This window comes from Struthio camelus, chromosome Z (genome assembly GCF_040807025.1).
Source record: "Struthio camelus isolate bStrCam1 chromosome Z, bStrCam1.hap1, whole genome shotgun sequence".
In the NCBI taxonomy this organism is placed as follows: Eukaryota; Metazoa; Chordata; class Aves; order Struthioniformes; family Struthionidae; genus Struthio; species Struthio camelus.
Genome location: NC_090982.1, coordinates 35,276,039 through 35,420,217, shown reverse-complemented (window position 1 = coordinate 35,420,217; position 144,179 = coordinate 35,276,039). Strand labels below are relative to the sequence as shown.

Below are 144,179 nucleotides of genomic sequence, written 5' to 3'. Positions count from 1 at the left end.
TTTAAATAAATTTGTTAACAAATTTAATCTTGCAATTATTTTTGTTTTTTAAAATACATATTTTTACTTCTGTGGAACGTGTGTCGTAGTCTTCAAAATGTGCACAGGTGACACAGGTTTTTGAAATCACTATCTCCTTCTGAATTTCCAGACTACTAATCTTTCTTTCCTGAACATTATCTATCTATACTCTTCACAGGCTTTAAATCATCGTCATTAAGCTCTGGTGCCAGAAACATTGATTTTTTTTTTTTTAATATTGATGTGATTTAGCTTTTTCTTTGGCAAAAAATAATATTACAGAGGTTGCATAAAGTAAAGTGATTTTGCATCTTCATTAAAAATGGGTTTTTTTTTGTTATTCTTAACGATGAATTTTAAAGATAGAACCATAGCAGATAATTGCATGTGCAAGAAGCAAGAAATATGGGCCAATTTCTGCAAACAATTTATTGTAATCCTAATAACCACTTCCTCCCCTTTCAGATATGCAAGTTCAAGTGCTAACTGAAAAATTCAAGTCATTTTTTACCATTAAAATAGTTACAAAAAATACCCTTTAAGCAGTCTCAGTCTAAATAACGATACAGTAAGTATTCTTAGTTGCTTTTCCAAATTAAAATTCTTTGGACCAGTTTCTGAGAGTGCCCAGCATTTGTCAGGTGCATTTTGGAATGGGGTCACACAAGAGCTGGTCAGTCCTACAGTCCTACTCCATCCGACACTAAGTCAGATGGATTTTAGAGCAGTGAGGCCAAACAGCTTAGTAACAGTCCTGCAGCCTTGGGAAACACAGAGCAGTTACAGCCCCCGCCCCCCAACCCCGCCAGCTATTCCATGTCAAGCTATGGGATCAGCACCTACCCTTGTTTTTTGAATAGCACCAACATGCGTACTTATCACTATCATGCCCTACGGTGGGGCATGAGCATTGAGAAATGCTTCATCTTTGACCAAGAGATTCTAGACAAAGGGAACTCGTAGGGGAGGAATTGGTCTTTCTGCTGGGATTCATATGACTGACTAAGAATAAATGTCTACACTGAAGATGGCTACATCTGACATCTAGATCAGAGGTCTCCTTTACATAGGGAGATGTAGGGTCTTCTAGGGCATGATTCCTCTCATCCTCAAGTACACATTACAGTAGTATTGATGAGTCATGCTCTGTTTTCCCCTGACTGGTATAACTTCCTTAGACTTAGATGTCTACACAGAAAATGTTTACAATTAGGTGAGATGAATTCCAGCATCTGTCTCTGAAGATAAACCCCACGGGACTGATCCAAAGTTCACTGAATGGGAGGCTGTTTGTTGACTTCTCTGGGTCAGACATCATTCCTACAAGACCATTAGTGCATGATATACTGTAATAAAGCACGTGCGTAGGATTTCTTGAGCTCAGCTGCCACTGCTTTCTCAGTGTAGTGGCAAAGCTATGGGAAAACATTAGTGGCATGAAATCAGCATTTTCTCACATTAGTCATTGGACGTACATTTGGGTATTGGTCATTTTCTTTTCAGCCCTTAATTTAGTAAGAGAAAACCAACTAACTCAATCTTTCTTATGTAGTAAGGGAACATATTTTTTAAACATATGGAAACCTTTTAAAAATTCCAGGAAAGGGAAAAGTTTGGCTGAGGTAAGCCATGTAGAGGTTATCCCTCCAAGGTATGGGCTTGGCAGGAATGTGCCACTGAGACATCCCTGAAAATAGGTACCAACCCATTTAGAAAGCAGCGCTCACTTGTATGGTCAGTAATGTTACAAATGGCTTTGGGTCAACAATATCCTCATGGCTCTTGAGTCACACACAGCATACAAGGTCAAGGTTTCTCTTGACAGCAACAAATGTTTTCCGTACCCAAGAGAGTCCTCAAAACCTGGCATGTTCAGAACTTTATGGAGAGGTCAAGAAAGTGCATGCAAGTACCAGTCAAAAGAAAATCCTTTTTTCTGTTCCAAAACAGCGAGTATTTTGAATGGTTAGATGTTCTTCCCACGGAGGGAATTGCTGAGGATTTTCACACGTTTCAACTGTAGAGTGTTATATCAACTACAATAAATATTATGAAATTCCAAGCAGTTGGGAGAAAATGATCAAAGTAGGTCAGCTCAAACTTCTAGCTGCTATTTCATCATTTAATTACCAAAGCATCCAGATCTGTGAGAAATGAAAGTTGTTTATATGGAAATATAGTCATGTTCCCTCTTGACACTGCTACACCCTTCTGAGATTTTGAAGCTATGTCATTAAAGAGGCTCATCTATAGTTACCTACAAAATTGTGTTGTGCTCCAGTCATGGATGACATTGTTCAAATATTGCGTGTAACAAATCTCTCTAAGGCCTTTACAATCAGATGGAATATCTGCTGGGAAATAACTTTGTTTTATGTTGGTTATTCAAGATCATATGTGAAATAGCTATTACCTGTAAATAAAACCTCTTTTTGCAGTTCTCCATGCCCAATGGCAGACTTCTTCAATTGTGCTTCAAGATTGCTGCAACCAATATTAACTACTGTAAACTTGCCTTTATATTAATTATTGCTCGTTACTGAACATCAAAGGCCATATTTTCAGTTGTGTGACTTGAAAGTTTTAGGCATATGCTCTGACTTTAGTTAAAAATCTTAGAGGATGCATAAAAGTTGTGCAGTTGATCATGAAAGATGATTTTATTAGCTAATATTTCTGTAGTTTTGAGAGAATTTTAACGTGGAACGATAAGATGCAGACACTGAATAATATATGACACGTCGAACATCAGCTACAAATATAGACCAATAAATCATTAAATGTCTTAGCTGCAGGATTAGTAACACTGTAGAATCTTAATACTAAAAATGAAACTCTCATACACCAAAAAAGGTAAGAATAGAAAAAAAGCAACAGAAAATACACTTAACAGGAATAATTTTGCATTGGTTAGAATACAAATGTAGCTTCTAAACTAAAACAGTTTTAATACTTCAGAGTAACATTTTTTGTTTGCTTGCTTGGTTTCTGAGAAAAACAGGGTTTCCAAAATATGACAGATGACATATGCAAAAAACCTTCCACAAAAAACCTTCTGATTTTCATTTAACAATGTGAAACTTTTTCAATAAAAAGTCAGCTTTCTCCCAAAACAGGAAAAATCTACTTCCTTTTCCTAATAATTCTAATTTTAAAAAAATTATAGCCTAAATTAAGCTCTTTTACATTTCTACAGGATATAACTTAGTAAGTGCTATAGCCACAATTAAGTGAACATTTTCTTATTGTTTTTCACTGTGACCTCTTCTGAAATATAAAACAACAGAACTACTTGAAGCTCCCTTAAATATCCAGTAACAGTGTGGTATTACAAATGTCAGAATGCTTTAACAATCATTAGGACAAACCAGTAGCAAAAATAATTTTGCACTGCCAAAGAAACAGTGCAGATGGTTTAGTTTTTCCAAAACCATCAGTGACTGAACTTTAAAATAACTGTTTCAAGGTTTTAAGACTAACAAAGGTTGAAAGGAACTGAAGTGCAAAGTAATAACCAGTACCATCCATTCTGACTGAGACAGCTTAGTTAAAATTCAGGGTCTTGTGGACTATTATGGTAAGAATAAGTGACAGGAAGTTCAGATGCAAATCTGTCTCTTTGCAAAATGCACAAGGTCATATTTACCTGAGCATGGGAGGCACCAAAATATCACAGACAGTTTCACCACTTGCATCTCCAGACCTCTCTCAGCCAGCACCAAGCAGTAAAAATCTCAGCTGTGTTGAGATCAGTGGCAAAAGCCAGAATTGACTCCAATGGGGCTGGAATTTCATCCGAAGAAAAAAGCCAGAGTGGTGCTGTTAAGCACCCAGCCATTAACCTCTTAAGTATTGGAATATTTAAGAAAATTTCTTCCTCATTTGGAAGTAAAAGAGAATGAAGTGTACTTTGTAAAATATCCACTGAAAGGAGGTAGCAGACCTCCATTATCCTCCTAGCAGTGTTTAATTATTTATGCAAACATGCCATTGCTATTATTTTTGTGAGAGGCACCAAGGCCATGGTATACACAAGCAAATAAGAGTTTAGAGTGACTCCATTCCCGGGTACCCACCAGAGAAAAATTATAGGACCTCACTCTCAGAGATCACATGTTCAGTCCTTTCTGAAACACTTGAGTAACTAAAGCTCCACTGCTATCTGTCCAAGCTGCATTCCCTCTATATGACTCACAGTTTCAGCTAATCCGATCAGTAATATCATTTTCACAGAATCTGTGCTGGAATTTTAACTTCTCCACTGAAAAGGAGTCCATTAGGGTGATGTACTGAGCAGTACTCATTAGCCAATTATCTTTTCTAAGTTGATGGGGTTTTCTGTGGCAAGAAGAGAGAATGAAACTTTCGGTTTAATATTCTTTTGCCTTGAAAATTATTATTAGAAACACTAGAGAGCACTGAGAACCCCTTGTAACACTTCTTGACATCCTGTTTGAATTTCTGTAGGTATTATGTTTTGTGAGACATGAACCTCCTAGGACAGTTAGGGCTTTTTTGGTCTCATACCAATAATGCCTCCAGCTGAGGCACAGGAAATCCAAATTGCTCTTCAAATTAAATCACGGGAAACCTTGATTCCTTACTTGTCTCAAGCAAAGTTAATGAGAAACAGATGCGTGCCCCTGTTAAAACACTATGTTGTATATTTATCTGCTATTGGCTCATCTTTTGGCCTACTCAGTTAAAATGACAGCATTCAGATTATTTTTGCTTTAATTAGTATTGCATTTGGTTGGTAGGCTTTTACAAAATACTAATTAAAATAAGTTACCAATTTCTGTTGACAGTAATAGTTCTAATAATTACTGGCAAGGTTAAACCACTAATTTGATCAAAAATGAAATTTTTGTCCTCTGGGAAAAACAGTAACAAAAGTATCGTTCATGACCTGAATTGGAATAGAACGATGAAATCCTAATCATTCGATGTAACAAAATTGTTTACCCACACTCAAATGAAATATTTTGTCTTGACTTCACCCAATTACAAATTCTGCTAGAAAAAATCTTGCCTTAACAGGAAAGGAAGGTCTTTCTTAGTTTTAAATTCCCCATCTGAAACTACACAATTCATTCACTAGAACTATCATTTCAGTTGCAAAGAAAAAGGCAGAGACTCCTGGGTATCCTTCATCAAAACTATTGAGACAAGGCTTAAGTTCATCAGCTGGATAATTATGCTTACATGCTGTACAACGTGTCAGCCATTGCCAGTGACAGCATCAGGAAAAAGTACTACCTCCGAGCCGTTTTTTTAGATCAATAGGTACAGTGATTATGTCTCTCCCCCGTATTTCTCAGCCCTTGGAATGGACAAGGATAAGATCTCCCTACTGCCTCTGAATAGGAGCTCATAAGAAACAGTCTTGCCATGTAAAAAGCATTTTGTAATAGTTTCAATAATGACTGTCCTGCTTTGTGTATACAGGGGTTAGCAATAATCAGTCACACGTCATAGAAGTAATGCCAAATGGAAAAAACCTTTTCTGCTTTGTGAACAAAGCTAGATTTTTTTAAGTCTTTTTTCAGTCTTTTAATTAATTTATATTTATATGTATTAAATAATCATGATATTTATTTCAAATGATTAATTTTACATATATTTAGAGTTATTAATTTAAATTATTATGCAATCATATTAATATTATATTAAATGATTTAAGTCTTTTAATTAAGTCTTTATGCAATTCAGAAAGATGGACAAAAACTGCTTATAGATGAAAACAGGGAGAAATCCAGGCATCCAGGTTAACACTGCACTTTATAAATGTAGTGTATGTGATTCAGGTCTCAACCACCAGCTGTACACGTCTAGGGTTCTGAATCCGGAGGGATTGCCCTCCTCTGCAAGCTCATAACTGAAACAATAATCAGACCTATCCATACTTTCATAAGGGCAAAATCAGGAACGCTTCACGACACTGAAAGTCATAACATCAACCTGAAACTTATTTTTACTACGACATAAAAAGCCAGTATTTAAAACCTATCTTTTGTGTAAGCCTGACACAGTCACCCAGCTGCATCAATATGCATTGCTGTTGGTTTATGCTTCTCTTCCCATAATTCTCCCCATTCTCTTTCTCATCTCCCTGTCATGCTAGGAGTTGGCCAGACTTTAATTTACCCTTCATTTACCACCGAACGTCCTCCTTAGCTTTCTCACTGAAGAAGCCTCTTAGCCAATGATCAGCTCTACAATTCAGCTCTGAAAGGGATGAACCCTTTCTCTAGTCCTCACTGTTTTTGAAAAATATATGGCAGCTTAGAAAAGTGGTGGTGGTGGTCTGGAATAACTCTACCAGTCATAGTGGAGCTCTGCCCGCAGTCACTTTGGTATGAAGTCAGCAAAACTCCCATGCTTTAACTGTGAATTTACTGTGAATTTACACCTGTTACACTAAAGAACCCGTGAGTCTGAGAGATTCACCACATCTTGTTGCTTTCTTGAAAACATCAGCTTAATCATCCTTGGGGAACTCGTGTTTTGACCGACCCTTCAACGACAGAAAGGACTGGGAAACAACTAAAGGAAACGTAGATCTCTCACAAGCGTCAGAAGCGTCTCCACGTTCTAGCTTCTTGATCAGCATCTTCAGGAGGAAAGAATGAAAGCAAAATGCAAAGCAAGGAATGCTTTTGCAGAGCAGACTTCCTCTCTTACCTCTGACCTGCACACGCTCACTGTCAGCTCCTCTAGAAGGCCTCTCCTCCTCGCTGTTTCCAAGGGACCATCCCTATCTGCCCTCCAGGGGCATGACTGCCTCTTTCCTTACTCACTACCAAGGAGCTGGAGGCAGAGATGAATCTACATAATGAACCTATTTCTGTGTTTTTGGGTTTTTTTTCATACTATTCTTATCCCATCTCTTTCGAGAATGCATTTTTATAAATGTTGCACAGTAATAGTCTGGCCTGTTAAGTAAAGTTTTTTGCCTTCAGCTACAAAGTAATTTTGCATTTAAGATAAGAAAATAAATGGAAGCTGTTAAGTTTTATGTCTTCATTACCTCACTGGCAATAGGCCCAATCTAGCAAGTGAAATACATGTTGTTAGGAAATGCCGTGATGGAGGTTTTAGATAAACATTTAAACATCGTGTCACTGAGAAGAACTGCGCAGGAAAGGATTGGGGTTGTCATCTCATTAAATGTTTCTCCTCAGAGCCCGGAAGGTCTACCATCATTAAAAATATGGTAGTTCAAACTATGCGGAAGACACAGGGAGAGAGAAAGGTAGGCAACACAGAGAAAATAATTATATGAAATGGCAGGGGTCAGGATTTGGGAAGGAGTGGGAGTGTCAAGGATGTACCGCTTGGTTGGAAAGGGAGTCAAAAATTTCGGTAGAAAATTGAAGGCAACTTGGTTGAGGCTGGGGAGAAAAAGTAGTGCTGATTTTGTCTTCATACCCTGTGCAGAGCACCTGCATATGATATAGGCTAATGATGGCTGAGGTGTGTTTTTTTTAAAGGACACAGCTTGCCAAAGGCATGTTTCTAGTATAACATACGAGGCTCAGGATTGTCCTATATGAGTGTAAAATTACTCACAGAATGGTTCATACTTTACTGAGATACCTTTTTTCAAGTATTTGAACATTTTATGGGAGCAAATTCTCGGTATTTCAGTCATCCCTCTCACTGTGGTATCTGGGCATTTCACATATTAATCTTACAGAAGCAAGGTAAGCTAGGAAAATATTGTTATCCTATGAGGCACAGACAGATGTAGCTTGCCCAGAGATAGTCCACAGTAGCTAATTCCCAAGTAAGCATGCAAACTATTAACCTATTTTACTCTTGATTTCATCTGCCTCGCTGCTTCCTGTCACCACATACTGCTGAGACCTGCATTGAGAGCCACTAAAAGAGGTGACCTCCTGTTTGATTTATATCTGCTTAAAAAACTGCTCCCCTGGCTAATTTTGCACCTCTAAGTCCTGGCCAGTTGAGCTATGCTGCGCCTTGTGCAGTCTTGCCCCATCCCATCTTCATAAGCGGCATTTTGCAGTTTGTGGCTAAGAGCCAGGTCCTGCTCTCAAATTCAGCTGGATAAATGTGTTCTACTCAAAGACTTACCTTGCCAGTTTTCTTCTCACATGTCTCACTCAGCCTTAGTTACTCAGATGCTTGTATATTTTTGCACGCTGCTGTATAGTTTACCTTCTTTGTTTTACTTTACTTCTGACTTTATAACAGGCTAAATTTTTTTTAACTCCTTTTTCTTCCTTTTGCGCAGTAAATGCTTTTGATCTAGCACAACTCTACCAGGATTTCCTCTCGACCACTTCTTGATTACATCAAGGTCAAAATAAATCATTTCAATGTGTGTGCAATAGTGCAGTATGTGTGCTAGAGAAACACATGGAGGCAAGGTTATGTATTTTTCATGCCACAACAATCTTTTGATATCTACTACAAATGATTCATTACAGTTTCTGTTGGTTATTACCATCCCGTAAAACTAGTAAATTTAGTCTCTCCATTTCTGTCTGGAAGTTTGTATTTCTGGTTATTTCCTATCATAGCAAAAAAATAAAAATAAAAATAAAGGGAAAATGCTCACAGCTGCAGGAGGGATCTCTCTTAATACCACCATTCTGCCGCGCTATCCTTTTTTGGTAATGTTTGGGTTGCTTCTGGACATGAAACAAACTATCTGCCAGAAGAGTGCCTTGATGATTGCAATGGTGGAAAATTCCAATCTCCTCATTAGTTTATTTACTGTATTTTACTGGGGACTAACTGCAGGTTTAAATGCTTGAAGTTGGCTGTGATTATTTTTAATGATGTTAATAAGAAACAGACCTGCTGCTTGAAAGTGATTGAATTTTCTACAGAAATAAAAAATACTTTGGAACATCAAAATCAAAGCCTTAACTATAAAACAGGCATAAATTGGTGGGCTGTTCTTTTCAAAAGCATTTCAAGGAGTGATTTACTTTTAATGTCACAATATCTCTCACCATTGCTGCTGGGAGACTGACTTTTGCTGACACAGTCTTACTATGTCAGACACAAAAGAATCTATTAATTCTCTCAATTTAAGTGGGTTTTGGATCAGGCCCAGGGGAGAAAAAAAAAATAGCAGAGAGAAGGGGGGTTACAATTCCAGCTATGCAATGAAAAATAATCTACCAGTCCAGAGGGAAAGAAAGGAGAGAAAAGGAAAAAGAGAGTGGCTTCTACCATCTGAAGGCAGAGAGGGAAAGGGAGAGGGGAGAGAGCTCTAGTTCATGTAGTAAAATGGCTTTGTATTGCCTACGCTGAAATTTATGGGATTCTTCCTGTTAGAGGAGCTAACGTTTTCAGAGCTGCATGGAGCTTTTTACTTCCTTTCCTTCTTAATCTCAAGGCCATCCAGCCTGAGGTACTGATGGGATTATAAGATCGGTCTGTGCATGTAAGCAGCTGTAGCCAAGATGAAGAGGAAACTGGGGCCAGGCTAATTCACATGAGGACAGAAAGGGCAGCCAGCTAGGACGCTCTTAATGTCTTCTGTTGAAGCTGTTGTGCAAAAAAAAAGTGATTTACGGTTGCCAGCAGAGAGAAAAAAAAGGAAGGCAAAGGTAGCTAAGCCCTTAGGGCTCTCACTAAGCTAAAGAACCTAGGGTCTTGTCTTTACGCTGTTGTATGAAGCGAATACTCAAGCATGGTATGTTTAGTCTTCCTTGTAGCAGGGATTAATGCCCAGGGTTTTTTGTAACACATACTGGTGTGCCTTTCTCTGCCTTTTACCCCTCCAGACATAGAAGGGTATTCCAAAATACTACTCAGACTGATGATTAGTGCAATTAGGATATGGAGGTTTGAAGCTCTGCAAGCGCAAAAAAAAAGAAAAAAAAGAAAAAAAAAAGTTTTGGTTTGCCTACCTCCTGAGCGAACACTCTAGGGAAGGAGATGAACCATCTCCTCTGCTCTGCAAAGGCCTGGAATCGCTGCCAGGTTGGGCCCACCGGAGGTGAGCAGCAGCATCTCAGGGCAGGTCCAAGGGAAGAGGCTGACATCTAGCTGCTCGGCTCTGTGCAGACCTGGGCAGCTTGAGACATGCCTGCAAGGAGACATGCCAGCCTCTGAGGAACTGCTTTTTCTGAGATGTAAGTAAGTGCTGTAGGACCGCAGGCATCTCTAGCAGCAAGCAGGTGACAAACCCGGCTCATCCAGTTCTGAGTGCTGCATCTGGCCAGGTAACGCTTAGTTACCAAAATGCCTTTGCTCATTTAACAGCCCTTTGGCCGGCTATCCAGCTTTCAGTGACTGAGACCAGCAGGTTGGAGTTTGTTAGGCCCACCCTGCAGGAGCAAAGACCCCACTCTAACCCAGACCTGCCTTTTACTTGCAGGTGCCAGAGGTGCTCTCTAGACTAGGCAGTGGGGATAGACTGGGGCTTGGAGCATGAATGCAAACTAGGTCCTAAACTAACAAGGGATCATAGAGAGTCTTGCTGCCTTCAGTCCTCAAACATAACATGGAACCAACCAGGCTCCTTTATTCTAGCAGTTTGCCTGTCTTGGCTGCTTATACTGGAAGCTCTTGATGGCAGATACTAGTTTAAGAACTCGTATTAAGATATGAGTTTTCATACTTTCTAGCTGAAAGACAGTACAATGCAAATAATAGGGGCAGAAACTAAGGTGTTTCCTCTTTCTTTTTGCTACAAGGCTATTCGGAGCTGGATTATGCCCAGAAGAGCTAGTCTGCACTGAAGTCAACGCCACCTTGCCTCAGCTGCTCTGAACACAAGCTGCATTGATTCAAAATGCTTGCACATAGCCATTCCTCCCACTCACAGTAGCAAATACCCTACCTCCCTTTATTTTCCTTCCAGAGTATTGCTACATTGTTCTGCTAAATTGCAGAAACACTGTGCTTGTCTCCTCATCATTCTTAATAGCTGATTAAGTGGTTTTCTTCTTACATACTCCAACAAGCCCCGTTTAGCAGGGCTGTGTATTAGCTAATTCTGATGTAGCCGGCTGGGTTTGAATTTTCTAATGAGAATGCAGAATGTGTGTTATCTAGAGATAGTAAATTGCTTTAGAGGTTCCAGCAGAAGATTAGTAGATCCACCTACAGTTTTGGCCTGTACTTCTTATGTAGTCTCAGCTTGCTGTGCAATCAGATTTTCTCCCAGTACTGAATTATTTGAAGATTCATGGCTAAATACAAACTTGATCATAGAGTTGACATTCCACAAGCGGTTCAAACAGTTTAAAATGAGCTTGACCTGACTTTTTAAACTTCTTACCAAGCTATGCAGACTGTTTATACAGGCAGCAGGATCTAATGGTTGGGGTAAAAAGGTGAAAGAATGAGATTCAATCATCTAATCTTGGCTGAGTCACTAACTCACTGCATGACCTGTACAAAGCACTTGGTCTCCATTGCCTTACTGGCTAAATTAAAAACTTTTTTTCTTTTTTTTTTTTTAGTAAGAGTACTCTGAGAGCTAAATATACTACTTGAAATATGATTTTCTTCTTAAATAAATGTCTACTTTTAGAAGGATTATTAAGCATGGAACATATTGTGCAATGTTAAAAACAACACAGATATGCTGGAAATAAAGAGATTTTGGAGGCTTCCAAAACATAAACCGGGCTATTAGCACACAAACATCCTACTCAGTGCTGCCAACAGTTCTTGAAAGTCCACTACAGCTTGCATGGGTTTGGTCATGACTTGATTCTTCTCAGAATTCCCTGAACTATCAAGAACTATGACTTTCAACCCATTGACCTAGACTTAATCTCTCTTTCTCAGAACTGAATCATAAAAGCTTACAGTCTCAGGACACTTTAAGAGCTCCCTCATCTGGCCATTCAACAAAGGCATGTTCAGTCACAGAATCACAGAATGGCCAAGGTCGGAAGGGACCTCTGGAGATCATCTAGTCCAACCCCCCCTGCTCAAGCAGGGACCTCTAGAGCACACTGCACAGGATCGCGTCCAGGCGGGTTTTGAATTTCTCCAGCGAAGGAGACTCCACTACCTCTCTGGGCAACCTGTTCCAGCGCTCAGTCACCCTCACAAGAAAAAAATTTTTCTCATGTTCAGATGGAACTTCCTATGTTTCTGCCCGTTGCCTCTTGTCCTGTCGCTGGGCACCACGGAGAAGAGACTGGCCCCATCCTCTCGACATCCCCCCTTCAGATACTTGTAGACAGTGATCAGATCCCCTCTCAGTCTTTTCTCCACGCTGAACAGGCCCAGCTCTCTCAGCCTTTCTTCAGAGGAGAGATGCTCCCGTCCCCTAACCATCTTGGTAGCCCTCCACTGGACTCTCTCCAGTAGTGCCGTGTCTCTGGGGAGCCCAGAAGTGGACACAAGACTCCCAAGTGAGGCCTCATCAGGGCTGAGGAGAGGGGCAGGATCACCTCCCTCGACCTGCTGGCCACACTCTGCCTCATGCACCCCAGGATACTGCTGGCCCTCCTGACCACAAGGGCACACTGCTGCCTCATGCTTGACTTGTTGTCCACCAGCACTCCCAGGCCCTTCTCGGCAGAGCTGCTTTCCAGCAGGTCAACCCCCAAGCTGTCCTGGTGCAGAGGGCTATTCCTCCCCAAAAGTGCAGGACCCTGCCCTTGCCTTTGTTGAACTTCAGGAGGTTCCTCTCCGCCCAGCTCTCCAGCCTGTCCACGTCCCCCTGAATGGCAGCACAGTCTTCTGGTGTGTCAGCCACTCCGCCCAGTTTGGTATCATCAGCAAACTTGCTGAGGGTGCACTCTGTCCCTTCCTCCAGGTCACTAATGAATATGTTGAACAAGACTGGACCCAGTACTGACCCCTGGGGGACACCGCTAGCTATAGGCCTCCAATGGCGGCATTAAACTATTCAGAATTTAAAACTGGATTCTGCATAAAATTTGTGCAGTCACTATTGCCAGAAGTGTGTGGTCTAGGGAATAAGAGCTGAGGAATGTTTCAATATGTCACTATGAAGCTGGTGAATTTCTTAAAATATAGGGAAATTATGTATTGGGATGATAGGAGTTTGTAGAACGTGTGCATTTGGGCACTGCTATCATGCTCTTTTTGCTGGTTGGGTTCATTGTTTATCAGTATTCTCCCAGGTTCAAAATCACTAATACAGACAAATGAATGCACCTTATCCTCTTTCCTTTCTCTTCATCCTCTGCAAGCTTGGCTTTTTAGACCTTGGCATCAGCAAAATATTTCATAGGCTTCGGTCATTTCGTCATGCTGTGGCTATGCTGGCTATCATTCCTGAGATCTCTCTGTCTCAAGAGTCACAGTATGAAGAAGACTGAGTTGTGCTCTGTAGAGTAGAGGCAGTGTCATGGTTAACCTGATAGCAACACAGGACTCAGTATTAAACAACTTTACACTTCTGAAGAAGGCATTTACTAGCTTTTGGACTTCCCTAACTCTATTTATTGTCATGTTATCACTGTGAATAACCAAATCATAACACTGAAGATTCAAAAATATACTTTCATTTTCGTTCAGACAGGTCTTGTGCACCTGATTTACAAACACCATGTGAAAAGAGCAACAACACAACGCCTCTCTGTAACTGAAAGTAGACAGTGTCATACTGCATTCTTAATTATTCAAGAATCCTTCAGACTTTTGCAGAGAGCAGCTGCCATGTTGTATAATATTTCAAGCCCAGAATGGAAGGGAACAACTAACTGTGTGAACTGTTGTGTTCTTTATAATAGCTCATTCTTTATTTTTTACTAAATTGATATTAGTATAAGAGACTACAACTAAATCTGCTATCCATGCTTTTGCCACAAGCCTAGAGCATGCCTACAGATTGTGCCTTGACATATACGCTTTTTAATCAGAGTAACTTGCTTGTGAGTCCGGTCCAAAATGTCTTGCCATCTGTCTGTGGAAAACAAATATGCCACAGACAATATTAGCATATGATCAAAAACCACACTGACAAGAGAAGCATGGTTACAATACCAAGCATCACATTTGAAATTGTCATTTAATTTTTCCTTAAAAGAACAGCACCCTACTCACTTTTCACCTAAAGCAATAAGAGGAAGGAAGAAGGTTTCCTCTGTCTGCTTTCTCCATCTCAGTAGTAGTTGGCTTCAAATGGAGGTATGGAGAAGGGCTGGAATGAGCCATTCCAGTCATGACACTGCCTTTTCAGTTCTTTTAGGATTTGTGAGGGCAGGATGTGCCTATGTGCATAGCTGCACACCACCTCCGGCACCACCACAGTGCCACAGGGCTGGGGTGGACTTGGGTGGACTGGGAGGAGAACACCTGAGCAGAGATAGGGAAAGGGAAAAGACAACTATGAAGGGAGAGAGCTGCCCAAACAGGCTTTCCAGTAAGAAGAGAGAACTCTGTGCCTTTTGGTCAAGTAGAGAGAGGAAAGAAGTATAACTACAGATTCTGTATTTAAGCCAGAGTTTTCCCTTTTAGAAAGTAATTGGTGTATTCTCTTACTTTTGCTGACAGCCTGGAAAGAACAGGCAAATTTGAACAGGCAAAAAGGAACAGGTTTGAACAAAAAGTCAGGTAAGCAGCAATGAAAAGGCCAGTTCTGTAGGAGCACAGGGAGTCCTCCTGACTTAGTGAATCAAGCCATTGGGGCTACGACTATGACTGAGGTGTCTGTATAATCGTTCATAACCTGAGAAACCAGGCTTCTCTGCATTAGTGCCCTTTCAGTCCTTTAGCCCGAACTGGACTGATTATTTGGCTGTATTCTTTCTCCATTACATTTGCAGCCTCTAAAGAGATAAGCCTGGTTTCATGTATTTAATGTCTGCTGAAATTAGATGTCACGGGTCTGTTTTGTTTTGTTTTGAAAAAGCACCGATGCTAGACTTACTTGTGAAAAAGATATCTGGCTAAATCTGGGCATTCTTGTGGGAGTGGGGGAAGGAGGGTGGAAAGGGAGTGGGTAGCAGAGGAGGAAAGAAAAATACCATGTTCAGATTTAGACAGAGACAGGAAATAAGAGACAATAGGAATACTGAAAGTTATAATAGCCATGTATTCTGTTGTGAAATTATCGTTTCTCTGCAGACTTATTCTTTATAGTTTTACACCTTTATGCAGATCATCCATTCATCTCAAAGGTTACAATAACAAGAACTAGCTACTGATTGAAGCCTGGGAAATGACAAATTTATTATTTTAGCAGAGTTGAAAAAAGGACACAACACTAACATTCATACTGCCTCGCACAGGAAAACAACTTCTTTCTTTTGCATCTTTTCAAACTAAACTCATGTTTGCCTGTGCCATATAACACACTGGTATACCTATAAAGAATATCCAACAGTATTGCCATTAACAAAAGTTTTTTGAAAGGAACGCTAGGTCCCAGGCAGTTCCACTGCCCACCTTTCTCAGAGCTGGATGGCACTTCATTCGTAAGACAGATGGTCCTTCAGTTGTCTGCTATGGGGTTCTTGTACCTTCTCCCAGAATCAGCCAAGAAGCCATGACATTAAACTAGATAGATATCAGGTGTGATGCAGTTTAACAAGTCCTGTGTCCCTGTTGGAAGCACTTTGATGAGTGGGCAACTGATTTCTCTGCTCCTAAAATCAGTAGTTTGGATAAGAACAATGTTAACTGAAGCTACTCAGTGGATACTTTAGGCCATTTGCAAAGCACAGGAGAGTTCAGTTTATTTATTTCTGTTGATTATGTGCATGTTAGGTCTGACTGATCCTAAGAAATCTTAAGATTCACTGAGAGTTTTTTTCTGTGGGACAGAAAACAGACCTTTAAAAGTAGCTGTTAAAGTTTCAGAAGATCAGTTGCAGGAGGAGGTCATATCCCCCAGCACTTCCCTGTGGAGCAAATCAATCATTTATTGGACGAAGTGCAAGTCCTTTTCTTGCTGTAATCTGGATTCGTTGCTGTGGACGGTAGTGAAGAGGGCAGTTACTATCACCTCATTTTCTGCAGAAATGAGAGCACAAGGTGAGGAGAGGAGCTAATATCACTTCTGCCATGAGCAACAGACAGCATCACCCACCCATCAGGAAACAAGGAACAAGAGGAGAGTTTAGCGGCATCTTTCTACTGACAGAAAATTCTGTGAAAGGGAGACATCCCGTTTCATAAGTGCTAAGACCACACAGAGTGGCGACGGCTGACTAGAGAACCCTTTTCTCTGAGAAAAACCTGTGGCAGGTCCAAGCCTTTGTGAGGAGGAAGTCCCTGCAGTGTATAATATGGTCACAGAATAGTCTCTACTTGCAACCAAGAAAGAGTGCTTCCCGTTGTTATCACACAAGCTGATTTTACTGTTCTGCTACAGCCCAGGGCTAACAAGCAGAGTAGCTGTATGCCTCATGACCAGGTTTGGGGTTCAGCTCTGCCCACCTCTCCCTGACTCTACAGTAACTCTTCTCCAGCCATGAACCCTGAGGACCAGAGGAAGAGCTCACTACTGCTTTACAGAAGGGAAATGGTAACATTTAGCCTTTGCTCAGCTCACAGAAACAGAGTGGGAATGCTGCAGCAATGTTTCCTGACTTAGGAGGCATCCAAAAAGCCAATGCTACCCCTGGAAAAGCCTCCACTTGTGCCATTTTCAGAAAGAGGGTGATGGTTACTACCTAGATCCACCCTCATTTCTTTGGTGTTGGAGAGAAGGCAATGGGACACAAGTATTACTATGTACTTTTGGAAAATGGTGACACTTTTTCGTAGTTTTGTCGCTCTGCTTTTGAACTATGATGCTATGCCACTGTTACGCCAAAACCTTCAGAAATGGGCCTGAGGGGATGAGAGGAAGCAAAGAGGTCAAAATATGGGAAATAAAGGAACGGAAGTACTCAGAACTCTATAAAATGTTACTAATGTTAAACTACAGGAAAAGTAAAGGCCTACTTCTACTATAACCTTCCTGGGTCACCTTTGATTTCTAAGACAAATTCCACATTTTTAGTGTCTTCTGATCTCAAAGCATTTTTTCATGGCAAAAAAACACCATCCCCATATTTTTAATGGGAAGCAGTAGCTGAAAGATCTGCTCAAGGTCACAAGTGAATTTCAGAAATCGTAAAAGAAAATAAGCCAGTATGATTTTGAGTATCTTTCCCTGATCACTGGCTCACGCAGCTTTCCCTTGAGAGACAGTTACTTTCATTGTCCTTTCAGTCATAAGACAAGCTCTTCCTACCTCTGCATCTTATGGGAGGTGGAAATTGTCCCCATCCACATCCCACTTCAATTGTAGCTTTTAAACCTGCACCAACTCTTTCCAAGATTGATAGTGCTTCCCTGGGAGTGCCTGCAAAACACACAATAGGATGAGATCATTGCTTTTTATAAAGTCTCTGAGAAAGAAGGATGGCAGTTTACTGCTTATAATAAAGGTCATGACATTGCTTTCTTATATTCACTATTCACGCTATATTTTTAGAATGCTCAGACAGCCCAGATCACAAAAACAGCAAATCTCCGTGTGAATTTTGAGGCTTCATCTTGGAGAGAGTTTACATTATTAGGCTATTCTAAGTCACACTAAGTTTTCACAGTCTTAATCAACTGTTGATTGTAATTGTTTAAGTTTAACTCACCTGTTCCAAAATGCACAGGCTGGTAATGAAATTAGGATGATTCTTTGTATTGCATTAGCCATGACAAGCTCTAAGCTGAGAACTCATCATCAGTGCACAAAGCACACAATAAAAAAACATCCCTTCCCTGATTCCAACACCTTTCAAGAGTTGTTCAGCACCTTGCAGGCCTAGGGGGCCTTGTGTCCACTCTTGCATTTTAACCCTACTGCATTATAACAAAGATTGATGTCCTCATCTTAAGGAACCCCTGAAGCCCAGAGCTCCCTTACCACGGCCGATGCTGCTGCACCTTTTCTCCACGCCACTGTCTTAGGGCGCTCATGCCTGCTATCAGCCTGCGCTCGTCCAGGTCCGATGCCCCTGCAGGGAGACTGCTCTGCTATGCTTCACCAGGAGGAGCTTTCATCAGGCAGAAGGGGTGTTGCCTATGTTTGCAATACAAGCGTGGCTTCCACAAAATGGTAGACACTCATACGGACAAAACTACTAAAAAGGAACATGTGGCGCCAAGTGGCAGAAGTGTACCTGTGGTTTTCAAAGGTCTCCCTGTCACCTCCTACAGCACAAATTCCTGGAGAGTGATTTCTAATTTACACCCAACCATCTTGAGTTTAACCAGCTTTTGTCCAGTATTATGTTGCGCCTGACCCTTTGGAGGTGCACAAGCATTAATCTCTTCCCTCTCAGACATCCAGCAGAAGAGAATAGGATTATTCTGACCTGCACAGTCCCAGCTCTAAAGAAAGCTGGAGCAAATTACCATACTACTATACAATCTCTCCCATCGCTCCAGAAGTAACTATCTACCAGGTGATAACTGGCAAAGACCATCACGACCATAGGATCCAGTGAAGCAACACCCACCTGTAAAAATGAGCTGAAATGGGCGGTAGTTCAGGAAAACAGGAAGAAACTGTCAATGGAGCACTAGGAGCTCATACAATAATCAGGAAACAAACACATAGACTTAGGATTTGGCAAGGAACATACTTGTTTCTCTTACAAGTCATTGCTTTTCTGTTTTTCATTATAGGACAATAATGAGTTATACCATAACAAGGCTTTAATCCTTTACTATCCTAGTTCTAAATGATCACATTTGGCAGCGCTCGCAGGGACCATCGTACCAGTAACAACAAGAAGCTCCTTAGCATTGCAGGTTGAATGATTTGTTTTATGGATCTTTCGCCTTTTTTATTGCAAACGTGTTAAAGAAACTAAAGTTCTGTGCTGTTCTGTCTTTCTATGCATAGGATTTCTGCTTTGTAAACAGAGACAAATACACAGATGTAATTAGAAGAAACAAAGAAATACATTCAAAGCCTCCAGAAAGACAGAACTATAACCACAGGAGCACATTAACTGATCTTTTGTCAAATGCTTTTGACTTTTTGGTTAGACAACACCTGTTCCTTCTAACTTTTCATGTCATTATTTTCAAAACAATTATTTCCTAGATCAGTATTGTCTTCTGTTCAAAGAAGGGAACAGTGTGCACATTTGAATTCCTCTGCTGAAACCCACGAAAGACAAAATGAAAACAGGTCAGCTTACGTTAGCTGAGTGCAAATAAGAGTGACTGACACATTCATCTGAATTTCTTTCCCAGATACATAGAGGTTAATGATTACAGGATCAAATAAAAGAAACCACTTTATTTCAAACTCCATCATTTTTCCAGAGTGCATTTAGTATTTCAAAGGTTTCTGCTTCAAAGCATACCCAGTTAATCTGGAACAAGGACAGAGGCTTAAAAAACATTCAACAAAAATGCAGTGTCACTGTTTAGACTGGAGAGTGGTCTTTTTTAAGTCTTATTCAATAGTGTGACTTGTCAAAACTAGCAGAGAGGCTCTCACATCACGTGTGCCATGCTCTGTAGTTTTGTCCCACTGGCAGTGCAGTCTAGCATTTTTGAAAGTAGAACCACCTAGCAGCAAAAGAAAATCTGTTATTGACATCTCAGATGTCCCACATCTCTAAGCCAGGATCCTGAACACTACAAGAGAGGTTCTGGGAAAACAACTTTTCTTCTATTCCGAAACATGTGGCTTATAGGCAAAGCTTCTTGAACAGTGTGAGGGATAAGAAGTCAAATTTAATTATAAATTGTATAAGAGACACGATTTATTTTAGCAGGATAAAGAAAACTTTGAAATGCACTCCCTTTTCTTTCCTGTAAAGCTCCTACTTCATACGCAAGAAATGAAGACAGTTGACTCTATGAGGACAATCATACAATACAGGTAACCTGCCTACTGCAGAACCGCATGCAGGGGTTCTCAGCTCAGACCAGTTGTAGGATTATCTCTTGCCTTAATTTGGCTGTCCTCTGCGGGCTAGAACAAGAAGTTGAGAGAATATTGTCTCTCTCATTTAGCTTGTTCAGTTAGAGCAATGCTCTGCATTTGACTGCTACTTTTTTTAAGGTTGTAGCTAGATAAAATGTGAAAACAAGCAACTGAGAACTGCACTGAAGTGGCAACAAAATTACCTTTGTATTTTATAATGAACATAAAAATCAAAAAAAAAAGGTAGGGGGAGGGGATAAAAACAGCTCTCTGAAAATTCTGGAGTTCTTTTACTGTACTGGAGAATGAAACTAACACAGAATCTCTGGATAAAATGAGAGAGGAGCTATAAAGCAATTGTTATATGAACTGAAGGGACATTTAGGGCCTACTTTGTTATACTTTGATCTTTTTACCCCATTCATGTAATAGAAAAAGGCCTTAGGTGGATGTTAAATGGCCACTCAGGGAGTGGAAAACATAAAGCAGCCAAAAGAGACCACAGAGCATTGTTCATAGTGAGGCAACAGAGTTCTCTTTCCACAGCGCTTCTGCAGGTGTAACTGAGCACTTCACAGATCATCACCACCCCTGCACATGAATAATCACATTCATCCAAGATTGGACTGAATGTACATTATCTACAAAGGCAAACAGCAACAACGAATGCAAAAAAGGCATCTGCTGAGATCATTTTCAAATGTTGGAAGAGGGAACATCAGTGATTTGAACTTTTTGGATCCCAGAAGTTCTGCCTTAGCAGATTCCAGAAATATATCTAAGAAAAATAAATTATTTTGATTTTAGTACTTTCTCCGTTTTGGAGAGCTTTTTTGAATTAAAAAAAAAATATAAAAAGCTATATAACTCAATTACAATAACTACAATCATATAACTCCAACTGGAATGCCTTGTTCCTTGAGGTAAGTTTTAAGACTTGCAACATCCATGTTCTAGGAAAAGTCACTACTGTGGGAGCTTCACTTGTTGTAACACTTAAGACTCCCCATCTGATTGTGTCTATAGTTTCCTTTCTGAAGGACTGCGTCAGAACAGAATGGATGGAGCCAGCAAACCCTGCTACCTAACCCTGGATGTGACAAAGACTCCCTTGGGTAAGTCATATAGACTCAAACCTGCGAGATATTAAGCACCTCCTGCAAGACACAGAGATGCCCCACTTGCAGTAATTTCTGCTGAGGTCTCTTTTCTGGAATACCATTTGTCTTTGTTGCTTTGTGGCGAGGGGACAGAATCATGTGGAGGAGTGGGATGTCGCAATATTGTGCTTGTATTGCTGATGTGCCAGATGGCAAAACAACTGGTAGCACTGGGATAAACATTGCTGTTAGCTAGTCCTATGTGCGTATAAAAGCAAGGCGAACAAAAGCTGTCTGTAAGGATTTCACTCTTGAATGAGATGGGTGCACTTCCTGGAGGGACTAAGCACAAATTGACCCATCTTGGGCTCAGATAAGCAAACACAGATTGATATTGTTATGTGTGAAGAGCTCTCATAGTAAATCGAATGAACCCAAGGTTGGCTTATAGCCCAATTTACATAAGCGTGTATCAACATACTGACAAACACTGCTGGGGCACTGACTAAGAATTCCCATCTTCTCTCTTCAACTTTTTCCCCCCACACACCTCCGCCAATACCAAATACTCATTGTGCACACATGTTTTAGTGTGCTAGATAGTTGCATTATTTAAGGATAGTAGGCCAGCACTAAATCTCATTTTGTCGTAGTTTATAATTCTGAAGCTGCTAACCTCTTTTAAATATATTTACAAAGTAAATTACAAGATTTCAGCAGAACACGTTTGGGACACAAGTAATGACAAAGATCCTCTGAGTTTACACGACCTTGCCAATGAATGGCCTTCCAGTTATTGGTGATTAATAACCATATTGTTAAATAGGTTTATTTATGTAAGAGCAACTCAGGGAACACAGTACGGAGAGCTCTGTGGCTGCAGTTAAGCACAGGATGTCAAAGGCTCTGAGGATGTTTTGTGCGACCACACAATCGAACGTAGGGATGACATTGCCCTCTCGTGGGTAAACGCCGAAACGGAAAATGGCAAGATTTAGCCCTTGTGTTGTCCCGGTTTATTAATCCTGCAAGTCTGATTCCTGGAGGTGCTCAAAACCTCTCGAAAGTTTAAGCTCCTGCACTCAGGTCACATAGAGCTGAGAACTCATGGCACGCTGCAGGATCAGGACTTAGTCTTGGTTAGAAAACTAACCTAAGACTACACCTGTGAGGCTGTGACCCAGAAGCATCCCTAAAGATGTTAGATATTTGAGCTGGGATGGCAAGGACAAGGAGGAGGAAAAGAAGCAGAAGATAGACTTTGGATGCAGTAAGGAAAAGCACCCCATTTTAGCATGTTAGCCTATGAGCTGAGACATAGAGCTCTACCACTGGGAGTCAAATCTGATTAGGACTGGTTTTTCTTTCAAACTGCCCCTTCTTTTCTGCTCATTACCAGCTGTTTTAACCTAAGTGGTTGAGATCACATCTCCTAAGAGAAGAGTTCATGCAGTGCAAAGTAGAGGGACGCGGGAGAGCTGAGACTTATTTGAAAACACGTGAAAACTATTTATGGACTGTATTGAGAGATCTGTGATACAGAGTGGGTGATAGGCCTGTCATGATGACTGTGGAAATTAAAAGTGGTCTGTCCTGAGGTTACACATTACAAAGAGAGCTGATTTTGATGTTTGCCTAAATCTTTTCAGAGAACCTGGCTAACCAGCAGATGAACTGGTCAACTGGTGAAACAGTGAGGGAGAGGAAGTATAAAATCAAGCAGCAGAGGATAGGCTGAGGACAGTAACTTCCTACTTTGGTTTTGCCTTAAGCAAAGTACATGGTTACCTATGCCCTGAGATGTTTCTGAAGTCCACATTGCTGCAATGGCCAAAGACCCATCGTCTTTAAACTCAGAACATCTTTATGAAGGAGGCACACGGCTTGTAGGAGTGGGACATTTTCAACGGCACACATACATACATGGCTGCTGGGATATGACACATTAATAAACATCATCTTATCAACTCCAGAAGCTCCCTAGCTCCCGCCTATCAACTCCAGAAGCTAGATCCCTGGCTCCCGCCATCCACCATGAGGAAAAGTTCTTGACAACAACCACCACAGCAAAACTTCACAACCCTACATTAAACTAGCAGCGTTCTAGTTTAAAAACAACTTACTTATTTCCCATTCTCCCCATATATTTTTTTTAAATGTTGCTAGGAATTGCAGCTACAAAGTAAAACCTTAATACAAAGTCCTTATTCTGTCTCAGTTTCAATTTATTTGGAGTAAAGGACAAATACTGGAAGAACAAGTTGAAAGGGAAGAAAACAAAATGGAATTTTCTTTTATCTAAAGTCCCTTTTAAAGCAGTACCTTGTTTAGAGAACAAACATTGCTTTGAAGGTTCAGCTGACTGTTGGAAAGGTAAGATGGGAGATAAGTGGACTACCTCACAGAACAAGACACACAAAAAGAAGCCACACTCAGATACCTTGTCCTTCAATGTAATATAAGAGAGAATGCAACCACTTTTTTAAAAATAGCTACCTGTATTGCATTAGCTATTGCATGTGAAAGGCTCTTGAAGACAGAAAAATGGTAGCAAACACTGCAGCTCTAGATGAAGCCAGTGGTATTTAAGTTGTGAGCAAAAGGAATGGTTTCAAGTCAACTTTTATACACTTGCCAGCCTTTAGCTAAGGGAATGAGGTAACACTAAGGTAAGCAAAACAGTGCAGCATCAGTGTTTCCTGCTTGAGCTGCACATCCTCTGCACTGTCACTGCATGGTTACCGCAGAATACACGAATTAAGCGGCATCTTAGCTGTAAAAGAACTAGTTTGTGAGCCCCCTAGTGGCTCTCAGTAGCTCTTCTGCATTGCAGAAGTCCCCAGAGTGCATCCAGAGCATTGCATAGAGCTGGCAAGGCCTGCTACGTGAATTTAGTAAACGTTATTTGGAGTGGCAATGCTCTTGTGCTACATATATTGTACAGAGGGTAAAAGAAAAACTCTCCAATATCAAAAAAGAGGTAGTATCTAGCCTCATGGCTGAAGTGGGTTTTGCACAAAGCTTTGCGCACAGGCCTCTGACCACAAAACCTTAGGTCTGTCTGACTTACTGTCCGAGTGGAAGAAGGCGGAAGCGCCTCAGTTTAATATCATTGCTTCTCGACCTTCACAAAACACGCAGCCAAAAGCCTTTCATGCTCTCATCCCTTCTTGTCCTGAGGCTGCCAGTGCATCCCAGCTCAGAATTATATTGACTGCAAGACGAAAATTCAATCTCTCCCATCCCAGATCTTCCCACTCCTTTCAAGTGTCTTCCTAAGTTCTGTCTTCTCAGCTGCCGACCTTTCCCTGTCTCCTAATCCTGGCCTAAATTCTCCATTCAGAAGCCAGTTCCCTGCTGCTCTGTTCTTCCTGCTCTGCTGGCCCAGATAGTGCTGCTCCCACTCCCACACAAAAACTGTGGCTCCCGCTTTCCAGAGATTGAAAACCACAGACACAAGCTGCTCTTACCAAAAATCTATCTGGGCAAGACTCCGAAAGCAGAAAAAGAGAATGAGTCCTGGAAAAATGTGTGTAGTAGCCTTAGCAGAAGCATATTTCAGCAAGTTGTTATGGTAAGCTATTGGTATTACTGTCTCTTTAAAATGGAATTAGAAGGTGCCTGCAAGGATTCTGCATCCTTCATGCGTCCTGCATAAGGACTGGTGTCAGGAGAACACGGGAATTATGTCATTTTTCTTGGAATAAATATTCTCTCTCTCTCTCTCTCTCTCTCTCTCTTTCTTTTTTAAGGTATACATACATTTGGTGCTGTGGGTGAGTATACACTTAAAATAACATATTTTGCTACCGTAGTGTTTTTCATTCATATAACTCTTTAAGAGGAAAAAACAGATGCAGGAAGGCACAAAGCCATTTAGCAGTGTAGCTTTTCAGTTACATTATACATTTGATAGTCATGCAAAAGGCAGTAGTTTTCAAATATTCCAGCCCAAGAAAGCATAACTTTTCACAGTTCCTTTCCATCAACTTCTCTAACTGAAAACATTACAAAGGCAATATAGCTTTGTGGACCAGCCATAATTCTGCAATGGGTCTACAGCCAATCACATCACAACTTGTGTTCTGGTCCTGGCACTGCCACACATTTCACAAGCAATCTTTCCAGACGCTTTCATTACGTCTTATTTTCCCCACTGGTAAAATAAATACAGATCGTATCAGCTGCTTCTCCCAGGACTGCTGGGATGACTGGTGCTGCGTTGATGGAGAAATCTGGATGGACGTGACTAGACATGCACAAAGCGTCATTATTATATTTTACCACCAAATAGGCCCCTGTAGGTCAGGGTTAGACCTTAGCAGACTTTAAGGAAAGCAGATTGGGAAATAAAAAATAGCCAAAGACTAAAGGACAGAGTGATAAGCATCTCTTGTTGAAACAGGGGACTGAGAAAAAAATATCTTAGTTTAACAAACAAAGCAAATAGGCAGACCTATCTACAAAAGCAGCAGCAAACCAAAACAAGCTTGAATAGCCCTCATAAAACGCAGTAAAAACTGTTCTGCCTTTAGCTACTGCCTTGTCTTTCCTGGAGCTGGGTAACGAGGCATAATTTGGCACAACGTTTTAAAAAACAGAATGCTTCAGCCACTAAACAACGTTCATTTTTTCTTTCGTTTAGGACAGACTTTCAAGTCATCATTCCCTTGTCTAGTTGGCAGCTTTGTAGCATTTAGTATTTGGAAAGAAAGATTTTTCCACTAGAGAAGTTAAAAAGCAGTGCTGCCTCGTTTCTCCTAACAGATATCTATTTTCCTAGTGGATGAATCATGCCATTTAACTGAAGGCTAAGAACAGAGCCTTTAAAACCCCCTCAGAGAATCTGCTATTTTTCTTGTGCTTACTAGTATCCACTTGTGAATCTGGTTGCTAGTTTCCTAGTAAGAGCAATGGTCTGCTTTTCATTCTGCAGTTATTTGAGTCCTAAGAGGAAAAACATTCTGCTGTTCATCCTTGCTGCTTCCATTGATTTGCTTGTGCTGTTATTACAGTCTATATCAGCTCAATTAAAGATGGCCACTTAGTAGAAAATATTGCAAGAGTACCACAGTATTCAAGCACAAGAACCATTACAGCTGAGCATGATTATAAAAAATGCTTAGACTTGTCCACTTTACATGGAGAATAATAGTTATTTTGTTATGTGATGGAAGTTACTCTACATTTTATTTTCCTTATAAATTATGGCTAACAACTATATAAAGTCTGGGGACGTTCTTGACCAGGAACCAGTAGTAAACAGAGAAAATAGTGTCCCTAGAGATCAATGTCATGGTTGTACTGAGGTCAGTGCCAGGGGAGAAAGATAAATTTCATTGCTGGCCTGAAGATCATCCTTGAAGCTTTATATCATTTAAATCTCACTTAAACCCTCTTTGAGAATTAAATTGAATTTAAGTGGGCAATTGACCCTGTTCTGGCATAGGAAAGAATTTCTCTTGAAGAGTCTGGCTGGTTTTGTATGGATATCTGTGCATTACAGATATGATTTATGAACCTGATTTAGTTGTTCTCATTATCACATTATATCTACATACTCCCACTTACCTAAGACTGAGTGGTGATGAGATAACTTCCTGAGCGCTATAAGCAGTTTCAGACATGCATGTAACCCTAATTATCTCACTTTCTGAACTGGGAAGAAAAGAGGGGAGGGAATAAAAGAGATTAACTGTTAAATTCTTTTTAAATAGAAGCACTGTTTTTGAGTTGCTTTTGTTTTACACACAGCAACAGATTTCCTGCTATGATAAACTAGTAGGCTGAGAAACCAAAGTACTCACACTGGGATCAGACAGTTACCTTGCAACACACCTGGTCAGTGAAATGGCTTAATTATTTATCATCCAGAGACAGAAGTGAAAGATTGATGAGCAATTTTATTGCAGCAATTTGACAACAGATTTAGGAGAATCAAAGAAGTTTGGAGCTTCATGAAACTTTTCATGGAATGAAATGCAACATTTCTGGGAAAAGTGTCCCCCCTTCCCCCCCCCCCCCACCATGAGCAATTGCCCAGAATGAAATAAGATCTGTGCTTCAAAGTTGCTGAAAATCTAGTGACATAGCTTTATTGCCTTTTAAAATCTCAGAAGGCCATAATAAGGTGCAAGTTCTGAGAGTCCATATTCTCCTTCCTCTCACAATCACATTGTTTACAAAGACAGACTTAGCCTCTGAGGCTCATTCTGGTCCAGGGGGTAGTCTGAGGTTAACGGCTTGAAAAATCTTTGATGCCTCTTTTTCAGTAAAATAGATTTTTAAGTAACAGTTTCATTTTTCAAGATGAAATGGAAGATATAGAGCTTCTCAATGTGATGTAAAAGTAATAAAACTAGTAAGAGGGGCGGTTTGCTGATCAAACTTGCTGATCAAACCTACTAAGAATGGAATCAGGAATATACCACTAAATCAGCATGAATAAGATAATCCAGTTTATTGTTTCCCTTTTTTTTCCCCCCACTTATTTTTTGCTAAATTGTATTGTTACCTATTGTCTCATCCTGGGTAACCGATACTAACTAGAAATGCTTTCCAAGGTACCCTTGGAGAGGGATTCAGGTTCAGCTCTCACGCCTGGATCTCAGCTTTGCTCTTGCCACACAGAAAGCCCAGGGAACACAGAGGGAGTAGAGCCAACTCTTTCTTCCCCCTTGCTGTATAGTTTGAGCTATGGCTTGGCCTTGGGACCTACAACAACAGGTATCAGCCTGAAGGCAACTGGCAGCCAGCAAACCTAGACTAATACACAATCCCCCTTTTGCTCTGCATTCCAGCCAGGAGCAGTATCTGCTGGCTTTGTGTCTTTTCAGCCTGCTTAACTCTTAAACACCCGCTCCCTTATTATTGCAAGTGGAAGAGAGCCTCACAGCCTCAGTAATTGCGCTGGTTCTATCCAATATGACAACTAAACCACCCTTCTGAAAGCCACATAAATACTTCAGGAACCTCTGCATTAGTGGATTATGCACATGCTGAATTAGAGTGGAGCATAGCAACGAGTTATTTGTCACCAAGTACAGCTAGGAATATACTATCACATATCCAGAATGCACTTGACTATCATAGCTTTCCTTTAAGCTCCAAGAGAGCAAATGCTTTTAACATAGCTTCTGGTGTCCTCCGAGCTCATATATTGTGCTTTGGCATACGATGATTAGATAAGCAATGTTCTAGGATAGGATTGAAAATAAATATCTCAAACTGATAGTCTTCTCTCAAAGGACAAGTGTGTCTACTCTTTTCAAAACAAAGCTGCTAATGAGATTACAAACTGTGGCTCAATTTGTGAGTAAGGAACATTCTACTAGGATTCACAAATTTGAGTTCATCCAGCCAATAATTTTCAGGCTATTCCAAAGTTAAAGTGCAACAGAACACAATGCTGCTTACACACTGGTGTTGTCTTTCCTTTTTCCATATGTGGGATACCTCTGCTTTGATAATCTCTTTTTAACACCACATGCAGTAAAACCCTCCACACACACAACTCAAATTCTTGTGCGACCTTAAATATATAATCATTTAGATTTCTGAAGTGGTATCTGGTTTGAAAGAAACTGTTCTCTTGGAAGAGCGTGGCAAAATATCAACTTCAAGTCTAATTTGAGATACTATGCCAATACTATGCTGGCCATAAGTGTTAATTAAGGGTATTAGCAGCACTTTTTATAACCAGGGACTAGCTGCAGCACTGAACATGGAACCAGGGAGCAACGCGCACACATTTCAGTGCTTACAAGAAAGTCAGGACTGGGGCACAAAAATACAATCAAGATCTCAACTCATTCACTTTGCTTACACTTTCAGGCTTTGTTCTCTCCACCATAAAAGACTACATGTGATAGTAACTTCAGAAGGTTGTAGGAAAAGTTACTCAGACATATATCATTGAGTTTTGCTTTGGCGTAACCAACAATGAAACAGATGCATGCTTCTAGAGTACAATTACTATATTGGGTCAAAACAAGCAGGCGTTGGCAGTGCATCAGCATACTTGGCAGCTCTAGAAGCACCTTTCAAACCATCTCAGTCTTCAGAGAGAGCACTCTTCCTGTTATTACACACTACACAGGGAGAAACTGGGAGTTACCTGCAAAATGAAAGAGATTAGGGGCTGTAAAGTATTGTTTTGAGGCTCAGAAAATTGTTTTTAATCTCAAAGTAAGAGGTAAACATAACCAGTAGATAGCTGCATATATGAAACATGACTTTAAAATGTTCTTGTTTATGTCTAAGCAGGCTCAACTTCTTGTCAAGGAAAGCTTGGATCTCAACCAGTCCTGTTAGACACGTGAGCGAATCTCAAAGCCAAACTAGAAATACTACCAAAAAAAAATCTCACTCAAAAGCCTCATTCTGAGGCAAAGTTACACCTACTTCCTTAAAATCATCTCCTTGAAAAACAATTTGTTCTAAGTGTAGTAATATTAGAAACCGTTCAGGAACTGGAATTGTGCACTCATACCATACCCAGAAAAACACTCATCTCCAAAAAAATGTTTTCTTCGATGTCTGGCGTGCACACTTAGAATTATTAGTATGTGAAGGGGAAGGGAGGTTCAGCTACTGCCTAGGCAAAACAGTTGTTTACCATTCTAAGAAGCTATTCATTTATCAACTGCTTATAAATCACAGCAGGCACAGTTACATTATGAGCATAACGTAAAAGACTTCTCAGGCAACATTTTTATCTATTCAAAACCTGCCTGTGCAGTCTTGTTTATCTAATTGAATTGTCAGGGCTCACATCTAGATTCCCAGCGTTACAGGAGCCTGAGAACACTCCTGTGCTAAATTATATCAACTTATTTACCCAGGAGTGTACTGCTGTGCTCAAATTCAGATCTGTTGGATAGAAACAGCATTCCCCTTAGTAACTTCTGCAGTTCGTATTGACAGCATTTCTTAACATCAGAGTCAAGAATTGCATTGAACCTGATTTAGGGAGATTTAAACAAAACGGAGAAGGTAGAAGGTTTAAATCCATCTCTATTACAGATTGGCTCATGTATTTGTCCATGTTCATCGGAACTGACAGAAGAGAATTTAGGGTTGCCTATTTGTTAATACTGCATAGGCATAGGACATGAAAGTGCTAGAGGTGACTCTTCTCAGTACCTGGTCTTCACAAATAACTCAATCACACGAAAAGCAAAGTCAGCTTGTGCACAGGTTGGAAATGGCATGGAAAGCAAAAGGCTGTTATATATGTTATCAACTGTACCTTTTTTCAAAAGGTTACTTCTTCGCAGTCTACTCTTTCCTGTAGTTGCACAAAGTTACTATTATTTCTTCTTGTATTTACTGTCAACTAAATGCTAAATGAAAGATTAAACTTGTATTGAAAATGCATATGCAAGAAATCATTATAGCATTTGAAGAAACTTCCAAAGGGGCACTACCCACTTTAGATCTTTGTCCTACAGATAAAACCGCATAATTATACACTTTTTAGCTTATGATTAAACAATTGTTAATTTATATTTTCTACTCCCAGAGGAAGCCTAAGATTTTTGATAAACATCACTGTTTTCTGCCTAGGTATATCTCATGCTCCTATCACATCCTAGCATAATAGGTATAGTTTTCTTCCCAGAGCTCTCCAAGGAGTCTTCTAGATAACAGACCCAAAGACTAAAATGTGAGCTTGAAAATTCTTTCACGGCAAGTCATCCAAAAATTGTAACACACATGCATCTATTTTAATGTTTCTGGGACATCATCTCTAAGTAATGCTATTAACTTTGTGTGACATAACCCTGTAGAAACTAGAAGAAAAATAGGACAAAGTTTACTGGCTTGGTCTTTAGTGTTTTTAATGCATTCCATATCTTATTGAACTACACAGAATGCATATGTAACTGAGCTGTTCTATACTATTTAATGTACATTATACAACTGTGCTCGGTAAAAGGAACAGCCACAATTTACATTTTACACAGGTGACATGGTGTGAATTGGAAATGGACATTGTATTAAGTACCCAAGGTAACTGACCTCACTCACATAAGTAATGATTTTTGACATTCGATTCCAAAACCTAGATCTAGAGGAATAGAAGATGTAACTATGAACCACAGGAATTCTCTCTATTGGCAAAAAAAAAGGACATACAGCAAGGACAAAGCAGCAGACATATTGCAGCTCTAGGTAAAGTATCATCTCTCAGAACCAAAAAACTTCTCATGCTTACTCAGAACATGCGAACCTCACCTTGGACATAAAATCTCAAAGGAAACTAACTTTAGTCAAATTTATATGGTAGTATTAATGCACCCTTTGCAACAAATTTTTGGTTTTTTTTCAGAGCAAGCCCATTCAGGCTGCTGAAGGTTTTACTGGCTAGATCCAATGACAGACTAACTAGACTATTGTGTTAACAGCTAAACAATATTTGATTTTAGGACAATTAAGCATGATCTGAAACTGTAACTAGATCAATTATCTGCTTTTTACCCCATAATGCACAAAAAATTGAACTTGGCCTTTTCCATCTGGTACACTATTGCTATTTTATCCCTAGATTGATAATGGCCAATTCTTAGAATATCCATGAACTTTATTCATGGGCACACTTAGCCTTTAGCTGGGGATCATAAAGAAAGTAGTGATCCGTTGTCTTCAGGAAGGCACAACATATGCCACTACTTCTGACTAAATGCAGGTTTTAGACCAGCTGAGAAAGTGTCTGGTTTGTGTTCTTCCACAGGCCAGCCAGCAGTAGGGCAAGAGAGACAAACCACATACGGGCAGTGGAATCCAAGCACATCCTTTGCAGTGAAGTGATGTCAGATTTAGACTGGCCTAAAAATCCAGTCATTCTAACTCCTTCAGTTTCTGTCTTGAAGGTCTCTGTATAGACAACTGTCCATAGACAATAGCATTTTATACCTATTTGTTTTTAAAAAAAAAAATCAATGTCTGACATAATTAACAACTTTATTTGCAATAATGACACTGCAAGAAAAAAGTGGGTCAGAAATAGGAATTCTTGTGCAGCACAGTTGACTTGCTAATTAGAAGACAGATATACACAAATTATACCCCAGAGGAAGCAAAGAGTTTGGCATCTGCAACAGAGAAATATTCCTATGGTAAAGGATCATTATTCAGTAGGGAGATAGCTTTGGTGATTAATGCTGAAAGACTCGTTGTGACCCTAGCTGAGAAAGGATCAAAACCCAGAAGAATTAAAAATGAATCCAGGTCTACAACTTTAAGAGAGAACATACTTCGGGGTTTGTGTTTTAGATACCTGTAACGAAATGAATTATGCTCAAAATTTTGCATCTTAAGCATATAGCACCATTTTGCCTTTTAAAATTTATTACCGCTAAGCAATCTTGCCCTTAAAAATTCTACTATTATAAGCATATTACTTATTTGAAAATATTGAATGGGAACAGAACTATTGAAGTTTCACAACAGTAGCTCTTCAGGAAGAAGAAAGAACACTTAGTAGGGAGCAGTGCAATACATGAAGGGGGATTACAGAAATAAAAAATGAGCTGAATATACCAGGAAAAGATGTTGGGTTCACTTACTAATGAAATAAGCAGTATCACCGCAAGTCTGCCACCATACTTTGTCTCTTCCCAAACAATATGCTCAGGGGTCACAGGAGAGCCTGCAGCGTTCATCTGAACATAAAAGCTAGTCATCTTCCTCAAAAAAACCAAAAAACACACTATGAATCAATTCAAAACACGAACAGATAATCCCTACCATTTCTCTTAGCAAAATACTTTCCTATGAACCTATAATAGCTCAACACTGTAGGTTCTTAAGCCATCTTAAGATACATTGTTCCGTAAGTCATTTGCTAATAATGGGCAGTATCTTACCCAATGGAGTAAGAACAGATATTGTTCCTCTTAAGGTTAGATTCTTAACACTTACAAAGGAATTAACCAAAAACCAACTATCAAAGCCACTATGCTACCATCTATTGTTACATAGGAAAAATGTTCTTTCCCTGCTCTTCCCCCATGGAAAAGGGCTAGGTCCCCACTAATATTTCAAGGTAACTGTAATAGAAGGAAGAGATGGTAGAAAGCTGCTAGAGAATAAGGCATATTTAACACTTTGGCTTTAAGGAAGTTAAAGGGCCAATAATTCCATGAATTCAAGTATTAATATGTAAATAAGTCTGGTTCCCAGTAGACACTGGTTCAAAGAACTAACAAACCTTACTTCTACCGTTGCCCCATTGAGATCTGCTCCTCCAACTTCACATGCACAAGGTGTTACTAACAAGCAAATATTTTTTACTACTCTATACCTCCTGTATGTCAAATAGGCATTAATTTAGCACTCGCAAGGAAAATAAGTATTTTGAGATTCCAAACACTGACATGCAAAAATAAGAGCCCTAGGCAGGAGTTAAAACAGATACTCTGTATAATATATAGCTTTACTTCATCATTACAAAAGTCCTGGCTTAATTTGAACCTGTGTTATTGAATCGGTGTGTTTTAACCTATTGAAGGATCTAACTCCATTTCAGATTTAAAATACCAAGTTCTTCCATTTACACACAACCAGCCTATCTTAGCTTAAAGAATGCCTGACATCTAGTATTGGTGGAAGTGCCTACTGAGACCTAATGTGAAGTATTCTGCATTCAGGTAACTTTATTTGTATAATCTTTTGGAAGCACTTTACTATTCTTTTCTCATCTTACAGTTGAGCTGTTGTTTGAAAAACATTTGCCATCAGCTGATCCCAGAAGAACAAGCGGTGCCTGCATATCACTTCCACAGAAAATTCACTAGGGAGCTTAGTATTTGTTAAGAGGTGCACCTAGAGAACTGTTTATACAGTTAGACAATGAAAATTAAAAGTTGTCTGCAGTATCCCCAAATTTAATTTTAAGAACAGCTATGAGACACTAACTTGCAACTCTGCTGATCATTTCAGAGATCTAATACTGTCCATTTTCAATTCAGTTTACTTGGTTTTTTGCTTGTTTTAGAGGAGTACATGACCTCTTATATATTTCTATTCCCCAGACACACATCGGGGGAAAATTTTTCCCTTAAAAAAGAGTACCACTTAATAATCCAGTTGTGTTAAAGTTATCCACACACTCATCTCAGGCCATTCTTTCTATACAATAGTTTCTTCATGTTCAGAGTTGAAAATGAATGCACTGGAATGTACATATATTCTGTCTAAGATCAGACCCTGGGAGCTGAGTAAAACTAGTCTTAGGGATAACAAAAACTTCCAATATATGTAAAGCATATTATATAGATTAAGTCACATAACATGGAAGTGCAAACCAATGAATAAACAACAAGTAAGCAGACCTCATGAGCAAATTGCTAATACAATGATGAACAGACCCCAGAGTAAGGATAAAAAGAAAACAAACAATCAGCATCCTGGTAAAGAAATCCCCATGATGAACGTCTGCCTCCCAGCCAAGAACTCAGGAGGCTAATGACTCACCATAAACCCCCTTTTCTTCTTAGCCCACCAACTGCATGAATGTTTGGCCTGGGCCCTCCATCATGAACACTGGCTGTCAAATCTGGATACAACAACTGGGGGAGGAAGTGCTCAAATTAGACTAATTTAGTTGCATCATCATGCCCATTCATCTCAGATAGACGGTATTTTGTGATATTTCTGTTCCCACATACTTTGGCAAAGGGACAAGATGGAACATACTTTCTCCTCTTACATGCTGATATTCTTTGACTCGACATTAACTTGGGATATAACAACTCCCCTTACAGAACCATACTCAGAACTCCACATAAACCAAAACAAAAACAAAGTAGTATTTATTCAGTACTGACAATTCAACTAACATGACCCATTTAAAAATCATGCCATTTTCAGTCTAGATGAAGGCAGGCAGAAGACAGACATTAAACACATACTTCATAAACATTTAAAGCAAATAATTTATTTTTCTTGATTAAATGTGCTAATCACCAGAAAAATTGTGATAAAGAAAAATAGGTTTGTATGTATACATAGTTTTAACTGTACAGATCTGCAAAAATCAGATATTTGCATAGATTTCAGAGCTCCACTGTTATTGTCTAAAAAAGGTTTTCCTCCAGTATTATCAGAAATGCTTTGGTTCATACTGAACATAATAAAACAATACAAATAATACAGTAATTATTTCTTTTTCTGACTTACTGGAATATCTAATCTTCAAGTTGAACTGGAACAAAATTTGTTTACAAGTAAAGACAAATAACACAGCCTTACCAGTTTTGTTTTGAACAAGGCAACACTCTCAAGAGCCCTACAAAATTTTCCATGATGCCTTGTCTTGCTTCTATCTGCAAAGTTTTGTTTAGCTAGAAAAATTCTGAAAGATATCTGCACCCTCAAGCCAGTTTCGGAAACAGGATAGCCCTTTGTCTCTGATTTGTTTTCTTCCTTTGTCAGTAATGACTTCTCCGGTTTGTTTCACAATCACCAGTTTAGGAATGGCTGTTATGTTGTATTTCTTCTTCAGATCACTGGGGGAGAAAAAATAAAATACACCATTAGGGAGCATCTTAGGAAACCTTTTAGCCTCTCATGAAGTAAATTCTGGTCAGTATGCATGGGAGAGCAGAAGTGATGGGTGTCTGGGCTTCCCGAGAGCTTGGAGCACAGAACTGGTCAACACAGGGGGATGGATGAGGCTGCAATAGCAGTTGCCCAGCTTCCTTCCTGTAACCAGAAGTTTACACAGTGCAACTTAAGCAGCTCAGGGAGCAATGAGAGTCGCAGCAGCCTTCCTGCAACTGCTCCTCGCTGCAGTCGCAGCAGCCTTCCTGCAACTGCTCCTCGCTGCAGTCGCAGCAGCCTTCCTGCAACTGCTCCTCGCTGCAGTCGCAGCAGCCTTCCTGCAACTGCTCCTCGCTGCAGTCGCAGCAGCCTTCCTGCAACTGCTCCTCGCTGCAGTCGCAGCAGCCTTCCTGCAACTGCTCCTCGCTGCAGTCGCAGCAGCCTTCCTGCAACTGCTCCTCGCTGCAGTCGCAGCAGCCTTCCTGCAACTGCTCCTCGCTGCAGTCGCAGCAGCCTTCCTGCAACTGCTCCTCGCTGCAGTCTGTAGTTTCCACAGGAGGGGAGACTGACTCTTGGGGTCTATGAAGAGGCTCATGTAACAGAAGGGCAACACTCACTCCCACCTTGTGTTTACTGGCAAGAACTGGATGCCTTCAGGTCCCTTCTACTGGATAGGGAGGCAACAAAGGAGAAGGATCTCACTTAAATAACTCTGAGGGAAAATATCTAAAGCTGGTTTAAGTGTGGCCAATTCCACATAGCCATTTTTTGAAATCCTCATTAAAGCATGGCATATAATTCTCTATTGTAAGCAGAAGAGGTTATAATTATAGAAACACCTTAAATTCCTTGAGTGAGATAAATTTTTTTTTCCTATAGAAAGCCTAAGCAATACAAAGATTTGGAAAAAGAACCACAAAGATTTAGAATTAGGAGCAAACATCTAAAGTATCCAGGAAAAAATTTCAATTCCTCCTCCTCCAGACACAAACATTTCTAGTGCTCATTTCTCTATGTCAGGAGATAGAAAAATCCAGATAGTCTTTAAGTCTGAGCTATTTGCAATCTATTGTTTTTTGAGAAACTAGTTAAAAACATTTAAAAGCTATACAAACAGCAGTGTTCCATGAAAGAAATCAGGATCTGTTCAAAAACTGATGAGGAGGGAACCTAGGAAAAATTAATCGGGAAAGATTTCTCATACTGAAAGGCAGGAATTAAATCAGGTCAAATTAATGATATATGGAAATTAACATATGGAATGTTAATACTGGAAGTAAAATTAACATTAGAGGAGAAAAAACCCAGTGCAAACAAAAGATCCAAAGAGAAACAAAAACACTTGCTGATACTGGCACACGATAAATTAGAAGGCCGGACTACTCATTACACGCCACAGAGAAGAAAGTACACCAATGGCAGGCTATCAGCCACATGAAGTAGTAAAACAGAATTCATTGTTTACATACATGAGTTGAAAGAGAGGAGCAGCAGGCAAACAAAAGGACTACGCAGCAACAGAAAAGATATCATGGAACACCACATAGCAAACCATTTGTTGCCTGTGTCATGCTCAACTGAAAAGTACAAGAGAAAAAACTTTTCCAAGGAAAACAGTTTAACAACGATGACAGATTTTGTCCTGTAATGAGCAAACAAAATAAAAAGGAGGAAAGAATATGGCATCTACATCTATTTTCATAGATCCTGAATAAACAGGCATAGAATTCTGAACTGAAAGTGGAGCACAAATAAGTATCTTTATTGAGAAAGAAAACCAGAAAGTCTTCCACACAAGAAATTCACTTAGAGTGCTGTGGATGGGATACGCAAAGCATAAGTTTTGTCTACTTGAAAATAGTAATTTACCATGTAGGTGACAAAGTAAGATTTAGGAAACAAGCAAGCCAGCAAAATCAATATTGTGACTAAGACTCAAAAAACCATGAGCATTGACAACCACCTACTGGCAAGAACTTTAAATTTCTTCCGCTATGGCTTAAGAAGTCTTGAGTTTACTGCCATCACAGCACAAAGCTCTGACGCCAAATAAAGAGCAGAGTTCTCGGTTCAGAGTGCTCCTCAACAGGAAGAGCCCCAGGTGTTTCCTGGAACTCCAGAACCAGTTCACAGCACTCCCACTCCAAATCAGAAAGAAAAGCAGAGGAGGAATGCCTGAAGTCTGCCTTTCAGGACTTCACAAAAAAAGTTAAGCTCCTTCCAAATGTATGGCAATAGCAAAAATATTAATTTTCACTAATACCAAAGAAAGGAAATCATGTGTTGGATATGAAGAAACAGGTAGAAAAGTCAGTTTAGAATGTTGATCACAAGAGTCAGAACTGCCCTAGGGTATTTCCCCACCCCTTTTCAAGCTAAGGGACAACACAGCAACACTACTGTATGCCTATCACAAGGTATATTCCTAGGTCATCCTCCACATGTGGATTCATTGAACTAGATGTTCAAATCAGAGACCAGTGAATTAAAATGAATTTGTAATGTTCATTTGGAAGGTAACATTCAAGAGAATATCTTCCAGCATATCATCTTCACAAGAGATAGTCCAGAAATTTAGTGGTAGGAGTGAAAGCTACTGTCACAGACATCCTAATATCTAACAGCAAAACTGAAGAACAAAAAATCCATTCCTCAGCTGCAAGTAGTGCAGCCTATCAAGGAATCCTACAAAGAGTGCCATCCTCATAGAGGAAGATGTCTTGTCTTTCAGAAGAGGTATCAGAAAGAAGTGTGGCTGACATATTGCAGTTCACTTAAAGTACTCTCTCAAGAGATGTAGTCCATCATGAAAAACGACCTTACACTGGCTTACATCAAAACAAGCAGAAATCAAGCACCTTTAGAAGACTCAGAAGAGAAACACCACAATAAGGGGAGCGCCATCCTCCAAAATATGAGGGATATTCTCAAAAAAAATGTAAACGCTAAATAGAAATGGCATGCCTGAGCACCATAGCTACATGCAAGAACTTCTGCTGTATAGGGCCCAAGTACCATACAGTTTTGATTAACTAGAAAAAATATTCATAGCCATTGTGGAAAAATATCAGAAATTGGTACGTGCACAGCTATTCTATGTTCTCCTTGAAAACAGGAGGAGTTAAAACATCACATCTTTAGAACTAAATAAAGCTCAATATGAGTGTTAAAAAAACACAAGAGGTAAAACTTAAGTGAAGTATAGACCAGGGGAAATATTCCCAAAACAGATCTTCTCTTACAGAAAGATACAAAAGGAAAGAAAAAAACACAACAGGTGAAGGATACCAAAACGTGTCAGTAAGCTGATAGAGCAACACCACAAAATATTTCAAAAGAAACTATATAGTGTAGCCTAGCAACAGGCTTGCTTGCTTACCAGAGAACTCCAAAATGAAAATAAGCAAAGAATCCCCACAAGACTGTCTGAAGTTCTGCAAAAATAGGAGCAAAAAAATCATTCTAAAGAAAATCCATGTAGAAACTAAGTAAAGTTTGCTATCTTGTACCACTGGCACCATAAACAAGATGGGTGGAAGATGCATTTTATTGGTCCAGTGGACAACAGAAATAGCCTGAGGTGTCTGACACAGCTGTAACAGACAGACAAGAACAGCAGGAAACTAAAGGTAATTTGCCATAGAGACTGGCAGGAACTAACAATTTCCATTCCTAAGGAAATGCTTATACAGCTTATCCACTCCACCACAGCACCATGTATATACACAGCTTCTGGACTGAAGGTAGCTTGCACCCAGACTGAAGTATGCACACAAATGCAGGCAAAATCTGAGCAATCAAAATGTGTACCCGAACAGATCTGCAGAGAACACTTCTTGATCACCATGCATGCATGTGCAGGTGCTTGCAAAAACAGCTTTTTAAAACCTACTAAGTTCACCCTCTCCTGTAGGGATCTCAGATGCTATGACTCACCTGCACAGACAACGTATGTACCATATATTAGATGGGCTAACTCCAGCAGCAATTTATGAAATCACTAGCCATAAATAGAAATATCACATGCCACAAAAGCAAACTCAATTCTTTCAGTAAAATAAAGTGATATAAGTAATGACATTTTTAAAATCAGTTACCTAGATACTTCCAGTTAAGCATTAAAGGTACCTTCAGCATCTTCCCGAATGGAGAAGTCTAAGGCCCAAACAGAGAAAGCAGAAGAGAAAACTGTATAAAAGAAAGCTGGGGGACACTGAACTAGCAACATCAGTGCAGACACAGAATGTTTTAGCTAAATACTGTTAGAGATCAGTCCTTGGCCGTACAGAGGGTTAGAATGTGAGAGGGCAATCTTTTATTTATATATGAAATACAAAAATCTAAGCTAAGATTATTCAGACAAATTGGAAAAAGTCATTGTAATTGTTAGGTCTTTGATTCTGAGAAGCCTAGATGAAGGTTTTGAGGGCAAAGTTTTTATGCTACTAGCTGACTAGCTGTATAAGAGGGTTTAAGACTTATATGCAAGAAGGTTTTTGATATATAGACCACGTAACACACCATTTCCATTCCAAATATGGTACTAACCATAAATATTGTATGCTAGGATAATGTGATAACATTTTGACAATATTGGAACTTAACAGCTTTCACTGACTATTTTCGCATGTTTAAATGGTAAGGTTAAGCAGCCACTCTAAAAAATATAAAAAGGCTTTTCTGAACGAAATGCCACGCTTAGCATTTTGCCTCATGACAAACTTATGGCACAAGTACCAAGTCATAAGCTATGAAGCAGCAGACAAAGGGGGAATTTAAGCATTTTTGTATATTGGACAGAGATTCCTGACAGTGACGCTTCATTGTTAATAGCTAGTTTTGTTGTGTACAATGTTTTTATTCACCTGTCTTTGAACAGTCTTATATTTCACCCATTCTGTCAAGGCCTTCACACACTTATTAGACAGAACTAGAATGAAACATGAGCTCATATTTTAATTCAAAGAGCAAAGAAAGCTTAAGTCATTTCTTACTCCCTGCTCCTTCAAAAAAATACATAGTTAGTACACACAAAGGAAACCAAAAAGTAAAACAGAGGAAACCAAAGGTGATATACTTTTGTAATATATGACAAAGTGATAAACTTACATTCAAAAGGAGAGCATAAGGCTCTAGCTCAAAGGACCTTTATCTCTAAGTGTCAGAAGCCTTGCTAATCTGCTTCTAGCAGATTACACCGTAACACACAGCTCCACATTACACCGTAACACACAGCTCCACATTACACCGTAACACACAGCTCCACATTACACCGTAACACACAGCTCCACATTACACCGTAACACACAGCTCCACATTACACCGTAACACACAGCTCCACATTACACCGTAACACACAGCTCCACATTACACCTTGTTTTAGCAGTGAACTGTTTGCATTGTTAAATGTTAGGGGGTTTATGCTTGTTTATGTGACTAAGAATGGGGCTTAATTTTAAGATGTCTGTTGAGATTTCCAGATAACAGTTGAAAGGGAACTGTTGAGGCTATAGTTCTGAACTGCTCAGATATCTTCACCTTCTTCCTTCTACCTTCCTCTTAGCCTCTCTCTCAACTCTGTAGGTACCAATTCACCCTCACACCTAAAGCTTCTGAATCAAAGCTTAAGCAGGCCCTTTTTATTTTCCTTTTTCAGTAATCTTCTGGGATTCTGATTTTCATTGAGGTGGACAGAACACAAATCCAGAACACACCTGCCTATCTGGCAGCCTGCAAGAACTACTAGCGTGCCATGCACAGCCCACAGAAAGAATGACTGATTTCAGCAGGGCTTCGTATAAACAGCACAGCTGTGGACCTCAGTAAAAACACGGATCCTCATTTGCTAAAATTGGTTGTTAACATGTGCCTTCCTACTCCTCTCCGCTAGCCCCTTCCTTTTCCCTGTTGTTCACTTCCTTCTGGATTGTCTCCATTCCCCCCCCCTGCAAGGATCAAAAGCCCATGCCTCCAGCATCAAAATCAACATTTAAGTTGAAAGCAGTCAAGTCATCAGGACCTTTATTTCTTGTTACTCATACTACAGACTATATGAAGTAGTAAAGGTGCAGCTGCACCTCAGGAAAATACTCAGGATTACTGGACTGTTAGTGAAGAGCCCTGAGATCAAGCTCTGAATTCAGATTTTTGCTTCTCTGCAGGTACATGCAAAGCATTACACTTAGTACACTTAGTCCACTATGTTGTGGACTATTTCTTGACACAATTCACCCCAAAAATCATTCCAGATTTCCAAGTATAGATTGCATTATAGATGGCAAATTTAAAATTGGCTCTGTTGTCGCTAGAAGGAACTTCAGACTGCACTGCAAATACATCTTAAGCATTGAAGTCATTAGCTAGCATATTTTAACTTCATTGAAACTTTTAAAGTTTAAGCTTTAAACTCATTTAAAGTTAACTTCATTTAACTTTAAAAAACATCCTGTTCTAAATAGCCAGACTGATTTTACAATTATGTTCTTGTTGAGCATTAAAGTAACTAGCATGAATTATAATCTGGTTTTAACCAACACATCTGTCTAGTCTAATGCCTGCTATGACTCACCAGTATCTCTGGAGTCAAACTACCAATTAATTCAAGTTAAGCTTCTTAGGAACTCCTTTATTGTTGTATCTAGGTATCTAAGAAAACTTCAAAGTCATTGACTTTTTACACCCCTCCGCGCTTTGCTCTTTAATCAGCCCCTTCAAACACCACAATATCACAGCTACATGACAGGACAGGCTGTGTTCCTTAGCAGGATTCTAAAGGACTTTGTGGACTGCCATAGAAGAGAGAGTTATCTCCATACCCAAGTCATGTGGAATGGAGGTAAGTCACAGCACAGTTAGAAAGAGAACCCTAATCCCAAGAGGTTGAAGCTGTAAACACATTCCTGCGGCCAGGCCAAACAGCTCGCTGGTTGCAATACCTGTCTGAATCCCATTAGTAGTGGCCAAATACAGTCACTACCTGAGGAGCATCTGGAGAACTACAGAAAATAGCATTGTTATTTTAATCTACTTTTGAGTTAGCGGAAGCTGTCATTGAAAAGACAGACCTAACATTAACTCACAGCATCCTCAGTAGCACCACCCGCAAAAGAACCGACAAAGGATGAAACAGCTTCAGGTTGTCTGCTCTTGAGGCAGTCAAAGTACACTGACAAAACAACATTAGTTAACCTACTCTGAGTTGAATGAGCAGTTAGGGAGTTAGATAGCTCTATACTGGGTAGCACACAGGTATGGATCTAGTGTTAAATGAAATAGCATAGTTACTAGAAAAACGGGAATTGAGTCTTTTGTTAGCTGTAACCATAAGACTTCCAAATCTTCTTCTTGACTTTAGTTACCCAGTCCTTGTTTGAAAGCCATGCATACCCCTTGACTTTGATGACATCTGTAACAGTGAACCCTACTGTCTACGTGCATTTTATCTGAAAGGAAGGAAGTTTCTCTTTACCAGTTTTGAATTCACCACTTATTTCACTGCATGAAACCTTGCTGTTCCTACTTTACAAGATATAGACTATCTGTACCTTCTACTTCTGCTATATAGCCCAAAGTTTAAAAAAGTGTAAAAAAAAATCCCATCTTTTCAGTCTCCAATTACAGGTATTTCAGTGCCCCTAAACAGTTTGTATCTGTAATCCCGCTCTATCCTTCTTGAGATGAGGTAAATCATACTTCCGACGGTACTTCAGGCAGATGCTGCATCCCTTGACCTACAGTAACAGTTTTTGGTATTAGCATGTGCAAACAACAGGATAAAGGATAACATCCCTTTTCTTTGTTGTTTTGACCTCAGCAGCAAATTGAGGAAGCTGCCTTCATGAACACCTATTTGGAAACCTACAAGCACAGGACTTTCTCCCTCCAACTTTTACCATTTGGGTTTGTCACAGCCAAACTGTGACACCTGTTATTACATTTCCTCCTCACCTAGGTTACCAGCATCTCTGAAATTCTTCATAGCTTGCTCTGCTCTCCTCCAAGTTCATCAGCTGTAACTTTTACTAATCCTTCCTCTGCCTTTATTCCAGAGGATTAATAAATTAGACAACCCAGCACATCCTTAATGATAACTTCTTCTGGACTAAAACACAATCACTTGATCCTTACTCCCCATTAGTGTTTTTTGGATTCACTATCTATGTCACCTTGTTATTACTCAGGTCCTTCATTGAACCTTCCTTGACACACATCTTTTAATGCCTCAATTATGTAAAACTAACTGTCCTTTATCCATTGCATTCTTTACATACGTAACATGTTAAAGCCAAGATACTATTTTGAGGAAAGTAAGTTTAGTTTTATTTCAGCTAGAGCCTACCTAGAAGTAGGGGAGAGCCAGCTAGTAACAGAGCCACTCTTTAGAGAGCAGGATGAAAGCAGAACCAGACTGTTCAGATGCTGGATTAGCAGTTACTGGCATTTTACATTACAGAAGACGCTGCAACCCGAATTTCTTCCTGTACAAGGAGAAGAGAGAGACTGGATCAGAAGGGTAGGGGGTAGTCCTGTGGAGATGCTGTATCTGAGGCTTGACAGTTAGAGCTACCTTATTAAGACACCAGTACTTTTTGTTCTCATGTATACTTTAGAAACAGGGATACTAACAAAGATGAGGGGGAGGGCACAGCGGTTGAAACCGGACACGCTCTCTCTAGCTGTTACTGCCTCGAGCACCTGCGAGGGAGGCCCGGGGCCGGCGGTACTCACTGCTTGTAGGGGTCGTGGTAGGGCAGGGCCAGCCAGTCGCCGTGCATGGCGCGCATGTAGCCCGCCATCTCCTCGGCGCTGTGGTCGGACGAGACGAAGACGACCTCGAAGGGGGCGGGCGGCTCGCTCTCCTCCAGCAGCTCGGTGTAGAAGTCGCAGAGGACGGGAGTGAAGTCGCGGCACGGGGCGCACCAGGCTGCCGAGAAGTACAAGCCCACCACCTTGTTCTGCAGGGCCTCCTCGGGGTCCACGCTGCGGCCGGCCTTGTCGACGAGGAGCCGCCCGCTGAACACATCCACCATGCTGGCCCCGCCGGCGACCCGGGCAGGGCGCTTCCTCCTCCCGCTGCCCTTACGCCGCCGCCGGCCTTCCCGGCTCGCTCCTCCGGCCGCTGCCCGCCGCCGGCTACCTAAGGGGACACAGCACGGGGAAGGGTGGCACCGCGACTACGAGGCCACACGGCGCCCCCCTTCCCATCTCGCCCCCCAGCAAGGCGAACACGGGACCGCGGCGAGGGCGCCCGCCGGGCCGGGCCTCCCCGGCGGCAGCGCGCCGCTCACCTCGCCCAACGAAACGGCTCCGCGCGGCTCCCGCATGCCCGCGCACGCCACGCTCCCCCTCCCCGCCGGGGCCGCGCGGCGCCCGCAGCCCCTCTCCCCGCCCCCGCCGCCGGCCTTTATAGCCACCCGCCGCCGCCGGCCCCGCCCCCTTCGACTGACAGCAGCTCCCGCCAATTGGCCGCCGCGGGCGGGCGGGCGGGCGGGGCCGCGCCCCGCCCCCTGCTCGCGTCCTCGGGCCGGGGGATAACGGACCCAACAACGGTCGGCGAATTGGAATCGCGGCGGCAGCGCTACACGCCCGAGGGGTCCGCCCTCACCTCACTGCCCGCTGCGGCCGGCCGGGCCCCCGGCTCAGCGGACCGCCCCGTTCCTCCCTCGGGCCGTCCTGGTTCTCTTAGGCAGGAAACCCTGCTGTTGGGGCCGAACACATGGGTATGGCACACGCAGCAGCGTAGGCGGCCGGTATTTTTAACCGTGTAGGGTTACAACTAAAGAGCGCCCACCCGTGCCCGCCCGACTCGCCCACTGAGCAACGTTTCTCTACAGCTGTGTTACCCCTCCAGCAAGCAGACGCTGCTACCGTAGTCCAAAAAAACATAGCGTTTTTCAGAAGAGTTTTTGGAAGTACAGCTTCTCCGTGCAGATTTTATCCTGCTAAACCTTACCAAACAAATAAGATTAATGCACAGGCACGCAGTCTGGATGTACTAAATACAGGCGATCAGGTGATTATCTAAAGCACAGTGAAGTATTAAGGTCAATGAAACGTTCAGGGGCAGGGAGCTGTGAACGTAAGCTATTTGGCTGGGAAAGGATTGCCGGAAGAGCCTACTTGTACAGGGTGGTGTTTTCTAGGTTACCTAGGATCAAGCTGCTTGTTTCACAGGAGGGAAAAATGATCCTATTCATTTTCCTCATAGGCATATATTATTGCCTTAATAGGCTATTACTGAAAACAAGGCTTGATGAACGTTTGATTTTCCTCATTTTTCTGTAAATGCATAAAGGCAAAGTTGCCTTTTTGAGAAAGTAAAGTACCTTTCAAGACTTATTAGAAGTTCAGTATTTTCGATAAGTTTAGTAAGTTAAACAGTCCAGTCTATCTCATACTAGCATCAGATCTCTATCTTTTCACAGAATTGACCCTCTCTCTCATGAAGATATCATCCAAAGGCTGGGATCTGCTTTGGCAGTTTTTGCTGGACATATGCCACTGGAATCTGCTTGTGTAAGAGGCTAGCTATTCTCTATCCAAGGAGAGGAGAAAGCCTCATTTTATTCCAGAGAGTTTACCGTGTGTTTGGCTTGAATAATGTCTTTTGACCCCCAGCTGATACTGAGAAATTAATAAAAATATCTTTATATTACACATACGCAATCTTTTTTCTCTCTAAATCAACCAGGATAAAGGAAATTAATGGAGCAAGATTTGGCTATAGGAGATTCTAAATTTTAATTAAAGTGAAATGATGGGATGATAACCACACTTGGTACATAGTCTCATTTTTGTAAATTACACAGTAACTGATTTAAGAAGAATACGAGAAAGTATCAATATCCCACAAAAACAAGTGCTATTTATACTACTTCAAGGTTCTAATTATGAGGCTACTTAAGAATTTTTTTTCAACTATGGCTCCAACTGCATTGCAATCTTTGAATATTCAGTTGATATCCCCCTCTCCCCTCCCCGCCCCCCTACCTTTTTTTAAGCTGTAGTCCTTCAAAAATCTATCAATCAGTTGTACATTTGGAAAAGACAGACTAGTGCCAGGTGTATATCATGATAAAAATACTGAACATTAGACTGGAACTAAGGAAAATGCATCTATACCACATCTACAGGTTGGAAAGCTGATTATCCAGGTACTATACCATACGATGAGACAAGGACATACAGAGATCATCTTTTAGGCCTCTTTTTCCCTTTGGGCTTGCAGGGAAAAATTCCCAGCTACATACAACTCCACAGGGAGAAACAACTGGATGCACAAGGGTGAGCGTAGAGCTGTCTGTACAGAGGTTGATGACAAATGTAACAAGAAGGAAAAGGAATCCAGGCTGGCAGTGCATATAGCTAAAGAAGTTTGATACTTTGCTGCTTTCTGTATCAGTAACTTGCTGAAATCCTATCTGCATGCAAAGGCAACCACTGTTTTCTGGTATTTCTTCTCGCTAGTGCCAAGGACAATCTCATATATGAGAAGTGATCTGTACTATCGTCCGTAAATTGTGTTAGATTATTATACCTCCTCCCTCCCCAAGCATAGAAGGAACAGAAGAAAAGAAAAAGGTTTAGAATTTACTTTAAAATTTGCTTGGATGGCTGTATGGCCAGAACGACACCCTATCTATGTAGGAAGCAGGCACATGCACACATTTAGCATGTGAAGAAAATTATAAGTCATTGGCTGATGTGCTTCAGATCTTAAGTCTCAATGACAGTCAAATTAAACTTCTTGAAACTATTTAAAAAGTAACTATTAAACCTGAGAAACCTCTTTGGGAGGCTTAGTGTGATCAACGCTGCCAGGACATCACAGATTCACAAAAAAAAAAACCCAGCGTGAAATCACAAAAATCATATCTTGCACCTCCCTTTGATTTGATTGCAAAAACAATGACACCAACATGTACCAATATAAAAAGGGTTGATTTTATAATTCATCTCAATCAGGCTAGAGCCTTTTTTGGCTATGCATGTTATCTAGGACTCTTCTTATTAAAGGCATTAACACTGCTGTGCTTTCTTCCATTCCCTAATCTTCACTTGGACTGAAAATAACAGAGCTATTTATATAGAGCCTGTGATCCTTTCTCAAGGGAGCATATTAGCTTTAACTAAGACGACACTATCTCAAAACTTGTAAACAATACTCATCCTGTGGAAACCTCTGGCAAATTTCACGGTAAAATAACTGAGATAAAAACTTCCGACCATAAAATATTTGATTTCTGGTTTTGTTAGAAAATAAGCTTTTAAATATTTAATTTACTGTATTACGTTAAGGTGCCAGTAGTTAGTTCTATTTTTTAATCTAAAAGCAAGACTTTCATTTTATTTGCACTTATTGCAAGGATGATCCTGCTTCCCTTGGGTGTTTTGCTTGAGTTACCATTTAAGTTAATTTGCTTATCAAAACCTGGGCTTATAATGAGAATTAAAAAAAAATTATATTAAGAGCTTGCATCATTAAAATCATGTTTTCAATGATGAAATGCTACAAAAGAGACATGAAAGAAATGAAATGAAGGAAAAATTGCCTAAACTAGCCAATATTGCTAACTCCTATATAATATACACTCAAAGCAGCATAAGTCCATACCCCTGTAGTTGCAGAACTAATATTTCTATAAGCTTTGTACATGTTAATGGGGGGGAAAACTGAAAGTTTGTCCTTTTTTTTTTTATATGAACATACCCTTTATTCTCTCCTTAGACCACATTCTCCATAGCTGGCACTGTTCTGAGTAGTAAAGGATTTGATTCAATAACCATTTCTAGAAAGCAGTTCCTTAAGAATACTTAAAATCATTTGCAGTGTGTGCGTGACACTGGATTTTTAAGTGAAAGGGTGCACCAGATTTCAATTTGCTTATAATTCTTAAGCAGTATATAGGAAATACATACCCATATAACACAACTCACATTGACAGATCACATATAAGTTTAGTGGAGCCGTAAGTCCATCTCTTATAAGATAGTAGCAATACACCTTCGATACCCTTGAAAATAACCTCTGTAAGGTAAAACATACCAATAGCTTAACCCCCCTTCTTTAGTCCCTCCCCCAAAAACCAAGCCAGAACAAATGAAATCTCTCCTTAGCACTTCATCTTTAAAGTGCCTTAGTTACCATGAGGCACAAGCACACATCTTTCTGAAACCTATAAAAGTCTCCAAAGATAACTGTAAATAATTTTACACTATACACGAAGCACCTGCACAACAAATGGTATCTCACAACTCTGTAGGGTCAAGATTGTCTCCTTAAAATTAGGAAGAAGTCCTATTCCAAATCCCATTGGGGACTTCACCGTACTTGAGATATGTGTTGTTTCCACACAGATGATTTTTTGACTTATAATAAAGTAAACAATACCTGTTTTCATTTGTCCGGGGAAGCTGGAACGCCAGAGGATATCTCAGGACTGTAACTCCAGATACGGCTACTATAGCCACTCTAGGACAATCACTCTCCATGAATTCATGTCCCTTTCATGCTGTCGGCGAATTTCTACTATTTCAGATGTGATCCACAGAAATCAATGGGAGACTGTTTCTGAACAGCAAATGTTCACTGAATCTTCATGGGTGGAAAAAAAGATGAAGAAGAAAGCGAAAAAGTATTTATGTAACAATATAGTTGTAACAGCAAATGGAAACTCTCCTCTACCAGCTGGTGGTTAAACTCATTTGAGAGGTGAGCAGACCACAGACTCTCAGTATTTTGGACGCTGGCAGAGAAGATGAAACTGAGGGTCAGTCATGAGCCGGAGAGGTTACAGACCTCATTGCCTTTCCCTGCCTTAAAACGAAGTGCAGCCCTCATCAGTCCCCAGCTAGACAGGGGCTTTAAAGTACAGCAAATGCAGGTCTGAACTACACGAGGTTTAATTACTACTGCTACGTAACTTAAGGGGAGATGGAGAGAGCCGCTGACAAGCCAGCTAGGTAACAGACCGATGAAGAGGATGCCTGTAGACCAATGTCCAACAACCTCAACAAGACTCCTGGATGACACTGAGCAGATTGGGAAAGGGGTGTGTGGGTGTGGGTATTTTATTACTTTTATTTTATTTTTTTAATCTATACAACATGAACACATGGTTTGCTGATGTTCCAAGTTTGTGACTGCATGCTTAGGATGTTGATAAAATAATTAGCTGCTTAGGACTGCACAGTACATGATAAGCATACAAAATTTATGATACAATATAAAAACTGATTAAATATACTCAAAGAGGAGCGTTACTTGGATGAGAGCTTGCTGAACCTGTGTTCAGTTTACTCATCGGCACGTGGTTACTGTGTACTCAAAGTACACAAGATGTGTGCTTAATTATACTTTACTTAAAAAATGAAGATGACAAACCTAATTAAGATGAATTTTGTTTGGGCAAAGCTAAACTGAACATTAACTTTGAGGAAGTAAAACTAACAACTGACCTTGGAGCATCCACTTACGTGTGACTACTAGCCAGTCAGAAAAGCTGACCCCAGTGGAGATGTCAGCAAAAGGAAGGCCTAGAAAAAAAGGGAAATATCAGTGGATTAAAGAGTTAAATAGACAGGATAGTTGATACAACTAGATAAACTAGTTGTTTTTTAATTCACTTTTACCTTAGATGGCAATATGCTTTACAGGAGACATTAATTATGTCTGTTATGATAAGAAAACAAGTAAAATTCTTTTCCACAGTGTACACAGTGACTTACAAAAGAGGAAGAAAGCTTTTTAATCTCAACCCAATACATTAACCGGTAAGCTGTGAAAAGCGACCAGTGTATAAAGAAGAAAATACTGAGCCAAAAAAACCAATTTACTATGCACAATCTGTCAACTAAAATAGCTACTGGACATTCATAAGGCTATTTGGGTCTGCCACAGTCGATGCACTGTTTCCTCAGCTGGAGTCACGAGACCCAAACACAAGGGTCGTTATTGCGTAGTGAGCAGTAACAAATAAAATTCCATCACAAATGTTCCTGGCTCTACTGTCCCTGTGTAACCTGAGCAGCCTCCAAACATGAAAGAAATAACGGTATGTTTTCTTAAGTAGGAAAAATAAACCAAATACATAGCACAAGGGTTCTGTAGATTATGATTTTATTACTGTTATTCAAACTGCCAAGCACAAGCATACAACAACATACTGCAGCTATAAAAGGCTAGTTGTAAGCACAGTCTTGCTATTCCTGGGGAAAAGAGATACTGGGACATAGCTCAGTCTTACCAGGAAGAGATCCAGCATCGAGTAAGGACTGAATAAAAGCTGCAATAGTTAATCATTAACCAAAGTATTTTACTATAGAAGATATCATTTAGGTAAGAAATATCCTCTTTTTGAAGCAACAGATTTCATAATTGTTATAGTAAATTTTGGGACACGTCTGTGGGTCCCAGTTTAATACTCATTCTTGGCATAAATAAACAATAGCAAGCATAGCAGGGAGAAAAGAATGGCATGACAAAGACTGGATTTAAGGGGTGGCAAGGAATATTTTTCTTTTAATCAGAAAATACTCAAACCTGTTAATAGATTTTAACTAAGCAAGAAATCCATTATAAGAAAGGCAATAAAACCAGGACTGCATTCTTAGCATTGCTTCCTGGGCTGGAAATTACAGCAGCTTTGAGCATTGAGAAATCAGCATACGTATGCCAATTTCTCCTTTCAGAACATAAAGCCAGATTCAAACATCCTTTGTGTCTAACTTTATCCTCGCTAGTAGGCATCAATTGCCAATTAGCGTTAGATACTCTAAATGTCAGTACTGTCGCATTTTTGAGTTCCAAACAGGTACGCTAGGGAAGCAATTCTGAGTGATCTAATACAGCAGCAGCAGCAGCATGGCAACAAGGAACAACATTTGTGCCTGCAGCAATGGAAAAATACTGAAATAAAATTCTGCTCAAGTTCACTTGAGTTCAAACACTCTTTCCTCAAGTCTTTTGGCAGTCTGGTATAATTAAGTAGACATTTCTTTGTGATGAGATCTCTGACTAGCTCCCCCCCCCCCCTCTCAGAGTCCGAATCATCTAACATTAGATCCTGCGTTTCTATACCTTATTAGAAACGTAAGGCTGGATGAAACTTCCTGTGTAATCTAGTTTAGTGCACTACAGTCACCAGGAATCGTCATCTAATCCTATTTGTGCCCAGAGCTTTGGCCAGGAGGAGTTGGCCTGATCGTCACAAGGACTCTGGCAGGAGGGATTCCAGAGTGTTGTTGCTAGTTCCAGTCACTTTGCTTCAGTAACTTCATAGGCACATAACAAGTAAATGGGCTGTCTATGTAAATGCAGCCTCCTATGGCAAGAATCCAACTGAAAAATCGGAGCTGGCTTCAGTCACAGAAAGGACAATATGCATATAATTCTGTCATTCTTGGTAGCAGCCTCTATTCTACCTAGGTTGGCTTACTTAGAACAATTTAATTAATCCAAATATTTCAGAGGATCATTCACAGCACCTAATAAACGTGTTTTCCACAAAGAACTCAAGTCTTGCTTAAAATGAAGCACTTCCTTCCTAGGTTTCTAAATCACATGGCAATGCCTAATACAAAAAGGTTAACTTACTTATTTTACAACAATCTCCAAGTTTTTGGTAATGAAAATTGTATATTATGCATTTTCCATATTTACTGAGAATTTAGGCTGAATAAAACCATTGACAGAACTAGACAGCAAAGTCTAACATTCATGTCAGAACATACAGGTAATATTGTAGTATTTTCAGCCTTCTAAGAAATGCATCATTTAAGGAATCATTTCTGTTTTGGGAAGGTTACACAGATGTCTGCCTAGCCAATCTTTCATATTTCCGAAAAAGAAAAAAAGAGGGGGTCAGTTTAAACACATTTTTTCTTCAATGTAGTTTGTGCTTGTAAATTATGATCCCTGCATATTAGGAACTTGGATTTCCTCGCAAAGAAATAATGCAAAAAATGAGCTAATTTTCTCCTGGCCGACTGTGTAGTAATAGAGCACATATGGGCATGCCCATGTGCACCCACCGCATAAGAAGGGCTATTTTCTCAATTATTTATCTACTATAATCCATTTGAAGAGATGCATTTCATGGTAGACAATCTTTTTACTTATTAGTTACAGGGAAACTTTAGCTTTGGAGAAACGTTAGATGAAGAACCATACTGATTCAGACAAATACACTCTCAAGAACTAAAATTAGGTTGACAAATGAATTCAGTAAACATGCAACTGGCTCACAATTTGTTCCTGAAACAACTCAGTAATAAACATGCTGCAAGAATCATATGCTTCATCTCACAAAGCAGTACGTCTATAAATGCAGTTATTGGTTTATTAGTTTGTTTATATTGGTATATTGGTTTATTTATATGTCTAATGTCCTAAAAAGCAAGCTGAATGCAGCAAGAGCTGTGGACACCGTATGCAATTTATAGTGACAAAGACAAAGTTAATGCTATCTATTTTTTGAATATGTTCTTAACACAACTGCATCCTACCAACACTTGTAGATAATAGCTTGTAAACAACACTTACAAAGCTGTTCATAGAAAAAACCAAAGGCTTGTTCCAGCTGAGCTGAAAGTTTTCTCTTAAAGAATAAAAATAAAGAAAACCTATCGTCTCCCTTTCTATAAATAAGAACGCTACTAAAAAGGCATTTCATGCATAATGGCATCATTTCAGCTTATCAAAAAAGTTTCAGCTTGATTTTAAGGAGAGATGCATGGAATGACCTTTTGTTTCATTAGATTATCATTTTAATTACAGATACATACTGGGGATGACTGTTGCAGAGACAGAGCATGCTTTGAATACTATACATTGTTTTGTAAGCGTACCCTCGTTCCAATTCCCTTTCCAATACCTTTCATCGTTACCAGATAAAGGTCCAGGTCCAGGAAAAGAGGTAAGTCCATGTAAAACATTACAAGGCTGACAGCTAGGAATACTGTCCTGCAAAAAAGGAGGCTGCCAATGCACCTATGTTGCAGCTGCTAGTAGGAGTTTTGGCAGTTTTGCTAGTAGGAGTTTTAGCTGCTAATAGGAGTTTTGGCAGAGCACGTTGACCCCACTGCTATCACTTTACCCAGATGGCTGCAAACGGTCTTCAGAGAGAGTCATGTCTGGCATGCTCATTTTCACTTGGGAACCTCCACTTTTGCTGCTTGCATAAAGGGAATGTTATTTTAATGCTATAATTCTTTGTTATTTATATGATACACACTTTTTCTAACCACTAGACAATCCCAAGACCTTCCCCTTGCTTCTAATGATCACCAGCAAATGGATAGATGTTGAGAACACCTCCACTATGGAAAGGCTGGCGAGGGGAAGGTGGAGTGGGAGGGGATTAAAGAAAGCGGTGATTTTATTTCAAAACTCTGGAATGACATTTAATTTGGGAGAATGAAAGATTTTTAAGACTCATATATCACCTGTTGGTCTCTCTGCCTCATGACATTTGTTTTTCATATAATCACATAGTTTTCAATTAGATACAAAGTTATCTACACCTAGCCAAAGGAACAACAACAACAACAACAACAAAATCATGCAAAAGGTTGTAGAGTAGAAAAAGTTCTTATGATATTTTATTCTTGCCTTCAAAGGAAAGAGTAACCTCATCCCAAAGTTTGTTCCAGGACTGAAACAGTTCAAAAGAGGAAATATTTGAATGTAAGTACCTTTATCTTCTTCCTATTCCAGAATGCTGGGAAAGGCAAGATGCAATTCACAAGCTGAGGATCCTGAAGTACCTAGACAGCCTTCTAGCTGTACCCAATAGGACCTCCTTTACTGTCTTGCCCAAAGTCATTTTCCAGCAATCACAACACACCCGAGAAAACTGTGTTAACTCTAAAACAGGTTGCTCCAGGGATGGTTCTGGGGCCAAGGCACAGGAACGGATAATCACAAATGAAACACAGCAAAGAGGCTGGAAGGACCTGGAAGCTTTGAAGCACCATTCTGGATATATGGGCAGATTTGTTGTCCTCATAGAGGAAGATTTAAGTTTTACAGAAGCCTCAGAACATAAGTCTTCAGTACTCACAGCAAAATCACTTCACAGTCCACAGCTCAGGTTGGCTATGGCACAACTTCTTCCTTCAAGATGGACTTGGATGAGCTTGAAAACAAATAACGGAGACTTAGAAGGGGACAGGACTCCCTCACTACCACTGCGTATTGAGACAGAGCCTTCCTTATCTACTGTTTATCACCTTGCAAAGAGCAATACTACGGTATGGGACAGGACCAACCTTAATCTGGCCCAAGGATTAAAGGATTATTGCTTCAGAGTGAGCATTACCTCCTTATAGCAACGGTAGAGAGCCTAAACAAATCCATCAGTCTATTCAGTTGCCCATTGTCCTTTGCTGGAGCCTGCTCTCTCACTGCCATCCCAACAGGGAGTTCGATATTTCAGAGGCTGTTGGCCAGGTGACCCCACCACTCTGCTACACCCTTTCTTCCAGCAGTTATTTCTGCAGCAGCCATGCAAATAGCTAATCCCAGTTTAAAAATACAAAAAACAAAAACAAACCCGACAGAAAATATTTAGAAAAAATAAAAACCATGAAAGTGAATCGATTATTTATAATCGATTATATCAATTATCTAATCAATAAGAAGTTTGCCACGGATATAATCAGACAGTTAATGGAAAAGTAGAAATTTAGTTGGAAGGTGGAGTCCACAGATTCAGTTTTCTCTCTTCAGCAGCACAGTGTAGAATTTCTTTTACTCTTTATTGATCTGAGTGGAAAAAGTCATCAGCAGCGTTTGTCTTTGCAATTTAGATCCTGTCTTGAATGCAAAGAAGCTTTTACCGCATAAAGGAACATCTCGACGTAAAGTGGGAAGCAAATGATGTTTCTGAGGGAGATGAACGCATGCATCACAGTTTTTCTGCAGTGATATTGTTAGCACTCCTCACATTTTCTTTCCTTCTACACACTATTATATTCTATGAATTTCAGGCAATTCTGATCGCCCTTTCCATATTCTTTCAAATTATCCATAAATGAACAGTATAAGGCAACTTTATTTGTTGGATTGTAAGAATTCTGAATTTAGAGCACATCCGAGGTTAATCTGGCCATTTGCCTACCTGAGATTTTAAAATATGAGACGTTGCACACGTTAAACTAATTCCCTGGAGGCCAAGATGCTATGCATCTTCCCCTTTGTACACTCTTAGTTTTTTATTATCAAGTTAAGGACCAGCAGAATGCTGTTTGGACTTACAGAATTAGACAGCACTGTCCATCCCAGGCAACAATGAAACGTAGATTTTTTTTCTTCAGCAAAATATAAACCCCTGAGTTTATTATATATTACTAGCGTCCTCTTAGTTAGCCCTACTTTCATTTTATTGCAATGAACCCTCACTGCCAGTTCCTGATTCAGTAGTTATTGGCTCCATATATGCTATAGTTTCCTACCATCAGGAATTCTGACTCAGGGAGTTAGCTTTTCCATATCAGTTTTTCAGGAAACTGTAAGACAGTTCTCACTTTTTTTAAAAAAAAAATCTTTCCATAATGCCAGCTTTTGAATAGACAACTCAGAGTCTCACTAACAATGAAGTAATTTTGCATTAGGCAGAGTGAATATTTTTTGAAGGTAGAAAGCTGAGAATGGGTGTACAAAACCTGAGATTAGCGAGGATTCCTCATGAGATATAGTTTCATTCTCCCCCAATGCTGTAATGTCTCAGTAGCAAAAAGTTACTTGCACAACTTGCTGTTGCCGTCCTTAAATTTTTGCGTGTGATCTTTGAACGATATTATAGATTTTGTTCTGAATCATTACAGATGTTCTGTACTGCTTCTGCTATTAATGCTTGTTGTTCTTACAGCTTAAAGGTTACTTTGTTTTCTGATTCATTAAATTCATGAGAATTTAAGGTAGACATCTGCTTTTATAAGTTAAAAATGGCTAAGGGTCAGTAATCAGTGCTGTAAAATCCAGTTAATTCCAATTTTTATGGAAAGCAAAACAGTGTTCCCGGCACATATGACTCCAGTGGTAGATCAAAATGTTTGTGAAGATGATTTAAGAAGTCATCCCACAATTCAGTTCAAAGGTGATTATAATACCACATGTAGCTAGTTAGTTCAACAGCATTAAAAATCAGCAGTGCAAATTCTGCTTCTGGTGTAAAACACATAAGAATCTTACTTTTCCTTATTCATATTTAAAGCACTAGAAGCCACTTCAAATAGCCATCTTCCACATAAACTATTATTACACATCCTAGGAACAAAACAGCCCTCCCTCCTAAAACAGTGATTGCTTACATAACATTGCATCGATTTAATTTGAATGTGCATTTAAAGTAGTGTAAAATGTCCTTTTAAATTGCAGTGATTATCTTAATTTATTAACAAAAACAATTCTCTCAAACATTAGTCTAGGTGGAACATGCTCAAGAAAAAATAGGATTGCTGAAATGAAAGTAAGCATACAGAGGTCTATATTCATTGCCAGAGTTTGCTTCAAACAGGTCGGTCTTGGGTACAGACCTGATTAACAACGTGGCATCAAAAAGCATAGAGATGTTAAAAAAGGACTTTGTGGAATACAAATAAATTTAAGGATTGATTTAAAAAATGTGCCAAAATATACGGGTATTTAAACTGTCAGGCTACAAAAGCCATTTGCACAAGTTTTCTACAACCGAAATATGTAAACCGTAACAGTAAATTAAGAAAAGGGACACACAGCAGAAACGTTAACATCCAAATAGAGGAGGAAAGACAGGAAAGCGTTAGGCAGACACCAGTTCATTTACACTGGTTAGACCTCAGCTGCTGCATGTTGTGCATAAACTGCTTCTGTGCTTCAAATTTGGAAGAGAAATTAATTCAGAGCAGCGGAACTAGTAACATGGGAAGAAGAGAGCCTGAAAAGAATGCTTAGAAGCCTGATAACTTTTCCCAGTCTGCCAATCCTAAAAATGACTTTTAAAATGGTAGAATATTGATACTGGCAGAAAAAAAAAAAAACAGTTAAATGATATAACATGTCAAGGCAGAAACTTCCTTGCTAGAAAAGCAAAGCAGAATCAGACTGAGGAAAAAAAAAAAAAAAACAACCCCACTAAATGTATAAAGCTAGCATCATTTATTACCCAATGCCAGAGGATGGAAGAACATACCTGTCTTCCCCTCAACCTTGTTCTTACTTCTCCTTTTAGTACTTCTCAACCGTGAAGTGCAGCAGCCCAAGGTTCTCAAGAGTACCCTTACAAAAGCTCATTCTTTCCTAAAAACAAGACTCTACTGAAGTCATCAGTAGCTCAGTTACTTGCAGCATGAGTATTACAAAAAATAATTTCAAAATAATTACCTCACTGAGCAAAGAAAAGAACAAGCTATTTCTTTTTGCAAATTTAAGCTGTTTATAGGCACAAGGAGAATTCCAACAGATGTGAAAACAGAGTACAGTATTATGGATTAAAGCTGCTGTGCCAGCAAGGATCCCTCTCCTCACCTCCTAAATCTGAGAGATGTTACTGCCTTCAAGGCACAGACCTCGGCACTGCCTGTAAACCCCCTCCTGAGCAACCCATTTTCAGAGGCAGTTTGCATTACTATGATCACTGAGAACAAAATGTCTTTTTGCTTTTAGAAAGCTCCTTCCCCTCTAAAGGGGCAAAAGAGATGCTACAGGACTGAGCTTGGTTTACCAGCTGCAACGTAGAACAGATTCAGGCATTACAGTCGTAAAATTTTAGTATCCGTGCTTTTTAATTGTAATTTAAGGCAGAAGGCTCACGTAGATTAACATCTGCTTTTGGAATCTGATGCTTTTGTTAAGCAAAGCCTTAGACTCTCCCTAATTAGAAGAATATAAGCAGAACATAAACCTTCATTGGGACCAGTTTCTTAGGCAACAGAACACAGTAAGCAGGACACTGAACTAAGGGAACTGAAGAGGCCTGGGTATTGATCCCAACTGCACCGCCAATACGCTGCACCAGCTTCGGAATACTTCTAGTAGACTTGCTAAGCTTGGTGCCAAAAATATATTTTGGGGGTATCCATATAAGCAGCCTGACTTTCTCCTTTAAAATCAGGGAAGAGGGAGGAATAATGACAATCTCTTCATGTCAGTATTCACAGTCAGGGTTGGTAATTTACCCTTTAACAACATAAAAGAACTAAGTCTTCATGCGTTAGTATGAACTTACCCATCTTAAGAAAATCTGCAGCATTGTTACATTACTCTCTTCACTGTTCGTCACCTCTAATTTGGCTCTATTCTACTTTTTCCAGTGAGTAAAACAAAATTCAAAATTTAGTTAAGCACATTAAGTTAAAGCAGACAAACATATCACCTCAACACTGACAAATGCTTCTAGTGTTCCCCACTGCTGAACTACTGCTAACAGTGTGAGCCGTGATGTGCTCTAGAAAGAGAGGCTCCTTCACAGACTTGCATAGCCCCCTGAAGGGGAGTTTTTGTGCCTTTGGTGAAATATAGTTTAAGCTTTATGCTTTACCTCAGTCAAATTCCTTCTGATCAACATTCATACTTACTTAGCATAAAAGAATAAAGACCTGGTTCAATAAGCAAACTTATTTCACAGGGAAAGTATTATACCAGCATACATGGCTCAACATTAAAATAACAGATCCCTTTTTAATTAAAAAACTGAAGAAACTGCTTCTTCACAATCTGAAATCACATCACTACATTTTGCTCATGAGAACAAAGTTTACAGTCATAAGTTGCACATAAAGGGTTTATTTTAAATGTTTTAAGGATAGAGTTACATCATAATTATAAAAATTACTTACAGAATTAAGTAACAGATTTAAAGTGTTTATACTTCTAAATGCAGAGAACAGGGAACTGTCTACATTGTTCAAAATAAAATAAAAATAATGAAACCAAGCTCTAAAGATGAAGTCATTACCTAATTTTAAAATGTGAACACGAAGACCTTTGAACTATACACATACCAAGAACCATCCAAATTGCACTAATGATGTAAAATACAAAAAGCACAGCATTTTCAAGGAACCAGAAACTGTTTTTAACCATAATTCTTTTTCCCTGAAGTGACTGTAGTCAATTCTATCTATAAAGATAAGAAGATAAAGCCTCCATTTTTAAATAACGCATTTATAGAAGGCTTCTACCTGTTGCAATAAAGAGGGTTTTCCCCAAAGTATTTCAGTCTTCATGTAGTCTACTCTAACTTAGTTTAGGGTTTGGCACTCAAAAGAAAGAAGAAAAAAATGTAGTGTTTTGCTAATCAATTGTGATTTTATTTATTCTTGAACAGAATACATGGTCCCTTCAAATGCTGTATGACACATACAACTGGAAAATTACCTTCCGTTGGCACTATGCTCGCCTCACCGGTGCATTTAATCCTACTAACAACCATTAAAACAGCACAATAAGCAAATTCACAAAAAACTGAACACAAAATAAAAACAGAACAAAACCAAAACCTAAACATTTTAACATGCAACTTTAGTTTGTTACATTGAACGTTCTAACCCTCTAAGCATGCAAAAAAGGATGGTCTGCATTTAAGTTTTTTTTCGTTTTTCAAAGTTTTACATGGCAGCCTGACATCACGCACACGCACACACACAATATACAACAATACTACAGCAGGTAAATGAGAAAGGCCAATAACTTTTATACAAAGATCCATAGCTTGTGCCATCACAAGCCCTATGATAATTTTGGAAAGTAATGTTGAACCCCTAGAACAAGGAACCAACATTTAGTTACCAGGGTAACGCAAGCACTGCATGCAGATCTGAAACATGAGCCTAAAACAAAGCCCAAAGCAGATGGGCAGGGAGTGGAATTAGTCTCAAGCCTCAAAAAGGTGGTTTAAGCTATCAAAAGAAATTTTAAGAAAAAGGAAAAGGAAAAAGAAAAAAAGGATGAAAAGAAAAACCCACACAACAGACAACGGGGACATCTAAAAACAACCATAAAATTTACAGTTTATAGATTATACTCTAATTGGCAGAATATGTGGTGTATTAAAGCGGCTTGCAGAAAACCCACAAATGCAAGCCTAACGCTAAAAATGTTTCAGTAGACCTAAACCTCAGATATTTCAAAACAAACCTTGTATTCCTTAGATGTGTAGCCCAAAATTCACTGTACTAAGTTATTCATGTATCTTGTGTATAATCAATACACTCACTCATTCTTGTGCCACAAATATCAACTTGGGCTCATGGAGCCAGGCTCAGCTTTGAGATTTACATGCAGGACTCTTAAGAGTCAATAGAAAACACATAACAGATCTGCAGGATGAAAACACTGTGTTGCAAATCTGCTCACTTTGTTCAAAACACAAGGAACATTTACGACTCAGGTACTTAGTGCTTAAGGACTGCATTGAGAAGCTATTCACTGAAAGACAATAGCCTGCCTTTGGTTGCCCATGATGAAATACTGGACATAATGCAATATAGTAGCCATGGACAAAGAATTAAGGTATCATATTTATATGATGAGTATTTATTACCATTCAACAGCATAATGAGGCACAAGCCTTAAGGCTAAAATATGAAATCAGGCAAAAAAATTGACAGAAAGGGGCTTAAACCACTGAGTCTTCGATATCAAGAATACCCACAACTGAGGTCATCCGGACCTCTGATCTCTGATTAACAGCACCTCTCCTGCTATCCCTTCCACTAACGGCATAAGGTTGGATAACTGTATTCCTTCCTTCCATCAGCAGTGCTGACTGTCTTCACACACTGCATTTCTGTGAAGCAGTACTTTGAAACTTGCAGAGCTCTGCCTTAATGTAACATGACAATTTTGTTGCTGTGCTGATCATTGTTGCAATTCTGATACTTTTAAAAGCTGCCACACTTAAAAAAAAACTAACCTTGATTTACAACTATCTTGCAAGATTAAAACTGTGAAAGGACTCCGCTCTTGTGGGCTGCTATTTACATCCACAGCCTAATGCAGATGACTGAACCACTGAGACTGCCTATAGCTTCCATTAGATAGTACACCACTGGCATGCAGAACTCTAGTGTTCCCTAGAATGAAATTCACGTTAACAGCATACCTCAAAGCAAGTACAACGTACACCACAAAAGGCAACAACAGGTTTAAGCTGTAGATTTGTCCGGACACTCCTTATGTGGAAAAGCCAGAAAAAAGAATATGTTGGGTAGATGCCTTCTTGAAAATAAATGGTTTTTAAAAAAAAGAAAACAAACAAACAAAAAACAAAAACAAAATGAAACAACAACAACAACAACAACAACAAAGAAATGCAGCAGACTGAGCAGAAGGCAAAAAATGCTTCTCCTTCTCTAAAGTAAGTCTTCAAGGTAAAACGATTTTCCCCTTCCCCGCCACGAGACTGCGTTTACCATGTTTAAGGTTAACTACTGTTAGGCTTCTGAGTCCACACACAAACACTCAGGTTGCTAGGTTCTGATATTAAATGAGAGACTACTGATTGCCAATGCGTAGTCTAAAGTCTTCTGGAGTAGCATATACACTGTTACATTAATTTGTGGCACCAAGCACTTGGGTTTTGCTGAGAAGTGTGTATAACAAAACAAATAAAGAAGTACAACATTTAGGACTGAAGGCAGCCTTGTTGCGTGTATATTACTGGTTCCTACGACTTCTAAATATGGGCCATTAACCTGCATTTTCTAATTAACTGGTTATACAGATTAAATATATTTTTATAGTTTAAAGCCTTTTCACTGAAAGGTGCATAAGTCAAACACTTGATATCCTACTGCCCTGTGACTACTAAAAATGCACAAGTATTTCCATGTACTGCAAGTTCTTAAAAAGCTAAATTTGAAATAAAGTGTAGAAACACAGTAGATTGATGTTACTTGGGTTAGGCACTCCTTAATGCTTCACAAACCATTTATACCTTTCAGGAAAGTCACCTCTGACCCAACCCTGAAAACAAGGACTGCCAGTAGCCAAGAAATTAAATTTAATGTTACAAAAGAAGGCATATCAAAAATATCAAACTACACTTGCATGTGGCAGTTGAACAGGTGAGTGCAAGGTTGAAGAAAAAGTTAAAATCTATGAAAAAATTTAGATTAATGATTACAATACTAGATCAACTTTACACAGCTTGAATTTGCAGCTGTTCTTTGCTTTTAACTCCCTCCCGCCCAAATATATTGACTTCCTTCAAGAAAAGGAGTTCTCACACACAAAATGTGTCACGTTCACATAAATCTGTTTGTATTATTCAGAACAAAACAGTTTTGCTGGCAGAGATTGTGGGTTCGCAGGGACATTTAAGCTTTCATTAAACTGGAAAGCAGTCAAGTCTTTGTGTCTACAAATTTTACATTTAATAGTTCCACAAATTTGGCAAAAGTTCACGATGACGTCTAGGATGTCTTCACCAAATCGTAGACATAAATATGGAAATCATCATCAAACTTGATGAAATAGACAGATGGTTTGGCTTCAACTTGATGAATGACCATGCCAGTCCTTTTTGAGCCATCTTCTTTGGCATATTCCACTTGTTTGCCTACCAGGCTGTCCACAACTTCACCTGGTTCCCGTTCTGCAGGAGGTGAATCATCTGCAATACAAAAACACAATGGGCTCTGGTAGATATTTATGGATTTTTCAATATAGAAAACACCTGCAAAGTCTTAAGATGTGTAAGAAATATCACAAGTCTTAAATGCTGAATATGTCCAATACAAGTTGTGTTGGCCCAACACCTAACTATTGTTATGCTTCTAGGAAGTATGACCACAGATGTTTTTTTTTTTAAGCAATACTGCCTTTAGTTTTATGAAGGTAAAAATGACATCTCAGTTGGTTAGATAACCTTTATGTCAAAAGATACACTTAACACACAAGTTACAAGAAACAAAGATAACTGAACTTAAGCCCACAGCAAAACAAGGCATCGGGGGGGCCCCTTTAACAGAAAGGAGTCATATAAAACCTCTCTCCCCGCACACTTCATTCAAAATTTCAATGCAAGCGTGCTGCTCCCACAAAAACATATCTTCTAAAATGATAATAAATATAACTTCCACAACCAATAACGCTACTAAAAGGGGTTTTTGACTCTACACTGGAATGGATGCTAAGTTTCCTAGAGTCTTTAACTATATTATTTGCTCATCGAGTAAAATCTACCCAGAAGTATCCTCAGATTTTAGACAAGGCCTATGGCAAGTCTGGATACAAAGAGGTGCGCTATTATAACGTGCGTTATTATAACAATCTGCTAATTTCCAAGGGGTTAGTTATAAGCCAATCACAGAACAAATGGGATAAAAGGTATAGATAGCATTGTACCACAGAATTGGAAACTAACCACACCCAACCACAACCAACTGCACCTTCTTTCTCAGCATGCCGTCTGTATGAATAGGGAGAGCTAAACTTGTGTTTTGCATTCCAGGAAGGAATTTTCTTAGTAATGGCCAGACAGCTGTGCCTTTTACTCTGGGAAACCCAAGCCTTTAAATTAATGTCCCTGTTCTGAGTTTGAGTTGGGAATCTCTTACAGATTGCAGCTATCTTCCTTTCAATTCAGTGAGTTGCAAAAAAAATTGGGAGCGAATAGATTGTCTTGACCTACTTACATTTAGAAATCAGTTCGCCCTTACAAATGAAGCAGTATGACAGCTTCACAAACCCTAATGCAATCTGGTATTATGACGACCAAAGTGCATACCCAATTCTAAAGTAGAATTGTTTTTTATGATGCTATTTTTTCTTAAACGATGGCTCATTATTCAAGAGCATCTCTGACAGAAAAAAAAATGAGATACAAACATCTGCCTGTTTCAATGATTCACTGCTCTTGGTCACTTATTCAGCATTCTGCACTAAACTACTTGCTAGTCAACCCAAACTGAACACTGAGAATAAGGCCAACAGTACTATGTCATGCAAATTGTTACGCTGTAGCTATCAGCGCTAAACTAGAGATTCAGATGGCTCCTTGTGCTCCCCCCACCAGCCACAGACCGCAAACTATGATAGAACTGAGGTTGTCAAACATCTTTCCAAACTTAATAAGTTTCTTCATAAAGTTTTGTTCCATTTCTTCTATGAATGCATTGTCATACATAGTCATCATCTTCTTAATACCAGATCTTTATAAAGTACGTTCCTTGGCAAAAGATGCAAGTTAAACTCTTACATTTCAATTTGTAAGGAATTATGAAGTGTTGACAGTTTCAGTATTGGACCCAGCATAACATTCTCCCTCTCATCAAAAAAGCTTTAAAGATATCATCTACAGTGCTATCTCTGCACATATGCAAAGACAACTTGAGAAGAGAAAAAGAGGCTAAGAACTCTGAAAGTTCTAACCATAACATTATGGTAAATTCTACCAAGTGTATAGATCTACTCCCAGGTAAATTAAAATCCTATTTGAAAAATGCTGCCAACCATTGACTTAAGAACATAACGCTAATTATCTGAAAAGTATTCTGATTCAGAAAAGGTAGTTCATACTTCAGAGTGTCTTGGAAACAGAGGTAAATAGTAGATGGTCTCAGGATGAGCATTAAAAACAGTTAATCCTTAAATATGGAAAGCACATAAGCCTTTTCCCTTATCTTTCTAAGGCGCAAGAAAAAGCAGACTTCAACTCCCTAAAAAGCAGCCTACCAAAAAAGAATTTTAAAATACCTCCCACGTCCTTTTTAATATTTTAGACAGCAAACACATTACTTGGCACAGATTTGTGCCAAATCCGAAAAACTTTGTTTCGTTTTTTCCTTTAGGAATAGGAAGGTCACTTTTTTCTGTTAACATTTGCAGCTCATTCTTTTAAAGCCACAGATATGTTATTTTTTGTTAGGTTGGAAAAAAATCTAAAAACGTAAGACTACTACAGAGGTTAGGCAAATCAGCCCCACCTGTTTATCCAGCCAACAGACTATTTATCACAATGCCAGATCTGACAGAAAACAGTCTCAGAAACTCAATGAGTGAATTGTAACTAATACTTACGTAGTGCATTGTGTAACCAGAAAACACTATCTAATTAATAATTTACTATAAAGCCAAAATTCACTGTCAGTGATGTCCTTTTTAGGTGCAGGGGAGAAATAAGAGTAGAAAATGCTTTGCAGTCTTTTATCCTCTTTTTTGTACTGGCCATCCAAATTCTGCGAGAAATCCTTCTCTATTAGCAGGAAAAACTCAAATAGTTTCAGTTCAAGAGGAAAAGAGAAAATAGCCCTAACCTATTGAAACATTTTTCCTGCTAATATGTTTAAACAGGTGAGAGAAAATAAATTTTCAAAAAGATTAGTGTTTCTTTCCTCCAAGAAACTGCCCCAAAATCTTCCAAACCAAAGATACCTACTCAAAATTAATCTGACTATATTAGTTGGTCCCCAAATATTACTCTTATGAGAACTGCTTCAGAAGTACAAATCAAGAGTCATCTCAAGGAGCTGGGATACTTCTGCAAGAAAAACAGTGGAAGGCTTCTAGCTTGCCAATGACCATAAAAAAATACAGTGTAATCTCTCCCACAGTAGTAGGCCTACCTTCATCAGAATTAGGAATAATTACAGAAAACAATTTTCCTGTATGTACTGCAGATCTCATCATTGATTAAAGTAAAATATTCCAAAAGTTGTTTAAAATAGATTTATTTTCAGTTGTGCTGTAACCTTTGTTAGTTGTGATACTTAAGGATCTCGTCTGTTACTCCGTTTTACATCTTTCCTTTCTATAAATAAATGATAAGCCAAAAGAGAGCTGCCACCTTCGAGAGGAACAAAGAATTAACCGGTCTACTTACTGGAATCAGGCATAATGCGAAGGTCACCTTCTTTATAATCATCTAAGAGTTGGTACATATACAAGACAGGATCTTTCTCGTAGGTAATATAAAACCATGTGTTCATAATAGGAGCTCGAGCCAAGACCATCCCCCTCCACTCATCTTTTGAGCCATCCTCTGTCTCAAACATATGTTCCACAGCTTTGCCAATCATTGTGTCTGCCAGGTGGGCATCACTAATTCGAGATGAAGCTAAAATGACAGCAGTTCATACATAATAAGTCCATTTAAAAGCAGAGGAGTCTTGTCAAAAATAATCTTTATCTAGCTTCATGACAAACTTAAATCAATTCACATACAAAACAATGTCTATTCCAGAGCGTTTAATATTAAAGAATTGCAGAACTTTAGGAACGGTAACATGTTAAAATAATCCTTATCAAGATTTTCCATCACTGCACCCTCCAGATTAGACAAACTATCATAACGCAAGGTATTGAAGAGAAACCAATCAAGACTACAGCAGTGAAGAACGGATGTCTTTTAAATACACACTTGGGGGGGAAGGGGGAGGAAAGGGGGCCATCACAATGCAGCTCTTCAAATTTATTAATGAAGGTTTTGGGTTTAGTTCCCCTGAACCTTTTGAACTTGACTGTTTGAAAAAAACTGTAGTTAAACAATCCAGTGTTAATTATGAAAACCAGTAAGTCTGGTTACTAGTCAAGTTACTTCACTTAGAAAATGCTTCTTTTCAATTTAAATTAATACTTCAGGAATGTACACAGGGAAAAAGGTGACATCACTGTCAAAGACACAGAACAGATAATGTATAGTCAAGACAATCCTCAGCTGGCTCAGAGTTTCAGTTTTAATAGAAACCTCAATGATGAGGTTTTAGATGAGCTTCTTTAGATTCTTACCCTAAGAAGAGGAAGACTACAGAATATCCTGCAGGCCATTTAAAGACAAAAGACAGGACTACACTCTCTGGTATCACCAAATCTTTGTGAAATCAAGAAAATTTAAATAGAAGCTTTAAATTACCTGCCATGTGACAAAAATTAATTCAACTAATAAAATTCAAATGTTCAACTTTTATCTCAGGGAAAAGTCAGGAGAGATTAGTGGAGAACATTTACTATTAAATGTCAACATATGTGTATGTGTGCATAGGAAAAAAGCACTTACCAACTCTGTCTGGAAGGACTTCAAGTGCTGAAACTCTTTCATCTTTGTGCAGTTCTAGTCCATACACACAATCAAATCCATCATACTTTATAAGATAGAGAGAGGGATTTACAGGAACTTGATCAAGAACTGTGCCCTTCCACTGTGTTACAGGTCCACTCCCTTCTTTCCATCCATGCTGTATTCTGCAGCCTACAATGTTTCTTCGTGGCTGAGAAATGGGTTTGCTTGGTCCCACATTGTTTCTGTGCTTTCTGTACACAGATACAAACATAGTATTAAAAAAAGCACATATTCAAAATTCTACTCTGGATAAGAGCTACATGCTTTGTTTTCAGAAGGCAAGGTTTACATATAATAAGCCAAAATTATAAAGATATATTAAATTCTAATGTGTGTAACAGCATACCTTACTCAAATGAGGGCTTAAAGCATATTATTATACAGCACCGTAAAAAGAAAAAAAATCCCCCACACTAAAAAGTAGTGCAACACTTTTGAGATGTTGTATAAGGTTGCTTTCATAATATAAGCTTCCAAAGTGAGTTTGCTTCAACCGAAGAACTACTTTAGCCCTTGCTACACTGAATGTCAAAAGTAGAACTCACCTGTTAAAACCCTAAAACAGGTCTCAAAGAGCAAAGTTACCAGAAAGTATTACAACTCTGTTACCTCGTTGCTCTCTGCAGAACAGTAAACATAAAACCCTTACCCCAGGAGGAGGAAAGCAATGGAAACAGTGGTGGTGGACCAAAATTCTTCCCAGGTACTTTTTTTCCCCCTAACCTGTGTTCTCTGAGGAACCTGAAGGAAATTTAGCTTCCCTCTGTGCTTAAAGATTTCTTTGACTTCCAACGTTTTTAAAGACACATGGTAGCAACAACATTCCTCTAACATTCCTTTTTAGCATAACACAAGAAAAATATATAAAGGGAACAGCAACAGAAGAAATACTTCTTAAAAGAGAAAGTGGACTAAATGCACTTTTTGCTCTTCCTTGGTATTTTATGTTTCTTTATGCAACTTGCACCAAAAGATTACCTCTGGTGAACATCCATTGGCTGTTCTGATGAGCAGTCATGTAAGCTATCGGACACTTTCAAACCACTGAAACAGTGTTACACAAATTTTACTCTACTCAGTTATTAACAAAAATCATAGAAAGTTTTGAATACAAACAGAAGAAACATACGAATATTACTACAGTATATTGCTGACAAGATATGCACGTTATATATATTTTCGCATGTTACAATACACAGTCATTCCTAAAACTGTATTTAGAGGGCTGTCCGATTAACACTCACAGAAATGTTAACTAGTTCAAAAACAAATTTCTGGATTAGTTACCCCTTGTAGCATACTTAATTTAAATGACAGCTAAATACGCACAACACACTAGCATGCTTAAAAGTAACATCTAAAAAAGATTATTCAGTTGCAGAATTATCCATTACTATTAATTGCAAAAAACAACATTCCTCCTCAGACTACTGATAGTGACCAAAAAAAAAATGTCTCCAGGGATGATAAAAGCTTTCAGAGCAGAACAGTCCTTGTACGACAGAGATCCAAAAAAGATAAACAGCATTCGTACCGGTGAAATCACATAAGCAGTCTTACAGAATAAGGAAAGTGCTGTAGGATATTAGAACGCATAATGCAGAAGATTTAATCCTAACTATTAAAAACAAGATCTTTAATAGAAAACAATTTCTTCAGCAGCTTGTGCTCCCTCCAGACTTTCATTCTCCGTGAAGACGGATCTTGAAAGACCCAGGAAATTACAAGCCTGTCAGCCTCACCTCCATCCCGGGAAAGGTGATGGAACAGCTCATCCTGGAGGTCATTTCTAAGCATATGGAGGAAAGAAGGCGATGAGGAGTAGTCAGCATGGATTCACCAAAGGAAAATCATGCTTAACCAATCTGAGAGCCTTCTGTGATGGAATGAGTGGCTGGGTCGATGAGGGGAGAGCAGTGGATGCTGTCTGCCTGGACTTCAGCAAGGCTTTTGACACTGTCTCCCAAAACGTCCTCCTAGGCAAGCTCAGGAAACGTGGGCTAGATGAGCGGACATTGAGGTGGATGGAGACCTGGCTGAATGGCAGAGCTCAGAGGGTTGTGATCAGTGATGCAGAGTCTACTTGGAGGCCTGTAGCTAGCAGTGTCCCCCAGGAGTCCAGTCTTGTTCCAGTCCTGGGTCCAGTCTCGTTCAACAGACTCATCAGTGACCTGGAGGAAGGGACAGAGTGCACCCTCAGCAAGTTTGCTGGTGATACCAAACTGGGCGGAGTGGCTGACACACCAGAAGACTGTGCTGCCATTCAGGGGGACGTGGACAGGCTGGAGAGCTGGGCGGAGAGAGGAACCTCCTGAAGTTCAACAAAGGCAAGGGCAGGGTCCTGCACTTTTGGGGAGGAATAGCCCTCTGCACCAGGACAGGCTGGGGGTTGACCTGCTGGAAAGCAGCTCTGCCGAGAAGGGCCTGGGAGTGCTGGTGGACAACAAGTCAAGCATGAGGCAGCAGTGTGCCCTTGTGGTCAGGAGGGCCAGCAGTATCCTGGGGTGCATGAGGCAGAGTGTGGCCAGCAGGTCGAGGGACGTGATCCTGCCCCTCTCCTCAGCCCTGATGAGGCCTCACTTGGGAGTGCTGTGTCCACTTCTGGGCTCCCCAGTACAAGAGAGACACGGCACTACTGGAGAGAGTCCAGCGGAGGGCTGCCAAGATGGTTAGGGGACGGGAGCATCTCTCCTCTGAAGAAAGGCTGAGAGAGCTGGGCCTGTTGAGCCTGCAGAAGAGAAGACTGAGAGGGGATCTGATCACTGTCTACAAGTATCTGAAGGGGGGATGTCGAGAGGATGGGGCCAGTCTCTTCTCCGTGGTGCCCAGCGACAGGACAAGAGGCAACGGGCAGAAACATAGGAAGTTCCATCTGAACATGAGAAAAATTTTTTTCTTGTGAGGGTGACTGAGCGCTGGAACAGGTTGCCCAGAGAGGTAGTGGAGTCTCCTTCCCTGGAGATATTCAAAACCCGCCTGGACGCGATCCTGTGCAGTGTGCTCTAGAGGTCCCTGCTTGAGCAGGGGGGTTGGACTAGATGATCTCCAGAGGTCCCTTCCAACCTTGGCCATTCTGTGATTCTGTGATCTTAGCAGGGAGCTCCACATCACTATTTGTCAGATTTCACTTTTGTCATGATGTGATCTTTTCAACAAGAGCAGCCTGCAGTTTCATGAGGACCATATACTCCTATCTCTGATATCACAGACTATTATAAGAACACGAACGTGTTCCAGTTAAAAGGTAATTCCTCAAAGTTGATTCTACCTTTACATAGAAACTTAAACGTTTCCAAATTCTGTACATCTCAAAAGGTGGTCTAGTTTTTATTCGTCTTACCTTTTTTTTTTCTTCCTAAATTATAACGGTCTCAGTAATATTTTATTATGAAGAAACAAGATGAGAAATCTAGTCCTTGGGCACAAGGAAAATTAGTTTGTTCAAGGTCACGGCCAATTTTACTTTCAACATATAAAATATAATGCTCCTCACTGTTTAGAATGGAAACCTTTAAGTGAAAAGTTTCACAGTCACTTTAAAGATTATGATGGAAGGAGACTACATAACTGAGCTCTAACTGGTAAATACTTTTTAAAATGCCTTGCAGTGAGCAAAAAGCATTATAAATGCAGTTACAAGTCAAGCACCAGCTAGGCGTACTCAAAATTGAAGTTTTTCTTTGTCTGAAGGCTGTACTGCTGAATAGCCATTCATTCTTGTTTCATTCATATTGTAAGAAATAGGATTTTCAAACTAATAAATTACCAAAGAAAAACTGTTTTTCCTCGCATCTGAACATGTGATAAGAAATAAAACATAGGTTTCTAACTGACAATAAATAATAGCTACCAGTATACTTCCATACTCGACAACAGTAACCAAATCAAACCTCTTTTCATCTCACTAGCATGTTGTTTCTGTGATATGCAGAATAACACAAACGTACGTAGCCTTTTGAGATGCTATAGTCAGAAAAACAAACAAAATATTTTCCTTCTGTTTATTAGAATTATCTCTAAAATTCCATATAGATTTCATCTTAAAGATTGAGATAATAGATTTCCCTGGATACACAGAACATATGGAGACAGGAAACGGAATAATAGTAATTCCTGAAAATAGCTCTTGATGCATCAGATACGTCCTCACTGCAAATGGCCCTTCGATCGCAGTAAGTTTCAGACCCTCCTATCTCGAAGGCATTCAGTTCGTAAGTAAAGCCTCGCTACATGAAAAGTGTCATTAACAGAACTAGATAGTTCACAGATTTAGAGACTAGACAGAAAGAAAGAAGACTTCCTAGTTTTTAAGGCTGTATTTAAATGGCACTCACACAAACTTCGGCTTGGCAGGTACCACCAGAAAACTAGTGTAGTGCAGGACTGCTTAGGATTGGTAGCAGTGAACTATTCTTTCAGAGTTATGCTTAAAAGACAAACCAGCATTTATAAAAGGAGCATAGCAATTACCAATAAACTAAATCAAATTAAGTTATTCATTTAGGTATCCTATTTTTTCCCTGTTTATCTCATCTGGGAAAAAACACCACACACTAAAGTTAAGGAAAACACAGAAGGAAGAAAGAAAGCTATACTCCTCCAACATGCAAAAAAGGCACAATGGAGAAGGACAAAACAGAAATCTATAAAATAGTATGGAGGAAAACAGCAATGGTCAATACAACTTCAGTCTTTCATTGTGCCAAGCAGAAAAGTTATTAAAAACAGGGCCCAAAACTTATTGGAGTTGTGATGTTACTTCAGACTATCCGCCACTACAGCAGGATGGCAATCAGAGAATTATTCACTACTTTTCACAACATTCAGACTATGAGGCACATAGGTTGAGGCAGAAGTTTCAAAGCACTTTCTGTGCTCTAAGAAAAGCAATTATTCAGTTGTGAAATTAATCTTCTTAGGACACTACAGGAGCCAAGATGACAAGATAGTTTAAAGTGGGATCAGAAATTCACAAGGGATAAATTCACTGGTACTGGAACTGTAGGTACAACCTCTGCCTCAAAGTTCTTCAATGACCAACTACAAGAAACCCGGACAACATATGAGGAAAGGATTAGTTTATACTTACACTGTGTCTTTTAATTTACACTTACACTCCTTCATTATGCATCAAGGGCGGAAAGAATGAGAGCCAAAAGACTACTGACTGGTCTAACAGTGGGGTCAACTTTGTATTCATGGAGATCATCACTAGCCACTGACAGAACACTCAGAAGAACTGCCCTTTTGTAGCTGACCTATAACCACGGGAACCTCTTCCAAAAGAGTCAATGCTTAACTACCATTTTAGTCAAAGAGAGCTGGAAGACTAATCTACATAGCTCATTTGATCATTTTCCTGTTTCTGGATCATGCCTTCTTCCATTCTGTTGGCTCCTCCATCCCCCTCAAACCTTCTCAGTCCAGTTTAAAACCTCACCTAAGGCCTTCAAGAGCCACCACACCTGTTCCTCTTTTCTTTAGATAATTACCGTACAAGTCTTCATAAATAAATCAATGACAAAGTATGCACTACTAACTCGTGGTATGCTGTAACAGCTCCGAGTAGTATCAGCATACATTTTTACAGTCATTTATATCCTACTTGTTTACTATGAACACGTCTCCATCTCCACTTACTGTTACCTGTTCATTTCAAAAACCTAACTAACAAACAACTCTATACTAGTCTCTCATTCTCAGAGAGGTCAGTGAGCAGAAAACAAGAAGTCACCTCGGTCTGATACAAAATAACACCTTTACTAAACATTTCTTAATCAAGTAAACTAGACTAAATTAATATAAAATAGAGTTGGGTGCTTAGGTTAAATGCCCCAAAATCATGTGACTTAGGATCACAAATTAGCATGCCCCATAAAAGCCTTCATGCTAACAAATACATAACCTATTCAGGTATTTAAAAAGTGTTTATCAGCAACAACAAAGAAAAAACTAGCCACCCTCAAGTACAAAAGGCAACCCACCTCTGATAGTCTTCCCATCATATACTCCTTTCTCTGAGCGGTTGAAAAAGAACAAGAGAAATTAAGTTTTAACCAACTCTACCTGTCTCTAGACACACACACACACGCACTCGTGCGCACACACACACACACACACACACACACACACACACACACACACACTCTCGTACACACAAAGTTTCTCTCTGCACACACACGCACGCACGCACGCACGCATGCACTCATACACACAAAGTTTCTCTCTGCCTTGTAAGGAGATAAGCAAGAATGGATAATGAAGAGTTGGTGGACGGGACCAGGGCAGTTTTACATCAAGTGTTGTGCCTGGGAAACATTGATAAATACTCATTCAAGTAAATTAATTGCAGAAGATATACCTGCCAGACAAATTATTTTAGGTTGATGCATACTGTATACCACCACTACAGGAATTTATACTTAAAATATACGTATTAGCATTTTAAGAAGTTTCACCATCCCCAGCTTGTTTAAGAGTTCTCCCATCAGAGACATAGCCAGAAGTAACATTTAACTGTTAGATACTAAGATCAATCACGTCCAGACTATTACCTGTTTTCTCACATTTACTCATCAACATTTAGCTGCTATTTCAAAATGTAGTAGGGAAAATACATGCCGTGACTGTGTAGGATAAGCAGGTATCCTTTGCGCACAAACAGCAGCTTACTCATAGACGTGTTTCGGTATGCTCTTCATTAAAAAAAAAAGGTTAAGAATCCAAAAGCTAGAGTTGCAGTGACCCAAAGATTAAGCATTTCTAAGATTAAATTCAAATTGGGTTCTCAGTAAGTATACTTCACGTGAATAATTTCATATTGACGTGGTGACAATGCATCAGGTTTCTTCTAGATAGCAGAGATCCTACAACAGTACATATGCCTGATTTCTGGCTTGCAATCCCTTTTCTCCAATTTCTGGAGTAAAGTACAGAACTGTTTTCACAGGATAAACTTCTTCCAGAGTAATATTCAAAACCAAGTTTAGACCTCTATCAACAGAATGCTCTTTCTAATGCCCTCCCAAAGAATTCAAGTCTGACTGTACACGCATATACTGGCTAAATACAGCTCTGCATGATTCTCAAGAGCAAAGAGACTGCAACAATGCAGATACATTTCTAGAACAGTACTTTCAGTTATTGAGAGCTACACTTTAGCAAAAATATTAACAACTTACTTGTGGGAAGTTCTTTTCTTCATCATGCTAGCAGAGACTCCTGCATGACCTACAATATAAACGATGATGGAATTATTGAAAAACAAAGTGTGTTCATACACAATGCCAAAAAAGCTATCTTACAAAAAAAATTATTTCTGAACATCAAAAAGTATAAAAATCAGACACTTCATTTAGTGGCCAATCAATGAACTCCTAAAACGGGAGGAAGCTCTGGAGGACTGGCAGGGCAAGGGCAATGCACCCAATGAAGCTCAGTGAAGGATGTAGGGAGTAACTGACCACCACTGTTGCAAAGAAAGCTCAACTTATCTAAACCCCAGGGGGAATAAGAGCAGTCTTTGTTCTAGATAACCCACTGTATCAGTCACGCAAATCAACTGGCTGTACAACTGTTTGTCCTTCAGATAACCGAAAGGATGCAAAAATATGTCTTCCTAAGTTAGGCAGACCAAAGTGGGAGGGTGCACAAATGCGCATGCCTTGCTTCCCCATCCCAGCTACTGGGGACACCCAGCGTTGCGATGGTGAGCACACCAGTACAAGAATCACATTTGTATTGCAATTCAGCTGCATATTGCAATTGCTATACTTGGCTAAGTGTAGTTTGTACTTGCATTGTCATTTAAATACATTGCTGTATCACTCTGCTAAATCAAAGTCCAGTGTGACATCAAATAACTTCAAAAAAGTTAATCTGGTATTTAACTGTAAACCCCCCACTTGTGGAATACCTAAAAGAACCCCATCAAAGAGTATTGGACTCGGACACATATATAACTTAAATGTCTATCAGTAAAAAGCCTTGTGCATCTGTAGATCTGTGCCTAGCATTTCATCTTTGGATTCTTAAATTCACACCTACAGAGAAATACAGTTCCTCGACAGCTCCAAACCTCCAAATCTGCTAAATGTAACATTATGTTCATGTTCCTGGCATAGCTTTGGCAAATATATTTTGAAAATTAACTTTCATAATAGTTGTAGAGTCACACACAAGAGCCAAGCACTGAAAGGACCACTAACCTTAAGAGTTTCCATGAATATTTTAACCTTTTGATTTCAGATAGAGAAAGAGAACATATAAAAAGTGATATAAATGGCAGAATTGTGGTAAGACCACATCTGAAGTTTCCCCACACATGAGATTTTACCGAATCCATGGGAAGCTGCATCTCCAGTTGTAATGACAGCTAGAATGTTTTAAGTATCAAAGATGAAGCCTTCCATGCTAATAGCTACAGTAAAGATCCTAATTGCAATTTCAGACTATTACAAGATGAAGTAATTAGACCTGCCCTTTGCGCATGCTTATAAGAACTATTACCTAGAAATTAAAGATACCACAAAAAGTCCGATGAGAAACTTAACAGACTTTGGAACTTGACTATTACTACTAAACAAGCTTTCTGATCATACCATTAGCCACCCCTTTAGTCTGTGAGGAAAAAAGATCTAAAACACAATTCTTTTTTTAAAAAAAATCTGTTCTCAGTGAGTAAAGGAACAGTTTCAAAAGAACATGAACATGCAGATTTCGCATTTTACATTCCTAGTTGATGAGGTAAAGTAAGATTTTAGCTAAATAAGCTCAAGTAATTAAAACAGTATATAAAAGCATCCACATATTCAGTAGAGTGGTTCAGCACAAAATTTGTTCACAAAGTCCTTGAGCTGAAGACAGAAAACATTACATAGGGCATAAGAACAGAGGTCCAAAGCAAAAAGCTTTCCAAAATGAACAGAAAAGGAGCTCTACAGGAACACAGAAGGAAAACAAAATAAACAAAAAAAACCCAACCAACCTACTAGAGAGGCTGCAAGAACCACAGAAGAGAAGCTAGGAATGGGTGTTGGCCCTCTTCAGTAACTCCTTGCCTCGGGCACCTCTTTCTTTTGGTAGGATTCAAGCTCTACAGCTAGATGTCTTCTCTCTCATGTTCAGTCATGTATAGAATTTCTTGGCTGAGATCGTTACGCATGAAATGACATACTGCAAACTACCAAATGCTGACAGTGAAACTCAAGTTAAGTTTAAGAGGTGACCTTTGGTTACACTTTTTTGCTGTCAGGTGAAAATGAGGTTGGTTAATAGTTCCTGATTACAAAACTTGTTTGCTCACATACTGAGCTCTAAGCCAAAGCCAACTAAGATGAATCGGTGCTGTTTAGCTCTTCCTGTCAGTAACTTAAGATAGCACCCCAGTTCAATACTGCAAGTTACAGCATTTGATATTTAACATGAACATAACCTACTTAGAAGAGACAACAGCAAGGTACGCAAAGATCCTAGAACAAATCCTCCCTAGTATTGACTATAAGCCTATTGGTCACAATTCACATTTGTATTTTGTATTGCCTGAATACATTAACATCTCAAGGAAATGCATAAGTGCATTTCAGGTTAAATTACTGAGCTGTATAGCATTTCACGTGGCTAGACATCCTCTGAAATTGTAACAAGAGTTCACTGAACACGTCTTCCTTACAGCAGCTATAGACAAGGAGATAGAACAACACAATATCTTTAAAAGATCATCCTAAAAGATTTAACATTGTTTAGTTTTATCCTTACAAAGTAAGGCTAAAACCAGAATTACCTGATGATCTGCTTACCTCAGTCTTTCTTTATTCAAGTAAACTACTTCAGTAATATAGTTCTTCCATTTTATTTTAACTGGAAAACCACAGTAACTCTACAAATTACTTGTACAGCTGTCACGGAAGAGTGGGGAGTGATGCACTTCATTCGTAAGAGAGAAGCAGTGATATGTTTTATTGAGATAAGACAGTAATTTAACAAAGTTCAATTGTAAACAAGACAGTGATTTAACAAGGGTCAACGGCAAGGTTCGCTTGATTATTTATTGCGTGGAGGACAGGGTCAGACAAAAGCATCGAGGAGACTCTCCTGCTGAGCCATGAGGTTCAGAATAGACCTGCCTTGCTCTCTAAACTCCAGAGCACAATCACAGAGGTAACTTAGCAAAGTCTGCAAAGTTTCAGCATGCTATTAGTCACTTACTGAGGATCTGTCGTGGGCAAGGAATCTCTCAACCTCGAGGAGTAACCCTGAGAGGCGTCCCTTTTCAAGGGGAGATTCACCACCGTGCAGCCAGCTGCCCTACAGGAGCGCTCAACGGGCTCTGGGCTGCAGCGTTATTTAGGGGGTAAGACGAAAGGCATATATGCGTACCAGCTGTACCTTGGCTGGTGCATGTTCAACTAGTCCTTGGCTATTGTGCCAGATTCTGCTCTGATGCAGCCATCCTGACCGCTATTGATGGTTTATAGCCTTCCTAAGGGCTACTGTCTGAGCAGGGCTACATGCAAACAATCAGGCTGGGGGGCAAGGGGGAGCACAGCATCACACTTCACCCAGTGATTTTAGTCAATTTATCTGATCCTTCACCGCATGGTGGTGCGGTCACCTTTTGCCTCTGTGCCATAAATAATATATTGATAATTTATATGCTTACAGGTCCCCGGCAAGTAAACAGTTTTACCATACTAATTTATATGTTTTGGGAGGCTGAACTTGGGTTATTTGCTTTATCATGTACCAAACTCTTATATATAATATGATTATTAGTAATAGACATAATAATGCTACAGTTAGTAAAATCACAACTGGATGAAGCATGAGATTAAAAATTCCCATTGCTGTTGGTGACCATCCTAGAAGAGTTTCCCATCAATAATGCTCTCTATTCTTTTTCACTCTTTCCAGAACATGGTATATTTCTTCTGTATCACGATGAGCAGTTATTAGGGTTCTTTGTCCATTGTTTTGGATGTATTTCAGCAGCTGACACAGGTCATTATGTTGCAGCAGTTTTTTCACCAATGTAAGATTCATTCCGATAGGGGTAGACAATAAATCTTGATTTAATATATAATTAGATTGTAACAACTGATGAGAGTTAAGAGGAGCTGAATAATTAAAGTCGCATCCCATAATTTCAGTAACGTTACAAACACAAATATTTGAGTTATTGCTAGTATCTACAATAATGTTATCTACAAATATAAAATCACAAAGAGTTCTCATACAAACATCTTTTCCCAATATATACACGTACAGTTTCAGGGGTTTCATCGGGGTGTATTTTGAAACGTCAAACATTTTGTTCACTGTCAAGACAAACATCTTGAGCTTTGACAGTATTACTCTCACAAATAAATCCTTCTTGTTCCCGTACAACACATGCATTAATATCACCAGTTTGCCATTTGTTTCTGTTTTGCCAGGCCCATACTCTATGCTCTAACGGATAGAATATAGTTCCATTGTGATTTAATCCCAGCACAATGACTGGGTATATGGTGTATACCAAAGCATTGCATATTGTTAAGACAAAAGCTGTGGCCTTGTTGCTGATGAGGTCCTAAGTAAAACTGACTAAATACCACCAAGATTGGAACTCCCTTTCAAATTTAGTTGCGTTATCCCAAACTATCTTTCGAATTTCAGTGAGTAAGGTGCCCTCTTCACCTTCTCTTACAATTGCTGCTGCCACAGATAGCATCCACATTTCAGCCGGGATACAACTAAGAGCTAGTGAGACATTTCTTTGAACTACACCAGGAGCATCCATGGTGATCCCCTTCATTGTTTTTTTCCCATTGAGGCAATGTATCTGATAGAAGCCATTGAGTAGTTCCTAAGGCTAACAAAAAGATTGCAATGGATGTTCTAATTTGTACAGATCACTTGTTGTGCTTAGTCTATTTACGAGTGCTTTAGCATCTATACTAGTTAAGACTCCCAATCCTGTTCCTATGATATGGGTCACATCTCTCCTTGTTTGTTTTAGAGAGGCGAGGGTTATCCCATGCAACCGTGCTGACCATCCTGCATAGGAGGTACTTAGAAATGGTGAGCAGGTTGGTTTGATTGTGGGGATATTAACTTGCATCAACAGTTCTACTCATTTAAGAAACCATGATAGATTAAATAACACTCGTTGCTGGCCTGCATATTTGATCGCATATGGTCCAATGCTAGAAATCTGTGGGGACAGCGTCCTCTTGTCTGGCATGATAACTGGAATACTTGTTTTAGAAGGAAATGTTGCAGTTGGGGTTACTGCTGTTGCTGCTAGTACTAAGTTCAGTAATTTTTATCTTAAATTTGAAGGCTAGCCCCTTTTTTGTGCCCATTTTGTGCCCATAGACATGTCATATTCACTGGAACTACCAAAGTGAAGCTGTGCCAACACTCATTAATGTAACAATTTTCCCTAGTTTCATCTTTTGAACGTTCACTCGCTATTTGAGTAGCAGAACTCCCATCAGGTGGAACTCAGCCAGAACCCCTTATTGGTCAGCACCCAATGCTGCCCCACTGTTCCACTAATTGTTTTAAGTGGCTTAAGCTATCCCAACTCCATTCATTTTCCAAGTACACTTCATTTCTGTGCATAACCACTGTTACCAGGTTCAATCCTTTATTTTTGGAGTTTAGTGCCGTACTCCTCATATATTCAGTACGGGCATGAGACCATGGCCAATTTATTGATCTCCTGTAATGGGCCGAGGAAAGCAGTATCATCAGTGTGCAGGCAACACGCCCAGACATCCTATGGGATGCTGTAAGGCAGAACAGATAGACTTGTTTTGGTGGGGCGAGTCCAAACGGGTTACCCCAGGATTAATGAAGGGTGGATCCATCTAGCACTACTTCTGTGTTTGACACCACTGCTATCAGTAGCTTCCCAGGCAATTAGGCCACAAGGTTTAGTTGGTTTAGAGTCATAGGTACAGTACCTATAGACAGTAAGTTGACCACGACAGGTTGTCCCGGCTGTAATATTATTAGATATCTTCCTTTTTCAAAAGGTGGAGCACCAAGCCCAATTCTTGCAAAGAATGCTCAGCTTACAGGGCTTCCAGTAGGCCCAAACAGATTATTCAATTGATGGAGTACTTTGGGAAGTCACATATCCCATTGGGCCTCATGTGGTTTGAGACTCCTTTTCAATAAGCCATTAGCTCTTTCTACCACCCCATTTGATCGAGGATAGTATGGTGTAAGGAATAACCATTGAATTCCTTCTTGTTTTGCCCAGTCTTGCACTTCCTTATATGAGAAGCGTGAGCCATTATCACTTTGGATAACATCAGAAGTGGGTAGATTTGAGAACCAAAACGATAGGCCTCGTACGGTATTTCATCCACTGGCCTTTTAGCACTTAGTCACCGTAAGCAGGCCAGAAAATACTTCCACTCCTGTAAGAATATATCAATATCCCGCAGAGGGTCTGAATGGCTTGATATAATCAATTTGCCATGTGGACCATAAAGTTTTTCCTTCGTTGATATGCAGATGTGGTGTTCTAGCAGGGTGATCTGCTTGTAATTTTAATCTACACTGGGGACGTTCTGTAAGAACAGTTTGACAAGTCTCCCTGTTTACAGGCCAGCCCTTACTCTGTGCAGTAAAGTAGAGAGCTTCTTTACCTCTGCAGCCTAGGTTTTGATGTAACCATTCTCCCAACCAATACTACCTGAGATCTAAGGTGATTTTCCTAATTTTTTAAACTCATCTACCTTTTGGTTCCACTTTGAGGCAGGTTGACTATCCTTGGCATGAGCTTTCACCCATCTCATCCTGAATAGTGTTCTCCAGGCTATATTTAGTAATAGTTGCCAATCTTGGTTTCTCCAAACTGGAGAACTATTTATTTTCCAGTTCAAGGCTTCCCACTGACACAGCCATCACGTGGCACCGGCCCACACAGCATAAGAGTCTACATGTTTTTTGCTCCATTCTGTGCTGCCAAAACTACTGCTCTTAATTCTCCTACTTGTGCACTGCCTTCACCTTCTTCTATTACTTGCTTGCCAGTAGTACTATCTAATGCAGCGGCCTTCTATTGCCATTTACCATTTATCTTTATACCATATATAACATTCAGCCTTTTTGCTGAGGCATCAGTGAGGCAAATATTTTCTGTTAGCGTATCCTCAGTGAGGGGCAGTGCATTCAGTATTGGTGAATGTTTAAAAGGTTGTTGTAATGCTAAGGGGTCTGTATCCACAGACACCTGTAATTTGGTAACCTTAGTACATCCTTCAGTTAACTGCATGTTTTCTGCAACAGCTGTTAGGTAAGCATACCATTTTCTGACAGTGGATTTTTATGCAACTCCTTCTGGGGGAGCAGTCCCCTTTAGGATTGCTTCTAGCAAATTAAACGGTCCTCTAGTTTGCACACATTGTCGCTGGTGTATTTTCTCAAGCTGTTTAACTGCTCATACTAAAAATAAAAGTCCTTTTCCCCACTCAGAGCATCGTTGTTCTGTTTCCTTAAACGCAGTTGAGCTAAATAATAAAGGTCTTTTTGGTCCATCGGGACCAGTTTGCAGTAAGTTACAGTAAGTAGAATACTTGGCAAAACCCCGTTCGGCTATAATGGGGTCGCAGGAGTATACTGGTCCCAATGACTGATATGTTTTTAATTTCTTCTGTTTGAGTTATGACTGTCTCTTTCTGTTTTAATTTCCACTTCCAGAGTTTGCCTTTCCATAAGGATGAATATAATGCACGAGCAATAATAGAGAATCCAGCTACATGCTTCCTTCAGCATCCTAAAGTTCCCATTTACTGTTGTAACTCCTTCTGTGACTGAGGCATTTGCGGCTCTTCAATTTTTTTTAAAGTGTCTGGAGGAATTACTGGACTGCCTGCTATCCACCAAGTACCTAAAAATTTTACTTCCCTACTTGGTCCCTGACATTTTTCAGGTGGCACCTCAATTTCTGCCTTAGGCAGCGCTTGCCATGCTGCTGCTGACCTTCCCGGGCAAGTTCCTCCAATTAGAATATCATCTATACGTGGGGAGTTTCACAAATTCAGAAAACACAGCATGAGCAATCATAGGTGAACATATTTAGCCCTGTAGGAATCTGTTAAAGGTAAATTTTTAGGGGCAGAGTCAAAGGGGCAGCGTCTAGTTGGAGGCCTGTAGCTAGCAGTGTCCCCCAGGAGTCCAGTCTTGTTCCAGTCCTGGGTCCAGTCTCGTTCAACAGACTCATCAGTGACCTGGAGGAAGGGACAGAGTGCACCCTCAGCAAGTTTGCTGGTGATACCAAACTGGGGGGAGAGGCTGACACACCAGAAGACTGTGCTGCCATTCAGGGGGACGTGGACAGGCTGGAGAGCTGGGCGGAGGGGAACCTCCTGAAGTTCAACAAAGGCAAGGGCAGGGTCCTGCACTTTTGGGGAGGAATAGCCCTCTGCACCAGGACAGCCTGGGGGTTGACCTGCTGGAGCCCCCCCCTCTCCTCAAGCAGGGACCTCTAGAGCACACTGCACAGGATCGCGTCCAGGCGGGTTTTGAATTTCTCCAGGGAAGGAGACTCCACTACCTCTCTGGGCAACCTGTTCCAGCGCTCAGTCACCCTCACAAGAAAAAAATTTTTCTCATGTTCAGATGGAACTTCCTATGTTTCTGCCCGTTGCCTCTTGTCCTGTCGCTGGGCACCACGGAGAAGAGACTGGCCCCATCCTCTCGACATCCCCCCTTCAGATACTTGTAGACAGTGATCAGATCCCCTCTCAGTCTTCTCTTCTGCAGGCTCAACAGGCCCAGCTCTCTCAGCCTTTCTTCAGAGGAGAGATGCTCCCGTCCCCTAACCATCTTGGCAGCCCTCCGCTGGACTCTCTCCAGTAGTGCCGTGTCTCTCTTGTACTGGGGAGCCCAGAAGTGGACACAGCACTCCCAAGTGAGGCCTCATCAGGGCTGAGGAGAGGGGCAGGATCACGTCCCTCCACCTGCTGGCCACACTCTGCCTCATGCACCCCAGGATACTGCTGGCCCTCCTGACCACAAGGGCACACTGCTGCCTCATGCTTGACTTGTTGTCCACCAGCACTCCCAGGCCCTTCTCGGCAGAGCTGCTTTCCAGCAGGTCAACCCCCAGCCTGTCCTGGTGCAGAGGGCTACTCCTCCCCAAAAGTGCAGGACCCTGCCCTTGCCTTTGTTGAACTTCAGGAGGTTCCCCTCTCCGCCCAGCTCTCCAGCCTGTCCACGTCCCCCTGAATGGCAGCACAGTCTTCTGGTGTGTCAGCCACTCCGCCCAGTTTGGTATCACCAGCAAACTTGCTGAGGGTGCACTCTGTCCCTTCCTCCAGGTCACTGATGAGTCTGTTGAACGAGACTGGACCCAGGACTGGAACAAGACTGGACTCCTGGGGGACACTGCTAGCTACAGGCCTCCAAGTAGACTCTGCATCACTGATCACAACCCTCTGAGCTCTGCCATTCAGCCAGGTCTCCATCCACCTCAATGTCCGCTCATCTAGCCCACGTTTCCTGAGCTTGCCTAGGAGGACGTTTTGGGAGACAGTGTCAAAAGCCTTGCTGAAGTCCAGGCAGACAGCATCCACTGCTCTCCCCTCATCGACCCAGCCACTCATTCCATCACAGAAGGCTCTCAGATTGGTTAAGCATGATTTTCCTTTGGTGAATCCATGCTGACTACTCCTCATCGCCTTTCCCGGGATGGAGGTGAGGCTGACAGGCCTGTAAGTTTCCTGGCTCCTCCTTCTTGCCCTGTTTGAAGACTGGGGTGACACTGGCTTTCTTCCAGGCCTCAAGCACCTCTCCTGTTCTCCAAGTCCTTTCAAAAATGATGGAGAGTGGCCTAACAATAACATCCACCAGCTCCCTCAGCACTCGTGGGTGCATCCCGTCAGGGCTTGCGGACTTGTGGGTGTCAAATTTGCCTAAATGATCTCTAACCGGATCCTCCTCGATCAAGGGAGAGTCTTCCTTTCTCCAGTCTTTCTCTCCTGTCCCCAGGGTCTGGAATTCCTGAGGACTGGCCTTAGCAGTGAAGACTGAAGCAAAGGCAGCATTCAATAACTCTGCTTTCTCTGTATCCTTTGTCACCAGGGTACCCACCCCATTCAGCAGTGGGCCCACATTTTCCCTAGTCCTCCTTTTGCTATTGATGTATTTGAAGAAGCCTTTGTTGTCCTTGACATGCCTTGCCAGATTTAATTCCAAATGGGCCTTAGCCTTCCTTTTTGCATCCCTGTATACTCTGATAACATTCCTATATTCCCAAGTGACCTGTCCCCTTTTCTATATGCTTCATTCCTCTGAGTTTTGCCACGAGTTCCTTGCTTATCCATGCAGGTCTCCTTTAACATCTTTTAGTTTTATCCTTACGCAGTAAGGCAAAAACCAGAATTACCTGATGATCTGCCTGCCTCAATCTTTCTTTATTCAAGTGAATTACTTCAGCAATATAGTTCTTCCATGTTATTTTAACTGGAAAACCACAATAACTCTACAAATTGCTTGTAGAGCCCAAGTGCAATAGCATCCACATAGAGTCTGAGCTGTTTCTAAACTTCAAAGGGAGGGGGGAAAAAAAAAAAAAGTGTTGCCAACAGTACTGCTTGCTTTCTCCCTCTGAAAAGCATCTTCATTACTACTAACAATATATACTCAAGCAGTGCACCAATAAAATCCTTGCAGTCAGTGAGGATTTTGAAATCTAGACAAGTATGATTAAAAAAACATTAGACTCAAAGTGCTTACGGAGTTCAAGAACATGTACAGAAGGACAGCTTGACTGAGTTGTTGCATTGCCGTAGTAGCTACACACATAATACATCAGATTTCCCTGCTTAATCCCATTCCAGCCACCGAAAAACTAAGATGATATCTGGGTAAGATGGTAGTAGCATACCAGAGCTGTCTCAAACTGCTGTTTCTTCCTTTCACTATAAAAAGCATCCAAAAGAAAGTAATGCTTTAAAACAATAGCTAAGATAATTACAGACATTAAAAAAAGAAGTTACCAAGCAAATGCAGTTTTTGCAATTCAAGAAACTCGTTTCACACTTGCAAAGATCATACACAAAATAATGCTCTAACCCTCAAAAGTGCAAAAGATGTGCACATTCCCATTTGCACAACTGAAGCATGAAAAAATCCATTTCCCTAATAGGTGCTTACACCAAAATCCAGAGATGGCACAAAAAGGCCCTATGTTCAAACAGGCACATAATTTGATGTGCCGCCTAAGCACCGTACATTAGCGGTAAAAGTTTGGTGAACCACCTCTGCAACCCACAGAGGAATAGCTATGGATCAAAAAGCACCTCTATTACTTTCATCTCTTTCTTGTGAATTACTATCTGACTCATGCCAGGATTAAATGCTTGTTTCAAGCAGTTAATGTAAAGCAGTCTTTGAATGGCTGCAAGTGCTATTCCTTTAAAGTGACAAAGCTCACTATAACAAGGTCACAGTAATATTTAGAAATGCTGTTTGGTTTTTCTTTTCCTTAGAGGAATTTAAAGATGAATTAGGATACTAAATTTCTTCTCATGTTTTAGTCCTGTTTATTTCATTTTTTTCTTAGATTACAGAGAGAAACAAACAATTAAAACATAAGACAGATATAAATCTTATCTTACTAAGGAAAGAAATTAGCTGTGCATAGGACTTCTTTCCCAGTTTAAAGAAACCGAATAAGCTAACCGAATAAGCTATTTGCAATTCTAAAAAGACCTTTATTTGTAAATGCATATTTCAATGAGTAAAGTCTAGATGTTGTAAGCGTTACTATGTCTTAATGACTTACGATATTTGAGAGCAAATAAGAATTCCATATAGTTACAGATATTTTATAATATAAAAATATTGAACCAGAATATGAATATTTTTATTAAAATACGAAAATAAAAACATCCTGGTTCTGAAGAGCAAGGATCTTGATGTTACGTAATCTTGCGGGAAAGCGATTGTTTTGAAGGAAGCATCTACTTTAAGTTAGTGTTTTTGAGGAAGAATGGGAGAAAGCAGCAGCTGATTCTAAGTCACAGCAAAATGGTGGTGGTGGTGGGGGGGAAGCTCTACCTAAGCCTCATCATACACCGGTACCAGTCCACAAGCTCCTACTCACTTGCCCATCTCCTTCGGCAAAAAGGCTGCCAAACATAACAAGCAAAGCAGCAATTTTGCTTATGCAAGCTCTTGAAGCCCCTAGTACTATCTAACCCTTGTTCTTTTATCGCAGAAGTACAATTAGCATTAGTCACTGTCAAGCACTTAATTCACAACAGAAAGGTATTTTAAAAGTTCCCCAACAATTTCAAGGGCAATACTGTTATACAAGTCTGTCAAGTGAAGAAATAGTGTACTAAGTGTTTTGGGGTCAAGCAGAGTTTGGTCTCAAGCTGTAATGTGACTTCAAAGATGTTAATATTAACTGGAGAACAATAACAGAGAGTTATTAGATTCTATATAGCATGAATGCCACTGAATGAAAGGGTTTAAATTCCTATCCTTTATCTCCTTCTAACCATGGAAGGAGAAGCACTACAACTTTAACTAGAATACTCTGAAATCCCATGTTTTTAGGCAAAATAAACTTTGAATAATTAAGTTGATCTTGAATCCTTAGTTTTCCATAACAAAGTTATTACTGAAAAAAAATAATTTAAAGTAATTGGATTATTTTTACCTCTCTGTAATAAGCTGCCATGACTCAAACGCCGATAGATTTGAGGAAGGAGAAATACATTTACTGCTCAATCCCTTAGGACTACTAAAACTAGTATCTTTTGTAATTCAAAGTCAACACAAATTCCAAGTTCCAGTCTAGAGCAACAGAATCAAGCATTTAATCATCAGCTTGTTCAAATAACATGCTTTTTGAGCCTGGGTTAATTCTGCCTATAATGGATCCTTAAAACAGATCCTTATAATTCGACAGTAGATATTAGTAGAAGAAGAACAGTAACAGAAGTAAACTTACTTTCAGACAGCTGAGTCAAAGGGGAGTACATGTTTTGGCTTGAGGGGGACAGGGGAGGGATGAGAAATAGGAGAAGAGAATTGGGGCAAGTACAGGAGAAGTTACTAGCAATGTTTTTATTGCTGTCAAATTAGATGGCACCCTCCATTCAGTCCATTAAACGTAGAAGGGTTGTTCAAAACACACCACAGCATCTTATTTCTCAGAGTACTTGCTGTCTTTGCAACAGGGAGCAAATTATATTGCAGAGGCTGCTGCAAGAAAACCATATAACCACATGGGAATTATTCTTGCACTGGTAGCTACTTCAAAATTACTTTTAGGGACCGAGAAGTAGTCTGTAGATATGTTTATTCACACACTATTAGACCTAATATTGCTCAATGTGACTTACAGAGTTTGGGGAAGGAAAGGAGTTCTTTTCATTAAAACTGTGGTAAAATAAATAGTGGTAAAATGAATTTCCAACTCTGCCGAAAAGTTGCACTACAATTTTAACCAAATCACATCCGAGAGAGAGATCTCTTGTCCTAATTAACAGAGGTAGTACCAAAAAAAATTTATACTTGCTTTTAACTTGAACAAACTACATAACCAAGCACGTCACTTAATGCTTCCTAGCCCTTTTATTTATTAAAATATTACTTTATCTCTTCAAACCATCCAATAAAGACATTGAGATTGTTTCTGGCCATCATACAGTTTGTTACCTCCCAGAGGCACAGAATCTCACCAGCTGGGAAGGGCTGCAGAGGACCATGACTTCAACTTTTACAGTGTAAAACAGAAAGGCTAAACATAAATATAAACAAAACAAGGACAATCATAACTTATCTTATAGGCAAATATACTAGATGGCATTAATGGCAAAAAAAAAAGTCTATTCCTCTAAAATGGGGAGGGCTATCATGCGCTAGACAGGCACAGGCACGAAGCCATGCACACAGCAGCTGGCTCAGCTACTGAAACTGTATCCTGGAAAGCTACTCTATATTGTAACAAAATCACAGAGACTGCAGACACACACTACTGATATAAGACAAAACACAAAACAAGTTTGGCTTTCCTTACTTTCTTCATCTTCAGTGCTGTCCTTTATTTCTCAAGATGGAAGTATGAACTCTCTCTCCCAACAGAGTAGACTTAAAAAGCCTGGATGTATTGATCAAACGTATTTCTTCCTTCAAAAACCACTTTACAGCGGATAAAAGCCTTTCCATTGCTGGTAGGCAGATGGGACAGATAGCTTTTTGCAGCCTGGACATGATCCCAAAAATCTCTTAGAATTCCATGATTTTACAATTTTATATGATGTACAGATAAAATATAAACACAGATCAAATATAAAAAGTTGGGAAATGATCTATGTGCTTTTACTTTATCTTTAATTAGGAGGAAAAATTAGCAACAGAAAGAACACACCAACTCAATATATAACCTGCTCCTATATAACAATTTTATAGGTAGAATTTGTTATTAAAAAAAAAGTTTTCTAGTGAAAGTATCCAGTTCTCCTGAAAATAAATATCTGTTCAGGCAGTTTCTGGAAAGTGATGACTATCTTTGAGAAGGGAAGGTAGCGAGATGTGTCAAAATAAGCAAAGATACTTGCATCAATAGTTCTTTCAAAAAGCAAATCCTGGTTAAAAGTTACTTACCATTAATGTAAAAGATTTTTTTTCCCCCCAGAGTTGTTTACAATATTATGCAGGTTAGCAAATGTTGTTAAAACCCTGTCCTTTGTTAATCATTAATAACTATTTCAAATCAAGTAATTGTCAAGTCCAGTAATTAAACCATGTTCTTCCTATTGAAAAATCTTACCACTAGTAGAATAAATCCCTAACGTCCCCAATTTTAAGAAAATGCATGCCAGCTGTAAAAGTCTATAAAAGGTCACAAGTATTACTGACACCTAGTTAATCCTAATGCATAGAACAGGGAAGATTTTATGATAATTTCTGAAAAGTAGTTCTCCCCTAGCAAATACTATTAACGCGCAGTTGAGAAAGATCTCTTCATCCGTATGTACCTTTTCTTTTAGAAAGAGATTTTAGTTAGAGTTGTCACTCAAACCACTTTCTAATTTGGATTTCTAATTCCAGCTCCCTAACACTTGACCTTGTTGTACTCTTGATAGCATTTTCCCCCCAACAAGTTTTTTTTTTTTTAAAATAAGATACAATCAACTCGCTGTAACCTTAATTTATATCACATTACAAGGTCTTTCCGCCAGCCTTCAAAAATCACTTGATAAACTCTGATGAAATCAATTACTGCTTTTGCTGTTCTTTTCAAAGGGAAATTGTCTGCTGTGATAAACAAGCATTGTCTTCCATGCTCACTAGCTGTGTTTAAAAATCTTGTGCCCTATTTTCATTATAGCGTGCTATGCAGTCTCACAATGATGGCAACCTGTTGCACTCTTTCCTAATATGCATCTCCATGTACAGCAGATCATTCCATCCCCATCCCATCATATAGAAAAAGGTAAAGACCTAACTATTACATATTACCAAGCAAAAATGGCATCTAAAGACATCCGAGTTCAATTCTAATAATGATTTTGCATGGGACAGAATGAAGGTGCCAGTTACAGGATAAACTATAATGAAATAATAGTGGAAAGCATGATCAAGTCTCCCTCTTTTTTATTTCAATAGAGTTAGGAGGACAACAAGTAATGAAATTTTCTATTCAACATGTTAATACAGTAGAATTATCTAGTTTAAATTAAAAAAAAAAAATCTAGCCACAAAATTACCCTCTACATAAATTTCACATTATGACATGTCAAATCTGTGCTGTAGAGATATTGTTCATTGTATATCACAGTTAAATTATTAGATAAAATTCTTGCCTTAAACCTTAAAAACCTACCATCTGAATTCTTTGAACTCTCACAGTACCCAGCTAAGGCTTAAAAGTAACAATACTGGAATAAAGTGGGAGGTCAAAGGTTGCTTTCCTTTCTTTTCTCTCAAGGATTACAATTCTCCTTCCACAGATAGTCTAGTGGTGTTAAGAAGAAGGATGACTCATATGAGCTGGTTGAATGAAAAGCCATTGAAGCAAGTATCTAAAAGTTTGCACTGGGTCTCTCCTTTGAAACCATCTACTGAAAATATTTGCAGGAGTTATCTTAGAAATTGCTAAATTTTTCAGATGACTGACAGCAAAGCAACTTTAATGCAAGCTAATCACAGGTAAAAATGGTTTTAAAAGTTACCAAAAAGCTTTTAAAGAAATCTTGCCAAGGATCTCTCCTTGGAGCCAACACTGCAAGAGTAAAGCAGTCACTCGCAGTCACTCAAACTCCTTTCTTCAGTGCTGAAGAGTGCTCAAGGCAGCTAGCCTGCTGTGGGGGTGTTCGGCCACTGCCTCCCACCCCACGACCAGGAGTGCGATCATCATCATAACAACAAAGGAAGAGAGCTGAACCCTGCAGCAGCCAAAAGCTGCACTTGTCTTCACTCAGTCGCTACTGGCCTAGTGACTCCACCTGCACCTTCCCCTGAAGGGTACAAACAGGTTGGCCCCAGAGACGTCTTTGGCTCTTCGTGGGTGATAGCAGGTCTGCGAACTTGTGAAACTCCTCGGGACGAGGACGCTCTCCCACAGTTACTTCCCTGGGATTGAGCGTACGTTGGCCACTGAGGCAACAGTGGGTAAGATCAACCAGAAATGGCTTGTCTAGTTCATTTATTTGAGCAATTGCAATTAGTATAGATTGGCTAGCTTCGTCTGTTTACTAAGTAGTTACCATTAGCATAACTTTTAGTGTAATTAGCTCAACTAGAATACTTACAAGTTTCTAATTTAATCAGAACTGCTGCTTTGTACCACTGTAAATTTTGATCTTTGAAACAAGTTGTGGAGTAGTCATGCAGTAAATCTCCTTCTCTCCCTCCTCTCCTCCTTCATCTCACACAAAACCTACACGGTCTGGGACTGTAAGGTAGCTGGTCATCCATCCCATGACAACATAGAACAAATTTTGTTGGTAACTTGATGCTTTTCTTGTCAGTGCTGATAATCCTTACTACAGAGCACACAAGACTGAGATTCATTAGTCTATCAAGCTGCAAAACTTAACTTTTACGACTGCTTTGGCTAATTCTGAGTGGTTACTCTTCATTTTGGCTTTCTTGAAGAAAGAATTGCTTTAAAATACTTGGACTAACCTAATTTAGGGAACACATATTGTAGTAATAACCTTTGCGCACATTTAGAAAAACCTTTTCAAGAGATGCTCTTTTACATGCTGATCTCAGCTTCTACCAAACCATTAAGAGTTTTATGGCAAGTTACAAATATGTGGGGAAACACATTACTCCACTGTTCACTCAACCAACACTTCTGGAATGAGCAAAAGAGAAATCTTCTCCTCAAAATGTCAGTCTACTTTTACCACAGATTGTTTCCCTTCCTTTTTAGAACTGCACTTAACTTACAGTTCTACTAAACCTTTCATATGATAGGCCACTAAACATTTAACTAAATCTGTACTGCTAAATTAACATAGGCTTTTTCAATTCAACAGTTTCCATAATGAAACTAATCACTGAATAAATAGCTTCATAAAGCCATTAGTATATAAGAAAGTCTACAGAATAAGAATACTTTTTTATCCACTAAAAAAAACAAACAAACAAAAACACCTCACCTGCATCAGCTCTGGACCGCTGACCTGGTGATTTTCCAAATGGGGTCTTCATTCATCTGTGTTTAAGTGAGCAGCAAAGCTGCTGGACTAGGGTGAAAATCCAGTGCTTCCCAACTCCCAAAATATCTTCTTACTCTTAGAATAGGACAACTACTTATTAATCCACCATCCAACCATGGATTTGCTCTTCATCAAATGTAGAAGAAGCACTTTTAATTATATTACTCTGAAAAACAAAACAGACAAAGCATAAATAGCCTGATTTGAGACTTAGTTAAGATGAGCATTAAAGTGAAACAAAATATTTTCGCTTTCGTGTTTAACAAGATGTCACTTCATAGTCTGTCATTTCAAACACATTCAGCAAAGAGAGGACAGGCAGACAAGAAGACAGCCCAACGTTCGCGAGGGCTGGTACATTTCCTCATGTACACAGTGCAAGTTCCATACAGTGTAAAAGAACAGGAAAGTAATTAAAGCTACCAGATTAAGTTATCCACAGGCAGAAGTACACAGTAAAACTTCTTCAAAGCCACTTAACTTAGTACAGCTTAGCGTCTGCCTGAAACCAGACAAAACTGCATGACCTTCACCAGAGGTAAAGCACAAATCAACTACTTCTGTTTGTTAAAGATAAAATGCTTCAAACTCCCACACAGCAGAATTACTTCTCTACAGATAAGTTTAAAAAATTCTGCAGGAAAAAAAAAGCTTAAGACTCAAACGGTACCAAAACCACAAATTCTAGTGCAACAACTACTTGACTTGCCAGTTGGTAGACCAAGTCATTAGTTTATAGAAGATCCGCAGAACTGCGTGGTGATTCTCTATACCTAAAGTCATTGGATTCTTGAAACACTTAGTCATCACATTCCTCTAGATTAAGCAGGTAAGTGAGGACAACTTTAAAAAAGTCCTTCTCAGGACTTCAGTTCGAGAATCTTGTGATCACCTAAAAAAGTTCAAAGAGCTACATACACGGATTTCAGGCTAACGTCGCTGGACAGCAGACATATATCCCGATTAATACGTTCATTTCTATACTGCCTGTGGCTAAAAGAGGTTAGGTAAACTCATCCTTCCAGCCCGGTTTCCTTAAGAAACGCGACTGCTGTAATCATATTCTCTGTAACCCGTCAGTCAGTGTTGGCCGAGACTGCCTTGCACTTCTTGCCAACAGCAGCTTTGGAAGCCACTGCCAATTTTGACAAAAGCATGACCGACACGGTCAAACACAGAGGAATGGTCCTAACTAACATCCCAGTGGTGGGAGAAGGTGCGCCTTATGTTCATGCCTTACTGAACAACAGAACGTACAAGGAATTGCCTTGAGCTACGGCATAGGTATGCCACAGAAAACTGTATTTACACCTTCTAACACTTTGTTAGCTCTTCCATGAATCAGATCCACTAATTCCTGAGAATATCAGAGCAGTGTAGATTAATATTCCTAGGAATAAAGAGCAACAGACAGACAGACAAAATTAAACACTCATTTCTAGTGTTCCTGGTTTAAGCAAGCATTTGGCAGTTTGTAGTTTTTGGAAAGATCTATACTATATAAGGAAGAGCAAGCTTTTTAGACATCCACAGCCAGGAAGTCATGAGAATTTGAGAGACTGAAGTTAAAAACCCCTTTAAAGGAGCTTAACAGTTTTTCCACACTCCGTCTCTCCTGAAAGCTGCCAGTTATATATAATAATTGTGAACAGTACCAGAAGAGCAATATTCAAGGTTTACAAAGCATTTAAGAAACAATAGGAAGCAGTTAGTTTGCTATTTAACTAGAGAGAACACAAAGTAAGATTTTTATTTTTTCAGCTGAAGCCATCAAAAACATGTTGATATAGATTAAAACAGATTAGTGCAGAGGCATCTCTGATTATTGAAGTAAATTCTGAATTCAGAGCACTCCTCTGACACATTTCCATATTCAGTCTTATAGACACCATGTACACATGCAAAGGAAAGCCACTTTTCTTCTACAGAAGATATTATGCTTCAGAGAGAATAAACTGAGTATTATGCCTTTATAATTTAATAAAAAAAATATTAAGACTTAGCAACTAAAAACACCATTTCCAGTAAGCTGTTGACTTATCATCCGAGAAGGTGAAAATATTTTATAACATCTTTATGCATCATGTTTTTTTTTTCCCCCTCCAGATTTCCAATCCATGGCAAGCTAAATGTAAGATACTGTATAGACATTTTAGTTTCACTGATTCTGTAGTTATATTTATCAAAAAAATAAAAACAAAAAACAGGCTTTGACTTGCTACCAGTTAATACGTGTTTTATTTGAATTATCTGTCCCCAGTCACTACTACTCCACAAATTTGAAGTTATACTTCTTAAAAGGAGAAAGACTTCCTAATCCTTTAAAGTCACAATTCATTTGTTAACATTTAATGAAGTGTTTCACTGTGCTCTCTGAACCTAAGGATATCAGAATACTCAAGTGAGAAGCTGATTCTCCAGCTCACATTTTCTAGAAACTAAGCCAGTAACTTTCACTAATTCAACATTTTACTTACAACTTTCACAGAAAGTAAATGAAACAAACTTTCCTAAAATTAGTATTCTGAATTCCTAACACTTCAGTTTCATACTGACAGTTCTAAAGACATTAATAAGGAGAGAGTAAAACAGATATTCTAAAGAAAGTGATGTACTTCGATAACACCCTGAAGTACACAGAACTAAGTCTCATTTGCCTTACTAAAAATAAACCAGAAAAAACATACAATTTTGACATTTAAGCATGATTAACAACAAAGCAGCACGTTTAAAGTTATTGTGTGTATATTGTAAATCCTTAATATGGAAAAAAATAAAGGAAAAAGTCAACTCACAAAATTCAAAACCTTTTATTACAAAATTTTACTACAAAAATCAGTATTTAAGAATACCATGTTCCATATAAAGGTACAACAATTCTTAATGGACTTGTGACATACTAAGTAGCAACAAGCCATGCTGCTAAGGACGGAGGGAAATTCCTGTTAGAAGTATGTACTTAGGTTGCCTTATGAAATGATCTATTTTTGAAGGTAATTCTGTTAACAGCATTAGCGTTTAGTATTTGAGCAATCTGAAGTGAGAAGCCATTAAGTCCCTTTGAAATATTTCAGTAGGACTTCTGAAAACAGATGTCAGCCTTTTTATTAAAAGCCTAGTGTACCAATTCTAAACCCACTACTTTGTTCTTTCATACAGCAAGCACAACACATATGGTATTTTTGGATCCAATCTAACACATCCAGAATATACTATGCTGTCCTTACCCACTACCAGTAACTTTTAGAGGAGAGGTGTCCCAGCCTACCAGTTATGGCACTTGTCACCCACACCCGTGTCCCCAGTAACTCATTTACAGGTTTTCACTTGAAGATAGACATGCTGCTAATTAGCAGCATGTCAGCTCCAACTACTCACCAGCCCGGGCGTTTGGCTTGTTTTTACCAAAAAAAACCCCAAAAACAAAAAACAAAACCCACACACACTCAGAGCATGTTTTCCTTTTTAGGTCAGAACACACTTAAAAAATTGAATGCAGCAGCTAGGTGAATGCTTTGTATCATCATATTGTTCCATTTTTTTTGGATTTTGAATTTTTAAAATGTCATTCATCATACTACGAAACCAGTACAATCATACTATCAGGGTAGGGATAGGGAAGAAGGCAGTATCACAACAGAAGAAAATACAAGTATCACCTTATGCTTCCCCCCCCCCCCTTTTTTGCAGCATAAAGGTAAACGGAGGAAAAAACAGCATGCACACTCAGTAGGCAAAGGCTATATATTCCTTATAAACTGGTTTAACCCCCTCCATACACCCATAACTACTTAGAAGCATTAAAATAAAGACTTTGTTACATGAGCCTTTAACTCCATGAAAATACAGACATAAGTTTCATGCTTGTTTCCCCTGAAATTACAAGCATTTCCTTGCAACCCACAGCACAGTTGTTTACTGTATTCTACCCAAAAGCTTCAGGACCCTATTATCAACACTGAAGAGAGATGTTACATTACATAGCACAAAAACATAGCTGCGGTAATACACAACTGCAAAATCAGAACATATACCTCTCTGATGCTATATACAAGCTTGCAGCTTCTAAAGAGGCCGGTCCCCCACCTTGGGCGCTATCAGTACACAGGCCTTGTGGCACCACCTAGTGGGCTCCCACCTTTTCAGTGTGGCATTTAAAAGAGTCAAATGCAACTGGGCACCCAAGTTTGCGCTGACAGATCAGCGGATGATCACCCTAACAAGTCACAACACTGTTCTGTGAAAGGAGACATGCTGAAGTGAAATGGGTCAGCGCAGAGTATTACCTACCAAGAAATCTCTTCATTTCCATAATTCAGTGTGGAAGTGCTGATACACATTTTTTGTTGAAGTAGTATAATGGTTTTGGCACACACAGGTTGAACGAGGCAGATGTTACTTCTGTTCTCTAATTCTTATCTTAGAAATAGAAAGGATGATCCTATGCAAGTCTGCCTGCTCCTCCCCCTCCCAAGACACCAAACAAGGTTAAAATATCCCCTAATCAACAACAAGAATAAAAATACATAGCTGCTCTTAGTTTGTGTTAAGAGATACTACAGCTTTGCTGAGCTATTAGAATTCAGCCGCTCAAATTCCACAGAAGTATCCCACAAACCTCACACGGCATATCAAGATTAAGAACTTTCCTTCCTGTCACTGGGATTTAGTAGGAGTATAACCATCTGATGGCTAAGAAACCTGTGTTCACAGAGCCTACTTAGTATCTAGGGATTTGCAACTGACAACCACAAAAAGCAATAGATTTCAGCTACAGAGTTATCAGCTGACAGACTCAAAATCAAGTACTACTTTTCCTCCCCTCTGATATCCTCAGCTTTTCCTCTACCCATAACTGCTATCTGCCTAACAGTGCATAGACACAAGCAGCACTGGTATACAATTTTTTGCGTATATACACAGTTGTAAGTTACATTTACTCTATATTGATGCAACAGTACGTTATGAAACGGAGGTTGAAATAATCTGAAATTTGTGCAAGCTACTCCTTGTTGAAAGGGCTATCTATACAAGTGACTCTTCTTGACAACGGGATTATAAATGCTGCACAATTTCTGCCAAAGGGGAAAAAGATTGTGCTAAAGTTCATCTGTTTTCCTAGGCATTTTCATGTTAAAAGAAAAAAGAAAAAACAAAAAACTACTGTATATAGATGCTTTCAGTAAAGCATCAGCATAATACAATTCATTCTACCACAAGCACAGTTAAAAGACCTTAAAAGTGAAGCAAGAAACAAAAAAACCTGACCAGATTACATTCAGATAAATACATGCTTTTATCTTCGGCACATACATACACTCAGTGAACTCTAGGGATCGGATCATAATACTTTATAACGATCCAGGAACTGCATAAAAAAAATGTTTCTTTTCGCAAACATCAGTATTTTAACTTTTTGTTAACAACACAGAACACAGAGAAAGCCTAATGCAATTTACATTTTTTTTTGCAATTTTAGCATAGGCAAATAGATACATTAGATAAGGATTTTACCACAACGTAGAGTAAAAAGGGGTCTGCTGAGAAGGTTTGGGGACAAGAACTCCCTATCATAGCGCAAAACTAGGGAAGTCGACATAATTTAGGAGCTCTTTCAAAAAACCGTAGAGAAAAAAAAAAGTATTGCAAGAACAACTATAAACAGTAATATTAGTTTGAGGAATTATCCCAATACTTGTTCCCTTAGATAATGCTGACGACTCCTACACAAAGGATATTAACCTTTCAGAAATCTTCCTTCTGAGGTAACAGCTTGGACAAGTTTTGTCTAAACCACCTTGCAGCACACGTCCTTAGTTTAGCTCTACTAAGGTTAGAAACAGTATTTCAGGTGAACAGGTGAAACATGGCTTAATTCCCCCCCCCCCCCCCGGCCCAAAACAATGTTATGAACTTGAAGCATTAGTGTAGTTTTAAGAGAACACATGCAAATAGCAACCCTTGAAGACTGCATTTAAAGTTCTTTAACAGAAAAAAACAAACCAAACAAAACCCAAAACCATACCACACAACTAGATACAGAAATGCTGAAAGTAGCATTTCCAATGTTTCCTGCCCATACTTGTTTTTCCTCTTGAATTAGCAAGATTTAATTGTTACTGAGACAGACTGCATAGTTTGTTCTCTATTTCCACTGAATTTTCCTCATAACATACAAATCATTAAATCACTCAGTCTCTCTCACTTTATTCAATTTAGCATTGAAGAGGAGAGCATTTTTGCAATTGATTTGAAAGAAACTGAGACAGATTGTATAAAAATCAGTCATTTTACAAAGGCAGCAGCAAGATTTCATTACAGGGTCAGTACTACAAAACAGTATTTTAACAAATTTGCTTAGCAGTTTAAGTTTCAGGGGCTCAGTGGCCACCCCCTCCTAATGTTTGAAGGCTCTCTCTCATGACTAGTTTTTAGAACTCCCGTACTACAATTAAAAACACCACAGCATGAAAGCACAGGGTTCTCACCAATGTCACAATGCACTGATCTCTGACTCAAAAATTAAATTTACTACAGTTTAAGTGCTAAAACAAATTCCCCCTCAGAGAGCTTATAGAATGGTTTTTAAGCCTAGTTTGCAGCACGCTTACGCTTGCATAGCTGGTTACTGTGGGAGATGCAAGGCACTGAAGCTGTTAAGTGTGTTCTTATCTGCATTACAGTCCCCATCTGTCAAATATTCAGGAACAAAAAAAGCCAAGTAGGATTTTCCACCTTCTACGGGAAAACACCCAAACCAAAAACCCAAATCCAGAGCGACTACATCTGACACTGCCACCCCGGACGACTGCTCCAAATTAGAGGAACAATACGCTATTTCCAATTCAAGGACCAAGAGTTTGGACATATTTCACTGGCATCTGCTCTTTGAGCAGCCTTGGATTAGTGGGAGAGAGATCAATTTCAGGAAGTTAATTCTAAGCACTCTACAACCAAGGGTAGGGCGTTTGTCTCAAACATTCACAGAAGTATGCATCTCATTCTTAAAATAAAATCCACATGTGAAAAATAACCATAAAATGTGAGGTTTCCCAAATGTTTTCCAGCCCAGTAATACACTGGATGGTTCTGACTAATGCTGCATCACTGAAATTCGTCTCTGAAGTTTAGCTGCTTAGAAATTAAGCACTGAAGGAAGCAAAGCCTCCCAAGTATTAAAAACTACTTTTTTTTTTTTTTTTTTGAAAGTTCAGGTATATGGAACTGAACTCCTATGTTAGAAGCATACCAAGAAGATATTTTTTTCAAGCACTTCTAAATCCTGCTGCAATCAAAGAACTATTTCAGATATTCTGGTCATTGACAAATTAAGGCAACATCACCTCCTCCACATCTCACTGGTTTGATATTTTGCTAGCCTTAAGACGACAGTGGGAATTCTATATCCAAGATGAATGCACGATTCTACCCTTAAAAAGGGGCAGATTCCAGAAGTGACATACAACATACGTAATTCCAAAGGACTCCCGGGAATAGCATTGCGTTTGCAAGTATCAAAGATTCCACTCAGTAGGTCACAGGTGGAAACAGAGAATGAAGAGCAAACCATCCAAGAAAAATTGACCTTAAATACCTCCACTGGCAGACCTGCTGTTAGTCTAGCAGAGCGCAATAGCTATCTGAACATCTGTACAGTGAGAACACATATGTACCTCAGATATATTTAGACTTATCTTAAAAAATAGCTAGAGTAAAGCTAGCACAGATAGTTAGCCTTGTAATAGCAGTTAAGATAAGGCACCATGTACTGCAGGACAGTCTCTATGGGCTTCATCTTATTACTTTCCCTCTCAGCTCCTTCTCAATCTTCATATCATGTTTTACCTACCTAAATGCATGGACAGGCATTTTTGCACATTATCGCTGTCTTCACCTGCTGTTCAAGTATACCTTTAGAGAGAGTATCTGGCTTTCTTGCTCTGCAGAATCTTTCACGTGGATAAAAACAGCATTTTCATCCCATTCAAACACCTGATTTAACATTTTCAGTATGTCTGAATGCACCATAAGAACTGGTATTTACCTTCAGGTTGTACCAGTCTAGGTTTTCTATTTAATCTTCAGTGGGGCAGGCATGAGCTCCGAGAACAAGCTGTCTAAAGATTCTCAGCATGCAAAAACAGAAATCGAAGCCTGATCCATCAAGAGACAGGGAAGCATTCTCTTCAATTTCCTCAGTATAAAGCTAGGTAAGAATCTCAACATAACCCGTAAAAAGCTCCATTTATGAACTCACAGATCTCTCTTCTTTTCAATCAGTACAAGAAACCACTGTGCAGGAAGCTTTAATGTGCAGTTATGACAATGAGACCCCACTCTAGAAGTCTACAGAGCTAAGAGAGCAATGCTTAACAAGTTTTTCCATCTAGAGATTTATTTTCTAGCAATAAATTAAGGTCAAAGGATAAGGATAAAGGATAAAATTGATCAGAAGTTTAAAGACAACTTGTTAACAGTTAAGGCACTTGAACAGAGCTGCATCTATCTTCATGCAGACTTCACAGAAGGTCAAAGGACTACTTTTAGAGAGCACCATAACCATCAGACATTAAGAACAGAGTTAAGTGCTCACCAGAATTAGCCATTACTCTACACTAAGTGCCACCCACAGATTATGCAATTGAACTGGCTGCCTCTGCCACTTAACAAGATCTATAAGTCATCATGTTCTCAAGTGCAGACATGACAGTACGCCTCAGTATCTTCAACACATTTTGCAGCAAAGTGTAACTACCAAATAATTAAGAGTAACATTTTTGAAGCTGATGCTATTGAATAAAAAAAAAAAAAAAAAACCACATACCACACACCCACCACTCAACTTCACCACCTGGGACATAAGCAATTTTGAATGTATAAACTGATTGATCTAAAATCACTGATTACAGATTCTTTTCAGAGAGTAAGAATCATTAGGAAGAAGTGGTAACAGAACCCCAAGATATATGTTTTTGATCAAAGAAGTCTAATAAACAAGCTTGCTTCACAACATATACATTAGGATAGCTTCCCTTGATCTTTTTACTCCAGAAAATTCTATGCTACTATGAACCCTATAAAATACATCCCAAGATCAAGTTATTATAGAATTGCAACATGAACTGTCATAACCCATGCTATTGGAACTCCAGCGTGATAATGAAACTGTTCAGATTTTACCTAGCTTTTATATTTTGCAGTAATAAAAAAAAATCGTTCAAAGAATATGCAGAGTGACAAAGCAAAGAAGCAACATACAATACAGTGCATCCTGAAAACTTTTGACTCTTATCCAAAAACTACATTTAATAGTACAATTCAAAAGTCAACCCCCAGAAATATCGATTTTAAATTTGACCTCTTTGTATACATATATTCCTTGATAAAGTGACAACAACAACAAGACCCTTTTAAAGTTTTATTCTACAGAAGGTTATGGAAAATTTTTCTGTTGCTCAAAAGTATGTAGCTAAATCTTTGCAAATAGTTTTTTTTTTTTTAAACAATAGAACCCTGAGTGCTTTCTCCACACACAATACATTGCTATTAAATAAGAATTAAACAAATATTGAAGGTCATCTTGCACACGTTACATTTAAATCACTTAGTCACATACTGCTTTGAGTATAAAAATAACTAATTTATCCCAAGTTCTTTAGAGCTCGGCCCCTTCTGACAGTCCACCACATTTTTAATATGTGGATAATAACAATCTTAGAAGTGAGACAAGCCTTAATGTACGCACAATAAAAGCATCCATTAATACTGCGTACATACTTTTCATTCTAAATCTGTAAGGGTACACAGTCCTCCCTAAGTGTTCATAACACAGCTCCCAACACGTTCAAGTGATTCCATCAAGGCTATCAAGTTGAGTTCCTGCTACTGACAGGACCTAGTTTGCCTGGCTCTACCCACATGTATTACACATCAGCTTTCCTCTCAGACTGGCTAGGTCTCTTGACCTGCCAAAACCATTTGCTGCCAAACCACAGTTGCCCAAGCTACCTGCCAGAATACTGAGTTCAAGCAAAACAAGTCTTTCACTTCTTTCTGAACTTGGTTTAAGATCTTGCTTCCCAGACACCGCCTACACAAAAACTCTTTCTGTATTGTCCTTCTCCTGACTTCAGCTTCCACCCTTTCTTTCATTTACCTAAGTCACTTTGCCATCTCTTTCTAGAAAAACTCTTCCAATCATCTGACAGTGACCAGTCTAATCATTCGCTCAATTTTTCTACATGTCAAATCGTCATACAGATATTGAGATCACTGCAGCAATTTTTCCCTGTCCCAGCCTCTTTGCACAGCTAGCTGGAACACATGCTTCTCAGCGGTTTCAGGTTTCTCACTGAGGGTTACTTGTCATAAAGAGCTGTTAGCAATGACTTCTGAAAACCTCTGCATTTCAGGCAATACCTAAATCATGCAAAAAGAGTACAAAGCATAACAAAGAACACAAATACAAGTCTTTCTGGTGTTCAGCAGCCCAGCAAATGCCGCACTCCCCAGTCACAGTTACAACTCTACCCAACTCACATGCTGCTAGATAGAAAGAATATATACGGGGGGGACTTCGGAGAGCTTTGCTGCCAAACCTCAGTAGGTCTTTGCTAAGCACGTGTGAACGGCAATTGTCCAGTGCTTCCTCGTCCAGAGTTAAAGAGGCTTTCATGGGGGGGGGGGGTGTAGTTATGCCCTCATCAAAGATATACTACATCCTTACCAAAGATAAATATTCTTGAGTTTCATCTCTCTGCTTTAAAAGATGAGATATTACATCCAGAAGGCTATAGCCTCTTTCTCTGGAAAAAAGAAGCAAAACTATTTTTTCCTACTTATATCATTATGAAGACAATTAAGCTATTTGGAGTGAACTTCTAAGAAGATTTCAGCCAAAATCGCTTAAAGCATACATCCAGAATGAGAGATGCAAGTCTTAATGGCTGCTCTTGGGCTGTCAAGGCAACTGCAAACAAGTGTTTACAAAATTCAAAATTTAAGTATGAAGTAGCTTCCAGCATAAACAGAACTGTGGACAGACTCACAGCACTACTTTCCCCCAGTACCACAGCTTTCTTCTATGCCTTCTTCAAAAGTCTTTCCCACCCGCTATGGCATCCCCAGAGCATGCCATATTAACTCCGAAATGAAAGGATACCATTTGCAATCCTTAATCTTAGAGCAACGCAAATTTTGACCAACTCCTAGCCACTAGCGTTCCCATCATTTTGTCATAAACGGCATGTTTCTTCAAAGCTTTAGAATCCATGGTCCCTTCCCTTTTTGCACTCTGATCTTGCATTTACAATTAAATCCAATAAGCCACTCAAACTCATTAAAAAGCCTATAACAGAAATTCAGTTCCTCAGCTGCTATTTTAACAACAATCTAAAAGTGGCTATGTTTCAGTAGCTTGTAATTCACTAACGCCCATTACAATCTAGTACCAAACCCTCCTTAAGGAATTTCATTAAAAAACAAAAAAATGCCCACACTTTTTATCTGATATTTCATGCCTCATTTTTTTTCATTTAAGAAAAATCTACCAGCTTTGATTTTTTTTTCCAGTTTGATTCAATTTTAAACTGAATAGTTTTCAGCCAAATTCTGAAACGGATCACAATTAGTTAATCTTGTTGACAAAAATAAGTCCCACTCAATGACCTCCACATCGCTTTATTAGCTCTAATCCCACCAGTGAATACATAACAACTGTTGACAGCAAAAAACTATACCTGTTATTCATATGCGAGATCTTCACCTTAAGAGCCTGAAAAGTGAAACAGACTCTACAACCAGGAAGAATTTTATCTAGTACAACTGAAAATAAATTCAAACACTAGCAACAAATATGACAGATAAGCACTTTGCAAACATTAAGCAAGTGACAGTCTCAAGGTACACAGCATGAATAAGATACTTGGTCTTTCTTTAGAAATATAGGTTAAGTTTTCCTATTTTATAGGTAAAGTTAGTGAATTCATTAAGACTAACAACAGGCACAGATTACCAAAAAGGAAATCCATTATTGTTCCAAGCGCACAGACTACTATTTTTTTTTGGGGGGGGGGGGAGGGGGCTTAAATTGTTTCCCATCTATAGAAGGCAATCATATAATACCTTTCAGACCTGCTTACCACCCATTTTTTGGTTGAAACAGTGGGTATGTAAGCATGTTTACTACCTACACGTTAGTTTGTTCTCTGCAGCTGAAGAAGTTTCCAGAGAAGTGGTGTTTTCTCATATCCAGTGCTCTTCTCTCCTCAAGTTTGAGGCTTGCCCTCTTCTTCTGCATAGTGTTCAACATGTGACAAAAAGCTACTGGTATGAGAAATGCTTCAGGTACTGTCAATATTCTTCTGGAGGCAGAACGTTCTAGCTGCAAACAATACACTGAACACTTGGCCAGATTTTCCAGAAACTCTGCATCTGCTTCTCATGCTTTTTTTAAACAGGTTCAAAATCCATCTCAAGCTTCTCTACAGAATTAGCTGTTCCTAAATGATCTTCAGAAGCACATATGTACCTCATGGTAGCTAGTTCCACTGGCAAAGCACTGGGGTTTTTTTTCGGGGGGAGGGGGGGTGCAAACAACTGGAAAATTAGTATAATTCTGCCTTGGGCATGCCAGTTTCACCACCTTGTAAAATACCTAGGCATAAGTTCAGGTCTTTCCTGTCCTTTAAAACAGCAGCTAATTTTTCCACCTATTGCCAAAGTTGAAAGTTCCTGTCAACCGTCTGTTTTAACACCTACCTTGTGCAATCACATCTTTTAAGAGCTTAACTCCTAGTTTCGATCACATTTAAAATCTGTCTACCTGTAGAGTTGAAATCAAGTTCCATGATCCATGTAAATACTGGTTGAGTTCTCCTAACCCAGTATAATCGCCAAGTAGTAAAAATTAATATTGTGATTTAATTTAATTTTTTCTTTAAAAAAATTAAAGGGATGTTTTTTCTGTATTGGTAAAGTTAGAGATGAAGTAAATGTCTCTCCTGTACTGACATAAAGATGAGTAAGGCTCGGTAGGAAATAAACCTCTCTTTATTCCCTTAATTTCCCAGGATGCTGGCAATTAAGTTATGACTTCACTGACAAGTTGGTGAATTTTATTTCTTCCATTAGGAAGCCTTAACACTTAATTCTGCTAATATGTAGACAGCTCAGTCCCCTAACAGACTACGCTAATCTAGGCGCTCAGTAGCAAGATGAATTTTTCCACGCTGTTCTATTCTTCTCTTGATATAACTTAGGACAAAAAGTTACCCTAGCTTTTTTGGAGAAGACTTTTTACTCAGCATGCAACCCTAAATCAGTTTAAAAAAAAAAGTATGTAAAACAGTATCCTATAACTAAACTCTCAAGTTGTATTTGATTTTCATCAGCATTTCCTTTTGCTATTTTTTCTGAGAAAAAGAGTTACTAAATCATACAGAAATCAAGCAACAATTGTCCTAAAAACGTCTACACAGCCTACAGCTTTTCCAATTATTCCCGAGTTGTTCTGCGTGCTGAAGGCTTTGGAAGACAGCTACTAAGTACATTTCCCCTCCCTGTATCATTTATAATAAAATAGCATTATAGAGAAGTAGGCCTTGAGGAGCTCAAAACGGTCATCTGCTTCAGTCTGCTTCCTTGACGAAAAATGATTTAGCTATAGTCAACCTTCCAAGCTTTGTGTTTTCTGCTTATTATCCTTCTATACCTTCCAATTTTAGGGAGTTTATTTGTTTGGTTTTTTTAACAATATGCAGGCCCAAAAAATTTCTTTTAAATTTTATAAGCATACTTCCATTTTTATCTTTCAAATCACTAATAGAGCTTGAAAGAAAACTAATTTAAGGACATGCCAAGTTTATCAGAACTCAGAGACCATGTAAAAAAATTACACCTATAAGAATCATCCACAGTTGAAGAAACTAACCCTTCTAACAAAAGCTGCCTCTCAGAACACACCTACAGTCTGTTTGTTCCTTTTGCTACAGCTGCCATAAGGAGGTTAAAGCAAGCACTAAATAAGCAACATTTTCCATTTGAAGGCTAACTGATCAAAGAAACAATGCAACTTTATCCCTTTTCAGATCAACCTAAGAGATGCTTTGCTGTTTGATTCAAGTATGGCACAGAGTTACCAAACAAGTTCTGCTGCTAATAGCGTGAGAAATTAATTCATTCTATCTCCCTATTTTTTCAGCATCTACCATCCTACTAGTACTTCCCAACTTTTTTCTTTTTTTTTTTCTTTTTTTTTTTTTTTAAAGTAAAAGCTTTACTGCTGTAATAAACATAGGCACTTTTAAAATCAAGTTTTTTAAGTATTCGGATTTTATATAAAACATCTACAAAAACATACGCTGGCAGATTTTTGCAGGGGGTTGTACATAACCAGCCATATGCAACAGCCAGCTGCCTGTTCTGATACAATTCCCCCACCTGTACCTCACCGTAGCTAAGAAAAACACTTTTGTTCCACTACATCAGATTTTCCTCCCAGAAATTCACAAAAGCTTTTGTTACTGTTGTGACATATCCTTATGAAGTAAAAATACCATAAGACTGTAATAAAATAAATAAATAATGAGTAAAAAACTTCCAGAGACACATTTTGCTATACAACAAATACTCCAAAAATCACCACATATTAAAGTGTCTGCAAGTATACCTCAGCACCTGCATGAAAGCAGCCACATAAAAACATTTATGTCAATCAACTTCAATAGAAAAAAATTATCTCCTCTACACTCACAGCAGCAGTTGTTTTGAGGGACACCTCTTATCCCTCAACCAGGCAAGCAGTAAAGTGCAGTGCACTAATTCTACGGAGCAAAACAATCCAAGATGTAGGACAAGTCACTATTAATTTACAAAATCTGTTTCCTTCAAGAATCAAAGACTGACTAGTAGTTACTGGAAGCTAATACAAACTCAAGAGAAAGCAAAAACTTTCTACAAGTGATTGTAGACAAACTCGCCACCTTCCAACCTACTGGATCAGTGACTAATCTCACTGTTTAAACTATTCAGAGCTCTCCGAATGCACAAGAGAATGAATCATTCTTTCTGCATTGCACAGAACTGAGGATACTATCAAAAACATTGCTCTTTGCTGAAATTTGTGCAACTTAAAACTTCCATGAAATAGTCTAGTAGAGCTCCACAATAAATATGGCTGCAACATGAGACGTTATGCATTAGAGTCAGAAGTTACTAAAATGAAATACAGAATAACTTTGACACTCACTACTGAAGGAACTGTACAAGTGGTTTTGGAATATATATCCAAAGAGCACTAATCTTTAAACGCTAATCCTGAAGTCAAATGTGCTGGTTATAAGGTAAGTGACAGTGATAGTAATATATTAGAATCAGAAAAGCTGATGATAATAAATCAGCTGATAGTTATGATTAGCTATTGGCACGGGAAAGGGAAAAAAGCTGGACATCAACACATGCTGGCAAAAATTAAAAGCACTGACACAAAACTGAAGCAATGAAAGCAGTAAAGAAAAATGAAATTCCTGAGGTAATAGGGTTGGGAGTGGGAAATTACACATGCACACCATAATCAAAAAGTGATGGAAGGGAAAAAAAAAAGCTCATTTTAAATACAGGTTTTGAATTCAGTCTTATTCCAAGTAAAATTAGCTTTCTGAAATTCCTCCAGGTTTCAAGGGAAAAGGACAACTATATGCCTGCAACTTTAAAAATAAATAAGCCAGAGAACAAAAGAAAGCTAAGCTCTCCAAAAGAATATATTGCAAACAGCCTTGCAGTTTTGGTCTGGTTTTGACGGCTCAGCTCAACAGTAAAGCCAGCTATTAAACATTTGTCTAACATTAAACTAATTTAAATGTAATAGTTTCTTACTTGATCTGCCTCCCACATTAGCAACATCACAACCAGATTCAATAATATTTGGCTAAGGGACTGAATGACATTTTGCCATATGTTTGCCCTACGAGGAATTCCTTGTTTCCTACATTAGTCCAAAAAACACATACTGAAATTTGAACATAAGAAACAAAAAAAATTGGATCTGAAGGTCAGTATTAAAAACAAGCATTGGCTGTTCCCACCGAACAGGAATTGGGCAACAGCAGGAGGAAACGGTGGATAGTGCCAACTGAGCTTACAAAAACTTAATTAAAGAAATCAAATGTACTCTTGTCAACATGTAATTTTAAGTTCCATATGAATGCATATATAGGTTTTTAAACAAAATCTCCAACTTCTAGTTTATTTCCTTCCAACAGCTGGGAAGAGCAGGTCAAACATTTATCTACGCACAAACCTTTCACAGTCAATCTTTGACTCAATCTTTGACACAGCTATACTAATTTTGCAAAACACTTTGCCAATTATTGCAGAATTATGCACACCTTCGATATGAGAACACTAAAGACATATGCACCGTGCACTTTTAAAAAGTTCTTTTAGAGTTGTACTCCATGCCTCCTTCATGCAATGTGGATAAACAAGAACCCTTCTGTTTATTCTGAAATGATTTTTCTATGACAACAGAACAAAGATTAGGAAGGCTGGAATTCTACACTTCGGTTTCAGTATTTTTCTACCCTTCTACTATGGAATCATTATAAACAGCAGTAACAGTTTATCTAATTAGCTTTAAAATCAGTGGTAAAGTTCAACATTTATTTGGGAATACTAAGATACGACTTCATTTCTATTCATCCCATCACTACAATTCCTCCTGCGACTTTACAAAACATGCCAGGACTCTTTGAAGCACCAAGAGTTTTTAAAGCATCCACATATTTATTCTTACAGGTGACGCAAAACTAAGAGAGCTTGGGCCTCTATCCTACCCCAACGCTGCGTAAACCTAGTACTTCTTCCAATATACTGACCAATCATTTCAGAAATAAACAGTACTCCATACTTTAAAAAAAAAAATCTTTAAAGGTAATGCTTTCATCAACAATTTGAAGATAATTTACTACTGCTTCAAATCCAAAAGAACCTTTCCTGAATTCCTTTACCCTTTAGGAACTCACAAATCCAAAGGTAATCTTAACTCTCTTAATTGTTCAGTCTACTTCAAATTACCTTGCATTTAACTGCCTGGCAAGAACATGCACAGGCACCAGGGAAACAAGCTGTCATGGGTCAGATGATGCAGCGTAACTGCCTTACATTGTACACTTCAGCATCACAGCAAACATGAAGCAGCTTAGCTTCTCATTATTAAAAGATAACCATCATCCTTCCTCCCCGCCAAGTCCAACAATATATGCACAAAGACAACCATTTCCCAGGACATGACAGTAGTAGCTTATTGCTATAGAAGCTACGTGTTTACTACCATTCCATGGTAAATGCAAGTTAACTTTGAGTTGCATAATGCAAGTATTTTGTCCTTGCTCATTTCCTTACAGACAGAGTTGAATCAATTTATTATAGTTGTGAACAAATTTACAAGCAGACTGGTTTTGATAAGACCGCTGAGGACAGATCTCAGGAATTAGAGATAGAATATTTCTAAAATAGATGTTTCTATTTTCTATTTAAGTGTGTCCTCATACATGATACTTAGGTCATTAGCCTTGCTGTGAAGACTAAGTTTAATTGCTATTGTATAAGTCTGAGAAACATTGTACTAAAATCAAAAGGATCGCCCAATCATTCTGGAAGAAACAGTCCAGGGCATATCCCTGCTGTTAAGAGAAGGTAGCGGACTGGTAAGTTACTATCACTTGGCTAAGAAGTCTTCTAACCAATCACTGTAAATCAAAGTCTTGGGTTCACATCCCTTCAGTAGAGTGACTAATCTTTCATTGATGCTTTGAGCGCCATGCATTTAACAGCCAGTTCTCAACTACCCAGGCTAGCAGAAACTGAAATGCACACCTGCCAGCTTTGAGGGAACCTAGGTTTGACGTTTTATTTTAAAGAGGAGATGAAAAAAGTAGATCTGCCATTTGACAGTCCACCTTCTCAACCTTTTTGGCTCACTAGCAATCTGTGGACCACAAGCAATAAACTGCTCTAGGATATGCATTTTGAGATCCGAGAGTCCAGTAGGCTGAGAAGTCACTGCAACACTAAACTAAAAATAAGCATAATTAAAATATTTTCCTAAACCAGACTTAAGAATGTGAGGTCATTTATTTTTGTAAGAGCAAGTATCTTGCTGACATACTTGAAATGAAATTTCTTCTAATGCAGCAGGCTTACACAGCTGCATTCATGGAGGGCCACAATAAAGAACATTTTCTGTTTCCCACATTCAGAGGTGACACAGTTCATGCTTTAGGAACCTCTGATTAGAGTCTACACCCAATTACTGCAGCTGTTTTATAGCTTACTCGCAATGTATTGCAACATAATCACTATTTGTTTTTAAGATAAGCAGTGGCAGACCACCAAGGTGGGGGGACAGGGCCAGAAATCAATCTGTCAGAAGATGCTAAAAACACCACCGTTTGGGATACTAAGCCAAACAATTATACATCAATAGTCAAGATCTGCGCTACAGCAATTAGTTTTAAAAGCAGATTCAAAATTCTTATCATGACAAATCAATATTCACAGCATTGATTAAAAGATAAAAATTTGATTGATTTGAAGCTCAACCTAAATAACCAATGAAGATATTGACAAATTTCTCCAGCATCTAAAAATAAAACCCCGCAAAACATTGGGGCGGGGGGAGGTTAGAAAGAAAGCAGTTACATGGCATTAGTTCTGTAACCAAGCAAAAAGATAACAAGCTGTTCCGTGAGCCCATTTATTCACGGTTGAGACATACATGCCTAAACTCCTCCCATAATCAACACCACAGTAACTGCAATCCTGGCAGACAGTTCTGAGTTTATTACAGACAGTGGCTTGGGCCTCTATTCTACTGAAATGCTGACTGCCTCTCCACTGGTAAAAATTTAATTCTCTTAAAAATCAGCTGATGGGGAGGAGGAAAGGAATTAGAATAAAATCGTTGGGTAAATTAACACCGCATGAGTGTCCTCTAGTCAAAAGAAAATGGACAATTTCACTAAAAATTACCAGCAATGAAACAGTAAACATTAGCATTCTGCAAACTGATGCCTGACACCAATACAAAGATCCAAAGCCTCTATTCAAAGCACAGAGAAGTTATCTGTTCTCCCTACAGACCTGATTATAAGAAAATCTCATGGACATGATTAGGCAATTAAAATCAGTGGCAAGTTTCACTCTGTCTTTGCATGCTTAGGGGAAAAAAAAAAAAAAAAAAAGCACTCAGGGAAATGACCTCTTGCCTTTTACTTGTGTCTTGAAAAAGCTGAGTAACCAGTCATCAAGTGAATCTGCCCTATCTATTTTTTTCTTCACCTCCAGTCAGTTTAGTTTAGATTCAAAGCAGCTTTTATGTAAATACATTCAAGTAACTGTTTACATTGGCAAAGTAAATCACTTAAGCAAAAGCATTTGCTGTTAAGAAGCACAAGTCTCTTGCGATGGGACTAACCGATAAAGTGATCTGGTGTTTTTCCATATGAATAGCAGAATATCCACTGTCTATGATGTTAATACCAATCTCAACCTAAAGAGATTATCAACTTTAAACGGTGAATAGCATTAACGTCCAAAGCTATAAAGTGTAGTAACAGTAAAGTGCTGAATTTTGTTTTCAGCGCTCTCTTACGAACTCTAACTACAGCCAATTATGCTAGTTTTTTTGATAAATTTGGAGGCTCAGTGAGAAAGTTCTTTAAAGTAAAAAGTGTTACTTGAAGCTGAGTAGTTAAGTTGTAAAGAAATAATTCAGAGACCAGTAATACTAATCATTTATATACTCTAGCCAACACTGGAATCAGCTAGGGCAAAGAGAACAACTTTTTAATTAAACTGCTTACTACACTGGGTTTTTCTGCTATATGACAACCCTCTCCATTGTAACATCACATATCATTTCCCAACTCAGTAAGGTTTTCTCTATTTATGCACAGGTCTTTCAGACTTTCAGTGGAAAACAAATATCACATCTTGGGTAAGTAAAAACTGGGGAGGTGTCAAGCTGTGAAACCGATGGCTCTTCCCAGAAGGGGAGGGAAAAGCCAAGAGCAGATCAAGGAAGAGAAATGCACAAAGACAAAGAACTGGTTCAGAAACTAATGGATATCTGCATATTCATGAAAATAATGAGAAGCAAAAGCTCTTAAAGAGATATTTAAGAGGACAAAGAACTGTCTCAACTTATTTGCTGAGAAGTTATTCAGTGGACTGTGGGAAAAGGTACTTTCCAAGAACACCTGCATGAGTCTATGAACAGCTTTTGCTTTAAGCTAGTTTAAGTCACAGAATTTCTTTTAAATGAGCTGTCAAAAACAACCTGTAGCTCAAGAATTCACACTAAATTCAGTGCTCATCCTGTTTGCTGGAGTGTTTTTTTTTTTTTTTTTTCCAGAAAGATACCTGGTATCCTGGGAAAACACCACTCCCTCCCTCTGCAAAACAAGACACCAACACCTAGATGTGTGAGACAGTTCAGTACAGAAACAAGATAATTTTATTTTGGAATTATACTTCAGAAGATTATAAAACTGGAAGGACTGCCTGTGAATGGACTTATTTGGCCTTGAGTAACTGCCTCTACAAGAAAGCAAAAACGGCTGCCTCAAATATTTCCTCTTACACTCTAACAGCAGAAAGGTGAAAAAATGGTGGCAAGACTCAGAATGAAGACCACCTTGGAATCATTTTTGTTCCTTACCACACCTTGCCTGTCCTACAGAAGATAGAGAAAATGTTCTTAAACCCTGATAATAAACTCTATCAACAGCCCTGCTTCTAAATTACTTCATTGTGCATGAAACAAAAATGGAAAAGAAACAGGGTAGTTCATTCCCCGAGATAGTACTTCAGAGCGAGAACTTTTATCAGAGACAGCTGTAGGTCTTCTTCATCTTCCTTTCAGCTTGGAAATCTCTACAGAAAACTTTACGTCTGATCAGCACTAGATTCACTAGCACAAACGCTCAGTTATGCCTTACACTTTCTGAGATTTTGCATCAGCCTAGGTACTGGTACTAACAGAAGAAGCAAAAACAAAATAAAAATGGAACATTTTTCCTTTTGAAAATACACAGACGTGCTTGCAGAGAGACTAATCATCTTTCAGTATATGAAAGAAGGTTGAGCTTGCTCAGCTGAAGAGCAGAGGAGAAAACAGAAATCCAAAAAGGGAAGGAGTTAGGTATTTTCCAATCTCAGATGGCAGAGTATACCTTCCCTTATAAGCAGGTAAGGCTTTCTAGAAGTCTGCCCTATGGACAAACAGAGCACACACAAGAACAGACAACCACACCTTGGCCTTTCAAGCTGATCCCTGCTTCACATTTCATCTTGCTCCACCTCCAACCAAACAGACAGCCTCCCCGAAGTGAACAGAGGCCCCAATACTGAAAACGAGGATGTCCATTCACAGACAAGAGTCCTTTCCCCCACTACTTTTCCTCCTTCAATTAAGTTTTGTACTTTTTTTTTTTGGCCGGGGGGGGGGAGGGGAACACTCCCTAGAATGACTCAATTCAAATTCTTTTCTCCAATCAAAATCTACACTAAAAAGCTATCAATAATGCAATCTGTTTCCTCCCCCTCACTCCATTTTTGGGGCAAGTTATTACTGTTAAACAAAACAATGCTTTCTGTTCATTATTAATACAGCCACATTCCCTAGTCATATGAAATGACAGAAACTTGCCTTACTTTTCTTTCTATGTATGCCAACACAGGTATAACTGAGCGTAGGAATAAACCCAAAAAACTTTAAAGCGAACTGTTAGGATAGCATACGAACCAGAAGAGAGTTTACTTGCCATCGCTGCCTTGGGGCTGCCATCTAACAGTAAAGTAAGCTTTTACTGACCAAACAGGAGAGCAGAAGATCAAAGAGATGTAAATCACAACTGCCGATATCAGGAACAGATCAGCAGTCACCTGAGGTGCCTTCCGCAATCAATGGACCAAGGGAACTTTCCATGCCCATCCACTTCTAGAGCAGCCTCTTCCTCCTCCCTTCAGCAATGCAGAGCCCATGCTGCAGGATCCAAGGTTAGCCTTTGGAATGCTCCCCTATTCACAAGATATCAAACATGAGTGCCCAGTGCTCTCCAGTTTCCAAATGCAGCAAATATCTGCATATTCCTTAACTACAAAAGCATTTAAGAGGCAGATTCTTAAAAAGTCTTTGCACCACGTGAAAAGCAGAGTTTTCTGCTAAGCTCTTTTCTGAAGATACTTGTGTTGGCATACATTCTGACTTGATCAGCTCTCTCACCCCTGCACTTCCACTGATGGTGAATGAACCATTAATGAATTTTTTCATCTTCTTTCAACATTAAGACAAAAAAAATCTTTTAAAGTTGATTAAGGAAAAAAATACATACATTTAATAAATCTCTCTGCAACTGGAACGTTCCAAGGTGAAAGTAGTAAATTAGTCTCTGTGGGATTTGCTTCTATTCTAATCTCTCTTTATCGTTCTTATCACTGCCTAAAACGCACAAGATTAAGGAACAGGATGGGCAAGAAACTGTCCAGAATCGTACCAAGGTGGTTGTGTCTCGAGTACAAGATGGGTTAGACAACCTACATCCCCCAAGCCTTTTTTTTTTTAATGTCAGTCCTAGAAAATTGAATAAAGACAATCTATTCTCCAAACATTTTACAATTCAAGTTGAAGACCAGAAATAAGCTAGACAAACAGAAGAGAGCAGATCCAATACTCATCAGTACGATGGGTACTCATCTTAGCATACTGGAGACCTAAGCACTGTACCGCCTTTAGAAGCCTTTATGTTTACTAAGGCATTCAAAAAAGAATTGCAAGAAATGTCACCAGGGAACTATTCCAGAACATGCTTTCTTTCACGCTGCTCGGCATGCAACACGTGCACTACATCTAGAAAGCTGGGAACTTCCCAATTTAAAAATCTCTACAGGAAAAAAAAAAAAAAAAAGGTGCACTGTGGAGGTAAGCTACTTTGGTTCAACATGCTAGGGAAGAGTTTTCATAGGGAAAATAAATACTAAGCTAGAAAAGTTATTTCTGCAACAGAAACAGTTATTTGATCTTAACATATATCAGACCAGAAGTCTGATGTCTGGCATGTCTTTCAATTATGTTTCTTATAGTAGGAGGTCACAAGCTAGTAAAGTTCAAATTTACATTTAAGTGAGACTAATACAAATTCAGGCAAAAGTCATTTATAGGAGTTTTGAAAGGAAGTAAAATGTACCTAGCTTACATTTTACTGATGTTAGCATGATGGCATAAATCTTCTAGAAGAGCTTAGTCTGCTTTAGGAGAAGTCAAAGAACGTTACTGGAAAAAAAGTCAAGGTTTACTTTTTTATTTTACAAACAACTGACAGCATCCAAATAGAGGAATACCACCCTAAGAAGTGACACCTGTGGCAGACATCAAATTGCCAGGTAATATTATACTTTACAACCTAACCAGCATAGTAACCTTAAAAGACAATTGAGTTAGAAGTGCTCCCTGTATTCTTAATTGTTCTGGACTAGCAGGAATCTGGAGGGGGAAGAAAAAACAAAACAAACAGACAAACACACTAAGCAACACAATAGATAGAAGTAAAAGCCTTAAAGGCACACACTCAGAGGGAATTGTCATCTTAATAGGCTGCTCCTGAAGTTATACAGTTACTTTGGCAAGGTTGGGTACTGAGGATTAAAGAACACCTGTGAACCATTAGAAAGACACTCTGGAAGCAGAAAGACAGAAGATCCACCAATGACTTCAAACACAGCAACACATTTTACTGGAGCACTTGAAGAGCACTAAAGCTTTTCTGAACTTGCTGATACAAACAGTCTTAAGATAATTTCAGGAGACAAAAAAGGCTCCTACTAAAGACTCTGACACCAAGTTAAAGGAACAAAAGGCTCCAGAAGCAAGCATTAAGAATGGTCAGGTTACTGCACATCACTCCCAAGAAACGGAACTGCGGGGAATGAACCCAAGGTGCTCTAAATGAAGTAGGGTACACTACTTCATGGCCAGGGAACAGGATCTGCATAGAGCTATCGCAGAAGCAGCAGCAATGAAAATGCAGAAATGACTTCACAAACAGCAAGAGGATTTAGCAAATCAGCCACCATCGCTGAAGTTTTCTCCCTTTAAAAGGTCAATGCAAATCATTATAAAAGCAACTGGACTATTGGTGACAAACACAGTAACAGAAAAAAACCACACACTTCTGTCTTGTTCAAACTACCATCTGCAATAGAAGGGTCTAAAGTTCAGAAACGTATACAGAATGGCTGCTACTAGATCACTGAAATCCACAGAATTACTCTCGAAATTAAGATTGACTTTCATCATCAGTAGATGCAGACCTTGAATACCACATACCACAATACTCAACAAGGTTAAAAAACAAAAAAATCACATACATGCACAACCCCCCCCCCACTAGCCTACAACACATCTAAATCACCTTGCAATAACTGCAAATGTTAGAATGTGATTAGGTAATATTTAAGTCTAACATTGTCATCATCGTTCATGACAACGCGCACGTATTTCAACGGTTTATGGAACCACTACAAAAAAGTTTCCAAGTAAGCAAGCCAAGCAAGGCCTCATGCAATGTTGATTTAAAGCAGTTTTGTAACCTACATTATAGAAAGAAACATGAAAAGGGAATCTCCATTTGCAGAAGCATTCTCCTTAATCATCCTGATAGCCAAATCAATTCACCTCCTAAATTCTGCAAGCCATCACAAAATTCGCATTTTAGATGAAGACAAAGTTAAACCTAACCACTATCATACAGTGAAAGCATTAAGTACTGTATATCACTGAATATCACCATTATTTGAAAATTAGTAATCTCATGTTCATTTTTCATCAAAATCAACTGTTCATAGATAAACACAAATTTGTTAGTTATACTGTTTCAAGGAACTCAACACTTGTTACAGATGGGGATGGAAGCTATCTGCATATATGTAAGAGAAAGGTCACATTCCTCATTCTTTTAAGTCATGTGGTACGCTGACATCTAGGCAGTATTTGCCTTGGATAGCAAGTGGGCTACATCTTGATATGTGCATAGTACTGATTAGGAAGAGCAACAAGCAAGAAAGATCACTATTTGCCTTCAGATCATAAAAAGTACCAAACTCAGAAGAGTAATAAGACAATGAAAAAAGGCGGCAAAAAACCCCCCACAGAAATAAAAAGTTCAAACCTAGTTTCGGAGACAAGGGATCTAATCATCCAAACAGAAAGCGAGTTTTCATGTTAACATTTTTTTCCTTTGATTAGGCTTCCATGTTTTAAAGCTGTTTTTTAAGCCACTTTGTCAAATTGGTTTTCCGAGTCATCTGCAGAAGCCTAGTCTCATGCCCTATCATCAAGAAGTCAAGTTTGACCTTTCTAATACCTGGGGGAAGAAAGGGAAGGAAGTGTGGGGGCGGGGAGAAAAGAATTAAAAAAAAAAAAAACAACAAACGAGCAGGAAGTTTACAGCAGTAGGCCTTTAATGTCTACGTGAAAAAATAATGGCTGTTCATCTTCTTCAGAAAATAGAATCTTATGGAGAATTCTTGTTTCATTTGTCAACAATTAAGCAAGCAATGCACTACATTTAATCAACTTTAAAACAGCTATTGCATCAGCAGGATGTTTACAAATCCCAACATGTCAAAGAGTTCAGCTTGGCAACAGCTGGCAATGAAAGACACAGAATAAGAAGTCGAAGGAAGAGCATTATTGGATCAGAAAAACAGAAAAATACTGATATATAAGATGAACTGCAAGTGTTTGCTACCTTTTGGACTTTACATTAAGTAGAAATTTCACAAATACTTAGAGCTACATTCAGTCACGATTTGTTCCTCAATCAAGGATTCATTGAAAAATATTTCCTACGAAAAGAAATCAGTTCATTTCTGACATCTTCCAGAAAGCCTATCACAGTGGCCGTGTGTTTCCTGTAGCCTTTTTGTTTTGTTTTGTTTCTTCCCCCTCTCCTCAGTTCGTCTCATAATACAAGCAAGTGAACAGTTTTGGAAAAGAGGATTTAGCAAATATCTGTTTTTTAATTTTGGCTAAACATAGTCTAACATTATCCACAATGACAAGAACAGTGGAATGTCTTAGCAGCACCAAAGGCACAAAGATTTGGCAGGTTCTTCAACTAGATCAGCTCCCCAAGGTACGCTAAGGAAGATCAACACTGATTTTTGACAAATTCATCTAACACAACCAAGGCAGGAAGAAAAGTCTTCTAGGTATCATACAAAAGAACATAATTACAAGTTACAGCAAGGACGCCATAAAAACAACAACAAACCCTTATAAACCTAATAACGTGGAGCTGAATTTTATGGAATAGCAGCAAAAATACCATGCACATCAAGACTACTTTGAAGTGAATTTGCTTTGGTCTAAACCCATTATTCAAACAGGTTCTTGTGGGTGGATTGTTTATTTTTATTTTGTTTTGTATAATTGTTTATTTTTGGTTCTGGAGCCAAGAAGACCAGCTTCAGTATCAAAAGCACTATTCAGAGGGAGGAGCTGCGTATCTTAGTACGTTTCACACTTCTAAAAAGAAAGTCATTAATAGCAGTCAAATTTTGAAATTATTGCTATATCAGTGAATGACAATGTATCTACCACTGACAAGCTATTCCAGTGGTTCTACGAATACTACCCTCTTGGATAGGTTCTTAAGAAGTAAGGAAGGAGGAAGAAAAAAAAAAAAGTGTAACTGCCTGCTGTAGGAATCTACTGGCATATCAAGTTACAGACTTTTGCTCAGACTTTTCCATCTAGAAGTAGTACAGTTAGCTCAGGAGCCATGACGTAGATACACATTCCAAAATGATCTTGTAACTTGGATGACTCCACTTAAGTTTTACGTTCTTGTAAACTCAATATTATCATTTATTTTCTCCTCATCTCCAATTACTCAACACTTGTTAAAAGGGATCGCAAAAAGCAGAAGAAAAAACAGCCACAGATTTAAGAAAAATATTTATATAAAATACTTAATGCTAACACTGAAGTGTAGTAATTATTTACTTCTACCTCGGTAAAAACTATGCGATTATGGTATGCCAGTGCTTCTGCATTTGATGCTTCCCAAAGCAAAGCAGCCAAAGACCGCAGAGTTAGGGCATTCCTTTAAGGCACCATACTCAGATATTAACAGAGGTTATGGCTATCAGTGTGTACACGCTTTGAATAAAGATTGTGTCTTTAAATATAATCTTTTAAAAATGAACCATTTACTATGAATAACAGCAACGTATGTGCCTAGAAAGCAAGAGAAAGCATCATGTCCTTCACACCTGGGGCATTCATCCTTAAGTTACAACCTGGAATTAATTCTGTTCCATGCCAGACCATTTTAAATATGCCCAAGAAACTACCAGCAAATGTTATTTTGGCTTTACGTCATTAAAAAAAAAAAAGCAATTAAAATATAAGCAATTTTCATCGAAGCCAGAAGGGGGTGCTCTGAATAACTGAGGTGGGGGGTGTTGAGCTGAACATTTGCCTTGTGTGAGGAGGTCAGAAACATGCTGTCTTCCTTTAGTTCAGTAGCTCACTTAAGTTCACGATGCCATGCCTTTTCTACCAAAAGGAGGGGGGGGGAAGGGAATCTGGAAAGCAGAATCTGGAAATCTGGAAAGCTCCTTTTAACAAAAAGGAACTGCTTTGGTTTGTGCTATTGTCATCACAAGGGCAAATTAATCTGTGACACAAAACTAGCTACACAAACAGACCTAGCAAGTGTTAATTCCAGTTTTCTATCCCATGATCTGCGAGCTATTTCAGATACTGACACTGAGAGACAGGGAAAGCCAAGAAATCCATAAAGCTCATGCTATAGTTTTTAACCTACACAACGCCTATTCTGACATAACTAGTTCAGCTCTTTTTAAACGTGACTGTGCTGAGTTGATACCTGATACTGAACTACATCCTAAAACGAAGGCAACGGCCCTAGATCATTCTGCCAGTGTAACACAGTATTTCATCCCTGCCAGCACTTTGGTGCATCAGCCTCCCCCCACCCAAAAAGAGAAAAAGACGCGCACATTCCAATCAAGCCTCTCTCAGCAGGGCTCGGCCAGCTCTCCCCCTCCCGCCCTCGCCCCAGGCCTTGCCAGGTTCCCAAATCCCCTCTGATTTTAGGTTTCATTTTGTTGTAAACAGCAAAACGAAAGGAGAGAAAGCTTCCAAAGCGAGGATCCTTACCCTTGAAATCCCGCCATGCGCGCAATAAGGAGGGTGAATTGTTTTTCCTCTCCTTTTTTTTTTTTTGAGGGGGGGTGGGGGGGATGGGAGATGGGGAGGGGGGAAGGAGGGGGAAGAAACAAAAGCCTAAACGGAGGAGCGGCTTAAGCGGCGGAGCCCGAGGGAGAAGGCGGAGAGCCTGGTGGAGGCGCAGGGCGAGCGTCAGCCATGTTGTGTGTGTGTGTTGGTCCAGTATTTACAAACCTGCAGCTGCAGCAGCGCTCGGAGTCTGGGAGCGAGGGGGAAAGAAGGGAGGGAAAGGAGAGGAGGGAGGAGAGGGAGGCACGGAGCGAGCGGGAGCAGGGCGGGAGGAGGGGGGAAGCGGCGGCGGCAGACAAAGGAAGCCGGCGGAGCCCGAGCGGAGCGCGCACCCACACGCACGCACGCACACACACACTCACACACGCACACGCGGCCTGTCTCAGGCGGCGGCAGCGCCGTGTGCCAGCCCGGCGCCGTAGCCCGGCGGCGGCGGCGGCTCCCCCAGCTCCAGGCACCGCGGCGCGGCCCGGCCCCGCCGCTGCCGCCGCCACCGCCGCCGCCGCACTCACGCCCCCTTCGGTCCGCTTTCTGGCGGCGCGGGGGGGCCGGGGCATGCCTCCCCCTGCCTCCGCCTCCCCCTGCAGGCGCTATCGGCAGGCAAGCTTATCTGCCGGGAGCCCCTCGGCGGGCCCCAGCCCGCGGCACAATAGCCCCGCGCAGAGGAAGGGGGGGATGTGCGGGCGCCCTCCCCTCCCCTCCCCTCCCCTCTCCTCCCCTGCGGCCGCCGGCGGGGGGTGGGTACGGCCAGGGGCCGTGCCGGGGGAAGGCGGCGGCGGTCCCCCCGGAGCCCGGAAGGGTGGGGGTTGCCAAAGAGCCGGGGCGCCGCGGGGGAAGGGAGGGCAGAGACGGCAACATGAGCCCGGGGGGCCCCGCGGGTGGAAGGGCGGGCGGCCGGCCGCCCGGCGGCGGCAGCTTCCGGCGGGGGCGGGAGGGGCGCGGGCCGGGGAGGGGGAGGGGGACGGAGCCGGGACGCCGCGAGTGAATAAATAATGTCGGCCCCGGGGGAGGGGAGGGGAGGCTGGGAGCGGCGGCTCCGGCTCCCCCCACAGCGACTCCCTCCGGCTCTGCCCGGTACTGGGCCGGGCCAGGCCAAGGGCGGCGCGACGGGCTGCGCTCCCCCCCCCCCCGCCCGCCCCTCCCCCGCTCGCTCACCTGCCGGCGGGACGGGCGCCCGGGGGTGCCAGGCGGGCGGCCCGGGGGTGCCAGCGCTGCGGCCGCCGCAGCCCCCCTGCCTCGCCAGGCCGCTCAGCTCCTCCGCGGCGGCAGCGGGGACGGCTGCGCCCCTCGTCTCGTTTGCCCCCCTCCGCCGTCGCCGCCGCCGCTGCCTCCTGCTCGCCTCTGCCACATTTGGATCCCCCTCTGCCTACGCCAGCTCCGCCGCCAGGATAGAGGCCTCCTCACCTTCCTGCCAAATAGTGAGCCAACCGCATCGAGCCGTTCAAAACACAGGGCCGGGCCCCGCCCTCCGCCACCGCCGCCTCCCCCCCTCCCCGCGCTGCCGCCAGCGCGCAGGCGCCTTGCCGCTCCCGAACTGCGACAGGAGCGCAGGAAGCCGTCCCCCGCCCAGGCCGCCGCTGCGCGCCAGCGCGCATGCGCACCCCCTCCCCCGCGGCCGCCGCCGCCGCCGCCCGGCGGTGCCCGGGTGCAGGCCTCGGGGCGCAGGGCCAAGGCGGGCAGGTTTGAGGGTGCTCGGCGCCTTCCCTTGAGCTCCCCGTTGTTTCCCTGGGCGCCTTCCTGCCCCCGAAACGGTTCTGTCCGAGCGATGCCCAGAGCCGCGCCGGCCGTCGGGCTTAACGCAGGGCAAACCAGCGGTGCGCGGCTACCTGAGGGCAGATCCGTGTTTCACGGGACTGCGCACAGTGCTGGGGGGCGGTACAGATTGTGGACTCGGAAGTTGGAGCATTGCAGGGCCGAAAGAGTTGGGTTGAACTTACCGTGGTCTCTAAGAAGGGAGAGGAGAGGGGGAAAAAAAAAGAAAAGCAGAAGACTGCACTTGCTCTTCGGAGGAGAGCCACAGTTATTTCTTTGGACAGAGAATTAGTTCCTTCCATGGGATTTCTTTAAAAACTTCTCCCCTTCTACGTGGTTTGTTCTTGTTGTGATCTATGGAAATTGGAAACTTAAAAATTGAAGAAAAAATCTTAAAAAAAAACCCCAACAGTTAAACAAAACCTGTGATCACAATTTTTTGGGTAGTCCTGGTAGACTTTCCTGGGTGCTCCCCAACTTGCGGCTTCTGCTAGGTTGAAGGGAAATACGTGCGATGGCAGTAGGGGCAAAGCCTACAAGTAGCCAGGACTGCCTTTAGCGTGTGCCAGATGCACAGATGAGTGTGACCTACTGAATCATTAGCGCCACATCCAGCGACACCTAGAAAAGAAGCAGCAAGCTTCTTCACTACGATGATGGACAACACTTTCAAAGTAATGAAACGTGCACAATGTAGGGAACGAAACGAGGAAATTCGATAAGCCGTACCAGGGTTTTTCAAAGAAGAACATGTGCGAGCCATCAAAGGAAGGAAGGAAGGAAAAGAGCGAGCTGCAGATGCTCTGCTGGAATTGAAAATAAAGGTTTAGACAAAGTGGTGAAAATAAAATGCACGGTCACCAGATCACGGTCCATCACATTTTGCTACATCATTCGGGGATATAACTCCAAGAGCCAATCATAGCTTTAGACTGACAAAAAATGGAAAACATCAGCAAGGAAAATATGTTCTCCTTTGTTAAATAATTGCTTAAAAAAAACCCAAAGGTTAACAGGTGAGGCATGGTCTACGTTAAGTCAAACATTCTTTTCCTAGTTAGACTTTGGTGGGTATAGCATTATGTGATGTGTTTTCTGTTACAAACGTTTTTGGACAAAAGCTTCAGTGCGTGTTGAGAGCCCTGAAGAATTCTTTATTTGGCTTCCTCTCCCTTAAGAGTCAAGCACTGTTTGACTGAAGGACATCATATTGTGAAATCAAAATGCAACTTAACCTAATTAAAAACATTTTGAAAATTGTCCTTTATTTTACCAATTAAAAAAATAAAATGTGCATAAACTTCCTAGTCTTCTTGGATGCTTTGAAGAACTGTCTAGTTTGGCTAGGAACAGAACGGCTGAACTCTTGCTCTTGAGAAGCTCTGGCTGGGAACCAGGTTCCTATGGTCCTAGAAAACTTTACTTTTCTGACATCCTCCCAGCCTAAAGCAAATCAGCCTTTACTACTGAAGAATCACAGTCCCTTTGACTTGATGGTAGAATGAAGAACCCTCCAAATCCAAGTGGCGAGATCCTTGCTTGATAATGAAGTGGAAGGAAACAAGGCATCTTGCCTCTGAGGCTGATCTGCAATTAGCATCTTTAAATGCTGTGATCACCTGGCCACTTCAGCTTTAATTTCACCGTCTCTTTGAGATAGCTACCTGGCTACCTGGCAAATTTTGTCTTTTCCAAGCAAGTTGCTATAAAGCTAACACAGGAATTTACCAAAGTCAACAGAAACAGGCTTCTTTCCAATGTGTTTGCTCTCTGACGTTGTTACGGCATTGATGAAATTTATTATGCTTGCAGGAGCCGATCATGTATCTTTTAGCAACTTAAAAGAGCAAGAAGTTTAAGATTCAAATTAAAAATCCAAATTTAAAAATTTCCTTTTTAAATGAATGCTTGCATATCACAGGAAATCATTCATAAAGCTCAATTTTTAAGAGAAATGCTCTAACTACTACTGAAGTAAAACTCAGCTGTAACTTCTAGGAGCAGGCTTACAAAGAACTGGCTTCATTTAGGATTGAAAAATATATTAAAAAAAATTGAAAAACATCTTTAAAAGAAATTAAGTCAGTATTTCAGTCTGCAAATCCAACAACTAACTCAGATTTGAGAGGCTGACTTGGGTTTCTCAGGTTGAATTTGTTCAGCCTTATTTTTATTGGATTGAATGAGTTCAACCAAGTAAAAGACTTGCAAAAGCAACAACTTAGACTAGAGAGTTGGTGGATTTGCTGTAATACCTACCTACCTACCTACCTACATATATGTATGGCAAGAGACTCATCCTCAAGATCAGGTCTATGTGGGAAAGTTTTGATGGCAAAGTTCTCCCCTCCACTCACCTCATAGTTCAGTGTCAATCCCACTTTTACCAGTGTAGTTGCACCTATTTTCTAGATACAGGATTCCTACTGTGTATCACGGAATGATAAACTACTGAAGAGGGGGGGGGGAAAGGTCTAATAAATTTGCCTGGAAAGAAAAGTTATTTATATTAGCCAGACATACCTTTAAAACCGATAAAACTTTTTATCATGTAAGATGAGACCCTTTGGTCTCAGCAAGAGAGAATACCAAATAAATCATACTATAGTTGCAGAAATTTAAACCCTTTCCCTCCTACTCCTCACTTGCATCTTCCCTCCTCCCCTTCACACACACACACACACACACACACACACACACGCAGTAGTCCTCAGGCTGCTGGTAGACAAAGTATAGCAGGTTTTCCCTCCGATAATTTAATTTCCAAGTATGTGGAGAAAATCGCTATGGTAGCCAAAGTAGATATGTGCTGCAAATTATACCTTTTCCCCTTTATTTCCTTTATATAGACTTCGAAACACGGGAAACTTGATGAGCAACTAAATTTGCACATATGTGGTATTCATTTACATCTTGGGAATTTTTCCTTTATAGCAGATTCAGAAACATTTGAGACACATGTGCTGTCTGTGTATTGTACTTAGTACTGTTTCCCCAGGGGAAACAAATAATAATATAAAAAAAAAGAACCTGGCAGGGAAAAACCTCACTGTGACAAATCTCAGGGAAAAAAAAAAGACATGACCTCCTAACTTCACTTATTAGTAGCTTTCAAAGAAGATAGTGAAGCTCTAGTCTTTCAGATATTTAGTGCTGAGTTAGGAGAGGAAAACTTTGTAAAATATTGATCCATTTTTTAAGTTAAATTCATTTCCATGAGAGAGGAAAAATATCATGTAGATAATTATGTGATTTTTCTTCCAGTAATGTTGGATTAATCAGCAAATATTACAGGCTATATTAAAGTTACACAATGACCATATGTCTCAAATTCTATTTCAGTTTTCCATGATATTTACATGATTTTATTTAGTATTTTTTTATTGTCACTTGTTGTTCATTCACTTTTAATGTATAAAGTGTTCTTTACTTTTTTTGCTGTAACTACAGTCATGTCACTTGTAGTTTAGATGCGTTTACTAGTTCTTATGCATGGGTTGTATAAAAAGAAAATTAAGCACTGATCTGTTCTGAGCTGATATTGAAGATGAAGTATGTACATAACTTGGTAGAATGATTTGCAGTATATTAGTGCTGTCTCAGCTGTGACAGTCTAAGGAAATAAATGAGGCTGCCTTAATAGGGGTATTTATCAAGTCAACTTCTAGCACGATGATGAACATAAAAAGCAACGACAACCAATAGACTTCTAGGTGCGTTTAAACTCATACACTAACACATCTACTTTCATAAAACCAGCAACCATCTAAAACAACCTCACACAAAACTTTGGTTACGTTAGGCATAGCTGCACTTGCAATGCTTAACCTGAAACAGATAAGGACACCAAAAGAGGACAATTCACGGGGGAAATATTGTCTGAGTGGCTCAAAACTGCAAAGACTCAAAAACCCCAAAACAAAACAAAAAAACCCCACTCAACCAAACAACAACAATAAAAAAACCCTGCACACAGAGTTAATGCAAAATGAAGCGATAACCCGCATGACCATACCCGCATGGTTATTACATACGACTCTATGTTGAAAATTCCATGGGAATTCATTAAGTACACACTGGAAGTTCAAATTGGAAGAAGATTTGCATATCAAATAAACCCCATTTCCCCACAGCCTCATGGGACTCCTGAGGGCCAGTCTTCCAGGAAACCACATAACAAATGGAACCAGACTGCACCAGAACAAGAGAGAAAAATTTTAGCAGCAGATCTTCGCAACTATCACAGTAGGTACCTCCCGCAACTGAATAATCAAAATATAGGAACTCTATATGTGCACTTACCAGAATGTGTCCATTTCATGCATCCTATGTCTTTGTGGGAACAGCATGGGTTAAGCAAAACAACCAGCGCTTACCAGTATTGAGCCAGAGGGACAGTCAATGAGGGATGGAGACACCTGCTTAATACTAGTGTAGTAGCATATTTTTCACTAACTTTTCTTCTCCTTTTTTTTTTTTTAAGTCGATAGCACAATTCAGTTAAATTAAGATGAATGGTTCTTAGCTTATGTGTTTTTAGTTCTGTTCTTAGATATGTTATTTCTGCTTCAGTATTAAAAAAGCTTAAATTTTGCTTTGTTTTTGCCCTTCCTCCCAACATCCATTCTTATTCTCCTCCCCCTTCTCCATCTCCATTAGATCAGTAGATACAATAACAGGTATTAATTCCCCTATAAATATTGTACTTACTGTAACTGAAGAGTCTTGTGTGCATAAATGCCTAAATGAAGACTGCTGAGGTTTTCCCATGCTTTTTGTGCCAGGCCCAACTAGAGTACCAGACATAACTGTTTCATGTAATGAAACTCAGTGATCTACAGTCTGAAAATGTGTCTTTTCAGTCTGTTTTGGTTTAACAAACAGCACTATTGGAATAGTCAACCTGAGCGATCTTCCATAGTCTGGAGCCAAAATGTAGCAGACAAACAATATGTATTTTTAATCTACAGTTAATATACAATATAAGAATTATATTGTAAACCTTGATATGAATTAAGAGACCCATTAACTTACAGAAGTTCTCAACATCAACAGGTTATTTTATTTAAAACTTGGTCAAGAAACACATCTAGCATTTAGGCTACAGTGCAAGAAACTTGGTTGTTTAATGGCAACTTTTGCCCCGTCTCCCCCCCCTTCCCAAAAAACCAGCTCATAGTATCTTAGTAGTCACTATGGTTGCAGCATTTTAATTATAGGTGATTCTTCCATCCCTTTCTGTGGGTCACTTTCGACATTTAAACACTTTAGATGTTTCTGTATAGTGTATATTTTTAAAATAAAAATTCACCCGGACATCTCACAGGTAAGTGAATAGCACTGGAATATATTTTCTTACAGTCTTCCTTAGCTGAGCACACGTCTCATGAAACGGAGCAGATTAATTTACTCTTTTGTCATATTTTCCACACCCTACATAGATGATAACAAAACAATCTACAGTGTTGTAAACAAATGTGGAAGTGTTTCATTTAAGTGTTTCGTTAAGGAAGGCATATTCCTCTCTAAGCAAAATGAGAATTTCACTTTAATTTAATGTAGAAGTTTTGTTTTAAGTCTCCTTTACACTGATAAAGAGTTATATAATTAAAATCAGGTGACTATCGGGGAGGATAAATAATACCCCACAGAAATTAATATTGAAAAACATAGGAAAGTGCCTCACACAGTTCTAGCTAGACTTTTTAATGAACCAAGTGCATCTGAAGTAAGCAGTATAGCCTCCCAGCATTTACACTTCTCTTGGTAAATTTTTAGATGTAGGAGTTTTGACCAAGTAATAATCCCATGCTTTCTCTTAGTAAGCAAAGTTGTAGCTGATGCAAAAATACTGCAGAAACAAAGTGGACTGAAAAATACGCAGGCAATTTTTGATTCAGAATGGATTTGTTTTCATTAGGAAAACAAAACAAATGAGAAGTTCCTACTGTTAGGAGATGTTTACAGTTAACCTCCCAAAAGCTTGCCATGCAGTGATGTCTAACTGCTTGTAGAAATTGTCAGTCTTTGTAACAGGATTGTATGTGAACACCTCAGGATTTGAGATGCAGTTACTGTATATTGTAACAAGATCAAGGACGGCAATCCTTGAAGTTTTTCTGCTTGTGGCTCTGAAGAGCTTAGAAGAATTTTTTCCATCAGGTAGGTGGAATTTTTTTTTTTTTTTAGACAAGTAACATAGAATGCCAATTAGCAACTTCAGCATGTGCCCTAATTGGAAGGAGGGAGCAGTGAGCGTAGCTAGAGATACCAAATGGGGATTTGGGGTTGTGGCTGCATGTCCCTCAGTAGTATTAAGCTTTTGCTACCTCCTTCTTTGCAGCTTATTCTCTCCTTCTCACTCCCTCATGCTGTTGCATTGGCACAGCTGTTTCTGAATAACATCCACGCTGCAGCAAATTACGTACAGACGTGCGCACACACACACACACACGCGCACACACACACACACACACACACACACACACACACACACACACACACACGGAGTAGGAGGGTTAGGGACAGCAACTCTGTGAACTGGCGCTACTTGACAAATGACACTCTTAGTTTAGCTAGATGTAGAGAATTGTAATGGAAAGGTTCAGAATGGTATTAACAGGAATGTCTGGGTGTGGAAGCACCAGGGGAACCAAAAGCAGCAGAAGAGATGTAGGAATGGCATGTGTTGACACCTAGGTTAGCAGGTCATCAAGATCCCAGCACATCTGAATGCATCTCCTCAGGACAGCCAGATGGGGAGAAAAAGGACAATCAGTAAATCCTGGTGATTTGCAGCAGTGGGATGGGATTGAGGAACTAATCACTATCAGCTCCCAAAAGGATCCAGGAGATGTGTTGAGGACTTGATACCTGAGCTGTTCCTTGTCTTCTCTGTCACCATGAGGAAGCCTGCAGAAACATGTGGTTGCCTGCTTCTTGCTGCCTCGTGCCGGATAGGTTGCGTGCATGTAGGCTTGTGTGCCTGTGAGGGTATGCATGTGACTGTGTGAGTGAAATCAGTTCTGCTTTAAAATTAAACCACTTTCCCTTCCTGTAAGGTCTCACTTTGAGCTTTGCTACTCGTGTTGCAATGTTATTTCCTACATGGAGAGCTATTTTGCAAAAGGAATGTAGAAAACTGAAAGAAGTTGAGAGGAAACTTGAGGCTATAGGTAATTAAACTGAGGCCTCTTCTATGAGGATATCTCTCATTTTGCTTGACAGGAATAGAGCTCTCTTAAGTCTCCTCCGTTAACTCAGAATTGCTGTGTAATGTGCTGTTGAAACATAAATGCATGTTCTAGCATGATAATTAGTATAACTTGCCTAACTAACAACAGTATTAAAAGCGGGTGCTGACTGAGCACAAAAGGGATGTTGTGGTTACAGCCTCTCATTTCACCACAGACAGAGGCAGATCACATAATCTAGACACAAGATAGCTAGACACTTTAGATAAGGCCTGTGATGAGTTCTCAGACCCTTTATGTTTATACCTATGTATACCTCTTGCAACATAACTATCTCCTTGAAAATTAGATTTAGCCAATCTAAATGTAAAATATGTGGAAACAACTATATTTTCAAGAGACGCTTTTGGCAGCTGAGGTATGTTCAATAATATGACTTACAAGGCACCTATTCTTTCTCTTCTCAGGTGTTATCAGTTTGCCTTCTGTACATGTATTGTCTTAATTACATGCTACCTAAGCTTGTGCTTTACTTTCCAATAAGCAGTTTTCTTCAAGGCAGATGGGCATGCTGTAGCTTTTACCAGCCAGACACTTCTCAGAGGAACACAGCGAAAGGACAAGAAGCGGCAGTCATAAATTGCAGCAACGGAAATTCTGACTGGACTTAAAAGAACAACTCACTCCCAGTGTGAAGGGTCAAGCCTTGGAACAAGCTGCCCAGAGAAAGTGTGGAATTTCCATTTTTGGAGAGTTTCAAAACTCAGCTGGATAAGGCCCTGAGCAACCTCATCTAACTTTGAAGATAGCCTTGCTTTGAGCAGGTATTTGACCTCCAGAGGTTCCTTCCAACCTATTTTTCTTCTGTGATCCTATTAAGGAAATCCCAATTCTTTAGTGTCTTCATCCTGTTTCTGCGCTAAGGATCCCTTCTTGTGGAAGCAACTCTGAGCTTTTCTAAACAGCTATTGGAAAAAGCTCGTATAAATGCATGAGACTGAAATACCATTTCATTATAAATCAAGACGTATCAGGGAAAGTTCCCCCTATCTTTTTGTAGTGAAGATCAAGCAGAGATAATTTAACAATCAGAAAAGAGACAGGAAAGCTGTTACGTACATTGTATCTGGCTAACGTATCTACCAAATATCGTGTCAAGAGACAATTCAGAGGATTAAACTGGACTCTTCTTGTGAATACAATAAGGATGCAACATGCATTTCCCTCTGTAGGCTACAGTTCCACTCGTTTGCACCTTTCGAGGCAAGCTTTCACTCCTGCAGGCCCTGGCAGCATGCAAGAATGTGTATCCCACTATGGGCAACATCATTAGTTGATGCAAAATAGTAAGTCCTCCCTTGTACTCCGCAACTGCACTGCTCTTGTTTTTCTTCTTCTTCAGACATGAGTGTGGGGACCAGCCCCGCTCTTTTGTCCTCAGTTGCATAAAACTGAAGGCATAGGTTCGACTGATAACAAAGCATGAGATACAACAGAGGAAAATAAGAACCAGTGAAATTAATTATGTAGACATTTTCAAAATGCTGTGCTAATGCAATTCATTTGCAGATGTTAAAAATAACTAATTGTTTTGTTACTGGTAGCATATTATTTTAAAGTCACAAAACAAGCTTGTTGAAGAAGAAATATCTAAACAGATGAGATTGCAGTTATTTGTGAATTTCATCCAGAATCTGTTATTAACATTTATATATAAAGAATAATATTCTCCCCAACTCTTTGACTTGAAATCGTAAGCCCGTGATAAATAGCATTTAAATGCTAAATTTACCAAGCCAGACAAGACTGATGCAAGCCTGAATCATTTCAGATTTTCGCCACATCTATATTTCCAGCAGTACAGGATAGTTTACATTTTTATGGTGCTAATGTATTGCTTAAGATTCAATGAAAGAGATGTGAATTGTCCATACATCCCTAAAGAGAAAGAAGCAGAAAACAACTTGGCATTTGACATTTAGATCTGCATTTGTTTCATTTTTAATAGTTTTAGTTATCAGGGTTCAGTTGTTAGCATGGGATGGAAGAAAGAGACAAAACTGAAACAATCTTATTTAAAACAGAGAATGGAAATCACTTGCACGATTTGAAAACTTTTCTTTGTCATGCTCCGTATAATATGATGTACCTACTATCTGAGAGGAAAAAAAGGACATACGCTGGTAGTAAAATTATGTAATAATGTCACTGAGTATCAACCTGAAAATAAACGCTCTCTACATATGGAGAGACACACACATACACACGGGGTTAGTGGATAAAAAGACTTGTCGGCATCAAATAAGGAGCTATGTCTGATACTGGAAATGAATATGACATAAATAACTCCAGTGAATAGATTTGTAGGCCTCTGAGCAGATCTGGACAGGGAGTCTTAAAAGCATTTCACTGGGTCCAGACGACATCTCCACTGAATCCTCGGTATCCCTCTGCATGCCCTGGCTTCTTTAGCAAGGTGATCTGTGCAGAGGCAGGGAGGGAGCCAGGTACGTTCCTGTAGCTCTTATGGTCTGGATGACTGGTGAACCAGAACTATGGACACCCTACAAAATACATCTGCCCTGTGCTTTGAAGACAAACCTTGGAAACATTTATGATGGACAAATATCCTGCCTTCCTCATCTTCTCAAGTGGCTTGTCTAGGAGTCACTCCTCTTCTAAATGCAGTGTAGAGGTGGCTAGCAGGGCTTTATGCTCCAGGGATCCTTAAATGAAAAAATAACCTCTTCTGAGATGTGACTATCACTACACGCTTCCAGCAACCCTGAGGCTCAGAGTTACTGATTTTTATCTTGCGAAATGCATCGCAGCCTGAGAACAGGGAAGTCCCCAAACCAGCCTGTGACCATCTTTCATCTACTTTCTCCAGTGTTCCACGTATAAAGAATCAGTTTCAAGAATGAGTATGAGTTCCTTGGAGTGGCAACTTAATGGGTCCTTAACAGTTCTCAGGTGGAGAGTGACAGGTCTCTCTCTCCTTCTCTCTCTTTTATCAAGGGAAAAAACATTTAAGGAAGTAACCTTGACTGTTAGATATTATTAGATGTTTTAAAGTTTGATTTTTTTTTTTCAAGTAACCTATAGATAGAACTAGGAAATGCTATCTCAGCTCACATGAAAGTGTCAGAAAGGGTGATATAAAAATAAGTACATCTTTGCTTCATATTTTTATAAACCTGATTATACTCTTCATTTCTTGTGGAAGAAGATCTTTAGATACTTAGGAAGCAAAAGGACACCAAGAACATCATCAGTGCATATCATGTTATATATTACTTTTCTGAAATCTCTAAAAACCTTGAATTGGCTGCAGAATAAAGAGGAATCATGAAAAACAGACTAACTATAAATACAGAAGAGACAAACAGCAATAATCAAAAATTACATATCGACAAACAGTAATAAAACCTCAGACCATTACAGTCATATGGCATACATTGATTTATTACTAGAGCCAATAATACATAGTTGCAAAACAATATATGTTATATGTGGGATGCGTAACTTCTTGTTCACAGCCTACCTGCTCAGCTGTGATCATAAAACAAAGAAGATTCCTGTAACTTGCATGATGGTAACCCCATACCCATCTTGTCGGGGCTCAGCTATTCTTTTTTGCAGGGGAGCAGGGAGGTTGCTTCCAACTTACAGTATTGTTAGCATTCAAATGAGTATGTTTAGATACTGTTACTATAGAGGAAACCAGGTAAAACTGCTTTCTTTTTACTTTTTTATGTCTTTCCTGACTAAATTCTGTATCTAAAATACCTTGTCTTTGATGATTGCTGTGCCAGTCATGCCTTTGTGTTACATGATCTTAAGACTTTTTTAGTGCTTTCTATCAACAGTAATCAAGGATCTGATTGAATCTATAATTGTTTGTATTGCTGATTAAATAAGGAAAGTGAAAAAAAGGGGAGGAGACAACAGCACAATAGATGACCCATGTGCTTTAGCAAAATGATGTTGACAGATACAAAATGACTCTACTGCTTAATTCCCTCCCCCACAACTGCTGTTTCTTATAACATGGATAATGTTGTGAGGAACTGAGCACATGTCGTAAGAAACAATTAGAAGCTACGCATATCTATGTCTACTTGGAAAAATCATACACTTTTCTGTGTAAGAAAGGTGAGGTGGAGAAAACAATCAAAGAAGAATCTTATGGAAGAACAGTATTACAAATTACCATATCCTTGTCCATGAATAAATGGGTTTTCATATTAGTTTGCTATCCTTACAACCAAGGGTACTTCTGAAGGAAGTGATTTACGAGGTGAGGTGAAAGAAGGCATATTGTATATACAGTACTATACAATGAGAAGATGAAAAGAAAAACAGGAACCAACCAATATAAAGTGTATTATGAGGTGTCTGAAAAGTTTAAACAGGGAATTGACTGATCAGAAGCAAAAAGTGGATATCACAATCCTCCAGTCAACCCATCACCACATTTTAAAATTCTATAAAGCAAACAGATGAGTCTGAACCTATTTTCTGTTATGCAATCAGAGTACGTATGAATTAAAATATATAATATAGCTAACATCATTAAGTTAACACCACAGTATTAAATAGTTATTTTAATAAGGATACCAGTTTTGCAGAAAGCAGGTATGATAAAATAGTTTTGAATCATTTAATATTATGAAATATATTTGACAGTGTTAAAGGAGGGAGGAAGGTGGGAAATTGGTGGCAGAGGCTTGGGAAGAACAGACGTGAAAATAATAGCGGTCTGTACACTGCTTTTCAAGAGTGCCTACAGAATTATCCAATCTTCGAGTCGCAAATGGATTGACACTTACGATAAATATATTTATGCAATACCACAGTTAAAAGTGGCACTAAGAATGTAAGATACTATATATTTCAAAAAGAAGACATATCGTAGTGTGTTTTAAACATGGCTATTAAAATAGAATTCAGAAATGTCAAAGATAAGAGAGCCATAGGAAGATAAGAACTACCTGGCATGACAGGAGTGTATAGCGTGATTTTCAGCTTTTCCTAATTTTGCAGATAGCTAATATTTCACTAGATATCCCCCTTTTCTTCAGTTTAATCTCACTAGCTGAATATTTACATTTCTTCAGGCAATCTTACTTGAACAGCATGCTTCAGGACTAGCAGTGGGAGGAAGTATTCCCGCCTTGCAAACCTACTGTTCTCTTAGAAATGGAGAACTTGCCTCAGCACGGTGTGGGCTGCGAAACACAAAGACCCATCTTTCTATTGCACTTCAGTTCTGCCAGCCGTTTCAACCCAGCTGGCCAAAATCTAGCTCAATTCTGAAAACACACTTTTGAGTCATTTAATGTGTATATTTTGGTATCAACAGGACTATTCATGGCATAGTGTTTGCAGGATCAGGGACTGTAATTCTATCTGAACCAATACTATGTCCATGCTCCGTGAAACTCTTGTTGACTTTGGACGTTTTTCCTGAGAGCAAGATCAGGCACTGATTCCCCCCACCCCTAAGAACCAGTGCCTCTTTCTGCTTTTCTCCAATAGTAAGTAGGTCTACATTAGGGAGTTTAAGGAGTCATTATGTAAGGGATAAAACTCCTCTTCAGTGCAAAGAAGTTTATTTTCTTGTTTGCAATGGGAGATGTTCTTCCACGATTCATGGCATATATAGGCATTATTTTTTTAAGGATTTGAAGTTAACACCTCAAATGTTTGTAACTTGCAACAACAGTGGAAAATGGCAGTTTTGTGGGTCTGGGAAATTTGGATCAAGAATGAAGGAAGTCCTGTCTGATTAGGAACAGCTGAAATTTTATTGCTCTGTTTCACATAAACATTTGTTACAAAGAGAACCTGAGAGAACCATATTCGCCTTGTGTGAAACAAAATAGTACTAAGTTGTCACAGCTGTAATATTTAAAGCCACAGTGTTTTTTGTCCACCTCACTCACACAATTGCAACACTATGGAAATCAACAATCACATGGATGCATTTGGATGGTTTCCAAGAAATGGCAGAACACACAATATCCCTGCTACTACTGTGGTAAAAAGATTCTGTGGATAAAAGTCCACCCCAGGCAGAGAGCAAGCATGCAGCACTTTAAATATCACTGCAGCTCAAAGAACAAACAGAAAGAAAAAGAACAGAAAGAAAAACAAGCAAAGAATTTCTCAAAAGTGAATCTAATAGAAAAGTTTTACGACAAAAGTTTTTTCACATAAGCGAGTTTGGGTTATTTCCCTTTGTCCTTATATTCTCTTAAAGTGCAAGCAATGAGGTGTTACTTGAGACTGAGGAAGCAAAGCAGGCAAGTTTGATTTCATTTTTCCAAGACATATGAAGAAGCAAATGAATAAAAATGACGTCGTTTTTTTAATCAACTGTTTTCCTTGCTTTTTAGGAGGGTAGAATTTTAAGGGAGTTAAGTATGACAACAAATAGCAAATTGCCTTTATAGTGACTGCAGCTCTTTAAGATACTTAGTGCTCATGTTGTCATTGAGGATATATGGCTGTTGCAAAGGAGTATGGAAAGGCTGCTTGTGCTTATTCTGCATCTTGCTGGTCGCTTGCATGTACCCTAATGGCATGCAGGTGGGAGGAACCACCTACCTTTAAGCCCTTTCTCTGCCTGGAATCCAGATGATAAGGCTCCAAACTGTGGGGGAAGTTGGCAAATCATGGGAGTCATGGGTAAAGACGATCTAAAAGAGACCAGTTTTGAAGTGAATGTAGCTATGTTCTTTTTCTTATAACTGAATCCCAAACTTGGCAACTTGCGTATGGTTTGCTCCTCATGGAATTTTTTTGAACAAGACCAAAGGACTGATTTGATGCCATCCCTTAGGACTAACAGTAAATACATGAATTGACTGAATATGATTGTTTGTCGGGGGCAATGTGTACCAGAAGACGATTAGGAGCAGCAACAAAGTATTCCCTCGGTGCCAGAAGCCCTGGGAAAGTGCGCCTAACATGAAGACTTGTGTCAGTGCCAAGACGGGCAGGTGCCCGTGAGCCATCAGAATGCAGATATTGAAACTAGGACAAGGACGTGAGAGAGGGAAGATAATCTTAATGCAGAACGCGGCTTTTTGGTAATGTAGCAAAGCAAGTTTAATCAGTAAACACAGCTGTATTCTTACATAATAAGGGTCCGGTATGTAAGAGAGGACGAAATATGAAATAAATAATCTTGCTTCACCATACGCAAGGTTCGTGTCTTCATCCCCACAATTGTTCACTATATTTCACTTATGCATCCTCTACTAAAGCATGCAATGATCTAATTTGCATCTGTCGTGAATGAACTCCAGGAATATCTGAATGAGGCACCCTATTAATATTATATGTTGTCATTTACAACCAGCAATCTATTTTGAAAATTTGAGGCAAAATCCATTTTCCTTTGCATCTGCAACCAAATGTTTCAGGTGATTTGTGAATGGATTGCATTTTATGGAGATAATGTATCTGTGCTCTTCTGACACCTGAAGTATGCAGCATGACAGCGCACCCTCGAATTAAGTCCTGGGGAAAACATCAGTAAACATGATACCATTGGTAACATAAACGTATGGCAGGTCTCACTTTTTTATTGCCCTTACGGTGAAAACAACAATAAGGATTTGGCATAAAAGCTTGTTTCTCATTTGTGTGCTGCTAAATGAGTCTAGAAATGAAATATTCACTGATAGATGATGTAATGAGCAAGGCATTAATGGTTGAAAGGGTGGTTCTATTAAAGAAAATAATAGCAGATTTAGTCTGTTATGTTGTGGTAATCTGGCTCATGAGGGAAAATATTTAGGAAAATTATTTTAGAAACCTCTATGAACTATTTGATGGAGGAAGAAAAACAGATGTCCTCAGAACAGAGACTGGCCATCTCATATTGCTGCTAAATTAGCTTTTGTACATCTTACAGACAGTCCTACTTACTTTAAAGACATAGCCCAAAATATTGGGATGAAGTTTCAAATGGAATTCAGCTTCCACTCCACTGTCCTACTAGAATACTTCTACTGCTAACTCTTTGGAGTTTCAAAGACCAACTTCTGTCCACTGAAGGCACCCAGACTGTACCCGACATATCCTTGGTCTTGCTTTAAGTCCTAAAAAACATGGAATCAGGGGAATCTCAGATTTCTACAGAACTGGGAATCAGGAATCTGATATATGCATGCCTGCATATATCAAGATGAATGCATATCTCAGATATGATGCAGATCAAGAAAACATTTTCTGTGGACATAAATCTTTTCTACTTTAAAAGTAAATTATCAGAGAGTCTTCCTTGGATGTAAAGAGTCCATCTCCAGCAGACTCATGACAAGTGTTGTTTGATGTAGAACCTTTTGGAGTCTGCTTGAGAGTATAGAGATTTGCAGTAGAAATACTAAAATTTGTGTGAACAAATTATGAATGTACATGTGTAAAACCACAAGAATACACTGGAGAAAAAGGGTTAGATGAATGGCATGTGTTGATGGCACCTAGAAAAGCAGATCATCAAGATCAAAGCACATGGTAGAAGCATTTCTCATGATCAGGAAAACAAAGGACTGATTGAAGCCATTAAGAGAAGATGGCAAGAAGATAAAGAGAAGAGCTAAAGTCATAGGCCACCCAAATAAAGGAGACAAAAAAATGAGTAAATCAGCAAAGTTGCACAAGGATTCGTGAAAGGTGTGATAGGGTGAAGAGGCAAAAGGTCTAATACTGTCAAATCCCAAAGGGTATGTACCAAAGGCATGTTTGAAAATCACTTCCTTGTTATCAGTCACAAGAAACTAGGAGACATGACAAAGACTTGAGAGTGGCCATGCCTTTCCTTTTGGGTCACACACAAGAAACTTTTGCCAGACTAATTGGATACCCACATTTTGTGTCTTGTGAGTATGAAAAATTGAGTATGAAAGGATGAACTGAGTGAAATCAGTTTGTTTAAAGTAAAAACAATCTTTACCTGCTCTACTGTCTCACACTGAATTTGCTACAGAAAAAATTAGGACATTGACAAGCTGGTTGGCTAGTCTGTCAGTCTCCCCTGACAGATGTGTGGCTCTCATATGGGCATGCCAGTCTCGTGAAGGTATGGTTTCACGGCATAGAATGCCTGACCTTCATCCAGCTATGTTTTGTTTAATATGTTGCTATGGAACTGTCTGCTACTTGAATTGCAGTTCTTCTCAGGAATGGATGAATAGGCTTCCACGCTATACATGTCCTCAGCTTCAAGGATGCGCCTGCATTCTTGATTATGGAAGTGATACATGCCTGAGGGTTATTTAGATAATCTTCCTCTTTGACATCACAGTCTCCTCCCATCCCCTTTATTTTTATATAGTATCGGATTCTATCTGGTAGGAAGAGATAAAAAGAATAATAGTTCATGACTTGTATTAAGCGGATTTGCCCATAATGTGAGTAGCTCTAAATATCTGACCAAGAATTATTAATTCGAGATTCATGGTGAGAAAGCTTAAATGATGGACTGATTTGAATCATTCCTGAAGTGATCCCAGAGGAAATAATGCAAATATTTTGACTCAGTTCACTTGAAATTCATATTATTTGATGGTCAGAGATGGATCCACAGCCATGAATCTAATTAACAGATGGTATGAAATATGCTGATTGTTGGCTAAAAGTTTACCAGTTAAACAGTCACATTGCAGTTGGGAATATCATATGCTTGTGCAGCAGAAACAAACAGAACAAAAGGTTAACACTCTTTTGTTGGTAATGTCTGCTTTTAAGACATTAAAATACTTTTTTCTTTTCTAAAAAAGAAAAACTTTCAGCAGTTTCCTGTGGATTCTTGGACATGGAGTGAGATCTGTGGCAGCTTAAGAAAGACATCCTACACAAGCCAGGTTCTCCTAGATACAGATAAAAATTTTTTACTTAAGATTCAAAGCACAATGTGTGAATAAAGAACCACAAATGGCAAGCAAAACATAAAAATCACACGTAACAGTGGTAGAAAGCCTCTAACTGAATAAAATGGAAAGAAAACAAATATCTGAATGCAACACTTAAAATTGTGCCTCTAAGATTATTAACATACCTTGAAGATGGGATCCTTTCCAACCTGAATTATTCTATGGTTCTGTGACGGCAAGTCAGCTTACCAGGGAAGAAATTCCACTGGATATACTTAAATTGCAAAACTAAATTGTAAATACAAACTTGAGGCATCTGCAGATGCCCCCAAAACCTTTGGAAGAACAGAATTTAGTGAAAGAGGAATATCATCCCAAGGCAGAGGACTTTTCATCTGCTTATTACTAACACAAAATTATCTGTATCTGTATAATGCAAGTGTATACTATCAATAGCAAGTTAACATAATCTGTGTAAGGCAAACAAACTTGCTGATTTATTTTTTTTACACTCAAGCTATTTTTTGACTCTTGCTCTCAGGAAAATCCCAGCTCATTTCTCAGTTTTCATTTTTCTCACTTTCCGTTTCTTCTGGTCCTATTTCCAAATAGCCCAATTAAAGGCAAACTACAGCTATACAATCTATAACTGTTACTCGTGTTTTGCTGAACTTCTTTGAACATTAGAAACAGCTCTATGTATTATCTAATATGTACTGATACATCTAAGATATATTTATATCTATATGTAGATAGTATATATAGCTAGGATACAGATATTAGAGATATCAAATGTACTAATGCCTATGAAATAAGTTGAGGTCATTTGTTACATAGGCTAATTATGCTACAAGTCACAAGTATAGGAACACAGAGCTTTGACTTGAGGGGAACAAAGTGAATTATACATGAGAGATCATGTCTTGGGAAACATCTTTCAAAGCAAATCCTCAGACATACACTTCTCTCTCCTAAACCTACCTTGATTTATGTATCATTTGTAATCTATACTGTGTAGCTTATAGGGCACTTTATTTTATGAGTTAACAGTAGAATCCTATCCTCTCCCATCAACCCCATTGTTATCAAATCCTGATCTTGCAAATATTTTCTAAATATTAGGTGTCAGCACAAGCCAGCTTCATTAATTGTTTTATAAGATCACTCAGCACAAAAACATCCTTATCACCTCGTAGTTGCACACTTCAGCCTAATACATGAGTGTCTGGCAAGGTTAGTGCTTTTTCACCCTGCTAGCAAGAACACAGGCTCTCCTCTGAGAGTGACATCCTGTACCTCTGTCTCCCCTTCAGACTAATGCAGCTTTCATATCGACATATCTTCTTGGAATCTAACTATTTTCAACTTGCAAAACTAAAAGTTTGAAGATAGGCAACAAATATATATGTTGCAGAAGAGAAGCCATCACATCTCTGGAATACAGTCCTACATTTATAGATGTGTTAATAGAAAATAACTGGATAAATTCACAGTTATTTTTTGTGCCCCCTTTTCAAAGGAAAACAATTGTAGAGTCTTGCACTGCTGCTGAATCTTGAAGACTTGATTTTGTGAATCAGTCATCAAGATGGGAGTAACTCCAAGGAACAGTCTATCTATAATGTGGGCTGATCTGATATCTTGACAACTTGGGTTTATGGGTAAATGTAAGATCTCGGTATTGCTACTTCAATTCATTTTCTGGATACAGCAGTTGTATAATTATAATATGATAAAGAAAGACACAAGGAAAAGTAATAATTGCAGCAACTTACGCTATAAAGATGCAATAAGGCAGTCTGAAGTAATGTTTGGGTTAAGTTCATACTCTATTCTTTCAAGAAGAGCATGAAGGCCTGGAAAGCGTTTTCACAACACTCAGAGCTCATGGCTAGTGAAACCGCAGGCACTCCTATGTTCAAGGTGTCTGGGCTCTATCAGTGAGTTAAATATACATGACAACTCTACTAGCGAACCCTTTGGTGGGGAGCCAACCGTTAATCTGAGCTTGAAAATAAATTAAAAAGAGTTGGAGATATCCTATTCACTCCTGTTATTCTCTGGAGCAGCTTTATGAGTGGTTCAAATTAAGCTGAAACTGTGCTGTTGCCGACAGGTCTTACCTTCTTTTGCTCTTTGATTTGCACTCCTACTGATTATCCTGTGTGGGCTCTATTTGTGTGGTGAGTTGGAGCAGCTTTTCCATTGAAAAACGGACATATACAAAGGAAAAATAATAAATTTTCCATTTGGAACAGTGTACTGGGTCGGGGGGGGGGGTGAGAAGAGAAATGGTGGGACTGCCCCTTTTGTCAACAGCTCTGCATCTGATTCATGTAATTACAAAGTTGCGTCAATGAAGATTTTAGGGTCAACATTTCAGATAAATCTACACTCACCTTTGTGTCTTTTATACAACTGTGATGAATTTAAGGGAAAGAACAAACATTTGAACCCCAGAACAAATATTTGTAAGAGCATTGCAAAAATCATTAGATATTCCCACCTAGTATGATCAGTTCCCTCCAAGTAAGATGGCTAACACAGGGGAATTCAAGATGGTCACAAAACCTAGACATACCTTTGCATTGGCTGGCATTATAGTCTTGTTTATCTAGTTAATTAACTTCAAGCATCTAACATAACTGCAAAGGGTGATGCGCTCAATTTCCAAATACTTGTTCCAAGATGCAATCACTTCTGCTTAGGTGTAATCGTATATATTTAAGCACTTGTGGACAACCTCACTATGAAGGTCACTGCCACTTCCTTTTTAATGTAAGATCAAAAAGTTTCTCTAAAATGTAGCTGCTTCTGGCAAGATTCTAGGAAGCAATATTTTTCTAAATGCCAAAATACCTGTTGCTGATGTTTCCTACTGTTGAACTTGAAAAAACACCTTGTAAAGGAAAAGTACACAATGTTTAAATATTGATTTATTTATATATTTAACTTACCATACACATCAATACTGCACGGTCTAATCTAATCTAAATACTATTACTGTTCTGCAATTATATTTAGGTCAACTCATACATTTTTCAACAACAGTAAATTAAGAATCTACACACATAATTACATGAAAACAGATTTTATAATCAAAACAGAAATCCATCAAGATGGTAGCATTTGCATTTACCGCAGAGCTCATGTTTATATTTTGTCAGTTTGAATTAGTTCAGTGTTCAAAGCGAAAGATTCAGAAACTTTCAAATAAATCCTGTTCTACAAAATCCCCATCCTCCTAACTGGAAAACTGTCAAGGACTGCTACTAATGTATAATTGCTTTAATGACCCAGAAAATAAATAGCAGTTTAGGCTATGTGATACTCTGTACAACATGTCTCTTGATCCTTTATCCTAAGCGTGTTTTCCCTATGATCTTTTGTCGTATTCCATTTAATACAACATTAGTTTTAAGAATTACAGATACAATCTGTGCCCCAAAGGAGTGCAGAAAGGTTTAAAAATAGAAGACAGTGGTAATACATACTCTTCTTTTTTCTTCTGTCCTGCAATCTGAATATCTGCTTAGACCAGGATTGATTGGGAATGCATTACTATTATTCAGAATATATAATGTTATCTTGTATAGCAGAGTACTATATTACTCTGCTATACTCTGAAATTATGTACTGTAAAATAGTCCATAAATAAAGTTTCATCACAGCTATGCAAGGTATTAACACTTTTGATTTTACAGATAATTGTGTGACATCAATGGCAGGATGAACACCCCAGCTTTTTAAAATAAATTCTGTACGGAAGTATATATAACCAAGAAGTCCCAACTTCCCAGCCCATTTTTCTAACTAAAAGACAAACTTTTCTCTAAAAATTGACTGTTTGCAATGAGACTTTTCTTTGTTCTGCATAAGACATGCTTACGTGAACAAGACGCTTATATAATGTGTCTCTGGTATTGAGAAATTAACTTTGTAGTGTAGATTCAATTTATTTAGAGGACTGACAGACAAAAATGATAAAGGAATGATATGCTTTGCAGAGTCAGACAATCAGATGTCCATGAAATCCTAACTGATTCTGTGAAAATAATATTCTGTTATTCAAGGCTAAAAGTTGTTGATTTCTTTTCCCCATTGCCATGGCAGCCTTCCTCTCTGGCATTGTTACTAATACATTCACCTTTCCAAGAGAATGAGAACCACATCTGAAGATTAATTTGCAAAATGCAGCTATTCATACTGTATAGTCTTTGTGCCACCTACTGCTTTTCCTGCCACAGCCAAGAATGTCAGAAACAAAGTTCTATTTCATTCCATTTCTGCTACTTCAGAAATAAGATATGAAATTGAACAGAAATAATGAAGCTGGGTAAGTGCAGCTTTCAGGGTGGTGGACAGCTTGTTTGTACTTTAATCCTTTAGTGGATATATGAATGCAAATTCCAGCTTGAACGGTCTTGCCACAGGGCCGGAAAGAAATTAGAAAGCAAAAGACTTCATCACTCTTAAAAAAAGAGGGAAAAGAGAAAGTTTTTAGGTAGCACTGACTTCAGATGTGCTTATTCAAATCTCTTCATACGTCAGAGGAGGGCTTGTTACAGTTCAGAAGGCAGAGCATTCAGAAGGCAGAGTTTTGTGATCATCCGTAGAGGTTGTGCAATCATGCTAAGCCATTTTCTTTCTCCTCTTCTGATCCTGGGCTCATTTTATTATGGTGCTCAGCATTCTGGCAACACAAATAAGCTTAGCAGCTTGAGGGCTTCTTGCTCGTGCAGATCCTTAGTAACTAAGAGCCTTTG

The 144,179-nt window shown here is 39.5% G+C and overlaps 3 protein-coding genes and 1 pseudogene across 14 annotated transcripts; 1 reads left to right on the top strand and 3 right to left on the bottom strand.

Moving 5' to 3' along the window:
• Window positions 1-28,478: 28,478 nt before the first annotated feature.
• On the bottom strand, window positions 28,479-44,896 carry LOC138064661 (nucleoredoxin-like protein 2). 5 transcript variants are annotated; one of them, XM_068928293.1, is made up of 6 exons: window positions 44,811-44,885; window positions 44,251-44,659; window positions 35,233-35,489; window positions 34,456-34,550; window positions 32,547-32,667; window positions 28,479-29,092 (listed from the first exon to the last, which is right to left on the bottom strand). In XM_068928293.1, the coding sequence occupies exons 2-3, from the start codon at window positions 44,550-44,552 to the stop codon at window positions 35,321-35,323; spliced, it is 471 nt and encodes a 156-aa protein (XP_068784394.1). In that variant the 5' UTR covers window positions 44,553-44,659; window positions 44,811-44,885; the 3' UTR covers window positions 28,479-29,092; window positions 32,547-32,667; window positions 34,456-34,550; window positions 35,233-35,320. The 5 variants fall into 5 exon arrangements, with proteins under 5 accessions (XP_068784394.1, XP_068784395.1, XP_068784393.1 ...); XM_068928294.1 differs by having other exon boundaries at window positions 32,547-32,663; XM_068928292.1 differs by having other exon boundaries at window positions 32,547-34,550.
• A 14,371-nt stretch (window positions 44,897-59,267) lies between these two features.
• Window positions 59,268-122,071, bottom strand: LOC104150292 (spindlin-Z). Of its 8 annotated transcripts, none has more exons than XM_068926797.1 (6): window positions 121,986-122,071; window positions 92,195-92,420; window positions 74,747-74,795; window positions 67,503-67,756; window positions 66,330-66,563; window positions 59,268-63,119 (listed from the first exon to the last, which is right to left on the bottom strand). In XM_068926797.1, exons 2-6 carry the CDS (start codon window positions 92,244-92,246, stop codon window positions 62,920-62,922), a joined length of 789 nt encoding a protein of 262 aa, XP_068782898.1. In that variant the 5' UTR covers window positions 92,247-92,420; window positions 121,986-122,071; the 3' UTR covers window positions 59,268-62,919. The 8 variants fall into 8 exon arrangements, with proteins under 8 accessions (XP_068782898.1, XP_068782896.1, XP_068782902.1 ...); XM_068926795.1 differs by lacking the exon at window positions 121,986-122,071 and adding an exon at window positions 121,737-121,877; XM_068926801.1 differs by lacking the exon at window positions 121,986-122,071 and adding an exon at window positions 121,094-121,178.
• Window positions 77,452-79,916, bottom strand: LOC138064580 (uncharacterized; annotated as a pseudogene).
• LOC104150293 (uncharacterized) lies at window positions 121,574-136,852 on the top strand. Its single transcript, XM_068928010.1, has 4 exons — window positions 121,574-121,999; window positions 126,467-126,578; window positions 128,391-128,495; window positions 130,071-136,852. Exons 1-4 carry the CDS (start codon window positions 121,574-121,576, stop codon window positions 130,163-130,165), a joined length of 738 nt encoding a protein of 245 aa, XP_068784111.1. The 3' UTR covers window positions 130,166-136,852.
• Window positions 136,853-144,179: the final 7,327 nt, after the last annotated feature.

Excerpts from the sequence above, each read along its gene's own strand:
- LOC104150292 (XM_068926797.1), bottom strand. The coding sequence starts at position 92,246 with ATGAAGACCCCATTTGGAAAATCACCAGGTCAGCGGTCCAGAGCTGAT. Across the intron at positions 67,757-74,746 it reads AAGAAAAGAACTTCCCACAA|AAAGCACAGAAACAATGTGG; the intron begins GTAAGTTGTTAA and ends ATCTGTGTACAG. Across the intron at positions 66,564-67,502 it reads AGTCCTTCCAGACAGAGTTG|CTTCATCTCGAATTAGTGAT; the intron begins GTAAGTGCTTTT and ends CTGTCATTTTAG.
- LOC104150293 (XM_068928010.1), top strand. The coding sequence starts at position 121,574 with ATGTCGGCCCCGGGGGAGGGGAGGGGAGGCTGGGAGCGGCGGCTCCGG. Across the intron at positions 122,000-126,466 it reads CCTCACCTTCCTGCCAAATA|CCTCATGGGACTCCTGAGGG; the intron begins GTGAGCCAACCG and ends ATTTCCCCACAG. Across the intron at positions 128,496-130,070 it reads AGAAGAATTTTTTCCATCAG|CAGTTTTCTTCAAGGCAGAT; the intron begins GTAGGTGGAATT and ends CTTTCCAATAAG.
- LOC138064661 (XM_068928290.1), bottom strand. The coding sequence starts at position 44,552 with ATGGTGGATGTGTTCAGCGGGCGGCTCCTCGTCGACAAGGCCGGCCGC. Across the intron at positions 35,490-44,250 it reads TACCACGACCCCTACAAGCA|TGATCTGAAGAAGAAATACA; the intron begins GTGAGTACCGCC and ends TTTCTCCCCCAG.